Source organism: Haematobia irritans, chromosome 1 (genome assembly GCF_050003625.1).
Source record: "Haematobia irritans isolate KBUSLIRL chromosome 1, ASM5000362v1, whole genome shotgun sequence".
Classification (NCBI taxonomy): domain Eukaryota; kingdom Metazoa; phylum Arthropoda; class Insecta; order Diptera; family Muscidae; genus Haematobia; species Haematobia irritans.
The window spans coordinates 42,499,509-42,621,404 of record NC_134397.1 but is presented as its reverse complement, the minus strand read 5'-3'; the positions used below and the strand labels follow the sequence as shown (position 1 = coordinate 42,621,404).

The following is a 121,896-nucleotide window of genomic DNA, read 5'->3' as shown; positions in this document are numbered from 1 at the left end:
TTAAAATATTATTTATTCATTTCATTTATATTAAATTTGCATTTTGCATACATATTACAATTATATAGATATATTTAAGAATATTGTAGATTTTTGTGTTTTGTATACAATAAAGTTGAGCGTATAATTGCATTAAGTAGGTTTGTTTCATTTAAAAATAGTTCTAGATTAAAAAAAATATACATATATATTTTTGTGAAAAATATTAAATAAAATTATTGCTTATGCGTTTCATGATGCAGATATTTTTTATTGCTTAAGTTTTATATTTTCAATAGTACATTGCTTTACTAGACTAAACTTAATACATACATAATTTTACTTTTAAGTTTTATTTAAAGCATTAGTCGAATGGCATATTGAAAAAAAATATGTGCTTTTCAATTATGTTATATTGAGAATTATGTTTTATTGTTGCAATTCGTCCAAGGCCCACAAATATAGCTTTGTGATATACATTATTATTATTGTTTTTAATAAAATACATATAATAATATTTTATAGTTGTTGTACACTGGAAGTTTAATAATGTGTTTTGTTGTTTCTTGACTTGTGTTTTGCATTTAAGTAAGTCTTAAGTATGAGTAATAAAAAACATAACATATTTTAAAATTCCATAAACTAAGGAGATAAATTATTCAGCATGTTCTTTAAATTTATATTGTATTTTTTTTTAATATCTTCTAAAAATGAGTTTACTTCTTTTTTAATTATTATTTTTTTTTTAATTAAACAAAAAGTCTTGTAAATAAAAATTGATACATATATACACTCAAAGCAGTAATATAGCCACTGAGCAGTAATTTCTCTGCTTTAATTATCAACAATAGTTTTCCTAATAAACAGTCTGCTTTTACTTTTTCAAAAACCAAAAAAAAAAAATACAACCGATGCTATCGAGGCAGATATTTTTACTATTATATAGATAATCAATTTTTTCGAGTGTATGTTATGTGTAAGTTTATATCATGTAGGAGAATTAAGGGAGTTTTTTTCTTACATTTTCCCTAAGATTTTTTTAAGCCTAAGTTTTAAGTCTAAGTTTTAATTAACTCATTTTTATTTACTTTTAATTGCACACCCACACATTTTAAATGTCTTCTGTTTGTTTTTTTGTTTTCATTCTTAATAATTAAATACACTGTGAGTATTTGTGTTTTTGTCAATAGTAATATTTACATAATAATAAGGATTTTTTTGTAATAAAAAAAATTAAAAATAATACATTTTTTAAAAAAATAAAATCACAAATAAAAATGCTTTAAACAAATGTTAATTGCTCATAATTGTTATGTTTGATATCATAACAAAACGTTATGATTTTTATACAATAGTTTAAAACCGAACAACGATTTACAAAATAAAGGAATCGAAATAAATCTTCAAAATATCAACATTTTATGTATTTTTTTTTTTAATTAAAACATTAATATAGGAAAGAAAAAATAGAAAATATATGTTTAAAAAACATATATTAGAAAAAGTAAAAAAGGACGGACATTTCCAACAAAATAGAAAATGAAATTAAAAAAATATATATAACAAAAATCCTACATTGTCAACCCTATTACACCCATTGCCTGCTACAAAATGTGTTTGTTTCATGTAACCTATCCTTGAGTAGGTTAGATATAGGGCCAGCCCATTATTTTAGGCTCTCTTAGGCTATTCAGTCGTGCTACCCGATTCTACACACAAAAACAAATTGTGATTCAATCACGAAATTAATTGATCCAATTTTTTAATTGAAATACTATAGTATCAATTAAAAAATTAATTAATTTTTGTTTCAATTAAAAAATTGCTGAATCAATTAAATTTTTAATTGAATATTTTTTACAACTCAATTAAGACTTTAATTGAAAAAAATTTGGTGAATTTTTTTTCTGTGTATGTTTAGCTCAATGCCAAGAGACATCTTATTAGAGCAGAGTTCAAATGCTATTAGCACTTATAAAAGTTTTGAAACACTTAAAATTCTCCTCAGCATAGGGAGAGCATATGGCTAAGAAACCACCTGCAAAAATGCAATTGCCTTGTTGGCGAACCTTGCAACAAAAACATGAATAAAATATTTTTTAAGTTCTTCGGTTTAGCAATTACCATCCAATCATGGGATCAAAAATTTTCTAAAGTATTATTAGAAGAAGAATGTTTAAATATTTGCAAACTTTCGTTTTGTATAGAATAATAAAAGCATAAATTGGAAGCCCTATTCTGAAAATCTAGTGGGTATATAGTACTGGCTGATAAGCTGACAGGATGTAGACAAACGCTTGATAATTATTTGAACTAAACTTGATTTTAAATACGATTTCTTGCAAATGAGTTAATTTGCAAGATATCGTATTTTAAGAAAACACATTTTGATAGAAATGTCTCCAAAAAATACTGTATTGGCTGTTTTTATAGTTGAAAAAAAAAAAAAATTATAATAATAATAAAGCATAAATTAAAAAAATACTAACTACTCACTTAGTCCAAAGGGTGTGATGGTTTTCACAAATTAAAGGCCATTATAATATTTTCTATATTAAGGAAAATTAATTGAATTAAAATTATAAATTTTAATTTGTATCAACAATCTCAAATATCACTTAAGTTTATGGACATAGCTTTTATTGCCCAAATCAGCCAGTATCACACTCGAAATAATTCGGACGAATAAAGTTTGAAAAAAATATTTTAAAAATATGTTATTACACACATCTTCTTTTTGACGCTTTTGTTAGTTTTTTTAATCCATTGAAAGTTAGTAAAATAAAATATATTTTTTTATTTGCTGTTTAGCAATTTCAAATAGGAAAAATTATTCACAATAAGCTATCGCTATCGTGATTTACGAAAATAACAATTTGATGAAATGCAACTTCATGATACTGGCGAAAATTTTACAAGTAGTTTCCACTGGATGGAACATACACAGATAATCCCAATTAATTAGTCCAATTGATTTTTAAATGAAATTTCTTCAATCACAGTAATGACAGTATCCGTCGCCAATGTCAATTAAACCGGCGGTATATCCTCCAGTTAATTATTAATCGAAGGATAAGAAACATTTTTCAAGAGAATATTTTTTAAAATTCAATTAAAAATGTAATTGGAAAAATATTGGTGACAATTTTTCTGTGTATAAAAGGGTCGATATGCTTTTAAAAAATATCGCACTAATAAAACAGCTGACCCTTACAAAAATTTTACTAATCGGTGGTATATAACTGGCGTGTGAGTAAGCTAATCGGAAGTTGAGGAAACTGTCATATATATCTAAATTATAAGGAGCTTATATTGAATTTTTATTTTAGGACTTTTGTCTACTTTGAAAAAACAATGTGGTTATTGCTGGCTTATCTACTTGACCTATGATAATATACTATATTTTTTAATATCTGGAACTCTAAAATATTTCCCATATAGATTGAGAATACTAAATTAAGATTGCCAGAATCGAATTCGTTAGTCTTCATAGCTAAACAGGCCATAAGATTGGCTTGTTTTATGACAACCCTCGGATCGTGTGCATATATTTTTCATAAAATACAAAAAAAAATAATAATAATAAACGTAATAATTTTAAATGCTAAATATTTTTTACATAATTCAATTGATTTTAAGAAAATTGGACGGATTCGATATATCATATATAAACTTAATTACAAGATACTTATATTCTATATATAGACCTAAAATTCTATATTAAAAAATACAATTATTATTATTCTAAATTATTGTGCAAACAATATGCGTATGGTGGTGAGTAAGTATTTGTAAGTATTTGTAAGTATTTCACAAAAAAATATCCTTTTGTGAAATTTAAAGTCTTTTCATTTGTAGTTAACGGTATCCCAATAAACACAAACATCCCAGATTGTATTTGAATTGAACTGAAAAACAATTCTTTGAAAGACATTTGAATTCATACATTTTCTATAAATGTTAGTATTTATTGTGATTGATTTACTTTTCAGTTACCTGTTTAGTTTTGTGCAAAAAGAACAACAAAACCTAAATAATGGCCATTTATTTTACCTCTTCCAGTCTTTGTGCATTTAATTGAGCTGCGCTAGTGGTTGTTACAACCGCTGACGTTGTTGTATTTTGAGCTACGGACTTTAATAGAGACAATGAAGTTTCTGCCAAGGAAACTGAAGTGCCCGAGGGCAATTGATGCGATAAAGCATTCGATACTTTTATCAGTGGTTGTGTTGGAGTAGCAGGAGAAGGATGAGGAGGAGGCGAGGGTGAAGGTGAGATTACAATTTCATTCTTAATTTCTATATCAGAGGGAAATTTCATCTGTTGCTGTTGTTGTTGATCGTTTCGATCCCGGAACATTTGATTCTCTTTAGAACATTCGCCATGCGAAAGATTTAGACCTTCCTCGTTAACATTGTCACCATTATTATTAATCATAATACTCAGAGCAGGATTTGAAGATTGCAATTGACCTAATAATGGCTGTGATGTATTGCCCGTATTGCCACCACTGGCACTACTGGTGTTGTGGGGAAATGAGGCTTGTATTTCTCCTGCTGCAGCAGCACTAATCAAATAATTTAAAGGATTAAAATTTTGTATCTCCTTGGCCACAAATGATTCATGGGTCATTTTCATGTGATTCTTCATTTTATCGGGTCTAGAGAATTCTTTACCACACAAAGGACAAGGAAATACTTTACGATGTTTACCCTCATGGTAAAGGAAGGCATGACGCTGGAAGCTGTATTTATTCTTGAAAGTCTTTTGCATATTCTCCTTGGCACATTCAGTACACTGATAAACCCCCTCCGTTACGGAGGCATAACGGAAAAGATCCAATCCTCGAACAGACATTTCCGTTAATTGTTCAGCCTGATCATCTATGGATGATTGCGCTTTACGTCGAACACGACGTCGTTGTATGGGTTTACCATTGTTGTTCTTACTGCGTGGGGTATTACTACTACTATTATGGCCGCCTCCAAGATTCGAAGAGGAAACACTATTGTTAGTGGAATTATCGAGATTTTCATTATCTCCCTGGGGTCCACCAGTCTCATTGCCTGTACTATAGTCTAGGCCAGCATTTTCATCGGCTAATGTCAACATTTCCGGATCAGATTTATCACTTTGATCCATAAGTAAATCGATATTATTGTCATCTTCTGCGAGTAGTAAAGCATTTTGATGCTGTTGGAAGAAGTCACCCGTTGGTTTCATTATCGGATTGGCTGCCATATGCAAAAGGAATTGATGATGTAAATTATTGGCCGATGGTGGTTGTATGCTATTTTGGGCTGCCTGACGTTCAGCCGCTGTGGCCAGTGATTGCAAAGCCGAACAAGCTTCCTGGGTATCCATAGGCGTAGATGAAACTACCATATTCGGTGGGGCTATTTGTGGCGTTAAGGTTGTAGTATTTGTGGTGCTTGTTGATGTTGTTATACTATTAGCATTGACCAAGGTAACATCGATGAGATCTTTGAGACCAGCACGTAATTGTTGTTTTAACAAAGAATTGGGATTAGAAACTATCGGTGTGTGTTGATGGGGAGTTTGTGATTGATGTTGTTGCTGCTGCTGCTGCAGATGTGATGATTGCATATTCTGTGTTGAGTCTTTTTGTGATGTAGACGACGACGACGTTTGTCCTCCACCTAATTGAGAGCCCTGTGGCATTGTGGTGCTTTGCAAATTTGTATTTTTATATTTCAAACCCAATACAGTGGGCAAATGAACATTTAAATTATCATTGAATTCTATGGATTGGATTGGCTTGCTGTTAGCCTGTTGTGTATGAGATGTAGGAGCTATCTCTGATGCCGTTGAATGTTGTGACACTAAGGAAATCATTGCTGTGTTATTGGTCGATGCATTCGTTGTGATTGTGCAACTACTGCCTGTAACTGAGTTACTGCCAAAAAGTCTTTGTGATAATTCGGGACTGCTGGTGACCAGATGTACTGTAAAGTAAATAAAACAATGATATCATAAAATTAGTCACTGTGTTGTGATGGTCAAAAAAATCTGAAAATTCCATTACGATAAAATGAGTTCTGAAAATACAACGCAAAACAAAGTCAGCTGTTGGTAGAATTCTACCAAAAATGGTAGATTGCTAGAATTGTATATGTATTGATAGATTTTGCAAAATATTCCTCTCCAACGAAGAGGTACTTCACAATTTTTCTATAGAAATAACATTTTTGACAAAATTTTCTATAGAAATAAAATTTTTGACAAAATTTTTCTAAAGAAATAACATTTTTGACAAAATTTTCTATAGAAATAAAATTTTTGACAAAATTTTTCTATAGAAATAAAATTTTGACAAAATTTTCTATAGAAATAAAATTTTGACAAACATTTTTATAGAAATAAAATTTTGATAAAATTTTCTATAGAAATAAAATTTTGACAAAATTTTCTATAGAAATAAAATTTTGACAAAATTTTCTATAGAAATAAAATTTTGACAAAATTTTCTATAGAAATAAAATTTTGACAAATTTTTCTTTAGAAAAAAAATTTTGACAAAATTTACTATAGAAATAAAATTTTAACAAAATTTTTTATAGAAATAAAGTTTTCGAAAAAAATTTCTATAGAAATAAAACTTTCGAAAAAAATTCTATAGAAATAACATTTTGACAAAATTTTTTATAGAAATAAAATTTTAACAAATTTTCATGGATATAAAATGTTAACAAAATTTTCTATTGAAATAAAATTTTGACAAAATTTTTTTATAGAAATAAAGTTTTCGACAAAATTTTCTATAGAAATAAAACTTTCGAAAAAAATTCTATAGAAATAACGTTTGGACAAAATTTTTTATAGAAATAAAATTTTAACAAAATTTACATTATATAAAATGTTAACACAACTTTCTATAGAAATAAAAATTTGACAAAATTTTTTATAGAAATAAAATTTTGGCAAAATTTTCTATAGAAATAAAATATTGACAAAATTTTCTATAGAAATAAAATGTTGACAAAATTTTCTATAGACATAAAATTTGGACAAAATTTTCTATAGAAATAAAATTTTGACAAATTTTTCTTTAGAAATAAAATTTCGACAAAATTTTCTATAGAAATAAAATTTTGATAAAATTTTTTTTTTATAGAAATAAACTTTTCAACAAAATTTTCTATAGAAATAAAACTTTCGAAAAAATTTCTATAGAAATAAAATTATGACAAAATTTTCTATAGAAATAAAGTTTTGACAAAATATTCTGTAGAAATAAAATTTTCGAAAAAAAAATTTCTATAGAAATAAAATTTTGACAAAATTTTCTGTAAAAATAAAATTTTGACAAAATTTTATATAGCAATGAAATTTTGGCAACATTTTCTATAGAAATAAAATTTTGACAAAATGTACTATAGAAATAAAACTTTCGAAAAAAATTTCTACAGAAATAAAATTTTAACAAAATTTTCATGGATATAAAAAGTTAACAAAAGTGTCTACAGAATTAAATTTTTACAAAATTTTCTATAGAAATAAAATTTTGACAAAATTTTCTATAGAAATGAAATTTTGGCTAAATTTTCTATAGAAATAAAATGTTAACAAAATTTTCTATAGAAATAAAATTTTGACAAAATTTTCTATATAAAATTTTGACAAAATTAATATAGAAATAAAATTTTGACAAAATTTACTATAGAAATAAAATTTTGACAAAATTTACTATAGAAATAAAATTTTCGACAAAATTTTCTATAGAAATAAAACTTTCGAAAAAAATTTCTATAGAAATAAAACTTTCGAAAAAAAATTCTATAGAAATACAATTTTTACAAAATTTTTTACAGAAATAAAATTTAAACAAAATTGTTATGGATATAAAAAGTTAACAAAATTTTCTATAGAATTAAATTTTTAAAAAATTTTCTATAGAAATAAAATTTTGACAAAATTTTCTACAGAAATGAAATTTTGGCAACATTTTCTATAGAAATAAAATTTTAACAAAATTTTCTATAGAAATAAAACTTTCGAAAAAAATTCTATAGAAATAAAATTTTGACACAATTTTTTACAGAAATAAAATTTAAACAAAATTGTTATGGATATAAAAAGTTAACAAAATTTTCTATAGAATTAAATTTTTACAAAATTTTCTATAGAAATAAAATTTTGACAAAATTTTCTATAGAAATGAAATTTTGGCAAAATTTTCTATAGAAATAAAACTTTCGAAAAAATTTCTATAGAAATAAAATTTTGACAAAATTTTTTTACAGAAATAAAATTTTAACAAAATTTTCATGGATATAAAATGTTAACAAAATTTTCTATAGAAATAAAATTTTCTATACAAATAAAATTTTGACGAAATTTACTACAGAAATAAAGTTTTGACAAAATTTTCTATAGAAATTAAATTTGGCAACATTTTCTATAGAAATAAAATTTAGAAAAAATTTTCTATAGAAATAGAACTTTCGGAAAAAATTCTATAGAAATAAAATTATACAATAGAAAATAATTATTCAAGCTTGAGATCGCTTTTGTTTGTATGTATTGGTTTCTTTATTCTTCAATATTTCGCAATTACATTGAATTGCTTCATCAGGAGTAGATCTACAATAAAAATGATTTGTATACAAAAAAAAAAAACGATCTCAAGCTTGAATAATTATTTTCTATTGAATAAAAGAAAGATCGGTTAAAATCAAATTTCTGAAATAAAATTATAACAAAATTTTCTACAGAAATAGAATTTTCGACAAAGTTTTCTATAGATATACAATTTTCGACAAAGTTTTCTATAGAAATAAAATTTTCGACAAAATTTTCGATAGAAATAAAATTTTGACAAAATTTACTATAGAAATAAAATTTGACAAAATTATCTATAGAAATAAAGTTTTGATAAAATTTTCTATAGAAATAATTTTTTGGCAAAATTTTCTATAGAAATAAAATTTTGAAAAATAAGATTTTCTGTTTGGTTGTTTTTGTTAAAAAATTCTTAAAATTTTGGTAGACTGGCTTGATTGGCAACCGTGTTTCTGAAACATTTTCGACACGGGGAGGGACGGAATAGCAAACTATATCAGCCGAAATATTTAACTATTTTCGGCTATTACAATTTTATCAAAATTTGGAAGTAAACCCATTTATTATATGATACTAACTTTTCTGCACTCTTGGAAAAAATCCTGCTAAATACAACAATCAGTGTTTGCTATTATATTGTTACACTTTGTGGTTTAGCAACCAAAACAAATTTAAATTTGTATATTCTAAAATGTTAACGAAAGTATTTTTAAGAACCAAATCTATTTTTTGTGTATTCCTGCTAGGTCAAGACATATTTTTATTATATAGTATTTATTTAGTTACGATAGCCACTGAAGTTTTAAACTTATTTGTTTGTTTCAACCAAACTAAAATATGTTTTATTTTAGTTGAGATTAAAAAGTACTAAACAATGTTTGTTATTTTAGCAAACAATTGCTGCCTTTTATTTTTCAGCAGGATTTTTGCTGTTTTAGCTTTTCTGTTGTGTCTACTTACAAAATTCATTTGGTATAAGTCCATTGCCGTATCTAGACATTTTTAATCAAGGGGGCTATGGCAGTAACAATATATAATGGAAAATCATATATAGGTTTTCACATTCTAGGGGGGGGTTAATTTTTTTCTGGAGGGGGCTAAGCCCTCCCCCCTGAGGCCTTACTACGCTTATGTATAAGTCAGAAATTGATTTTCAATAATGGCAAATATCAAAATTTTAATAGTTCAAAAAATCTATTTTTTCTAAATTTAGAAAAAGTCGAACTATTGAAAAAAATCGAAATATCGATTTTTTGATTCTCATTAAGCTTTTCTCTATATTTTCGGTAGATTTTTCACTGTTACAGCACAACTTTTTTTGCTCTTGCCAATAAATTTCTATGAGGTCAATTATTTCAAAAAATATTAGAAATTTCCTATACCTTTTTTTGTATTTTTAAATTTATGATTATTATCATGACCTGTATATATATACTCATAGAAAATCTATTGCGATTACTCTATTTTTCAGCAGACAAAAAACTGCTATTTTAGCAGTGTTTTTGCTTTGCTAAAACAGCATACAATAGGATATTTTGCAACAGCATACATACATACTGAAATGTCAGTATTTTGGTGAATTTTTTTTTGCTAATTTTTTTATCCGAATAAAATTATAAATTCATTTCGGTCTGATAAGAGAGTTAATGATATTATTTCCTATTTCATACTTTATTCTCCTATGAACGTTAGCCTGTAAAATTGCAATTGAAAATTAAAACAAATTGGTTTGTTTTTTGTGTGTGTTGATTGTTTAATTTTTGTTGATTTCTCTTTTTAATAATAATTAATTGATTTATTTAAATTATATATTATATATAATAATCTTTTGTTGTTTTTAATGCTGTACATAAAAATTAATTTAAAAAAAAAATTATACAAATAATAAAAAAATAATAATTAATTAACATTACTATAATGATAAAACATTAACCATATTGCTGGGGGTTATTTTTTCCATTGTGTTATTGTGGTTGGTTGATTGTTGTTCTTGTAATTCCTTTTTGTAATGCTTACTTAATTTTCTTTCTTTCGCATTCATTATTTTTATTTTCTTTTAATAATTAATTATGGGGTAATTTAAAAAAGTTCTTTGGCGATTTTATTAAGCCTCCGATTTATATATTTTCTTTTACAAAAAAATTATATAAATATATAAAAAACAAAATGTTTATATATTACAAGAGAAAACAAATGTAACATTTATGTCTAGACAAAAGAAAGAAAGAACAGAGTTTGGTGGTAGATTCATGACTTGGGAATTGGATGGGAGTTGGTTGTAAGGAGGAAGCAGCACATGCTTTCCAAGACAACATACTTAAAACGAGTGTTTTGCTTTTTATATTTTTTTTGTGGTTGTTGAAAGTTTTAATAAAAAATAACCAGCAATTCAATTAATTTACAAAAAAATAATAAGTTTTTTGTATGATATTTTTCTTTAGTTATTAAAGTTAAAGAGAATTAGCTTCATTTGAAGGCAACAAGGTAGATATTTTCAATATGCGATTTTAACTAAGCGATTTTGTTTTTGTGGTTTTTGTTATCGAGTTTTTTTTTTGTTTTATGTATGTATATAAAAAATGTAAGTTTAACTTAATTTACCATAGATTGTGGAAAAAAATTTAACTAATTTTCTTTGATTTTGATACGTTTGTTTTGTTTTTTGCTTTATATAAAGTATGTACTAGTTTTTTTTAACGCAGTTTTAGGTGAGTTTTCCATTTAAAAAAAAATCACTTCTTTTTCAATAGGAGAATAGTGAATAGTGTTAAGGCACACTGTGGTGAATATTGAATTTTTTCTCTCTTTTTTTCTATTCTAAGGCCCCAGTGTGAGGGATGTTTTTTTTTGTTTATAGTAGTTGATAAGTGGAAATCAAAATAAATGTTATGAAAACTATTTTATATATAAATTATAAATATGTATTATTTAAAAAGAAGGTGCTTACTAAAAATTAAATTATTAACTAAATGTCTAAAACAAAAGAATAAATTGCACACAAACTTATAAAGGGAAAGTAGCGTAACAGGTTGAACCCTAAATCATCATTAGGCAAGGCAAGATAAGCTAACATCTCCCAAATGAAAGCCTTTTAAACTGCATTGCATAGGAGAGGTTTTAGGATTCACCCCAAAACGAAATATAATAATTTTTCATTAATAAATGAAACCAAAAAGAAAAAAACAGAAGGCGAGCTTTTGAAAGCTCGAGAAAGACATACAATTTTTGAAAATTGAAAAAAAAAACAGAAATGAAAAACAAATGTTTCTAAATAATAAAAAAAGAGTTCAAAGAGTTTCTTGGCATACAAAAGAAAAACTCTAAAAACACCATAACAGTTCTTTTCTTTTTTTTTTTTGTTTTGGAAAATAATAACAGAAATTCTGACTTTAAATTAAAATAAAAAATAACAAAATTAAAAAAAAAATGAATTTTTCCCAGAAAAATTACTTGTTTTTTTTTTTAAGTTTCTTTTACAAAGAAAACTTTTTACCGGGGGTTGTGAAACGAAGTGTTTTGAGGATTTTACGATATTTCCTTATTGGGTTTTTTTAGAAACTGTTATTATAAAAAAGCTAATGTTAGGCAATATAATTTTAATTATATTTAATGGAAAATGAGAATTATATACTCATAATATATAAATAATAAAAAATTACATTAACATGAGAAACAATATGCGAAACTTTTTAACTGTTTTTCTTTCTCTAAAGATTTTGGAATATTTTGGAAGCCTTTTTCTGGTTTATTATCAGTTTTCCATGAAAAAAATATATATTTTTGTTTTTAGCTACAAATATGGTCGTAGCCCCAAAAACAATATAACAGTAAAATTATTCTTTTTCTCTCTTTTTTTGTAAAAAAAATTCTCTTTAGTTTAGTTGTTAAAGTATTTGTCTAATTTTTCTTAAAAAGAATTGTGGGGGGGAGGGGGTTTACTATTTTCATAAAAAGCCAAAACCTTTGCTTAATAATTTACACTTAGACCATGACCTAAAAAAATGGACCATCGCCATTCGCCCTTCACTGCGCCACCGCCGCCGTTGCTGTTGTGGTGGGTGTTGTTAACGATCCAGCAGGCGGTGAACTCACAGAAGAAGATGACGCCGATGATGAACCCCCTGCCGGTGTTGAAGTATTTAATGTTAGGCCAGTCAAACCACTGCCCGATTGATTTGATGTTTGCGCATTTAGATCGGGTGGTGTGGGTGTCGAAGATGCACTAACATTTTGTGAACCCGACGCTGACATCTGACCGGGTAGCTGTATAGCATTACCGGCAGCGGCTGCCGCCAAAGCCGATGAGGGATTCTCTATCTTATGTATAATTTTAACGTGGGCGGTCATATTGTCTTTTCGCGTAAACTCTTTGAAACAGAAGGGACAGGGATAAACTTTTACATTGCGCTTGTGGGAGGTTACATAGTGACGGCAGAAATTACTGATATGTGTGTAGACACGAGAGCAGACTTTGCAACGGTACGTGTGTTCACCCTCTTTGGTACAGTAGTCACGCACCGAACCTTCACCTTCACCCTCAATAATCGAATTACATGATGTATTCAATTTGGTTTTTGGCGGTGGTGAGTTGACATTTAAGCTACCGGTACTGACACTTAAAGATTTCATTTTTGCAGCCTGATTAGTGTTTAAAAAATTGCCAGCCATCATTTCCATGTAATCTGCATTTGCAAAAGGCTGAAAATAAAGAAAATATATGTTAAATTGTATTCGTAGTTAAAAAAAAAAAACACAAAGTATGTGAAGAAATTCTAATGCAGAGCTAAGGAACTTAGTTCGTTTTTCACAGTGAAAATCCATACAGATTATACCAATTTTTTTTTATTAAAATAAAATATTTTTTATGCATTATTATTTTGAGATATTCCTTTGTTATTCACTAGAAAAACGAATTTAGTATATAGCTTAAGAGAAAATATGATATGTTTCGTTGGGAATTATTACAAAATAATGTTTTCTTTAATGAATGAATAAAAATCCAACCTTTACAACTGTTATAAGCTTATATGTTAATAAAATATCAACATTTTGAGGTTAAATTTTAAAAGTGATCATAATTTATGAATATTTAAGAGAATTTAACCATTTACAGAAATTCACCTTGGTGTGGTGAGTTTTTAAGAAATTCACCACACCCTCAAAACGACTTCAAAAGCCATATTTTCGATTAGAAAATCAAAAATCCCATAAAAATATAAATTTTTGTAACTAATTCTTTAAAAAAAAAACACATATCATATGAACTCTCGCAAATGAACTTCACATATATGGATTTATCACCAGCTTACCTTTACATCCACACCATTCGTCTTCAATTTTACACGCTTATTAATCTTTGGCTTAATAGACTTCACTATGGGTGCCAATTTTGGTATGCTGACCATTGAATTCAACATATTAGGCATTACTCCCGCAACACCTGACATTTGCATGCCACCAGCTGCAGCGGCGGCAACTTCGGCCAATTGTTGGTGATGTTTTTGTTGAGCAGCTAATAGAAATGCTTGTTGGCGGGCTTGCTGTGACATATTTGATAAATTATCTTGCGATGGTGAATCTGTGGCATTCGGATCGAATTTGAATTCCACAGGTTCATCATATTCATCCAACATTAATTGTGGTTCCATATAGGATGTATCCATTGGTTCATCATTATCACTGTCATTACCATCTAAAAATAAAAAAATTCAATATCGAAAAAATGAAAAGAAAACTCGTCATAAATTAAAAATATATATAATTATGTGTGGTGAAAATGTACAATGCGTTTAAAAAAACAATCACAAAATTAGACGAAAAAGAGAAAGTCATTTATTCTTGTTGCATGTGTGTTATGTTTTTTTTTTCATTCATGAATCTTACAAAAAAAGGAGAACATAAAACCAGCATCAAATTTGGATCGGAAAAGCTATAGGGATTTCAAGCCATTTATTTTACATGTGTATATATATGTTTATATACGGTGATTTTCTGTATATAGTAAATACATCTTAATAACTAAAATGGTGTTTATTTTTTTTTTTTGTGAAAAAATTTTGTTTTTTCTTTAGAGTTAGTTTTTTTTTATTAGCTAAATTTTGGTTTAAAGATTTTCGAAAATGGTATTTGAGTATTAAATAAACGTTTTAACGACTTTCACACGTCGGCCATAAATCCCTAAAAGCTCATACCGATTGTTATTATTTCTTGCATTAAGATTTATTATTATTATTTTTTTTTTTTTTTAATTTTACATATTATGTTTACTGTAATATCGTTTTTTTTTTGGAAATCTTTCAATTTTTCGTTAATCTTTGGTTCAATTTCTTAAACGGCATCATACGTTTCGAGAAATGCATTTAGAACTCACCTGCCGACGTTAAACGTATGTTCTACCGAAATTCGAAAATCACTAAACACTTTGCCACTTATTTTTTTCCAATTCTTTCACTACATTGATTAACAATAACTCAAGAAATATATTCATCCATCGCTCGCTGCGATTTGGTATGATTTTTTGTGCCTTATAGAAAAAATCCCTTTTAGCTTTTCCGATACAGATTTCATCTGTTATTTTCAAACTTCTTCTTCGTCTATACTATGAAAACGCGTAACATATTTTCTAATTATTTTCATGATGGAACATTTCAATAAGAAATGCTTTTATATGTTTTGATTATGAAATATAAGAGAATTATATACAAAGTTGTTGTTTTTTTTTTCTTGTTTCTATGTGAAAATGCAGGTGATTATCTATGTTTGTTTTTTTTTTACAAATTTTTTTGATTGACGAATGGAATGAGAGTTTGTTTTGTAAATTTATGTTGGTGATTAGCAAAATATTTCGTTCCATTAAAGAGTGACATAAGAAATCTGGACTTACCGGAAGTGCTGTTGTCATCGTTTTGTTGATTTCGATCTTGATTTTGTGATTTTTTGGTGGGTGAGTGTGAGTCGCGACTTTCCTATGGAGAATTTTAAGAAAACAGGGATTAATATAAATATAAAATACGAATTTAGTGAAGTATTTTATAAAAGAATTTAGCAAGACCTAATGTATCAAATCCCTGCACACACAAAAAAAATTTTCTGATTCAATCACGAAATTAATTGATCCAATTAATTTTTAATTGAAATGTCTTCAATCACAGAAATGATAGTATCAATTAAAAAATTAATTGAAGCTCAATTAAAAAGTTAATTGATCCAATTAAAAGATTAATTGATACTATTATTTTTGTGATTGATTTTTGTTTCAATTAAAAAATTTGTTGAATCAATTAAATTTTTAATTGAATATTTTTTAAAACTCAATTAAAATTTTAATTGGAAAAATGTTCGTGAAATTTTTTTGTGTGTGCATTAAATGTGATATTTTTCTATATTCACCACGGTGTGGTGAGTTTGAAAATATATTCACCACACCCTAATTTTGATTGGATTTCAAATGTGATATATTTCTGAATACATTTAGAGCAAAGAGGGATTTTTTTTGATTATATATCATTACAAATATAAAAGTTTGTGTAAAATCTCATTTTTTTTAATTAAACAATTGACTTGAGCTTGAAATGTGATCGGGATATCGTTTCCTTAATTCTATTATATCGTTTAAGTATATAAATTGTAATTTTATACTTACATTCATATCATCATTATTGCCTGAATCCCTTTGATTATCATCTGAGCCATCTTCATTGCCGGAATATGAATCATTGCACATTTTACCATCACCCATTTCACCATCATATTCATCATAGTCACCATCATCACTACCAGATAGCTTACGTGGCCTGCCACGTTTACGCTTTGGCATTGATGCTAAGGCCAATGTAAGCAAAGAATCTTGTCCAGGCTTCTGTTGGCCGCTGGATGGAATTTGGGGTTCATTATTATTATTGACATTGTCACGTTTACGTTTGGGCATTGAAGCCAATGCCAGTGTGAGTAACGATTCTTGTTGGGATTTTTGTTGTCCGGCAATTTGAGAGGCATTGCTATTATTGCTATTACCAACACCCGCTGATGCTTGATGTACTTTATGACGTTGTTGTTGTTGTTGCTGCTGTTGTTGTACCACATATGGTTGGATACGCTGCAGCTGTGGTGGTTGAGGTGTAGGCTCATTATTTGCAGGTTTGTCATCATTTACTTCAGTGAGACCTTTAATACGTAGACTTTCAGCTACTCTTAGGAAGGCGGTTAGACGTTCTTGATCCACAGAAACTTCACCACGATACATAAAATCCAATAAGGATTTCATGTCGGCGTAGGGAACATCTTTTAAAATTACTATGGGATGTTTTTCAGGATGATTAATAAATAAAGCATTGAAATAGGGACTGCAGGCTGAGAGAACCATCTGCAAAAAAAGACGACAAATTAAACAATCGCTAACATTCGTAATTAAAAAAAAAAACATTTCGACTTACTTTGTGTGCTTTGAGATATTGACCGTCCACGGCCAAAGTGACATCCGTGAAGGTTTCTGCATGTAAAAGCTGATCAAAGACTGATAGCAAATTACTTTGGTGGTTATTCCATCGTAAACAAAATCTCTGCGAAGCCATCTTCATTTGGAAGCCGTTGTGTTGTTTTTAATAGTATCAGGAGAGAATTCAAATTCAATTTAAGACTCAGAGTAAAAGGATATTTTCAAATCCTTTTTATGTGTTATTGTCTTTTGTAGGTGAGGAAAATAGGTATTGATTTTTTGTAAAAATAATTCAGCTGTTGTCTTGGAAATTTTGTGCCGGCACTGCACAGCCTTTAAAACATATTTCTGATTAAATCCTGCAATAAAAACAAAAAAGGAAATATGAAATCAGTAAAACTAAAAAAACACTGTAAAATTGTCAAAAATATTTAAATTGTATTGTTTTTGTTATTTTTGTGGAATTTATGTTAGCCATTCCATATTGGATTGACTATAGGAAAAATTCCTTCCTTGATGCGTAGCTAAATTTAGCCTGTTGCTTAATAGAAATGTTTTTTTTTTATTGGTAGCCTCTTGTAGTAGTATGTATAGCCTCGTCATTTTCATACACCTTTCCTCTGGCACGGATAAAAATAAAACGAAATGAAAGAAAAAAAATCTCAAAAAGCAACAGCAACAAAATAAGGCGAAATTTCTTCATCCACTTTACTTTCACGGATACACTTTTCTCTTTTTCAAAGAAACATTTTCCTCGGATAAACAAAATTAAAATTTCGAATTTCTTTATATTGGCGTATAAGCAAAGCAGAAAACGAGAAATGTTTCTGTTTCTGTTACCCCAACTACTAAAAATAGACAAAGGATCTTTTTGGTGTGTCGTTGTGGTGGTAGCTGACATAGCCACCCTCTCTTCCAATTGTTGCGCGTTGTCGCAGGCCCCCAAACATATTACCCCAAATAAGAGAAACAACAAAACTTTGCAGTAGTGACTGTTGTGGAGGCTGGCCGTTTGGCTATAGCCTGTGCTAATGGCAAATGAATGAATGAAAGCAGAAACAACATAAAACCGTACATTGTCCCCCTTCACAACACCCCACCCTGACCTATAGCGGACGAAACGATCGCTCGATCCCTCTCTCACATTCAGCATTTCGGAGGAGCTGTAGACTCTGGTGTAAAATATATAAAGAAAGAAAATTAAATTGCCAGGCATAGAAAGAAATAGCATAGCAGTCGTAAAAAAAAGGAGAATCAAAAAGCAACCACAGAATTATAGGAATAAAAAACAACCAACCAACCAACCACATCATATATGAACTCATTGGGTTGACACCAGAAGGAAGTGGTGGTATATTATAAAATTAGCATTGAGATTGTGGGCTAGCCGATGTGAACGAGGGGGTTAGTAAGAAAAACCACAGGATAATAACACTATGACATTTAAGTGTGCAGAGTAACAGAAAAGAAAAATCTGTGCAAAATATAAAAAATAGACCAATTGTCTGGAAAGATGGACGTGAGGGGAGGGACTAGTAACAAAATTCTGGTGAATAATAAAATGACGAATAATTTCATAGAATTTAGAGCCATTCCATAGAGAGAGTATATTCGAGGAATTAGCAACCTTAGAATATACACGGACGAAAAAGACTGTTTTTCATATGTTTGGGTATAAAAATTATATGTTTGGAACTCAAATTTTTTAACACAATATTTTTAAGTGCATATGTTAATATGTTAGAACGCTTAATACGCTTAGATGCAAACATATATTAATTTAGAAATAGCCTATAAACATATATGCGTTTAGAAAGAGAGACCTAGAGAGTAAGCTGCAAGTAAAATAATGGAAGTAACCAATGTGTGTCTTAAAAATATATCCACACAAAGAAAATTTCATTAAAATTTTTTACTACCAGTGTATGCCCTAAGGTGAGAGAAGTTCACCAATGTGGTATCACAATGGACTGAATAGTCTAAGTGAGCCTGATACATCGGGCTGCCACCTAACCTAACCTAACCTAACCATACCCTAAGGTGAAACATAATATGTTTGAACTATACAAACAATATTTTGTTTGGACCAATCCTGAAAATATATATGCTTGAAACAAAATGTGTTTGTGGTATATGTTACAGAAGCGATTTTTTTGAGGGTGTAGCTGATGGCAATTTTAAATAGGCTCCATTGTGGTGTTTGAAATTAAAATTTTCTTATATTAAGGTTATTATATTTTTTGATATTCCCTGTACTACATTGCCTAGGGCATGGTGAATTTGAGACCTATTTATTGAGTATTCTCATGTTCATAAAACGTTATATTAGGCAAATTTGCTAATTTATTTCCCACACCGTAGTGAGCATGTTTTTAACAAACCAAATAATGTGTGGTGAGTTTCTAATATATTCCCTAATCCATGGTAAATTTTTAAAAATTTATTTTGAAACGAATTTACCAGTTTGAAACCAATACAACATGGTTAGTACGAAAAATATGTAGGTTTTTACAAGAACTCAAAAATGTCATATATTTTCTTGCTATTAAAAATTACTTATTTATTATTCATACCATAGGTGCATTTTGAAAAATTGTATTGAATTATATTATTGTATAAAATAATAAAAAAAAAACTAATAAAAATGGAAATGAAAATATGAGTATTTCGGAGAAATAAAGCCTTAATAATGCGAAAAAATAAATATTGCTTATATTTTATGAATTGTTAAAGAAAAACAAGTCTTCTCTCACATTAAACAGGGTGTGGTGAATATATAAAGAAATTCACCACACCTAAATTTTTAATGCCCTTGAAATACTTCATGTTTAAACATCAATTGGTAAAAGTAAAATCGAAAAATAAATACAATATTTGCCAGAAAGGCAAAAAATTCAACATTAGAAAAACGCAAAAATGAGCAATAGTTAATTATGATTCCACAAAAGAATATAGAAATTTGAATAACTATGAAATGGAATCAACAATAATTATTTGCTTCAAATATTCTGTAACTCATTAAATATGAATAAAATTTATTTCTGTTTTTCCTTCAAATAGAAAAGAAGTTATTTTTTATATACTCATCGAACTTACACCAAAGTCCAGACTGTATAATGACAATGTAATGTAACAACTTTCAAAACAAAGTAACAAAAATGAGCTCATTATAAAATTCCTTTAGAAAGAAAAAAAAACAAAACATATGTATGTATATATGTATGGGTATATAAAATCAATGTAGCCAACAAGTGTTTTCATTTGTTATTGTTGCTGCCGCCACCCATTAAATTCATGATTCTCATAGTCCATAATAAAAGCCAAGTAACCGGTTTTCCTTTATCCGAATATAAGTTATTCATAAGGGTTACAACAGGAAATTGTAAGAAACCAAATAGAGTGAGAGAGCGAGAGAGAGAGAGAGAGAGAGCAGAATTCATAGATTTTATTTATTGCTATTTTAAATGGGTGAAAATAAAATAGCAACAACAACAACGACAGACGGACTAAAACCTCAAAACAAAATTAATTTCAAAACGGAAATAGATAAAAACAACTGGATAATGATCAAATACATTAAAAATTCAAACAACAATTGAGGAAAAACAAATTACGATGGTAATGATGATGATGATCGTATCATCATTATCATCATCACTATCCTCGTTGGGGAGAATATTTGAACGGATGGAGGAAAACAAAACAACAACAACAACAAGCAAACTTACAACACACCCATCCTAAAAAAAAGAAAATCATTTTAAACCGATCACGTCACAGATGACTGCAGCCGCAATAGACATGCACACACAAACACATACGCATTTACAACAACATTAACTTACTGTTAGATACCTATACAAACAACTACAACAACTATACAATTAAATGGCTACATTGCCAGATACAATCTTAAGCGATTATACATATATGTATGTGCATATAACGATATCCTCGCTATGAAAACGAATAATAATAGACACACAAGAGACGTATTTATAACGCATGGCCAAAGCGTGACTTACACAAAATGAACACGTATTTTCACCCCATAGAGAAGGGGGAATTTTTCAATGGATGTAAAGACCCTATGTAAACATGAGTAATCAAATGAAAATGGGGAGTAAAACAATGTGACCTAAACACACACACACACAGGTACACTGTCAACTGCACATCGAACAAAAGTCAAGCTTAGAGTTTAGAAAATCAACAGGGCTATAAAATGAATAGAAAGAAGTACAGCCAAAAAGTTAAATAACATTAGAGAGAAGGATAAATGAGAGACAGATAATGGCTACAACAAAAATAACAATGGAATGTAACAACAATCCATAGAGACCAGCAACTGCATTATACATTAAGGAGAATTTTATATGGATACACAAATGTGATGCCTGAAGAGGGGGTGTGGGGGTTTGTCTCTATGAATATTACGAAACTCAATAAGGCATAACGTTGTTGTTTTCAATGTATGAGAATAACCATGCATGCCGCCCGTATAGAAAAACACAAAAACGTTGAGCAAAAATTACAAGAGAAATAAACAATCAACAATTACCATTGTAATATAGTATGTAGTTTGTTTTGGAGGCTAAATTGATTTGCTCAATTTTTCTCTCATCAGAGAGAATGGGAGAGAGAGAGAGAGTTGAAAACAATTGTCATTGGCTTAATAGAATCAACAAGTAAAAGAAATTCCTTCAAAATACACAAACAAAATAGATAGAAAGACGAAACAAAAAGACAAATAAAGCCATAAATGTTTTCATTGTATAGTTCTTTTAGAAATTTAAAGAGATTTTTCTCTTAAAATTGCCATCAAAGAGTATACAAAATAAAAAAAAAAAAACGAAACTCTCGAGAAAACTTAAGGGAATTGGTTACTTGATATTTCTCTTAAAATTCCACAAGACAATCAATGTAATATTCTTACGGAAATAATAACTGAGGATAAGTAAAAAATAACTTGCAATTGGAGATTAAGGTGAAACAATTAGGAATACATTATATAAATTAAAGTATTCGAGTTTTCAAAAACAATGACAATTTTGAGAAAATATATTATTGTTACTTGGTAGGCGTTTTGGAATATTTTTTAATAAATATTTCAAAACATAATATTTTATTAGTTTTGTGGAGAAATTTAGAGATCTTCTAAAACATGAAAATGTATATTTAAATTAGATGTTTTGCCCTTTTCGAAATAAAAGAGCAAGCCTATTTCATCTCAGATTCAAAAGAAACTATATTTACAATGTGTAAAATGTGCTAATTGTACTTCAGACTTCAAATTGGCTAGGAAACATAAATGTGTCTTCGCAAAGATTTCGGATCAAATTTCTTCGGAATGCTCCATCGAAATGGTGATCTTGTTGCTGATCATTTCTTTTTTTTTTTTCAAAACTATACTCACGAAATTTAAGTTTATGTACGATATTTATTACAAAATGCCAATTAAAAAGTTCCTCTTTCCAATATTAATCACTTAAGTTTTTGTTATATATTTTTAGTAATAAATGGGGATAATTGTATATTTTGTTGTACTACTTTATCGTTTAGCTTTGGCTGTGTTTTTTTTTTTTCATTTGTATTCACAGGTATATTTTTAATTAACTTTTTAATTGTATCCATTTGTCTTTAAACATTTTTAATATTAAACCTCACTAGAAAAATATTTTTTTAAATTATTTTCTTGTAAGTTTTTTATTGAATGTGTCTCAATCTTTTTTTTAATAATTTTTGGTGCATTTTTGTGTCTTATATTTTGGTGTAATGTTTTTAATATTATTTGAACGATTTCAGAAAATTCACTAGACAATATTAAACAGCACTTTAACATTTGTATATTTATTTTGAATTTATATTATTAATAATCTTCCGAAAAAGTCAAAGAATTTCCCAAGAGTAGTAATATTCGTTTACAATTTTATAAATATCAGATTTGTTTGCCTTCTAACAGATAAAGCTAAATTGAGAAAAATATTAGAGACCATAATATAAAGTAATTTAGAGAAGAAAAATTATTAAAAATTATGATTTAAATTTCTTGCATATTATTGAAAACTTTGGTAGTTTCACTTAAATATTTTCAATTGAAATACAGTATGTCAAAAAAGTCTTTTGACATTGCCAAATATTTCAAATTCCAGAAATAATTGAAGTAAAAATCGAGTTGTTAATTCGTTTTGAGAAAAATAAAATATGTATACTTTGCAAAATACATAATAAACTATTTTTTAAAATTAAATTATATTTAATTTTGGAACAAAACATAAGTTTTATCCTATTGTCAAAACACTTTCTGTATACAGTTTCGAGCTCAGAAAAAGAGAACGGTGTAATGTCTCAAGCTTCTCAAGGAAAATTAAGTATTTTCCAAAATTCTCCATGGTGTGGTGAATATTTTTCAAAATTCACCACACTTGGATTTTAAGAGATTCTAATATATCTATTTCATAGAAATATATTAAAAATATTTAGAATAAAGAAAAACAAATATTTATAGAAAATTATACCAATACCATTAATATGATACGATATTATTCATAGAAGCTACATTTTGTGGCAAATATATTCAAATTTTTGAAAGAATTTATTGAAAAAAATTATTTGAAGTTATCTAATGGGATTTAATTCAATATCGAATATTTTATTTTTCGAAAACACTATCACTTTGAAAAGTACTTATGTTGCATAAATGAGAAAAGTCTCTAATTTAATTCTTTATACTATAACATTATAAATCAGTTTGATATATATAACTGATACATATTTAAAAATATTCCTACTTCAAACAGAATTGTTGCTTTGCAAAAATCTTATTTCAATGTTTTTTTTTTTTTTACAACTACAGTTTAGTCTCTAAAAAGTGCACTTCCACCTTTGCCCATATTTTGTCCGCTTTTAAGAGGGATTACTGTGTAGACGTATTCCATTTTTTACGGTTTAATGTTATTATTTTTCACTGGTTTTGTTTTTAAACATTGTGACCATCATATTCACATTTTTTTAAACTTCTTACAATTTTAATTTGTTTTTGGCATTGTAATATTTTAACACATTTTCAGTCATATTTTATTTTTCAGCAACACATATATCAGTCACATTTTTTTTTTTAAGTTTAATTTTCTTTTAGAAAAAAATTTTTATCATTTATTGGAATAATGCAATTTTTAATTTTTTAGTAACACAGTTTATTTTTTCGATTTTGTTTTAGTGTGTGCATTAATTAACTGTTTCTGTTATATTTTATTAAATTTTTTTTCTACATCTTGTTTTATCACCATTAAATAGTTTGTTTAAAATAAAATTATATATTACTATTTATTATATTAGTACAACGTTGTACGGCACATTTTTTTTAAACAATGAGAAATCTCGTTTTGTTTTTTCTCAAGTACATATGATATCTCTCTTTATTCTGCATATAGATTTTCTTACTTTTTTTCTCAATTTCTTTTTTATTTGCTGTTTGTTTGTTGTTTTTTTTTTTCTATTTAAAATATATATTGTTGTCAGTTAATAGAATAGAAAATTCTTTTTTAAAGTGGACACCATACGACACGAAGGCGACGGAGGTCCACACACGATTCAATGACAGCAACACGATGGACACGTCCTTACAGTCACGAGTAACAACAGCGAATGTACGTAATGCGTAAAGAAAAAATTATTTTAAACTCAATGTGAGTTAGTAGTGGTGAGGTGATGGTGGTTGAGTAGAATAATGAAGTCCTGAGGAATCTACATTAGCAGAATAATAACGTCAGCGTCGTCGCTAGGCAACCCAAAGCAGCGGCAGCGACAGCGACGTTATTGCTAAACCACACACACCAACTGAATCAAGCTCACTCTCTCCCTATTGCTCTCTCATTTTAACTTGTTGACATTCTCTGTGCCATACACCCCAAATAAAAGAGAGCTGGAGAATTTTCGTTAATGAAGAAAAAAAAAAATACACAACCCACTGCCAACAAACCTCCCTACACAATAACCTTTAATACGGTTTTCAATATTGTTTTTGTTTTTTCTTTTGTATTTCTTCTTTCGTATGAGAGTGAGATAAAGTTAGTTAGAGAATAAGAGAAGGGTATTTTAATTCATGAGTTTTGGTGTTTTAGCTTTGTAAATATGTATCAATGGAGATTTGTTGCTTTTCTGGAGGCTTTTAGATCACTTTAATGACGTTGCTTAGTTTTTCTAGTAAGGCTCATTCACAGGCCTTTGTATTGTTGTTTTTCATTTATAAAAGAAAAAAATCAATTCGTTTTCTTTTAATTTCGTACAAATGTAGTATTTCACCAAAATGCCAAACAAAATTCTTGTAAACACTTTAAATTTTAAAATTGCATTCTTTGAACAATACACCTGTAATTTTCCATATATATTTTTCTTACTTTTTATATAAAATTTTTCTCGTTATTTAGAAAAACATTGTCGTTATATATATTTTGTTTTCCAAATTTTTTTTATAACATTTGTCACTTTGTGTTTTTTCTAAATATTTTCTTATGCGTATATTTTTTCCTTGGTCTTCTATTTTATTTTTTTTTAATATTCGTGCGGTATTGCCGTTTTTTATTTGCCTTCGAGTTTTTAATTCTGACGAACTCTCCTTTACGACACCACTACCATGACTGACAGTCCTCTTTGCTCCTCATGATCGCGTAGACCAAAATAAAATCATCGTGTGCAGTAGTGGTACTTCGTTTCGTCGGTTGCTTAGCCATCGGCAATCGACAACGAGCTGTTGTGTATTTTCATCCCAATGCTTTTTCGTATACGACCAACCAACGAAAGCAGCAGAAGCCCCATCAACCTAAGCACCACCAAACGTCGATTGTTGCTCCGTGTTCATGGTGTTGTTGTTGTTCGTTACAGCCCCGCCATCCTCAGCTAACATTCCAAGAGCAAAAAGTAAATCCTCTTAAATGCAACAACAAAGCATACACAAGGCAAACACACGCACACACACTAGTACGAATACACAATCGTCAAACCGAAACCTTTAATAAATCAACCACCATAAATTGCCTGAAAAAGTTCAACCGTCATCGTCATCATCATCAAAAAGTCAGTCAGTCACCACCGAACGAACCACACCACCACTTGATGAATATTCCAATTTCACATAATTTGATTTCCATACAAATGTCATTGTAGTTGTATTGGTTGGTAGTAGATTTGTTTTCTACTTCTGCTGATGGTTTTTTTGTATATCATGTGGTCTCCTTTTCCTTTTAAGTAAAAAAAGCACACACTCTTACATATACATGCAAGCGTATCCATCCAACAAAAATATTAAGTGGATTCGTAGCTATTCGTATTCTGTAGATTGAGAGTGAGACTACAAGGAGAATAAAAACAATTGAGCTCTATTTCCTAGTCAACCCCCAAAGAGCGATCCATTCTCGTAGTCTCTGAAAATTAACTAGTAAGAGAGTACTTCTCTTTCTCTAAATTACTCTCCAATTGGGATACTATTTTCAGAAACAGGGTGCTTAAGAAGTCTTTGCTTGGTATTTACGAAATAGGTGCATATGGAGTAGCCCAAATGAAATGTAATGATAAGGACATTAACGTTCAAAACGATATTTTATTGTTCGAAATGATAGTAACTTCATAATAGTTTAATAAAATTAATTAATTTCCAAAAAAATGCTTTGCTCCCGAATGAGGCTTTCTGTAAATTACGTACTTTTTTTGTGTAGTGGTATAGTGTATGTATATACATTTACGAGCATACGTATATATCATATGCAAAAGTCTCATATTTTCGGATCCAAAATTAAAATAATGGTTATATAACCCTTTGATTTCGAACAAAAGACACTACACCTTAAGCCGAGAAAATCTTTCGAGTAAAAAGCGTCTAATTTTGAATTATTTTCAGCCAATGTAAAAAAAAATCCAATTTAAGCGCGCCATTCATAATGTTAAATGATTGTTTCAGATTTATTAATGGCAAGAAACACTTAATGCTTATGAAAATATGTACTTTTCTCAGTGTATCTAGTTTTTTAATCACTTTCCAGAATAGAATTTGAAAATGAAAAACCTTATTTAAGAGTTCCTAATATTGTCACACCCTGTATTGAAGAACTTTCATATTATTACACATACTCTGGTTGGTAAGTGATCAATGCATACTCTCCACCTTATGTTTATTTTCTCTCTCATCTTATGCTATTTTAAGTTCGTGAAAAGTTAAAACGCCGTTATGCACTAGCTCTTTTTAAAATGGGCTCTCTGTATCTCTCTCTCTCGCAATGTGGCTATTTAACATTATTGACCTGTTTTTGTTTCCTATTTCCTTTACATCAAATTTTTAGAAAGCGCTAAGTGTAGAAATCTGCCTTAAAGTTCCATGAAATTTAGAGAAGGGGTGACAGAGGAGAAAAGGATGGAACCAATAAAAACGAATGAGCAAAGCTTTGTTTATTTGGGGGGAGACTGGTCAAAGTGAATTCTCAAATGTGTGTATGCGTTTGTTTTCGAAAAAATTGTGATAACGTAGTTGGATGGTTAATTCTACAAGGGAAATCAGGAGATATGTATACATAAGGATAAGAAGGGCGTTTCCTTATATGATGGCTGAGTGAACAAGGGCTTACGATTACGTATGAAAATGGTGGTGATTTTTTTTTGTTAATGCAAAAAGGAGGAGTTTTGTGGTTGTACAAAGTTTTCTTACTGGTGGCGTATACCCACCCGGCTATCCACTACCACCACTCCTTTATGTTTGATTTAATGGTAGCCATGCCAACCAAGCATAACAACCTAAATATTTTCAAACAGAACCACATAAACCCACCTTAAATTTAAATCTAACAATTTTCCATAACACCATCCATCCACATCCACTCGGCTGCCTTTCCCGTGTGCTTTTTTATTCGTTAATGTAGTTTCGCTTTCCGTTCTGTTTGTTTCATATTCTATCGTGTTTTTTTTTCCTACACATATTGCCTTGTTTGTCTATTATTATCCATTATATCCCCACCTTAGAATATTTGTAAAAAAAAACAAACTGAAACAACTACAACAATAACTGTTGTTCATTCACCATGCTATGCTCCCTTATGACTGTGATCGGTGTAGAGTTGCCATAAGATTGTGATTTCAAGGAACTTTCATAAACAAAAGAATGTCGACTTAAATTGAAATTTACTTTTCAAAAGTAATTGCCTCAGTTTCTGGGGTTTCCCAGGTTTAGATCTACAGTGCTATGGGCTAATTCATCGTTGGATTGGTTAGTTACCTATTGATATTGCTAAAAATTCGTTCATTATTAACCCACTTTGACATAAAGTTTAGATGGCAACCCTAAATGGCAACGAAAACGTTTCTAATGCTTTCTTGCTCTCCGCGCCTTGTAGAGTCATAATAAACAGCGTCTATCATAGAGCTTAAAACGATCCTCTGCGCTCTCCCATAAAGTGGAATAGAGCTTTTGTCATTGAAATATGTAACGTTGGTTGTTCCCCTCGTCTTTTGGCCTTTCCTTTGCACGAGCAAAGATCACAAGCACACACATGCGGGGCAGTCAGTCCCATTATCGTTTCTAATATCCCACACACAATTCATTTGTGGTTGTAAGTCCACATAGAGACTGGAAATGTGGTGTACCTTTCAGCTTTGTTGGTGAACTTTTTAAGGCGTAGATACTAACATGGATAGGAATGGTCACAGGGCCTAAGGCTAGAAGTGGGGAGAAGGATTGGGGGATCATCCACATTGTTGTTTCGTCGTCGGCACTACGAATGGATAGATGAAACGCACACATCCCCACGCATGCAAGCCCATGTCCGTTCACCACCAAACATCCATCCACCATGTAATCACAGTCATTGAATCGTATCGTAAGCAATGCCAAGAAATAAGCTTTGTACATTTACAGAAGGCTGACTGCAGCTGAGCAGCATACATATCGTGGTTACTGCGAAGGCGTTCACACACCGATAGGTGGTTGTGTGAGTATTTCAAGCGATTTCAAAGCATATTTCTATTCAAAATGGATGCGAGAGAGTCCGTCTATGATCGCATAATTGTGGATGGATGAAAATATCGTTCGTGTGGGGAACTAGCGTGTATGCGACGACGACGGCGACGACCGAAAAAACAATCACACAATGAAGACAAAAAATTCCGTTTGTGCCTTGTTTGCCTTGCCCTATTGCGTGATGCTTGTTCATTTTCAGTATACAAATACACACCTGCACATATGGCAACATTCGATCGTTGAGGGAGATTGAGTACAATAGAGAGTGAGAGAATGGTAGATTGCGAAAGACATTCTCTCATAATAGATAGCTTTTTTTTTTGAACGTCCAGAGATGGGAACATAAATAATTATTTAGCTGATGTCATTGTAGGGATTTTCCATAGAGATCCGGGATGAATGAATCATCCTTTTAATTTATAATACTAACTTCACATGGTTACTAGATAATATAAAACAAAAAACAAAAGTAGGATTTGAAATAGTGTCGCCACAACATTATGTCCGATATCTCTTCAAAGTAGATTTCGACTAAAATCTTGATTGATTGTGGTAGAAAAATATAATTTGTCTCGTATTGGATTTGAATAAAATCTCATATAAAATCCACTGCACTCAGAGTGCAACTGTGATTTTAGTCGTAAAACCTCATTTTTTGCCATCCTGTGGCTATTTTAATTGTAGAAGTGTGTGTATACACAGATAAATAAGTAAACTGTTTTATATCAAAACTGGACTACATAGTGCGAAAATTGAACTAAATTATATCCCACATTTGAGATTTCCACAAAGCGTTGTTAAAAACAGGGTAATTTAATGCCCTGGTGCACTTTTTAACTACAAATGACGAAATTACACCCTCTCATAGAAGAAAAATTAACTAAAAATTATGGAGAAATCATTGTCGCCATATCATGACAATTCTAACCACACTGTAATTCATTCTTACTACTTTTGGGAATCGTACGAACATTTGTTTTTGCTTTAGTTCATATTGATCTTATGTGTACGGCCATTGAACTTTGTATCCACTTTTAGTTCATAAAATGTTTGAGACATACTTAACAAACAGAATTTTCATTAGGCTGTGGAAAATTCCGAAAAAATAACAAAATTTAACTACAAACAAATAATTTTTTGCAATAAAAATAAGTTAAATTTAGCGTTAGTTTATTTTCGGTGTATGCATGTTAACAAACGGCTTTGTTTGTGTTTTCACAAAATGGAGAAATCTTAAGATTTTAACCTTCTCTTAAAGATTTTGGTATTTAATCCAAGAATTCAATACCCCAGTTAATTGAACGTTTATTTCTTTATATTAAAAATTGTTTCTTTACATTAAGGAAAATTTGCCATACTTCAAAGACATACGTCTGTAACGGAATTACGCAAATTTCAAAGATTCCTGTGCTAATATTAAAGAAAATAATTCACACAACAACTATTATAATCTTATAATTAAATTTTCTTTATTATAACGAAATTTGTCCTTTATATTGGGTAAATTGGATATCCTAAAATTAAGGTTGCTTAATCTTTAAATATTTTTTTTAGTGTACACGAATTCAAGCAAGAATTATGGTATCTGTGGCTTAAGCCTGGTAAAAAGAATTTACCATCCGAAAATACTTTGATAATTTGATAAAAATGTAATTGTCGTCATATTAGTGTTGTCCCAGGATTTTCGGGAAGGGATTAATACCGATTTCCGGGATTTTTTTATTTTGAATTAAATTTGTGGCTTTTTTTTAGGATTGTTTATCAATAAATTGGAGTCCCCATTGAGTTAATAAACATTTACACCATGAGAAAAAATGTATTATACACTGAAAAAAATATTTACGTAATATTAAAGATTACGAAACCTAAATTTGAGGATGCGCAATTTACAAATTACTAAAAACAAATTTCTTTAAAATAATGAAATTTTAATTAAGATAAATTTTATAATCTTTGCTTCAATTTTTTTTTTATTAAATTTAGGACACACATTTTGGAAATTTGCGTCCCTCGGTTAAAGTCGTATATATCTGAACTAAGCCCAATTTTCCTTAAAGTAAAGAACACACATTTTTTATTTAAAGAAATCGTTCTTAAAGTAACTGAAATATTGAATCTTTAAATTTAAAATAAAAGCACTCCAAATATATGCTAAGACTTATTTTGAGGATTTAGCATCTTTGGTTTAAAGTATTTTTGGAATTAAGAAAACATTTTGTACGTTGATGTATCCGTTATAATTTGGATTTCATTTTTGTCATTTGTTTGTACGTGAATAGCTTTATGAATATACCGCAAAAAAGTGAATGAAAATTCGATAAATGGAATATCTATCTTAATTTTAATTTTATTGATCCTAGATTTAAAGCAACATATGTCGCTAAAAAATGTCTTTATATTTAAGAAGCCGCATCTTTGGCTCGGAATCAATACCAAAATCCTTAAGGGAAGGTCAAAATCTTTGGATCCAAGTAAACTTTTTTGTTGAGTGTACATGAGGTATACTATAAACAGCACAATTTCATCAAAAATCAAAGTAAACGATCAGGTCCTCCTTTGGACAATAAGTTTATGTGAAATGGTATTCGCGCCACATAAAATGAAAACCAATTATAAAAGGTCCGTCGCCAATATGATAAGATCGCATTTATCCTATATTTTGAAATCCCGGGATTTATAAAATCGATCCCGAATGACAGCCCCCAATAATCAGAGAACATCGGTGAGTTTTTATAAAATACATTCCTATAAGAAAAAAATTCCTTATATTCATATGTTATGTATGCATAAAAGAAACTTTGTTCTTATAAACAATAATTCCCTATAAGAAAAAAAAAACGCATATTAGAAAAAAGATGTGTTTTTTCTCGACTTTCTTATATCCGTTATCCCCTTTATATTGTTGTACTTTTAATTGAATTTTGATGAAAAACCGAACCTAGTACCCACTTTTAAATAGCACGATTTTCATATTCCTAAAAAATACCTGTTTTATGTCATTTTTAAAAGATAAATGCAAATACAAATTTATAACAAAACCTACAAGTTATACACAAAAAAATAATTTTTGGATCCAATCACGAAATTAATTGATCCAATTAATTTTTAATTGAAATGTCTTCAATCACAGAAATGATAGTATCAATCACCGAAGTCAATTAAAAAATTTAATTGATACTATTAATTTTTGATCCAATTAATTTTTAATTGAAATGTCTTCAATCACAGAAATGATAGTATCAATCGTCGAAGTCAATTAAAAAATTTAATTGATACTATTAATTTTTGTGATTAATATTTGTTTGAATTAAAAAAAAATTCTTGAATCAATAAAATTTTTGATTGAATGTTTTTTTAAAATTCAATTAAAATTTTTATTGCAAATATTTTGGTGAATTTTTTTTCTGTGTAACCTACACAGAAAATTTTATAGGTCGGCATCGACTTTATGCTTGCCTTCAAAATGTCTAAAACAAGGGCCATATCACACTGCCCATCTCTGATATTCAACAAGCCTATGTGAAAAGTTCTCATTCTCAAAGGAGAATAATATTGTTTGTTATTCAACCATAACGGTGAACGAGAGAAGGGGGTGAAATGAGAACAAGCGAGAGGCAATCATCTCCAATGACATTTTAACTTTTTTTCGTAAGATTTTAACTTTTTAGTCACCATAGATCGTTGTAGATGCCTTAGTTGCGGTTGTAAATACTGGCTTCGTTGGCATTGTCGTTAGAATCTTTTAGAAGTCCACCAACAGTAACAACAACAACAACAAGTTAGCCATGTGTTGTTCTACAACCAAGTGTAGGAGATTGTGTTGGGTAGGAGGTTGGGGGTTGGTAGATAGGCAGGCAGGAAAAAAGCTAAAGCTATTGGGTTGTTGTGTGTGTGTGCCTTTAAAGAAACCTACTTAAAAACAGCCTACGTGCCAAAAGGAGGAATATCATTATCATCACCAACAACAACATCATTATCATCACAGACAGTTGTATTAGTACCATTAAAGCTGTCATTAATGATCATCTTACATTACAACAGATCTTCTTTTTCTGATGTTGATTTGAGTTGGTGGTTTCTATGTCGTCGAAAAACAAAAAAACAACAACTGTGTGAGAATGTCGATGTTAATGGCTGGATTGCTCGTTTATTCATCGTTGGTTGCTGGTAGCTTTGTCTGTCCACCCTCCTGCCCGTTGCGATGGATATGGATGGTTGGGTTGGAAGAAATTACATCATTTTCATTTTTCATAAAAATGTATGTATGTATGTGTATGTAACCATCGGGATGTTCATACGGACAAACACAAACACATGAAAATGTGTAATTTTGTAACAAATAAACAAAAAATGAGCTATGATGACAGTGTTGTATTCGGCGTTCATCATCGTCATCACTATATGAGATTTTAGTATCTAATCTATGATAGAGGTACTTCTATAGAGCTACTTGGGCTTAAGGAGGTCGTCAGAATGAATGAATTTAAGATGAGAATTATTTGTATAATTCCCTTAATTCTATCATATAACAATGGGATGCAGGGATATTCCAAAGAAAATATTTCCAGAAAAATAAGGAAACTAAATTTTTAAATCATATCAGGAGGGAAACGGAATGGGGTTTTAGCCGGTATTGTTGATGGACGCATTCTTGGTTACATAAGTAAAATAAAATTAAAATTATTAAAATTTAATTAAGTTAAATTAAATCAATTTAAATTAAATTAATTTAATTTAATTTAATTAAATTAAATTACATTAAATTAAATTAAATTAAATTAAATTAAATTAAATTAAATTAAATTAAATTAAATTAAATTAAATTAAATTAAATTAAATTAAATTAAATTAAATTAAATTAAATTAAATTAAATTAAATTAAATTAAATTAAATTAAATTAAATTAAATTAAATTAAATTAAATTAAATTAAATTAAATTAAATTAAATTAAATTAAATTAAATTAAATTAAATTAAATTAAATTAAATTAAATTAAATTAAATTAAATTAAATTAAATTAAATTAAATTAAATTAAATTAAATTAAATTAAATTAAATTAAATTAAATTAAATTAAATTAAATTAAATTAAATTAAATTAAATTAAATTAAATTAAATTAAATTAAATTAAATTAAATTAAATTAAATTAAATTAAATTAAATTAAATTAAATTAAATTAAATTAAATTAAATTAAATTAAATTAAATTAAATTAAATTAAATTAAATTAAATTAAATTAAATTAAATTAAATTAAATTAAATTAAATTAAATTAAATTAAATTAAATTAAATTAAATTAAATTAAATTAAATTAAATTAAATTAAATTAAATTAAATTAAATTAAATTAAATTAAATTAAATTAAATTAAATTAAATTAAATTAAATTAAATTAAATTAAATTAAATTAAATTAAATTAAATTAAATTAAATTAAATTAAATTAAATTAAATTAAATTAAATTAAATTAAATTAAATTAAATTAAATTAAATTAAATTAAATTAAATTAAATTAAATTAAATTAAATTAAATTAAATTAAATTAAATTAAATTAAATTAAATTAAATTAAATTAAATTAAATTAAATTAAATTAAATTAAATTAAATTAAATTAAATTAAATTAAATTAAATTAAATTAAATTAAATTAAATTAAATTAAATTAAATTAAATTAAATTAAATTAAATTAAATTAAATTAAATTAAATTAAATTAAATTAAATTAAATTAAATTAAATTAAATTAAATTAAATTAAATTAAATTAAATTAAATTAAATTAAATTAAATTAAATTAAATTAAATTAAATTAAATTAAATTAAATTAAATTAAATTAAATTAAATTAAATTAAATTAAATTAAATTAAATTAAATTAAATTAAATTAAATTAAATTAAATTAAATTAAATTAAATTAAATTAAATTAAATTAAATTAAATTAAATTAAATTAAATTAAATTAAATTAAATTAAATTAAATTAAATTAAATTAAATTAAATTAAATTAAATTAAATTAAATTAAATTAAATTAAATTAAATTAAATTAAATTAAATTAAATTAAATTAAATTAAATTAAATTAAATTAAATTAAATTAAATTAAATTAAATTAAATTAAATTAAATTAAATTAAATTAAATTAAATTAAATTAAATTAAATTAAATTAAGTTAAGTTAAGTTAAGTTAAGTTAAGTTAAGTTAAGTTAAGTTAAGTTAAGTTAAGTTAAGTTAAGTTAAGTTAAGTTAAGTTAAGTTAAGTTAAGTTAAGTTAAGTTAAGTTAAGTTAAGTTAAGTTAAGTTAAGTTAAGTTAAGTTAAGTTAAGTTAAGTTAAGTTAAGTTAAGTTAAGTTAAGTTAAGTTAAGTTAAGTTAAGTTAAGTTAAGTTAAGTTAAGTTAAGTTAAGTTAAGTTAAATTAAATTAAATTACATTAAATTAAACTAAATTACTACTAACAATAACGATATCCCAACTATACAATACTACTTACAACCAGGCAGTCACACCAATGCAATATCACAAAACTTACATGGCAATTCTACAAATTATCAAATACCAGGTAACGAAGATGTCAAAAAATTTATGAGAAATGAAAAACTACTGGACGTACAGAGCATTTACACACTAACTCTCTGCACAGAATTCGGCGATAATCAACAATTTCTCCAACGCATCGATCACTCTCAGAACACAAGAAGAAGAAGAGAAGGACGCTATAAAGTTCCAAGACATAATACGAGATATGGAAGTAATTCACTGGCCGTACAACTACCCAACGCATTAAATTGTCTACCATTAGAAATATTTAATACTAAAGATCAATTTAAATTTAAAAAGAAATTGAAAGAATATCTATTAATCCACCAATGAAATATTTAAAAGAAATGTTAATTGAATTTAATCTATTTAATCGATTATAAACCAAAAATCTGAATTATTAAATTGAAATTCGAATTGCTATTAATTATTTGCATTAAAAATTTTGTATTACTATAAGTTCGTACTACCAAAATGTAATAATTTATTTCCTGCAGATAAAACGTATGGTTTCGCGGGGCTATATTATTATTGTAAACCCAAATGAAATATTCAATAAAAAAAAAAAATAAATTAAATTAAATTAAATTAAATTAAATTAAATTAAATTAAATTAATTTAATTTAATTTAATTTAATTTAATTTAATTTAATTTAATTTAATTTAATTTAATTTAATTTAATTTAATTTAATTTAATTTAATTTAATTTAATTTAATTTAATTTAATTTAATTTAATTTAATTTAATTTAATTTAATTTAATTTAATTTAATTTAATTTAATTTAATTTAATTTAAATTAAACTAAGTTAAATTAAATTCAAATTTTATATTTGCTTTGTATGTACGTCATTCTTCTTAATTCTTTTACTAAACGAAATTTTAATTATATTAAATTTTTTTCTAATTTTCTTTTTTCTTGTAATTTTAGGTAAATGTACAATTGTCTAGAAAAATTATGAGAAAATTTTCCCAAAACTAAGTAAACAGAGTAAGTCTCATAAATATTCCATTTTAAGTTAATTATAGGTAAAATATCAGTGTTTTCAAAAATTAAACGTTTCTCGTGCTTTTTGTGAGGGCCAATTACTGCAGGGGCAGAAACGAATAGAGGAAAAACGAAAACCTTGCGTGTCATCTTCAAATACAAAACGCATTTTCAAAATTGAGGCCAACGATTGATTAGTTGCTGTAGATTAACAAACGAGGAAATTGATCTCGCCCCCATCAATATTATTGTTATTTTGCAATTGTGACGACTGCAGGCTGGTTTGCCAGCCAATGAATGTAAAGTACAATGGAGATGACCAATATATATGGTGACAACTCTTCTTTGACTTTGATGTTGAGAATTTTGCTCATCTGGGCCGTAGTTGTAGAAGGAAAGAAGAAAAATATCGCTGGAAATCACTTTTAGAATTAAATTTTACAAAATATTAAAATAAAAAAAATTATTGGTTAAATTGGCTTAGGGGAGGTTATTGGAGGTGGCGGTTTCTTCCATTCTGGTTGTGGGCATATAACATTTTTAAAATTTGTCTACAACCTACAGAGTGCCTCTCAAGAAAAATCCGGAAGACATTCCTGATTATTGTAATAAGGATATTTTAATATTCCCGATCGCCTTTGGTCATTGAGAGTCATTGGGAAAAGCTTGGAGCTGACTATGCCATTTTCCCCAATTGGAATAGGAGGTATGGTATAAACGTCCCTGGTTTATTATTTGGTCACTTAGTTCTGTTTTACGATCTTACTATGAACGCATAAAATTCCAAAAACAGTCTGTTGCAATGCGTCTCATTTTATGGATATGATGTTCAAAGATTGGTATTGGAAAATTGATATTCGTTGCTGGCGATACGCCATTTGGTTTTGTTCTATGGACATTGATACTATCTTAACGTGGCCATAAAAACAGAATCTGTCTGAATTCCGAGCTAACAACCAAGCAAACAGGCAATCTGTTATGAATGCACGCCCCTCAGCTCCCATACGCTACTTCATTCTACTACTTCACCGCTTCACCAATAATTCTATAGCGGACTAAGCAGTCCAATGTCCAATACAATAGTAGTTATTAGACATCACTAAGGAATGAAGGTAACTGTGTTAAATAGAAACATACCCCACCAACCCATTAGTAAATCATAGCAAAAGGCCAATTCATTTCGATACCCTTCCCCTTCGTAATCACCTGCTTGATAGTCTCTAACTTTCTAATGCCTTGAGATAGGAATCTTCGTCTAAAGATATTTTTTGCCAAGAATAGAATCGAAAAGAAGATGAAATGAAACCTGAATCCAATATCGTATTTTTTGCCTAAGCACACTGAATTCAGTTAGGAAAGAATGCCAAATTAATTCTAAGCTTTCTCTGAGTTAAACAAAAGTTACGAATCAATATGAATCGGGTGCCAAATGACTCTCCTCCTGGTTTGGAGTAGGTGAAAAGAAAGCAAGCATAGTAATAAGAAGCTTTCGCATTCTTTCGACATTAATCAATTTTTGGGCGACAGTAACAAGTTTTGTTTTTCTGCAATGACAATGGTTATGGATCTCATCTTTATATCGAATAAGAAATAGAGAGCGAATTCTGTTTATAATGACATTTATTTTATTTCAATTGAAAATAATTTAATTTGGTTTAATTATTTTTTTTTCGGGCGATAATTGGAAAATTTAGTTCTTTTTTAATTTTAGTTTTATATTAATTTTAATGGTTGTTTCAATTTAAATTTAATGTTTCCAAATTTATTTTTTTTAAATGACTTCTAATTTAATACAATTTAATTAAATGCTTGACGATAATATTGAAAAATTATCTCAAGGACAGAGTTTTGAAATACGACACTAAACAGGACCCAAAAAGAATGGAGGTAACCTCAGGTGCCGCACAAGGCTCAATCCTTGTACCAGATCTCTGGAACGCAACATACGACGAGATACTGAATATACCCAGATGTCAGATGATACATTCCTTGTTGGCTACGCTGATGAAATGGCCGCTGTGATAAAAGCGGGGAATACTGAAGAGGCTCAACGAAAACTTCACCAAACTATGTTATGATACGCGCGAAAGACTGACACGCATGGCTTGCAATTAGCCATGAAAAACCGACCAAACTGCTACTACTAGGTTAGGTTAGGTTATGTGGCAGCCCGATGTATTAGGCTCACTTAGACTATTCAGTCCATTGTGATACCACTGTGGTGAACTTCTCTCTTATCACTGAGTGCTGCCCGATTCCATGTTAAGCTCAATGACAAGGGACCTCCTTTTTATAGCCGAGTCCGAACGGCGTTCCACATTCCAGTGAAACCACTTAGAGAAGCTTTGAAACCCTCAGAAATGTCACCAGCATTACTGCGGTAAGATAATCCACCGCTGAAAAACTTTTTGGTGTTCGGTCGTAGCAGGAATCGAACCCACGACCTTGTGTATGCAAGGCGGGCATGCTAACCATTGCACCACGGTGGCTCCCAAACTGCTACCACTAACGAGACGGCAACTGCCTCCAGAAATAGAGATGCGCACATAGACGACCTGGCAATCCCAACAAAGCAGTCAATCAAGTACTTGGGACTAAGGTTGTGCTCAAAACTAACGTACTCCAGTCAGATAGAGTACGCAACGGAGAAAGCTGCTACGATAACGTCGCGACTGAGCAAACATAGGAAGCCCCCTTCCAAGCAAAGAAGGATACTCATGGAAATGACTAACAGTCTACTCCTCTATGGATGTGAGATCTGTGCGTCAACCCTACAACTACGGACTAGAGCGAAAAAGCTGCTTTCAGTGCAGAGAACGGAAGCTCTGAGAGTTGATTCAGCATACCGCACGGTATCGGGGGGAAGCCGCATTAGTGATAGCAGGAACGATCCGAATAGATCTCCAGACGATTGAGCGGCAAAAGGTTTTCGAGGCTAAACAACAAAGCGCGACGGACTTGATGGCAAACATAGGAAGCCCCCTTCCAAGCAAAGAAGGATACTCATGGAGATGACTAACAGTATACTCCTCTATGTATGTGAGATCTGGGTGTCGATCCTACAACGACGGACTAGAGCGAAAAAGCTGCTTTCAGTGCAGAGAACGGAAGCTCTGAGAATCACTTCAGCATACCGCACGGTATCGGGGGGAAGTTGCATTAGTGATAGCAGGAACGATGCCAATAGACCTACAGCCGATTGAGCGGCAAAAGGTTTTCGAGGCTAAACAACAAGGCACGACGGACTTGATACCGAACATTCAACAAGAGACCAGAGATAGATGGCATGACCGAGGGAAGAACGAGACAAAGGACAGATGGACACACCGCCTTATAAGTCACATAGAGTTATTATGGCGAGAGAGAACCTATGGGAAAGTAACGTATTACATAACTCTGCTCTCTCGTCATGAATACTTTCGAAATTATCTTCGAAGAAAAGGTCGCGGATATATTCTTTACATGTAGCCGGTGAACAGAGCGACGAACAACGCTGGAGGATGGAATTGGACATATCTCTCCGAGAAATATAATTCAGAAGATGGTCTAGAGTGAGAAGAACTAGGAGGCCATAGGGCGTTTTGTAGAACACGTTCTCCACAGGAAAAAGATTTACATGGATACTACGACATCTGAATCTGGATGAGGACTAGAAGGAGATGTTCACGGGTCCACCTCGAAGTAACGCGAAGGCGGTTCCGAGGTGGTAATCATACCACGAGGGAAGATGGATGGATTTTTAGCAGGTAGCCATTTGGACCGAAACACTGTCAGTTGCATAAAGCATTTTCCTACCTTCACCCGCAAAAAAACTTAATGTAATTTAATTTGGAAATACTTAATGTAAAGTACTAAACACTGAGTGAGTATACAGACTACTGGGAAACTTACATCCACCAGTTTTTAGGCAAGGATAAAGCTCTAGCTCATTGTTGCTTCCCAATTTCATTGACCTAAAGCTTCTACATAATGCAAATTCTGTCCGTCCTTCATTTTCGAGGAAAGGAAAGCCTGTGAATGTTGTAGGCCTTTTACAAAGGCGTCAAGCCATAATAAAATCCCCATAAGAAGAATTATTATTGAAGAACATACATGCACATGCAAGGCATTCAAACACCCTTGCCACTAACAGGATTTAAAATGAGAACAAGCTCACTTACGTCTCTTGCGGGTCCACCCCCTCGCCAGCGTCAAAATAAAGGCACATCGACCGGAAAAGGTTGTTAAATGCTCGAGGCATCACGGGGACATGACCACATTCCGTATTCTGTTCTGCTCTGTTGTTGTCGTTTTTTGCCCACTTAAGCCTTTTTTGTCCAAGCCAACATACATCCGTTAATTGAATTAGCGAGTAAACTGAGTGACCAGTACACTGGACACAAAACCAACAGCTATTCTTCATACATATACGAGACACCTCTATATCTCTCTGTAGGGGCATCAGGCAACAGGGAAACCTATGCGAGGCTCATTGTATGGACTGGACAAATCGAGCAAAAGTCAAAGCTCAATGTCCCCTATGAAAAGACTAAAAAGAAACAAACAGGCACCAGCCAGGCACATCACAAACTCTCACACGCACACACACACAAGTATACACCTTCAAATGAGGAACCATCCATAATGGATGGGTGGATGATACATTTCCTATTTAAAATGGAATCAGGGTAAAGCACTTCAACCAGCACAGAAATGCATATTTATATGTGCTTGGTGAAGTGTGGAACTGTGGAAATGCAACAGCAGCAGCACCACCACCAGCACCCAACAGTGTGCCAGAGAAAAGCCAGAAAAGGCTTTAGCACCACAACGGCAATAACAATGCAAGGCAACGAGTTAGGGATTCCATGTTTCCAAAGTACAACTATAGGCACCCTTACAAATCTCTGTGGCCATGAATGGAACGAACGATACGAACAGAGCATAAATATGACACAGAAGTGAAATATCATCGTCATCATCACCATTGTGAAACATATCCATGTAGCTACGTGGTAATCACTGAACCATAAATGGGTAGAGCATACACTGATAGAAAAAGTATTTGAACCTTTGTCTTCTTATCCTTAAAATTTGTACAAATGTCGTTTAACTCTGGTTGACCGGATATGACTCCAACAGCCCTTCTAATTTTCTTCTGCTCTCTTTTAGAATTTTCCGGTATTTTTTTTATTTGGATCAGCTCATAATATTTTTATTACTCTTCCAACCATTGCACTGCTCCACATCGCCTTATGTGCCTGCAGTGTCCTCCAGCCTGTATTGCCTCTCTATGGGGTTTCCATTCTCTAAGTTCACTTCATCCTAGTACCACTTTATTTGCTTTCACAGTTCCTCTTATTCCGTTAAGTCCCCGGGTGCTAACATGGTGGGGATTCAGCGCTATTCCAAGTAACCGTTTATTATCCTTCAATATACCCATAGAAAAAAATCATAAACGGCCTGCGCATTTCAATACGGTGTCAAAAGGAGAACAGGCAGTGTCAATCTGACAACGATAAAATGATATCGCCCGTTATCAAAACAACAACCAGCGTTTTTGATCTGAAAGGGTAATGGTTACGAATTTATAAAAAATCCGCTACCATGATTCGAACCTGTATTGTCTGCTCCATACGCTTTAACTGGCGTCACATTGCACCACCGATGGTATTGCCATAAGAACGACTAATGAATATTTGAAGACTTTTCATGGCTAAAGAAAAACGAAAGCTGTTAGTGAAATCGTGAACACCCGTGGGCGAAACCTTGAACATTCCGTTTTGATTTTTCGTGAACGTTTCCGTTGTATTTTGTTACCGTCCATTCACAATTTTGGAACGTATTTTTTTCTATTAGCATACGGCTCTTGATCGTCTGCTATTGTCGGTGTTTGGGTCCATTTCGTACTCCCCCGTTCCATCGGTGTATTAATTATTTTCCTCTGGTTTCTGTTCTGGGATCCCAAAAACCCAGGACCGTCCTTCTAGCAACAGAACCTCTGAGTCTGCGATTATACTCATCTCTAATATACGATCATTGGTTGGTACTATACCATTCACTACTCCCATCAAGTCGTGAAATCGTGGACACCCGTGGGCGAAACCTTGAACATTCCGTTTTATTTTGTTACCGTCCGTTCACAATTTTCGAACGTAATTTTTTCTATTAGTATACGGCTCTTGATCGTCTGCTATTGTCGGTGTTTGGGTTCATATCGTACTCCCCCGTTCCATCGGAGTATTATTTATTTTCCTCTGGTTTCTGTTCTGGATCCCAAAAACCGAGGACCGTCCTTCTAGCAACAGAACTTCTGTCTTCTGATTATACTCATCTCTAATATACGATCATAGGTTGATATTATACCCACTACTATTAGTATACGGCTCTTGATCGTCTGCTATTGTCGGTGTTCGGGTTCATATCGTACTCCCCCGTTCCATCGGAGTATTATTTATTTTCCTCCGGTTTCTGTTCTGGATCCCAAAAACCGAGGACCATCCTTCTAGCAACAGAACTTCTGACTTCTGATTATACTCATCTCTAATATACGATCATAGGTTGATATTATACCCACTACTATTAGTATACGGCTCTTGATCGTCTGCTATTGTCGGTGTTTGGGTTCATATCGTACTCCCCCGTTCCATCGGAGTATTATTTATTTTCCTCTGGTTTCTGTTCTGGGATCCCAAAAACCGAGGACCGTCCTTCTAGCAACGGAACTTCTGACTTCTGATTATACTCATCTCTAATATACGATCATAGGTTGATATTATACCCACTACTATTAGTATACGGCTCTTGATCGTCTGCTATTGTCGGTGTTTGAGTTCATATCGTACTCCCCCGTTCCATCGGAGTATTATTTATTTTCCTCTGGTTTCTGTTCTGGGATCCCAAAAACCGAGGACCGTCCTTCTAGCAACAGAACTTCTGACTTCTGATTATACTCATCTCTAATATACGATCATAGGTTGATATTATACCCACTACTACTCCCATCAATTCGTGCTTCCGTCCAACATCTTCACACTTTGTGAATGTCATAAAATGCAGGCATTAACTTTCCAGGCGATGGGCCGTCATCTTTTTCTTGGAAGTCTGTTCGCCGGTTGTTCTACAATGGTTCTTGGTCGCCGGATTGTAACGGCACAGAAACGTCCTCAAACACTGCTCTCCAATGGTTTGACTGCCCAGTACCCATTGCGTTGACATTCCTTGCTATATTCGCAGCAAGGATATGGGTACCATGGCCCTGACACCTTTCTCATGCCCAAAACATTGACACACACAATCGATCTCTGAAATGTCGGGCTACTTCTTTCGGTGGCCTGGCAATGTGATGCTGGTGTCATCATTCCGGGTGGTAGGATAGTTTTCATTTTCTCCTAAGCTGAGTCGACGGTTTTACTACAATATTTTTTGGATGTAAACAACATTGCTCAAAAATAGTTTCACAGTTACGGTTCTTGTTCGCGGCAAGGAAATGGGTTCCCGTTGCGCTCTATTCGCGTGAAGGAATCGGGTACCCCGCGCTATTATCTTTCTCATGCTCAAAACATTGAGCCACACGATCGATCTCTGCAATGTCGGGCTACTTCATTCGGTGGCCAATGTGATGGTACCGTCACCTTTCCGGGTGGTGGGACAGTCTTCGCTCTGAAATGGTTTCGCAGTTACGCTTGTTCATCACAGCAAGGAAATGGGCACACATCGCGCGGCAAGGAAACGGGTACCCATCGCACTGATATCTTTCTGATGCCCAAAACATTGACCCACACGATCGATCTCTGCAACGTCGGGCTACTTTATTTGGTGACCAGCCAATATGATGTTGGCGTAACTTTTTCACGTCTTCGCTTCCTAAGCAGGTACGACGGTTTGACTCCTATGTTTCTTGGATTTAAGCTGCCCTGCTCTGAAATGGCTTCGCAGTTACGCTTGTTGTTCGCGGCAAGGAAATGGGCACCCACCTGACAATTCGGACTGATAGTTTCGTCATGCCCAAAAGTTCACATGGTGATACCACATAGATAAGTTTTGAAACCCGTAGAATGTCGCCAGTATTACTGAGAGGTAATCAACGGGTAAAAAAAGTTTTGGCCTTTGGTCCAATGGCGAGCTAACCATTTAATCGTGGTGGCTACCATCGTTAAACCAATTTTTGGCAGTAGCCATCGAAGGAGAAGAGTTACCATACACAACATCCTTGCGCTGTTTTTCCATTTCCCTAACAACTATACCGACAAATATGGGGAGGTTTGTATATTCCAATACCAAAGCTGGGTAGTTTAAAAAGAAAAGAAGACAGAAAATTCATATTCCCTCTAATTTTCCTCCAATCATTGTGTTGTCTCATATTTTAAGGGTGCCATGAAGGAACCATTGCAATATGGCTTGCCATAATATAAATGGAAGCTTTTTCATAAGTTAGGCTATGCGCATGATTTCCGATTTTGGTATATCCCAAACTTATCATCCCCATTTCCATTTGTAAATGATAAACAAGGACAAATAATTCCATATGGTTGAATATAGTCCCATGCCAAGCATGCAATGATTTTGATATATAGCAAATATATCTGTATTTGAAGAATTTACTAAATGTATTTGGGACACGGTTGCCACAGTTGGTAAATTCTACCAAAAAGGTAGATTTTTCACTGTGTAGTTGATTGATAGAATTCTTGGTGTTTTGGTAGATTTTGCGAAACATTCCTCTCCAGCTAAGAGGTACTTTAATTCTCTATAGGAATAAAATTTTAGATAAATTTTCTATAAAAATAAAATTTTGGAAAAAAATCTATAAAAATAAAATTTTTACAAAATTTTCTATAGAAATAAAATTTGGACAAAATTGTCTATAGAAATACAATTTTGATAAATGTTTTTATAGAAATAAAATTTCGACAAAATTTTCTATAGAAATAAAATGTTGACAAATTTTTCTGTAGAAAAAAAATTGACAAAATTTTTTCTATGGAAATAAAATTTTGACAAAATTTTCTGTTGAAATAAAACTTTGACAAAATTTTCTATAGAAATACAATTTTGACAAAGTTTTCTATAGAAATAAAATTTTGACCAAATTTTCCAGAGAAATAAAATGTAGACAAAATTTTTCTGTAGAAAAAAAAAATTGACAAAATAAAATTTTGACAAAATTTTCTAAAGAAATTAATTTTTAACAAAATTTTCTAAAGAAATAAAATTTTGAAATAAAATTTTGACAAAATTTTCTATAGAAATACAATTTTGACAAAATTTTCTATAGAAATAAAATTTTGACAAAGTAGAAATAGAAATAAAATTTTGACAAAATTTTCTATAGAAATAAAATTTTGACCAAATTTTCCAGAGAAATAAAATGTAGACAAAATTTTTCTGTAGAAAAAAAAAATTGACAAAATTTTCGATAGAAAACAATATTTTTACAAAATTTTCTATAGAAATAAAATTTTGACAAAATTTTCTAAAGAAATTAATTTTTAACAAAATTTTCTAAAGAAATAAAATTTTGACAAAGTTTTCTATAGAAATAAAATTTTGACCAAATTTTCTATAGAAATAAAATTTTGACCAAATTTTCTAGAGAAATAAAATGTAGACAAAATTTTCCATAGAAATAAAATTTTGTCAAAGTTTCTTTTGAAATAAAATTTTCGCAAAATTTTCTATTGAAATAAAATTTTCGCAAGATTTTCTATTGAAATAACATTTTGACAACATTTTCCATAGAAATAAAACGTTGAAAATATTTTCTATAGAAAAAAAATATTGACAAAATGTTCTATAGAAAGAAAGTTTTGGATTTTTTTATTAATTTATTATTATTTATTTATTCATTATTATTTATTTTGACAAAAGTTTCTATAGGAATATTTATTTGAGATTTGTTTTAATTTGGTAGATTTGTAGTAAAATTGTCTTTACATTTTGAAAGATTATTTTTGGCACGAGTGGTAAGCGTGATTTGGGAGCCTTTGCAGATTCACCCCAATATTTGGTTGATTTTGTTTTCACTTTTGCATATTGATGACATTTAATTCAAGGATTGTGAGTGAAACATGCCGCGCCATGACAGGAAATTGTTTATATTTTTTTAAATTGCTTCTTCTTCCCCTTCGTGTAGCAATGACCAAATACTGTCCCACTCACTGATAACACTTCTCACATATCCGTTCAGCCATTATAACGAGGAATACAAAGCGACAAAATGATAACAAAGGAAAAATACCCGATTCTGGGTAGCATTCGTAATGTGACTCTTGAAGTTAAAATCACCCAAAGAATATCAACAATAATCGTACAATACGAATGTACAATAGGCAGGAAGATGGGAGTTATTTTACAGGTAGTCCTCGATTTACGCGATCAAATGGAATTGTAAGTATTTTTTAATTTTAAAATGTTTTTTATTTTTTTGTGAGGCCAGGAAATAAATCGCGAATTTTCCAAAATATACGCCCTTATTGGAGGCTATGTAGTTTCTGGAGCACCCTCGTATTTTGCTGCAACTATAACGTAACTTTACTATTGGTAAACTCTCCTGTAATGCATTTCAGTTTACAAGTGCTACCTAAAAGTGATGCCAAATTTTCTATAAGTGGTGGCTAAATTTGCTTGCACAGCACATTTGTCATAGATTTAATTATACTCCTTGGTGAGAGCAACACTAAGTCTGCCAACCAGTGTTGCCAATTTGGTGCTTTTAGCACCAAATTTAGTGCTTTTTGATTTCTAAAAAGCACCAAATTGCCTTTTTGGTGCATTTTCAAAAAAAGCACCAACTTGGTGCTTTCTGGCATTTTCATTTAGTGCTTTTGGTGCTTTTTTTATTTTGAACAGTATTAAGTTTAATTGATACAAAAATGTTGATTAGATTTTCAAGAGCCGAAGAAACTCAAATTTATTGCCAAATATAGAATTTGATTGTTATGAAGATGGTATTGATTATTTTTTAATTAATATTGTTATTTAGGGTATTCTGTAGGAAAGTCGAGCGGTGAGTGTCGAATTTTTTAAAACACGTTCGTATTAAATTCACAAAAGCACGTACAACTAAAATAAGAAATAGACTCCTTCCATATATTAATATTTTGAAAGTTCAAAAACATCAATGATCAAAATGAATTGGACGAAAGCATTAAAACTGATCAAAGTGTATACTTGAATAGCGGTTCTTAATGGTGAGTACTAAATTCGAGTTTTGCAGCTAAGGTGAAAACTATATCAGTAAAAAAGGCATAAAATTATGCATATTTGCTGCAAATTTTATTATAACTTGCTGCAAATTTTATTATAACCAAAAGCAAATTTTCACAAAGTTTGTATTCCTTAAAATGAATTGTTAAAGAAAAGTAATTGTGAAAAAATGACTATTTTAGCAGCTAAACTCGATCTTAATACCCACCTTAACTTTTTAAAAGTCAATTCACAAAAGTTCTATAATACATCTTCGGAAGGTTTTTTTTTTTTTTTAGTAGAGCATTTAATTTTCGATTTTGTGGTGGAAGGTGGTATGTTAGAATTTATAATATATTTTTGGTGCTTTTTGGTCTTGGGGAGTTGGCAACACTGCTGCCAACTTGACTAATGTTTACTTCTCTATATATACATTTCGATTTACATATATTTTCGAATCATTGTGAACTGTGAGTTCTTATCAGGACGACGAACTTCTCGAAAAAATTATAAACACCACACATTTCGGGATACATATCATCGTATTCATGCTCTTTAAGGAAATCAGAAACTGTTGCGAGAAGTACAAGTATCACAAAAAGGAATGTAAAGTTTACTGTTCCCATTCGTATACTTTTGTGTTTGTGGTGTTTGTGTAAGATACCCTGCAGTAAGTCTGTGTGAGTGTGTGTGCTTTCGGAGGAACATGAAGAGTGCTGTTTATCAGCGGCAATAGTAAACCAATACAAAAACATCCAACAACAATAAAGCAACAACAAGGAGTCAAGTACACACTGGACTTTCTTCATTTGAACGAGGGCAGTGCTGACGGCGACGACACGAGCGTGCGATTGTATGCTGTTGTTATTGTTGTCGTTGAGGGCTTTTGAAATGGAATTTCAACACAGTTCTACAATTGTTGATTGCCTGTCTGACAAACGGCCTGTTTGCCTTGCTTGTTGCTATCAGCCTGCCTGCCTGTTGTTGTTCTTCCCCTACGATGATGACGACCAAAATTCTGCTGTGTAAAGGAATTGGAAAAAAACAAACATAAACTCAACAGTACTAAACTCATTTATACAAGTACACACACACAAGCAAATGACTCTCTTATTAAGAATAGGGGCAGAGAAGGTACTGAGAATCCCAGCTAATATAGGCCCTTGTTAGTAAAAGTTTGCTTCTTTTGTTTTGTTCGTTGGGAGGATTGGGGTGCACAAGAATGGGTGGTGTTATTAAATTTAGTCCGAGAGAGAGAGGGAGCGCACGATTGTATTAACCGCAGTAAATAACGAAAAGCTCTTCTTCCTTCGTTAGCTATATATTTCGTATAAACAACCGAACTAACGGAAAATAACAGTTGTACCACCCCATTGTGTATAAACGATCCTCGCAAACAATGGATGGGGGGATCGTTGTTCGACTTATATGTGTACTTAAACTGCGAAGCAGCAGGTACATATTGTTTGTCACACAGTGGTCACATATATTAATTATGTAGTAAAATGATTTGGAGTAGGATCTTGTGGTACACTCAAAAAACAAAAATTGATTGGACACAATTATTTTAAGAATTTTATATAATGGTAAAGAAATGTTCGTATTTTAAGAAAAAAAAAAATTATGGAGTTAAGTTAGGTAACAAATATGGTCGATTTTTTACTGTTTGGTAGATTAGTATTCTTGATGTTTTGGTAGATTTTGCAAAAAATTCCTCCCCAAGTAAGAGATACTTCAATTTAAATACAATTTTGATAAGATTTTCCATAGAAATAAAATTTTGACAAAATTTTCTATAGGAATACATTTTTTCACCAAAATTTCTATAGAAATAAATTTTGACAAAACTTTCTATAGAAATAACATTTTGACAATATTTTGTATAGAAATAAAATTTTGACACCATTTTTTATTTAAAGAAGAATTTGGACAAAACTTTCTATAGAAATAAAATTTTAACAAAAATTTTCTATAGAAATAAAGTGTTGACAAAATTTTCTATAGAAATAAAATTTTGAAAAAGTTTCTATAGAAATAAAATTTTGAAAAAATTTTCTATGGAAATAAAATTTTGATTCAATTTTCTATAGATAAAATAATTTATTTTGACAAAATTTTCTATTGAAATAAAATTTTGACAAAACTTTAATAAAATTTTCATAAAATTTTCTATAGAAATAAAATTTTCATAAAATTTTCTATAGAAATAAAATTTTGTCAAAATTATTATAGAAATGAAATTTTTACAAAATTTTCTATAGAAATAAAATTTTGACGAAATTTAGTATAGGAACAAAATTTTGACAAAATTTTCTATACGAAAAAAATTTTCCAAAGAAATAAAATTTTGAAAAATTTTCGATGGAAAAATATTTGGACAAAATTTTCTTAAGAAATAATATTTTGACAAAATTTTCTACAGAAATAAAATTTTGACAAAATTTTCTGTTGAAATAATATTTTGATCAAATTTTCTATAGAAATACATTTTTTCAACGCTTAGTATGAGATATCTACTATATCTTAATATATATTTAACATTTAGTATTTTTACTATTTATAAATATTTTTTTTATTATTATTTCTATTTACTACACCATTGTCTTAAAGATTTTATCTAGTTTCTTGTTATATATACCATTGTTGAAGTTTATATTTTATTTCAATTTTGTGTGATGCAGGATTTTAGGTCTATTTATTGACTTTTGTATCACTTTGTACGATAATAAATGAAATGAAATGAAAAAATACAATTTTGACCAAATTTTCTATAGAAATAAAATTTTGACAAAATTTTTAGAGAAATAAAATTTTGACAAAACTTTCTATAGAAATAAAATTTTAACAAAAATATTCTATAGAAATAAAATGTTGACAAAATTTTCTATAGAAATAAAATTTTAAAAAATGTTTCTATAGAAATAAAATTTTTACAAAATTTTCTATGGAAATAAAATTTTGATAAAATGTTCTATAGAAAAAATATTTTATTTTGACAAAATTTTCTATAGAAATAAAATGTTGACAATATTTTCTATAGAAATACATTTTTGTCAAAATTATTATAGAAATAAAATTTTTACAAAATTTTCTATAGAAATAAAATTTTGACAAAATTTTCTATAGAAATAAAATTTTGACTAAATTTTCTACAGAATAAAATTTTGACAAAATTTTCTACAGAAATAAAATTTTAACAAAAATTTTCTATAGAAATAAAATGTTGACAAAATTTTCTATAGAAATAACATTTTCATAAAATTTTCTATAGAAATAAAATGTTGTCAAAATTGTTATAGAAATAAAATTTTTCTAAATTTTCTATACGAAAAAAATTTTCTATAGAAATAAAATTTTGAGAAAATTATCGATGGAAAAATATTTGGACAAAATTTTCTTAAGAAATAATATATTGTCAAAATTTTCTATAGAAATAAAATTTTGACCAAATTTTCTGTAGAAATAACATTTTGATAAAATTTTCTATAGAAATGAAATTTTGTCAAAATTTTCTATAGAAATAAAATTTTGACCAAATTTTCTATAGAAATAAAATTTTTACAAAATTTTCTATAGGAATAAATTTTTGACCAAATTTTCTATAGAAATAAAAATTTGACCAAATTTTCTATAGGAAAAAAATTTACAAAATTTTCAATAGGACTAAAATTGACAAAAATTTTCTATAGAAAACAAATTTTACAATATTTTCTATAGGAATAACATTTTGACAAAATTTTCCATAAAAATAACATTTTTACAAAATTTTTTATAGAAATAAAATTTTGTCAAAATTTTCTATAGGAATAAAATTTTGACAAAATTTTCCATGGAAGTAACATTTTGACAAAATTTTCTTTAGAAATAAAAATTTCAAAAATTTCTACAGAAATAATTGCAATATTTTCTGCATTTGCTTTGAACCACTGTCAGCCTTTTCACAGTACTATAGGAGAGTCGCTGCTACTGATAAAACTCACAAAAATTGCCCCATCAATATGACATGAACATGTTGTTGTATTCGTCGTTCATAGATTATACGGTAATTGTTTCATATTATTAGGGGCGAGATAGAGAATAAGATCTTACTCTCTCAAAATTACTCTAGCTCTCTCTCTTTCTCTTGGATCTCATTTACCACTGAAGTAATTATAGTAGGGTGTTTTTGGGGGGATATGGGGGTTCTCCTTATAAGAAAACGTCGTGCAAATTGTTTTATTCTAAGGAATCGTATATATGTTTAAGAGTGCTAGTGACAATCGTGTATGACTATCTTTATTAGGAATGGCAATGTGGTGGGGTGATGGAAGGGGATCATTTAAACTGCTACGACAACAAAAAACAATGAGGATCGATTTTCCGTGGACAATGTTTTTAGGATAGGGGCGGGGGTTAGTGGGGTTATACAAGGGAATATTGCCTTGCTGGCTGTTTATATGACTATATGCGTATGTATGTGTGTTGGGGGTGGGGGTTCGGGTGAGGGGTTGTTGCTATCATACGAATGTTTCACTGTTGTTGTTCTTCGATTGTGTTTTTTTATTTTTATCATTCCACATTCAAGGAGGAGGATGTTGGTATAGAGAAAAATCGCACGATGATTATTTCTTTCCTACGAAAAAAGATTTATTTTTAATTTTATTTTCGCCAAGAGGATGATGGCATAGGTGATGGTGTTGGCTATATTGTCTATATGAGGAGGATGAGAATGCGAAGGTGGTAGAGGAAAATCAGGAGTATGTGGGTGTTTTTTTTTTAATTTCTTGTGGGTATATAAAAATAGATTTTTCGTTTTTTTAGAAAATACCAGCACCATTAGGCAACGAAGGAGATTGTAATGCATGCAATAAAGAAAGAAAAAAAAACAACATCACGAAATGTAGGTCACTTTGTGTGTGTGCTATGATGTGTTTTGTTTTCAAAGGATTGACAGCTGTTGGCATGATCCACACGGGGTGTGATGTAAATAAATGAGCTCCTTCTACCTTGGGCATATTCTGCATTAAGCAATTGTTAATTGTTGTCTGACTACAGGAATAGTTTATATAAAAGGGAGGATTACACCAGTTTCCCAATCCGGAAGAATGGAATTATATAAATGAGAACACATGTGACTTCTGTTTTTGGTCATGCCTAAATTTCTATATCCTCTACTGTGGATCCTATCATGCAATATGGATTTCTCTTGGGCCGAAGAGGGCCTTATCACAATGGACTGAAAAGTCTAGGTGAGCCTGACAATAAATCGGGCTGGCACTTTAACCTAAGAGGTTCTTGAGTAGAGTTAACATAACAACCTTTTGCAGAAACACAACCATAGCGACTATCGGCAAGCGAATACTTGTTTATTTTTGACAAAATTTTCCATGGAAATACCATTTTGACAAAATTTTCTAAAGAAATAACATTTTGACGAAATTTTCTATAGAAATAAAATTTTGACAAAATTTTGTATAGAAATAAAATATTCGCAAAATCTTCTATAGAAATGAAATATTCGCAAAATTGTCTATAGAAATAAACTTTTTCAAAATAGGATATTTTGTTTGGTAGTTTTATTTTTTTTTTCTCGAGTGTAAACCGTCCTACCGGTTCTACCAGTCCAACGAAAATGGGATTTTCACAAAAACCGACAATCGATGTAAGAAGATAAACCGATACACCGGTGTGGATCAGTACATTCTTAAGGTAATCGATGTAGATCGCACGTTTTTTGGTGAATCCCAGAAAACAGTGACATTTACTTATGGAAGTGGTACTAGTTCGACCAACTAGAAGTGCCCATATGTAATAGGTACTTTTAGTTAATGTGGTATCACAATGGACTGAATAGTCTAAGTGAGCCTGAATCTTAATCGGGCTGCCACTTTAACCTAACCTAACCTAGTTCGACCAATTTGTCAGAAGCGTGCATTATCATGTTGAAATATCAACTTTTGCTTGCCTGAGTAGACCGTTGTCGATGTGTATAACAGCTTGAGAAATTGAGCTAAGTTCACCATGGACTGAATTGTCTAAGTAAGCCTGAAAGAATGGGTAGCTATTACACCTAACCTAACGTAGACTTAAAAGTAAGTCTGGAAACATTTCTGACTATTTCGGCTTTGCAACATTTCTCTAAACTAATAGAAAAAAAAATTACATACCAAAATCGTGAACGGACGGTAACAAAATGAAATGGAAACGTTCACGAAAAATCAAAAGTGAATGTTCACAGTTTCGTCCACGGGCGTTCACGATTTCATGAACGGTTTTCGTTGCCATGAAAAGTCTTAAGATATTCGGAAACATATCTGACTATTTCGGCTTTGCAACATTTCTCTAAACTAATAGAAAAAATTACATTCCCAAATCGTGAACCGACGGTAACAAAATGAAACGGAAACGTTCACGAAAAATCAAAAGTGAATGTTCACAGTTTCGTCCACGGGCGTTCACGATTTCATGAACGGTTTTCGTTGCCATGAAAAGTCTTGAGATATCGATTTGAAATGAGCACGCCGTTCATGATTTGCATCAATATGACGGAAGTGCATAGCCTTTAGATTCACTCTCCTCTAAATCCATGAGGAGTAAGAAGATGCGCATATATCTTCCTTAGTTTTGAAATCTGAAACGTGTTTCTATATTACTAACTCGCCACTTCATATATTGGTGCTAGTCCAAGAGTTTTATAGATCTCTAAAGACGCCTTAGTCTTTCAGATCTCCAGCGGATTTCGGCAACAAATTGATCCTAAAAAATCATAGGATTCGTTTTCTGGGAATTTGAAGCGGAATAGGGGTACCGAAACTTCGAATAGTTCGAGACGACTTCCTGTAGTTTCTTTGTGGGCTAAAATACATCCTTCTATTTAAATATATTTTATGATCTTTGAATTTTTTCTTCATTCATTAAATTTCTCAGCCAAAAAATAACCCTTATCAGCATTTTATTTAGCCTTCAAATCCTTAGAATTGAACACATGCCCCAAAGAAAACGAATATCCCTCTTCATCGGCAATTATCTGTGACACGTGGAGATTATTAAGCCGGCCGCAGAATGCGGAATTAAATAACAGACGAGGCTGTACAATTTCATCATTTCTTAACAGAGAAAATACAAAACAAAAAAAAACGAAAAACCTCCTTCAACGATAGCAACCACAACGATGATATCGAAGAAAGTTAACTTTTTCTTCTAGACTCGCAGATAGGTAGGAGGTTAGTTAGTACGGGGGAGGTATGACGGTGTTTGCCTGTCGACAAACAATACCAGCCAATGAAAACAAAACCCAATACCGGGCCACAGAAAATGCAGTCATCAAGTACAAAAACAACCGTTTCTGGTTATTCGAATGCAAAGAAAAGAAACAAATGAGTAAACGAACCTAAATGAAATGGTAAATAAGTATCTCGACCCAAGGAAAAAAATTAAGGCACATAAATGAAAAGGCAAACAGTCAGTCAGCCACTCAGATGGATACCTGTATCATATATAGACCTGCGAACTACTGGAATGAGGGAAGAAATGTATCCATACAATTGGGGAGTGGATATATTAGGGTGGTTCCTATATTGTCATTGAGCTAAGCTAAGGAATTCGGCCGCTATGTGGTAATGCAAATTTATTCAATTGCAAAGCTATATCTAAATCGGATCCATTGCGAAGAAAGACTATTGAAAATTATGTCCATCGGAATAGAGATATATGGCAATTCCAACAAGGCAGTCAATCAAATACTTGGGACTAAGGTTGGACTTCAAATTAAGGTACTCCAAGCAGATAGAGTACGCAACGGAAAAATCTGCGATGCTAACGACACGACTGCGGAGGCTAATGTCAAACATAAGAGATCTTCTTCCAAGCAGAAGATAGAAACTCATGGAAATGAGTAAGAGCCTACTCCTCTATGGATGTGAGATTCAGGCGTTGACCCTACAGAGGCGAAATAGACCGAAAAATTTGCTTTCAGTACAGAGAACGGCAGCCGTGAGAGTCACTTCAGCATATCGCACAGTGTCAGGGGAAGATGCATTAGTAATAGCAGGAAAGATCCTCCAGAAAAACGGATTTCGAGGCAAATCAGCATGGTAAACTGGATACCGAACACCCAACAAACTTTATACCGAACTTCAAACTAGGTTAGGTTGGGTTAGGTTATGTTAGGTTAGGTGGCAGCCCGATGTATCAGGCTCACTTAGACTATCTCTAAGAGAAGATTTGGAACCCTCAGAAATGTCACCAGCATTACTGAGGTGGGATAATCCACCACTGAAAAACTTTTTGGTGTTCGGTCGAAGCAGGAATCGAACCCACGACCTTGTGTATACAAGGCGGGCATGGTAACCATTGCACCACGGTGGCTCCCTAGGGACCAGGGATAAATGGCGGGAACGATGAAGGAACGAGACAATAGGCAGAAGGACACACCGACTTATAACCGACATAAAATTATGACGAGAGAGAAGATATGGTGAACTAATGTATTGCATGACTCAGATGCTCGCTGCTCGCTGTTCGCAAGCTAATTGCAAACATAGGAGACCTTTTTCCAAGCAGAAGATAAATACTCATGGAAATGAGTATCCCACATCTATGGATGTGGGATCTGGGCGTCGACTCTACAGAGGCGAAATAGACCGAAAAAGTTGCTTTCAGTATAGAGAACGGCAGCCGTGAGAGTCACTTCAGCATAACGCACAGTGTCAGGGACATTAGTAATAGCAGGAACGATCCTCCAGAAAAACGGATTTCGAGGCAAATTAACAAGACAAACTCTTTCAAACGGAAGAAGGATACTCATGGAGATGAGTATCAGTGTTGCCAATTTGGTGCTTTTAGCACCAAATTTAGTGCTTTTTGATTTCTAAAAAGCACCAAATTGCCTTTTTGGTGCCTTTTCAAAAAAAGCACCAACTTGGTGCTTTCTGGCATTTTCATTTAGTGCTTTTGGTGCTTTTTTATTTTGAACAGTATTAAGTAATTGATACAAAAATTTTGATTAGACTTTCAAGAGCTGAAGAAACTCAAATTTATTGCCAAATATAGAATTTGATTGTTATGAAGTTGGTATTGATTATTTTTTAATTAATATTGTTACTTAGGGTATTCTGTAGGAAAAGTCGCACAACTGAAATAAGCAATAGACTCCTTCCATATATTAATATTTTGAAAGTTGAAAAACATCACTGATCAAAATGAATTGGACAAAAGCATTAAAACTGATCAAGGTGTATACGTGAATAGCGGTTCATAATGGTGAGTACTAAGTTTGAGTTTTGCCGCTAGAGTGGAAACTATATCAGTAACAAAATGCATAAAATTATGCATATTTGCTGCAAATTTTATTATAACTTGATGGGGTATAGCCAAAAGCAAATTTCCACAAAGTTTGTATTCCTTAAAATGAAGTATTAAAGAAAAGTAATTGTGAAAAAATGACTATTTTAGCAGCTACACTCGATCTTAATACCCACCTTAACTTCATAAAATTCAATTCACAAAAGTTCTATACTACATCTTCGGAAGTTTTTTTTTTTTTTTTTTTTAGTAGAGCATTTAATTTTCGATTTAGTGGTGGAAAGTGGTATGTTAGAATTTATAATATATTTTTGGTGCTTTTTGGCCTTGGGGAGTTGGCAACACTGATGAGTATGATGTGAGATTTGGACGCCGACCCTACACAGACGAACTAGATACTCGTGGAAATAGGTAAGACCATACTCCTCTATGGATGTGAGATCTGGACGCCGACCCTACACACACCCAGAGAAGGAATATGATCACCTCAAACATGTTTAAAGAGCAAAATGTTATTTTTGGGTGGTGACCATGTAACATGGTTTTCGCAACCATGTTATTTTCTCGGAAATCATGTATATGATTTCGGCAAGCAGGTTATATTTGACGAGAAAATAACATTTTAGTGACAAACATGTTACATGGTCACCATACAAAAATAACATTTTGCTCTTGAAGCATGTTTGAGGTGATCATATTCCTTCTCTGCGTGCAGACGAACTAGAGCGAAAAGGCTACAGAGAACGGCAGCCCTCAGAATCACGTAAGCATACCGCTGAGTATTAGAGGAAGCTGAATTAGTTATAGCAGGACCAATACCAATAGACCTGCAGGCGATGGAAGGGGGAAGATTTTCGAGGCTAAACAGCAAGGCGCGACAAACTTGATACCGAACTTCCAACAAGGGACCAGGAAGAAGCGATGGAACTAACGAGACAAAGAGCAGATGGACACATCGACTTATAACCGCCATACAATTATGGCGAGAGAGAAGATATGTGAAAGTGACCTATTACATGGCTCAGATGCTCTCTGCCCACGGCTATTTTCGAAAGTATCTACAGCTACGTATGGGGAAATACAGCACAGGAAACTGCATTTATGAGGAAGAAGACGCCATGAATTGGCAGAAAGCAGAAGAGGTATACTCATGAAGATGAGGAAAAGCATACTCCTCTATGGATGTTAGATCTGGGCGTCGAAAAAGCTGCTTTTAGTACGGAGAACAACAGTCCTGAGAATCACTTCAGTACACCGCACAGTGTCAGAGGAAGCTGCATTAGTAACAGCAGGAACGATTCCAGTATATCTACAGGCAATTGGGCGGAAAAAGTTTTTCGAATCTAAACATCAAGGAGCGATAAACGTGATACCGAATATCCAACAAGAGACCACGGATAAATGGAAGTAGCGATGGAGGAACGATACAAAGAGCAGATGGACACACCGACTTATAACCGCCATACAATTATGGTGAGATGCTCAGTGGTCACGGCGACTTTCGAAAGTATCTGTACCGCATGGAAATATGTAGCTGAGGAACTGAATTTATGAGAAAGACGACGCCACGCCATGATGCTGAGCCTATATTCTTTAGATGTAGCCGGTGGACAGAACCACATTGAGTGCTTGAAGATGAAATTAGGCATATCTCTCCCGGAAATTGAGAGGAGTTCGGAGGATGTAAGGCGTTTTTTAGAACACCTTCTCCGCAAGAAAAAGGTTGACATGGACGCGACGACATGAGCTTTAGAATGGGCGCGGGCTAAAAGGAGACGGTCGCGGACCACGTGGGGTTCACCCCGAAGCAATGCGAAAGCGTTTCTGATGTAGTCACACCCCGGGGGAAGAGGAATGGGTTTTTAGCCGGCATGGTTGATTGTGATTGAATCCGGCATACGGGTGGACGCACTGTCAGATGCATAAAGCATTACCCTTACCCGAAAATAAATCCCATTTAGGACCTTTATTCTAATGCCTTAAAAAGTAATACTGAAATGATTAGAAGTCGAATTCGAGCAATGTAGAAGTTGAAGGTTTTTATTTTTTAAAAGTAATTGACAACTCTGCCTTGTACTGATGTGGGTATTTAAGTCTATTTTATAAAATATTTTTTGTTCAGAGCAATATTTCTACCCGCTTCCTTCCTTGAATATTCCCTTGTCATTCCTTGTTCTTATTTAGTAGAATTTTTTTTGTTTTTTTTTGTATTTTTTCTTATTATTTTAGCTTTTCCTCCAACAGATAAGAAACCTCTTCGTTCACAATCATTGTTATTTTTTTCCTGATAAGGAGAAGAAGGTGGAATGAATTCTGTCATTTGTCGTTTGTTTATCTTCATTACTTGAGGTTCCTGTGGCTGCGATAACGGCGGCTACATTTACGTTATGACTGCCTGGAGTCAAGTGTTTGTGAATCAAATTAGATATCGTAAAGTAAACTGATATCAGAAAAGCCAACTACTACAAAATAAAAATTATGGATGAGAGGAATCAGAACACCACCTTCCTGGAGGGAATAAAATCTTTCGATTTTTTTTTAATGTTCAAAATATTCCTCTGTTTTGATATTAAAACTACAAAATACAATGTAGCTTTGCGACTGTACTCGCCTAGTAGTAGAAGGAAGTCTCTTATCTTAAAAATAAAAATAGTAATAGATTGCAATCATTTATATGAGAGACTATCTTAAGGGTTATATGCCTATACAAACTTCTCTGGAGACTTTTAATTAAGAGCGAGCTGTATAATTTCCTATTTCTTGTTGGTTGATCTATGGATTTGTTCTCAGCTTCAATCAATGTTACGCCATTGGCTTTGATCATATCTGCCAATAGTTTCTCTCATTTAATTTGAATCTCCGTTCTATTGTATGCTTACTTCATTGTATCTGGATCTTCGTTTTTTTTTGCGGAGTTCAAAAAAGTCTGCATCTATTAAAAATAATTAGGTATTTTTGTTGTTGCTGTTGCAAAATTTTAATTGCAATTGACCTTCTCACAAATAAATATGATTAATAGTGAACTATAGTGAAATAATACAATTATGAACTTTGGTATGGAAAGCCACTTAATTCGAACAGTTATAAACAAAAGTTTCCATACAATCGAAAACTTTTTTTGTAGTGAAGAGAAGCGGAGATTTGGACGTCGATAGCAAGGAGATAGAAAGACAGACATTATTTAGAGATTTATTGTAGAGAGTAAAAATTTTCTATAGAAATAAAATTTTGACAAAATTTTTCTGTAGAAATAAAATTTTGTCAAAAAAATTCTATAGAAATAAAATTTTGACAAGAAAATTTTCTATAAAAATAAAATTGTGACAAAATTTTGTATAGAAATAAAATTGTGACAAAATTTTCTATAGAAGTAAAATTTTGACAAAATTTTCTATAGCAATACAATTTTGCCAAAAAAATTTCTATAGAAATAAAATTTTGCCAAAAAAGTTTCTATAGAAATACAATTTTGACAAAATATTTTCTATAGAAATACAATTTTGACAAAATTTTTCTGTAGAAATAAAATTTTGACAAAAAAAAATCTATAGAAATACAATTTTGACAAGAAAATTTTCTATAAAAATAAAATTGTGACAAAATTTTCTATAGAAATAAAGTTGTGACAAAATTTTCTATAAAAATAAAATTGTGACAAAATTTTCTATAAAAATAAAATTGTGACAAAATTTTCTATAGAAATAAAATTGTGACAAAATTTTCTATAAAAATAAAATTGTGACAAAATTTTCTATAGAAATAAAATTGTGACAAAATTTTCTATAGAAATAAAATTTTGACAAAATTTCATAGAGAAATAAAATTTTGTCAAAATTTTTTATAGAAATAAATTTTTGACAAAATTTTCTATAGAAGTAAAATTTTGACAAGAAAATATTCTATAAAATTAAAATTTTGACAAAATTTTCTATAGAAATAAAATTTTGACAAAATTTTCTATAAAAATAAAATTTTAACATTCTCTATAGAAATAAAATTTTGACAAAATTTTCTATAGAAATAAAATTTTGTCAAAATTTTCCATAGAAATAAGAACACCTCCGCAAGAAAAAGGTTGACATGGACGCGAAGACATGAGAAATGTATGGTTTCGAATGGGCGCGACTTACAAGGAGACGGTCGCGGACCACGTGTGGGTTCACGTCGAAGTAATGCGAAAGAGGTTCCGTGGCGGTAATGATACCCCGAGGGAGAGGGATAGGTTTTAGTCGGTATCATCGACTGTGATTACGTGCGGCGCACGGGAAAATATTAATATGATTAGAATTCGAGCAATGTGGGAGTTGAAGAGTTTTCATAAAAGTAACTAACAAAATTTTCTATAGAAATAAAATTTTGACAAAATTTCATATAGAAATAAAATTTTGATAAAATTTTCTATAGAATTAAAACTTTAACAAAATTCTCTATGGAAATAAAATTTTGACAAAATTTTGTATAGAAATAAAATTTTGTCAAAATTTTTCATAGAAATAAAATTTTGACCAAACTTTTCCATAGAAATAAAATTTTGACAAAATTTTCTATAGAAATAAAATTTTGACAAAATTTTCTATAGAAATGAAATTTTGTCAAAATTTTTTATAGAAATGAAATTTTGTCAAAATTTTTTATAGAAATAAAATTTTGACCAAACTTTTCTATAGAAATAAAATTTTGACAAAATTTTCTATAGAAATAAAATTTTGACAAAATTTCATATAGAAATACAACTTTGACAAGAAAATTTTCTATAAAAATAAAATTGTGACAACATTTTCTATAGAAATAAAATTTTGACAAAATTTCATATAGAAATAAAATTTTGTCAAAATTTTCCATAGAAATAAAATTTTGACTAAACTTTTCTATAGAAATAAAATTTTGACAAAATTTTGTCAATTTTATTTGGGCAAAGCCCTATAGACTGCAAGATGGTTGGATGGACGCACGTTTCGGAATTACAACATTCCTCATCAGCATCCTCTACTTGCAGCAAAACTATCAACCAATTGTAGTTTAGTCAATGCATGGTTTTCAGCTAAAATCAAAAAACAACAACAATGCTTAAAGAACAAAACCAACAATAACAAAAAAAAACGAATGAGAAATAAAATTTTGACAAAATTTTCTATAGAAATAAAATTTTGCTAAAAACGTTTCTATAGAAATAAAATTTTGCCAAAAAAAATTTTTTCTATAGAAATAAAACTTTGTCAAAATTTTACATAGAAATAAATTTTTTTCTAAACTTTTCTATAGAAATAAAATTTTGACAAAATTTCTATAGAAATAAAATTTTGACAAAATTTTTATATTTAAATTAAAAATTTGACAAAATTTTTCTGTAGAGATAAAATTTTGTCAAAATTTTTTACAGATATAAAATTTTGACAAAATTGTCCATAGAAATAAAATTTTGACAAGAAAATTTTTTATAAAAATAAAATTGTGACAAAATTTTCTATAGAAATAAAATTTTGACAACATTTTCTATAGAAATAAAATTTTGACAACATTTTTTATAGAAATAAAATTTTGACAAAACTTTTCTGTAGAAATAAAATTTTGTCAAAAAATTTCTATAGAAATAAAATTTTGTCAAAAAGTAAAAAAATTGTCCATAGAAATAAAATTTTGACAAGAAAATTTTCTATAAAAATAAAATTGTGACAAAATTTCTATAGAATTAAAATTCTGAGAAAATTTTTTATAAAAATAAAATTTTGTCAAAATTTTCTATAGAAATAAAAATTTGACAAAATTGTCTATAGAAATAAAAATTTGACAACATTTTCTATAGAAATAAAATTTTGACAAAATTTTTCTGTAGAAATAAAATTTTGTCAAAAAAATTCTATAGAAATAAAATTTTGTCAAAATTGTCCATAGAAATAAAATTTTGACAAAAAAATTTTCTATAAAAATAAAATTGTGACAAATTTTTCTATAGAAATAAAATTTTGATAAAATTTTCTATGGAAATAAAATTTTGAGAAAATTTTCTTTAAAAATAAAATTTTGACAAAATTGTCTATAGAAATAAAAATTTGACAACATTTTCTATAGAAATAAAATTGTGACAAAATTTTTCTGCAGAAATAAAATTTTGTCAAAAAGTTTCTATAGAAATAAAATTTTGACAAAATTGTCTATAGAAATAAAATTTTGACAAGAAAATTTTCTATAAAAATAAAATTGTGACAAAATTTTCTATAGAAATAAAATTTTTATAAAATTTTCTATAGAAATAAAATTTTAACAAAATTCTCTATAGAAATAAAATTTTGACCAAACTTTTCTATAGAAATAAAATTTTGACAAAATTTTCTATAGAAATAAAATTTTGACAAAATTTTCGATAGAAATAAAATTTTGACAAAATTTTTATATTTAAATTAAAAATTTGACAAAATTTTCTATAAAAATAAAAAATTCACTAGATATGTTTTCGTATAATTTCCTAAAATACCTTTGCTAAGAAATTTAGCAAAGTGCCAATTTCTATAGAAAATATTGTCTAAATTTTATTTTTATAGAAAATTTTGTCAATATAAAAATATAAAAAATTCAGGAGGTTCATGACTATGCTTTCTTTTTTCTAGGACAAGGGTTTACTAAAGTCATCACCATAAATACATAGTCATAAACAAATTTATTATCTGTAGTGTGTCCGATGTTGAATAGGAATATGGAAAAAACATACCAAAGTTGTATCAAACTAAATGTGGAACACACGAATGCAGACATCCATACAAATCATTGACTAATGTATGGATCCAATACGTCCCACTCTTTCGAAAACCCCTTGTGAAGCTATGACAAAAAAAAAAAAACGCCAAACACACCTCTCAAAAAAACGCAATAGCAACAAAAACTACGAAGCAAGCCACTGACAACGGAAAACACAACTCACACACCCTGAGCATTGTACGGACGAATAGTTTTTGTTGTCTTTTGGGGACACTATGGATTTTGTAAACCGAGAGAAAAAAAAAAACACACACACAGAAAATCGAATTGAATGGCGGCTGGACAAATGACATGGATGGGTTATTATATCGTCAATTGGACAAATGGACAACGGTCGATGGATCGATGTCGATACCGGGGACAGACACACGAAAACCCCATGGATTGGGTGGTATAGATGACAAACGAAGCAGTAGCAAGGCAGCTAGTAAAGGCAATGGGGTAATCAAGAATGAATGTGGGTAAAGAGCCAGCAAAAAAAAAAAAACAAAATATAAACTCACAAACAAAAAACAACGACAACAAAAACAAAACACAAACAAAACAGATCCACAACAAACAGATACACCAAAAAAGCCAACAACAAACGACCATAAATGAGCGTGGCAATAAAGGTCAGTGACCAAAAACATGCTATAGTGTGATCCGGTGGTGGTGTGTATGTTTTCCTTGCTTGCTATTGTTGAAATTGTTATTGTGCCACCATGAAATCATGGAGAAATGAAGCAACAACAAACGAAAATCACAGAAAACCAAAACGTGGTTAACATTTTACTTTCGCACTCATACACTTGTCACCCTCAAGTCCCTATACGCATACATACGCTACTACATTGAATGTACTTACGCACGTATTCAGTGCTCACGCTTAAAGCTCTCACTCTCACTGTCTCTCTTATATTTCCTATATAACTCTGGTTAATTGCCAGTGAAATTGGAAAGTGCATAGGACAGATAACAACAACAAAAAAAAAAAGAGCAGCTTACGAAATATATGTGTGACGAAGGCTTGTGGAACATTTAGCTCTTTCCAGAAATAGAGGCCAATAAGTCAAAGCAATAATAAAGCCAGCTACTGCAGGTTAAATGTGGTTGACACAGTTTTGGCTTGCCTGAAAATGTTCGATAACATGGAGTGATAAGTATGAGATCTTCTTCTGTTAATACGAGTAGGTATACTAGGGTACTTTTTCAATAAAAATTATTGCTAGAAATAAGGAATAACTCCTCACATTTGCACAATTTGCACAAAATAAATTAATTTTCATTAACTAAAATAATTTTATATCGCCCAATTTAATAAGTAATTTTCGTAGATTATTTTTTGAGGGAATTTTCCCGAAGGAACTACATTGACTCAGTTATTTTTGTTTCCCAGAAATTTGTGCTTATAGAAAGTCATAAAAGTATTCCATTCCAAACAGGTGCCAATTATGTTTTTCCTACCGCATATGGAAGCAGAAGGAAATGAGGATCCTAGCACAACGGACCTGCGATTTAATTCTTATTTCAGGAGGATCCTATCCTTCACGAAATTTTGGCCACGGGAATGCTATAGGCTTGATGGGTATCGCGTCTCTTCAGTTCTGGCAAACTAACGCAACGGCGAGACCACATCAGAGCTGTGTTTTGTTTCTGCGTCCTTTCGTAACATTGGACTGCACCCAACCAAAGTGTCCCCATAGGAAAACTGTAGGCTTGATCTGTGCCGCCACTCTTCAGTTCAGACAAAGTAACGCAATATTGAGACCACATAAGAAATGTTTGCATTTCTGCGTCCTTTCGTTATAGTGGTCTGCACTCAGCTGACGTGTTTCCAATAATGCGAAGACTCTCCCCACGATCGAAACGGAGATGGTCACCTTTTCCTGGGATTCACAAGGTGTAATCTGTATCGAGGGAGTCACCGTAGTACAATGGTTGGCATAGAAAGGATCAAGGGATCAATCTCAGTTTCGACCAAACATCAAAACGATTTTTGGTGGTAGATTATCCTCTCTCAGTAATACTGGTGACATTTCTGAGTGTTTCAAGAAAAATAATCTCCACCGGTTTCTGTCAGCCGCGATGTAGAGTAGTAGGCGAATATATTCTCCAATATCGTGTTAAATTGTTCGTCTGCAGGTTGCCTTTAACGAGGCGCTCCTCCATGAGCCTTACGGATTCCATTCGAGGGTCTTTACTTTTACTACACCGAATTATTGGGCTGATTCGACGCTGAATTGATGAAGACTGCCTAATTTAGCAAATAAATGATAATGCAACGGTTAACACTTGCTTCGGTCAAATGTTTGCCGACGGCAACAGGCATTATATTTTAATACGCGATAGCGGAATGGCGTACCAGTATCGGTTCATATTGTTTTGGCTCCTCTTTTAGGACTCTACTAGAGATTTGCCAGTTTAAAATTGTTCATCTGCAGGTTGTCTTTATCCAGACTCTCCCCTCTTGAACCTTAAGGATTCCCATAGGAGGCCAAGGCACATTTCATCATATGGCTTTTGAAGGGCGTTCTTTACTATACCGAATTACTTGGCTGATTCGACGCCATTCGAACCATAATAATGTGTGGGCTTACATCGCACTACGATCAAATTCGAACTGGGAGTTCCTGCATAGTTTCCTCAAAATCAACGAGAGATTGGTAGGTTAGGTAGTAGCGCGCTATTTTATGTTCCTTTAGACTAATCAGTCCATTGAGATACCACTAGTTCTTCAACTCATCCGTACGAAATGTCTGTGTTTGCAAAATAAATCTTACAGTGTGATCAAACGCTAACAATTATCCGCGACAAGTAATAAAATCGATAAATGTGTTATCAATAACATTAAAAAGCTGACTATCGTATGCATTTCTCACGAAATATTGGACACGTGCATTAGTATAAACGGCACCTTACTGAGAGGCGATAATCCATAGCTGAAAAACTTGTTGATGTTCTGTCGAATCTGGGATTGAGCCACGACTCTTTCTAGGAGAGAGATACCACTAGTTCTTAAGTTCTCTCTTATCAATGAGTGCTTCCCACTGAGTGCTGTTCATACTATCAACTCATCCGTACGAAATGTCTGTGTTTGCAAAAAAAATCTTACAGTGTGGTCAAACGCTAACAATTATCCGCGATAAGTAATAAAATCGATAAATGTTGTATCGATAACATTAAAAAGCTGACTATCGTCGGGCATATGTCACGAAATGTTGGACACGTACATTACTGTAAACGGCGCCTTACTGAGAGGCGATAATCCACAGCTGAAAAACTTGTTGATATTCTGTCGAAACTGGGATTGAGCCCACGACTCTTTCTAGAAGAGCATGCAATTGCACCACGGTAGCGCCCACCAAGCTACGATGAAATTGTACTTCGAACTGCTGCTCCATCCTCCCCATTCACCTGATATGGCTTGTTGAAACGATGGAATTGTGCTGCTGCACCATCCTCCGCATTCACGTGATTCGTCCTGTCGTGACACCTACGGGAGCCGAGGCAATGTATTTTTCTGTTGGACACGTACATTACTGTAAACGGCGCCTTACTGAGAGGCGATAATCCACAGCTGAAAAACTTGTTGATATTCTGTCGAAACTGGGATTGAGCCCACGACTCTTTCTAGAAGAGCATGCAATTGCACCACGGTAGCGCCCACCAAGCTATGATGAAATTGTACTTCGAACTGCTGCTCCATCCTCCCCATTCACCTGATATGGCTTGTTGAAACGATGGAATTGTGCTGCTGCACCATCCTCCGCATTCACGTGATTCGTCCTGTCGTGACACCTACGGGAGCCGAGGCAATGTATTTGGAGCAGTGCTAGACCAAGTGTACTAGGTTAAAAACCTATTTTGGTAAATAAATGCCCACTTCTCCAAAATTATTAAGCCAGTTCCGTACGTCGCAGCGAAGCCCTATTTTAGGTAATGCCCAAATTTCAAAATATGAGATAAATGTCTGTCGGTTAAAGCCTAGTACTAAGATCACGTTTTCGCACGAAAAACTGTTATACTCCATATAAAAAACGTTAGCGCGGAATAAATGCGAAATCCTTGTTTTGAGCATTTTCAAACTTATATTTATACAACCATGTGTTTTTCGCACGAAAATATAGGCTGGAATATTATTTCGCATAAATAAGTTATTTTCCCTGGGTTTGAGTCCCTATTTACGGAGATAGATGAAGATATTCGTTTTTCACAGAAACGAACTTAGTACTAAGCGTAAGGCGTAAAACTACTGCACTAATGGTAAAAGTATAAAATCATCCTCCGCTTTACAAATCGTTCTATTTTATTCACAATAATAACTAAAATTATTGTGAATGGGGTCAATTCGATAACCTAACGGGTCGTCTTTATAACAAACCCATTGACACTCATCTTGACACTATTCACAATAATTTCATGAATGCATTGAGGGACAAAAGTGAATGGCTGAGAGTAAAACAAAACAAATGAATGAAAAAAAAAATAAATTAACAAAATTATTATTAATGATTTGCATACAATTTTTTAGAGAGCGGATCTAACCATGTGTTTCATTGCCCGGCTTTTTTTCTCTTGCTAGATTCTCAACATATTTGTTGACATTTACAAATTTGTATAGCTTTTCTAGTTTCAGAATTAACTTGACGAGGTATGCGGGGGATATTTGTTTGGGTGGGGGTTCGAGTGTGAGAAAAGTAGTGACTTGGTGTCATTGTTGCTGTCATTATCGGTGGGTCGGTCTATCCACTGATCTAATGTTCCGTTTGCAAATAAATCTACTGCGTCACATTTTATTTGTTTATACATTACGTTTTTTTTCAGTGATTGTTCTTTGCTTGATTTTGCATTGTGATAAATAATGCAAAATGAATACGTCACATCGTGTTGTTGAGGGGGGTTATTCCCTCCTCCCACTATTCTCTTCTCAACAAACGGACTATTCACGAAACGAACTAGTCATTTGCTGAATCAGTCTGTGTGTTCGGTCGTTCGTTTACTGTTTTGAGGCGTCTGCCAAAACACATGTTTCACTCTTCTCTACTCTCGCCCATTCTCTTTTAGCCACCCAACAAACGTATCAGGGGGATACGTTGAGGAATGTTGAATACGGTGAGTTAATGAGTGATGGCAAAAACAATGCTTATGACTCTGTATCTCATATGACTATTTATTTTATGCATAACTGTTAATTGTTTACATATTTTCAAGATACTCTTCTCCCAGCTGTTAAGCAAGCACTGGGAGAAATTTCTCCTAAATCTATGTACAATACCGTTAAATTATGTTATCTTAACATTTCACTCTCGAAATTTTTTAGTGGAGATTTCTCAATTTTCGTGCTCTTAAATGTATGTTGTTACTCTCTATTATAAAACGTTTGTTAGATTTAGGTATTCCCTCCAAACTAAAGATTAAAAACAAAAATTCACATTTTTTCCATAGATTTTATTTGTCATTTCATTGTTATTGTTTATGTTTTAATATTTTTTTATTTTCGATTTGAAATTCATTGGCATCGTACAATCTCTTTTTCATAGATTTTGTTTTTATTTGAAATTCCAAATAGATGCTGTTTTTTATATGCCTTGTATGTGCAAGGGAAACGACAATAACAACATCAATATCAACAAATCACATAAATTGGGTTAAAATTTTCATAACATCATTATAAAATTTATATAGATGGATATTTGCATAATTTCAGTTAGAGTGGCAAACACATGTCTTCGATAACCTCAAATACAAAACACACACACAGACACACGCACACACTCTCACTTATTCACCCCCTGCATCATTTAGAAACAATTAATACTTTAACGATTTGTTTTTGATATGTTTAGCGGGGTGTTGTTATTATTGTATATTGCTACAGGTGTCTGTCTGGCAATAGTGTATGGTAGACATGATCATAGTTATGGAGATAAAACAGTGGATCAAAAAATAGATATAAAACAGAAAGTTAAAGTTTTCTTTAGGAAAATATATGAAAACTTTAATACAGCCTAGCTGAATCATGTTTTCTATAGGAAAACTTTTATTCAGCCTGCCTGAATCAAGTTTTCTGAAGGAAAACTTTAAATTAACCTGGCTGAATCAAGTTTTCTGATGGAAAACTTTAATTCAGCCTGGCTGAATAAAGTTTTCTGAGGGAAAACTTTATTTCAGCCTGGCTGAATCGAGTTTTTTTAGAGGAAGACTTTAATTCAGCCTGGCTGAATCAAGTTTTCTGGAGGATAACTTTAATTCAGTTTGGCTGAATCAAGTTTTCTATAGGAAAACATTAATTCAGCCTAGCTGAATAATGTTTACTATAGGAAAACTTTAATCCGGCCTAGCTGAATAATGTTTTCTAAAGGAAAACTTTAATTCAACCTGGCTGAATAATGTTTTCAACAGGAAAACTTTAATTCAGCCTAGCTGAATCATGTTTTCTATAGGAAAACTTTTATTCAGCCTGCCTGAATCAAGTTTTCTATAGGAAAACTTTAATTCAGCATGGTTGAATCAACTTTTCTAAAGTAAAACTTAATTCAGCCGGGCTAAATTAAAGGTTTCCTGTTGAAAACATTATTCAGCCAGGTTGAATTAAAGTTTTCCTTTAGAAAACATTATTCAGCTAGGCCGGATTAAAGTTTTCCTATAGTAAACATTATTCAGCTAGGCTAGGAAAACTTTAAATTAACCTGGCTGAATCAAATTTTCTGAGGGAAAACTTTATTTCAGCCTGGCTGAATCGAGTTTTTTTTAGACGAAGACTTTAATTCAGTTCGGCTGAATCAAGTTTTCTATAGGAAAACTTTAATCCGGCCTAGCTGAATAATGTTTTCTAAAGGAAAAATTTAATACAACCTGGCTGAATAATGTTTTCAATAGGAAACCTTTAATTTAGCCCGGCTGAATTAAGTTTTCCTTTAGAAAAGTTGATTCAACCATGCTGAATTAAAGTTTTCCTATAGAAAACTTGATTCAGCCAGGCTGAATTAAAGTTTTCGTATAGAAAACTTGATTCAGTCACGCTGAATTAAAGTTTTCGTATAGAAAACTCAATTCAACCGGCCTAAATTAAAAGCTGCAATAAGTTTTCTATACGAAGACTTTAATTCAGCCTGGCTGAATCTATACGTAAACTTTAATTCAGTCTGGGTGAATCAAGTTTTCTATAGGAAAACTTTAATTCAACCTGCTGAATCAAGTTTTCTATGATAAAATTTTAATTTAACCTGGTGAAATAATGTTTTCTAAAGAAAAATTTTAACTCAGCATGGCTGGACCAAGTTTTCTACAGGAAAACATTAATTCAACCTGGCTGAATAAGGTTTTCAATAGGGAATCTTTATGTCAGCCTGGCTACATAAGGTGTTCTATAGGAAACCTTCAATTCAGCCTGACTGAATCAAGTTTTCTGTGGGAAAGATTTTCTTAAAATTAATTAAGTTTTCTATAGTAAAACTTCAATTCATTCTTGCTGAATTAAACTTTTTTTATAGAAAAACATTAATTCATCCTAGCTGAATCAAGTATTCTACAGGAAAACTTTAATTCTGCCTGGGTGAATCAAGTTTTCTATACAAAACTTTAATTTATTAAACTTTAATATTTTTGTTTGTTTGTAAATGTCATTGCCTGTTTTAAAATTTGGATGTGGTTTAGATCATATTTGTAATACAGCCTCGTCCGAAAATATCCATCCACTACTATGCCAAAAATAGGGCAATATTATGAGTTTTTCTGTGCCATACTGATGTTTACCCAAGGGGATGCATGTCGGTATGGTTGCACAAATACATCAACGAAGCCCCATGTTTATTGGCAAGCATGAATGTTTCCTAGATGAATGGAAAAATAAAACTGAAACTAGGGAGCAGCTTAAATGAACTTTAACAAACGAATTATTAGATTTTTTCTATTTCAATATGTTTGCCATTGTCGATGTTCTTCTTTTCATTGGAAAAATAAGCATGTGTTTTTCCTTGCTAGCCGGTTGCTGGGAGGTCTCCTAGAAAATATTCCTATATACTGCTCAGAATTAGATATACAGAAGTACTATGCTATACATACGCGTATGGATGACTAGCTGGAAATCTTGGAAACTAAGTGAACGAACGGATATGCAATAGAATGGCATCTATCCAATGATACGATTGTTACGCTTCAATAATAACAAATATGGATATCAAATGTCTGCTCGTAGATTCGTCACATTTTTTCGATTGGATATTTGTATTTGGAACATTCGATTGTATATGAGATTGCGACACTTATACGTTTTGGAATTATGGGAAGTGAACATTTTACTACCATTGCTTCACTTCTACTAAGTTGAAGGCAAGTGATTTAGTCACCTAATGAAGATTTCCTAAAAAAATTATTATTCAGCCAGGCAGATTTAAAGTTTGTCTATAGAAACCATTATTCAGCCAGGCTGAATTGATTTCCTATAGAAACCATTATTCAGCTAGGCTGAATTTAGCAAGGCTTCAATTCAGCAAGGCTGAATTGAAGTTTTCCTATGCAAAATATTATTCAGCCAGGCAGAGTTGAAGTTGTCCTTTATAAAATATATATAATCAAGGCTAAATTTTAAGTTTTCCTTTAAAAGACTTGATTCAGCCTAGCTGAATTACTCGAAAACTCGATACAGCCAGGCTGAATTAAAGTTTTCCTATAGAAAACGTGATTCAGCTGGGTTGAGTTACAGTTTTCCTATAGAAAACTTTATTCAGCCAAGCTGAATTAAAGTTTTTCTATAGAAAACTTGATTCAGCCATGCTGAATTAAAGTTTTTCTATAGAAAATTTGATTCAGCTGGGTGAGTTAACGTTTTCCTATAGAAAACTTGATTCAGCTGGACTGACTTAACGTTTTCCTATAGAAAACTTGATTCAGCCATGCTGAATTAATGTTTTCCTATAGAAAACTTGATTCATTATTCAGCAAGGCTGAATTGAAGTTTTCCTATGCAAAATATTATTCAGCCAGGCAGAGTTGAAGTTGTCCTATATAAAATATATATAATCAAGGCTAATTTTAAGTTTTCCTTTAAAAGATTTGATTCAGCCAAGCTGAATTACTCGAAAACTCGATACAGCCAGGCTGAATTAAAGTTTTCCTATAGAAAACGTGATTCAGCTGGGTTGAGTTACAGTTGTCCTATAGAAAACTTTATTCAGCCAAGCTGAATTCAGCTGGGTTGAGTTAAAGTTTTTCTATAGAAAACTTGATTCAGCCATGCTGAATTAAGGTTTTTCTATAGAAAATTTGATTCAGCTGGACTGAGTTAACGCTTTTCTATAGAAAACTTGATTAAGCCATGCTGAATTAAAGTTTTTCTATAGAAAATTTGATTCAGCTGGGCTGAGATAACGTTTTCCTATAGAAAACTTGATTCAGCCAAGCTGAATTAAAGTTTTTCTATAGAAAACTTGATTCAGCCATGCTGAGTTAAAGTTTTCCTATAGAAAACTTGATTCAGCTGGGCTGAATTAATGTTTTCCTATAGAAAACTTGATTCAACGAGGCTGAATTAAAGTTTTTCTATAGAAAACTTGATAGGCTGAATTGAAGGTTTCGTATTGAGAACTTGATTCAGCCAAGCTGAATTAAAGTTTTCCTGTAGAAAACTTGATTCATCCAGGCTGAATTAAAGTTTTTCTATAGGAAACTTGATTCAGCTGGGCTGAATAAAAGTTTTCCTATAGAAAACATTATTCAGCCAGGTTGATTGAGGGTTTACTATAGAATATTCAGCCAGTCTGAATTAAAGCTTGCTATTTTATTAATTTAATTTTGCCTATTTTTTCCGTTTATAATTTGTTGGAACCACTGTTAATTTAATGGTAGGTGTCTCAACCTTAGTCAAAGCTGATTGTTTTTTTCTCATATGAGAGATCAAGCTGAAAACTATTTACAGCGTGTTCCACGCTAAAATGTCATGTATTTATATGAGCGGCAATGTTTGTCCCAAGAAAGCACTTGTTAGCTGTGTATATTAATACAGAATTTATTTTTTTAGGAATTTAAAAACCGATGACTAAACGTTTCCTGGTTTTAATAAGGTATGATTTCAACGAAACTTACCTCTATGTAGTTGCACTATATTAAATCATCAATGATACTAAATAGTGGTCTAACAGGCACTTAAAGCCGGCCTTCCCCTGGGCGAGATATGACTTGGTTGTAAGTCTAACCGGAGAAAGAGAGAGAGATAACTTTGTTTCAATTGATTTCAAGATCAGTTTTTAGTTAATTGGAAATTTTATTGGTCTCCTTTCCTTTAGAACTTTTGTTAATCACATAAAATATTTGTCTGTTTTTTAATTTAATATCACTTTTCACATCAATTTGTATTTCCTTTTTGATTTCACAATAATATTCTGTTCATGTTCCTTTCAGCCGCTCCAAACGAGGGGCTTATAATAACAAATCCATACTGAATCGAGCATAGGGATCTCACCACACAAAAACTGTAAAAAACATGCAATGACTGTTTTGCTTGATATCCCTGTTTGCACACGAAAGCGCTGCTAGGTTTCACTGCAGCAGCGCTATTGAAATTATTGCAATATACGGCAACATTTGCCATTGTCGTCATCAGCATGCTTACCCCCCATGCACACACACAGACCCATGCAGATGCATTTGGTTGAGTTAATATTGCCTACGTTGACGCGACCCCAAAAAGGTTGTTCATCAGCTGTGTTGATTTACGAATGTATGAGCAAAATAAACCGAAGCTCTTACGAAAGCTTCGTAGGAATTTATATGGGGAAAATATCAAATTGTATGTAAAGAAAAGACTCGTCGAAAAGAGAGCGAATCCATTTTTGAAGACAATTGTGTGAAAGGGTGTTACGAAAGAAAAGCCATTACAAAATGGAATAGAACCATTTACCAAAGAATAATATGTTTGCAAGCAAATTAAATTCAAACGTTATTTACAGGTTGAGGTTTCTTAGGGTGTTGAAGAAAGATAACTGGTTTACTTTTTTCGTTTGAAGTCCCTATCAGGGATTATAAATATTATAATTGACATTTGACTAGAGCAGCTTCATAAAGGTAATTTTCTAATCCAAAGGATAAATTATTGCTTTTGTAAAGCAAGTAAAGCTCATTTATGGTGACCATGTCCGTCTGAAATAAAATAACTTTTTTCAGTTTTTGAATATAGATGATCATATGTTCTATCCAGTTTTTCGCATTTTGTTACGTTTTTATTTACTTACAAGTCCCTATTAGGGATTATAAAAGGCAGAACTTAAATTATACTAGTATGAGGTACGAAAATGTACGTATCTAAGCCAAGGGGTACATTATCGTTTTTCTGCAATTAGTCCTCATTTTCGATCTAAGGCTTGGGAGCCACCGTGGTGCAATGGTTAGCATGCCCGCCTTGCATACACAAGGTCGTGGGTTCGATTCCTGCTACGACCGAACACCAAAAAGTTTTTCAGCGGTGGATTATCCCACCTCAGTAATGCTGGTGACATTTCTGAGGGTTTCGAAGCTTCTCTAAGTGGTTTCACTGGAATGTGGAACGCCGTTCGGACTCGGCTATAAAAAGAAGGTCCCTTGTCATTGAGCTTAAGTTCACCACTGTGGTATCACATTGGACTGAATAGTCTAAGTGAGCCTGATACATCGGGCTGCCACATAACCTAACCTTCGATCTAAGGCTTGCGGTTAGCATGACCGCCTGCAATAAAAAAATCCTTTACTGAAAAATCCCTTTTTCCAAGGACCAATGAATACAGATGATCATAGGTCGTATTCAGCCTTGATATTTTTCCCCTATCGGAGATTATACTAGATCACCACTGAAGTACTTTTCTAATTCAAAAGGGTACTTTTTCGCTTTTATTTAAGCAATCTTCATGTTTCACTCCAAGGCTTCTTCTGGTTAGCATGCCCGCCTGGAATAATTTTTTTCCAAGCACGACCTAAATCGTGGAATAGAGATGATTATGTATTCTATTCCAGCCTTTAAAATTTGTTTCAGCAATTTAAAAAATGATTATTTGCGTGCATAGAATAATATGTGTTAGATCAGAGACCACGATATTTCCGGTAAAAGCTTTCCGGGATGCCACATTAACCTAACCTAACCTATCACAATGGATTGAATAGTATAAGTGAGCCTGAAACTTAATCGGGCTGCCACTTTAACCTTAATTATCCAACCCCGCTATGGCCCCCACATGAAAGACCTAAATTCGTAACGAATCGCCTGTTAAATTGCTTCCATTTTCCCTTCTATCAGAAATCTTAGCTATGGCGGAGAATACGAAGGTTGGAAACAATAAATGAAAATTCAAAAGCTTTTTAAAGAAATTTTTTCTTTACCCTGGAAAGTCACCATTATTTTTTGTACATTAAAGGCATCCTTCATCATTTTGACTACGGGCTATATCAAGGCGCTTGAAATTGCATCATAAGCAAAAATGAGAACCAAAATTTAGTTAAACTTTTTATTAAGTTAATTTTTAATCAATATTAAATAAAAATTCATAAGATCTTTGAATTAGATTAACCCTTATCCTGTATTAGTGGATCAAAATTGCCCAAACCAATTTTATATGATTATATCTTTGAATTAGATTAACCCTTATCCTGTATTAGTGGGTCAAAATTGCCCAAACCAATTTTATATGATTATATTTTTTGTATGATCATTATTTCGACTTGAAACTTCTGAACTTTTATTTTTTTATAAGAATTTTATTCTAAAGAACTAGTTGAGTTTAAAGCTCCATATTCGGTATTAGTGGGTCAAAATTATAAATTTGACCCACTAATGCTGTAGTTTTTTTTTTTAAGTAGAGGATAAGGGTTAACTTAAATTTGTCATTTGCCAATCGACCAAAGTACAATTTGGATCAAAAATAAAATTAAGCGTCGTCATTTTGACAAAGGATAACTGCCTGAGGTTAAAATTATATAAATTGCGTGTCCTAAAATTTAGGTTTCATAGTCTTTCATATTAGGTAAATATTTTTTCTGTGTATACATATATCCAGCAATGAATGTTTCAACTCAGTGGATTTCATTAAATTTTATAAACCCGTTTTTTTTTGTATAAAGATATATTAAGCTAATTATGTTTATAATAAATTGCAATAAATTCCATTAAATTAAATAATTATTTATATAAAACTCTAGAATCGTAAATAAGTTGATATAGTAAAAACACTCCATACAATACCTTCGTTAATTTTCTTCGGTGCAGCCTTATATCCATTAATCTCACGAATTGAGCAGGTTTGAAATAAAGTGAAATAAGTCATGTGATAGTCCCTACAAGGGAAGAGAGGACTCATTTATGTACTCGTATATGTGTTGGCACTCTCGTTTATTTGGTGTTGTTGTTGTTATTCCTTTGCTTTCTTTACACAACACTGTTCTAAATACATTTCATTGGGATAAAACCATACAATACTTTACGAAAATATTATCAAGTTATATTGCACAAATATTCTTTTACACAATTAGGATTTTTATTTGTAAATACAATTTTTCTCTCTTTAGAGATAAGCAAAACTCATATATGTAGTTTTCATTTGTGAGCGTTTAAGGGTTATAGGATAGGATTGTGTTTTTGTTGCTTTTTTTGTAACGGAACGTCTTGAAGATTCTTGAAAATTTTGGGAATCGGATACCGAAACCGCACGTAACGATAAAACACTTTACACCACCACCGAACATGGGCTGGATGTGCTGCTTTCTGTCGCCGCAAATGCCGATGCACCAATGTTTAATGGATGAAAGAAATGAATGTCACATTAATGTACTGAAGTGATGGAATGAATTTGCAAAAAAGCAAACGGTAAACACACAACCCCAAAAACAAAAACAAACAATACGTAAACGAGAACGCTTCAAAAATTGGGACGCAAAACGGAAAGAACTTGACAAATCATTACTTGATGTCGGTCGGCCGACTGGTGTGCATGAAAATCTCCCCAAAACTTAAAATCTGCACATACTCAACCCCACTCACATATACTTGAGAATATTATCGCACCATAACAAACCCTAATAAAGAGGCTAAATAACGACAGGAGAGAAAAAGAAAGACAGAGAGTGCAATGTGTGTGTGTTTTAAGATTTCTCTAAGAAAACCCCTCAACATGAGAGCGCCAAGTAAACAAGACTAAAAACAAATGCTCTTTTCACCCAATGAGAAAACCCTTATCTTAAAATGGGGAAGAAGCAAATGTAAATGCAAAGAGTGGCTGAGAACCTATATATCGGGGTGCCCCATATATCAGTTACAGTGGTTTTTTCCTCTCTAAGGCTATCTCTCGTATAGTCAATGTGTGTGTTTTGAATTGCATATAGCCTTTCTTTAAGCTCTGAGTATGATTATTCCCCATAGTAGGGCCTCAAATGCATTTTTCTTCTTTACTCTCCCCCCTCTTCAAACCAAAAACCCCAAACAACTAACAAACACTTGGGGATTTTATTGACTATCGTTGTATTGTTGTTCTTTTGTGTTTTATGTGCGTTTATGTGACCATATTCCTCTCTAGGTCTCTGGTGGGGCCTTCGTTTTCATCGTAACCATAATTTTCTTTTTGTTGTTGTTAGTTTTTTAATTAAGTTTTTCAATTCAATTTTTTTTACGAAATATATTCTCTTATTGTTGTTGTTGTCGCTGCTCAATGCTTTATGCTGCCCTCAGCATTATTACGAAATATGACAACAATGCAATTTCATGTTGTTGTTCCGCCAGGCACTGTAGGTTTGGGGCGAACTATGATCGTTTGTTTGGGGTTTTCTCTGACACGCATACATTTTTGTATCTTTGCCAACGTGTGGTGGGTACGACGACAACCAATCCACACAGTGGGGAGAAAATTTATGTATGCGTTTCAAAAAAAGGGCGTGTATGTGGCAATCTGCTTTGAATAAAATACAGTGAAACCTACATTTTGTTAGAGAGGTTAACACCACTATTGAGAGGTGTCCGTTTTTCAGTGTGTTCAAGTTTGAGAACTGTTGTTACTTATTTATGGTATACGAGAACTGTTGTTACTTATTTATGGTGAAAAATTTTCTTGTAAAATTTGCCCATTCCTATTACCATCCATGTAATAAAATCTTTACTGACAACCCCTTTGTAATTTTTCACGATTATATTTCATCCCACTGTGCAAAGGGTTAATCGGTCGCATGGATTGTTTGCCTCATCATCTTTGGTTGGTTTATGAAGTTCTTTTCTTTCGTGTCTTTTGTTGTTTTTTTTTTGGTTTTTCTGGGTGTTTTAATTTTAAGTTGTCCTCGTTCTGTATTTGTTTTTGTGGTTGCTGCTTTCGTATAAGGTGGCTGCTTGGTTTTAAGTTGGCTAGTTGAGTTGAGTTGAATTGGTAAATATTCGCGGTACTGTCTTGGATCACCATTGTCTTGTCTTCATGCGATTGCCTTCTGTGATTTCATATTACAGAGTCAGCATAAATGTAACTACCTCCAGTGATACCTACTTACCTATGAAATACCAAGGTAGTTGGAGCTTCTTGCTTTCCCTACAATGCGCTTTTTTTTGTTTTTCATTCTTGCTGATCATTGGCAAAACACACAAAAAAGTAGATCATCTGGCATTGGTGATATTTTTTGAGTTTATTTCCTCAAGGATGATAATGAGTTCAGCTAGCTGCTGAGGTAGACAGATACAAAGTTTTTGTTGGAACTTTCTAGCAAGCGATATTCTTTCTGTTGAAGCAGCAGGGAAATGTCAATGGAATTTTATGTTCACATAAAAATGGGCAAATTAAATTTTTCGTTACAAAATAAATTGGCCCAATAAATTTTTCGTTAAGAAATTTACAAAAAATATTTCTACCCAAAATTTTTAAATATAAAAATTGTTTATAAAATTTTATAAAAAATCGTGAAATAGTGCAATTTGAAGTTAAATAATTTTACTTTTTATTTAGTTTAAGCTAATTTAATTTAAATTAAATGTTCGTTAAAAATTAGCAAAAAATATTTTTTCGAAAACTCTTAGATATTAAAAATTATAATTTTTTTTTATTAAAATTAAAAAAAAAAAAAATGTATTCCATTAATTCCTTTCATTTTCAAGTTCTTCTTTATTATTTTAGTTTTTAAATACAATTCATTTAATGAAAAAAATTGTATTAAAAAACGTTAAATAGTGCAATTTTGAATAAAAATAATTGATTTAATTTAACCTAAGTTACTTACTAATTAAATTTAATTTAATTTGCAATATACATTTTTCGAAAACTCTTAGATATTAAAATTTATAATTTTTTTATTAAAATTAAAAACAAAAATTGTATTCCATTAATTCATTTCATTTTCAAATTCGTCTTTATTAGTTTAGTTTTTAAATACAATTCATTTAATGAAAAAAATTGTATTAAAAATCGTAAAATAGTGAAATTTTGAATAAAAATAATTAATATAATTTAACCTAAGTTACTTACTAATTAAATTAAATTTAAATTGCAATATAAATTTTTCTCTAAAAATTTGCAAAAAAAAACAATTATTTTCAGAATCTTAAATAAATAAATAAGTAAAATAGTGCAACTTTAAATATAAAAATTTAATTTATTTTATTTTAATCTTATTAAATTTAGATTTCTTTATCGTTAAAAATTTGCAAAGAATTTTTTAACTTTTCGATATTAAATTTTGTCAATATTTGTAATAAAAAAATATAAAAACTTGTATTGGAAGTCCTAAAATAGTGCAATTTAAAAAACAAATTATATTAATTTAGTTAAACCTAATGTAATCTAAAATTAAATTAATGTAATTTAATATAAAATTAACAAAAATTTAATAAAATAAATGTGTTGGTAAAATATTTTTACAAAAATATATTTTTTTTTTTAATTTTGTATATTAATTTTTGTCAAATATTGTGTTACAATTTCTATTAAATATGTTAATTCAATTTGGTTTAATCTATTTTCATTTTAATTTGTATTAAAATAAACAAAAACTTGTATTGATTTTTTCAAAAATGTTTACGTACTACATTTTGTCAATATTCACAGAAAAAAATATCACCAAAATATTTCCAATTAAAAAGTTAATTGAAGTTGAAATTTTTTTCAATTAATAAATTAATTGATACAATTAACTTTTTAATCATGATAGAAACATTAAGTTAATTAAGTCAATGATTGAAATTTTTAAAATATTTAATTAAAAAATTAATTGATACAATTAACTTTTTAATCAAATTCGGAAGACTAATTCAGTTAAAAAAGTGCTGATTTTTTTTTACTTTTTTAATTAAAAATGTATTTCAAACAATCATTTGTTAATCCAAATAAAAACTCTAAGCCAATCTAATTAAGTAATTAAAAATAGTTACCTTTTTAAAAATAGTTACCTTAATAAATTAATTGCGTTTTGCAATCAACATCAATTAAATTTTTAATTGAATCAATTAAAAAATTAATTGAATTTTGCTGAAAAGATCAATTAATTTTTTAATCAAGAATTTTTTCTATGCCTAATTAAAACTGTGATTGATACTATCATTTTCGTGATTGAAGACATTTCAATTAAAAAATTAATGGGATCAATTAATTTGGTGATTGAATCAGAGAAAAAATTTTTTGTGTGTTTATTATCTTAAAAATTTTTAAAAAATATTTTTAAAAAGTTTTAAAGAAATGTATAGATATTAAATTTTGTCAATATTTAATATCTCAAAAATTTGTAAAAAATAGTTTTACGCTAAAAATTTGCAAAAAAAAAAACAATTATTTTCATAATCTTAAATAAATAAGTAAAATAGTGCAACTTTAAATATAAAAATTTAATTTATTTTATTTTCATCTTATTAAATTTAGATTACTTTATCGTTAAAAATTTGCAAACATTTTTTTTTAACTTTTCGATATTAAATTTTGTCAATATTTGTAATAAAAAAATATAAAAACTTGTATTGAAAGTCCTAAAATAGTGCAATTTAAAAACAAGTTATATTAATTTAGTTAAACCTAATGAAATCTAAAATTACATTAATGTAATTTAATATAAAATTAAAAAAATTAATAAAATAAATATGTTGCTAAAATATTTTTACAAAAATATTTGTTTTTAATTGTTTATATTAAATTTTGTCAAATATTGTGTTACAATTTCTATTAAATATGTTAATTCAATTTGGTTTAATCTATGTTCATTTTTATTTGTATTAAAATAAATAAAAATTTGTATTGTTTTTTTTTTTTTTTCAAAAATTGTATAGATATTAAATTTTGTGAATATTTAATATCTTCAAAATTTTTAAAAAATATTTTTAAAAATTTTTAAAGAAATGTATAGATATTAAATTTTGTCAATATTTAATATCTTAAAAATTTTTAAAAAATATTTTTAAAAATTTTTAACGAAATTTTTATTTTGCAAATTTTGTAACGTAAATTAAATTAATTTTTTTTTATTTAAAATTTCACTAGTTTACGATTTTTAATACACATTTATATTTTAACGAAATATTTATTTTTATATTTATAATACAAATAAAAAATTTAAATATATTGAACCAAATTGAATTAACATTTTTATAGCAAATTGTATTTGTATTAAAAAACCCAAATAAAAATGTATTAAATATCGTAAAATAGTCAATTTGAAATATAAAAAAAATTTAATTTAGTATAATTGAACTAGATTACATTGTTGTTAAAAATTTGCAAAAAAATTTTTTTTTTTTCAAAAATTTTTAGATATTAAATTTAAAAATAAGTGTACTAAAGTCATAATATATTGCAATTTTTAATAAAAAAAATATAATTTAATTAAATTTTTTTTTATTTTGGTAACAAATTAAATTTAAATAGCAAAATAAGTTTTTCGTTAAAAAAATTTTAAAAATATTATTTTCTAAAATTTTTAAGCTGAGTACTATGTTCAGTTTTCAAGCTGAAAACCAGCTTTTTTTTCACGGTTACTTTTCTTAATTAATTACTTTAGAAATATAAAATGATTATCAATCAATTTATTGGATTTTTCCCCTCCATTATTTGATAAGACTGGATAAAAATATAATAGTCTTCATAAATATTTTTGTACTTTTAATTTAGTGTTTTCGTTAAAAAAAAAAAAAACGAACATAGTACTCACCTTTAGACATTAAATTTTGTTAATATTTATATAAAAAAATTTTAAAAAAATGTATTGAATATCGTAAAAAATATTAATTTAATTTAGTTTAATCTATTTGAATTTGATTTAAATTACATTTATTTTTTAAGTTTGTTTATAATTCACTTAATTTAGTTTAATTTAACCTAACTTAATTAATCTTAAATTATTTTAAAAATTTTGGATTTTAAAATTTAGGTCACAAATTCATTGCTCTCAAAAACGTTTAAATACAAACGGAATGACAAAGTTAATATACCCCCATCCTATGGTGGAGGGTATAAAAATTTAATTTATTTTCAACTTATTAAATTTAGACTACTTTATCGTTAAAAATTTGCCAACAATTTTTTAACTTTTCGATATTAAATTTTTGTCAACTTTTGTAATAAAAAATATAAAAACTTGTATTGAAAGTCCTAAAATAGTGCAATTTAAAAAACAAATTATATTAATTTAGTTAACCCTAATGTAATCTAAAATTAAATTAATGTAGTTTAATATAAAATTAATAAAAATTTAATAAAATAAATATGTTGCTAAAATATTTTTACAAAAATATTTTTTTTTTTAATTTTTTATAATAAATTTTGTCAAATATTATGTTTAAAAAAACTTTAAATTTCTATTAAATATGTTAATTCAATTTGGTGTAATCTATTTTAATTTTTTATTTGTATTAAAATAAATAAAAATTTGTATTGTTTTTTTTTTCAAAAATTGTATAGATATTAAATTTTGTCAATATTTAATATCTTCAAAATTTTTTAAAAATATTTTTAAAATTTTTTAAAGAAATGTATAGATATTAAATTTTGTCAATATTTAATATCTTAAAAATTTTTAAAAAATATTTTTAAAAATTTTTAACGAAATTTTTATTTTGCAAATTTGTAACGGAATGGTTAAACTAAACTAAATTAAATTAATTATTTTATTTAAAATTTCACTTGTTTACACATTTTTATTTTAACGAAATATTTATTTTTATATTTTTAATACAAATAAAAAATTTAAATATATTGAACCAAATTGAATTAGCATTTTTATAGCAAAATGTATTTGTATTAAAAAACCCAAATAAAAACGTATTAATTAAATTTTAATTTAATTTAATTAAAATTCCTTTTTTTGGTAACAAATTAAATTTAAATAGCAAAATAAGTTTTTCGTTAAAAAAAAACTAAAAAAATATTATTTTTTAAAACTTTTAAGCTGAGTACTATATTCAGTTTTCAAGCTGAAAACCAGCTTTTTTCACGGTTACTTTTTTAATTAATTATTTTAGAAATATAAAACGATTATCAATCAATTTATTGGATCTTTCCCTCCATTATTTGATAAGTCTGAATAAAAATATAATAGTCTTCATAAATATATTTGTACTTTTAATTTAGTCTTTTCGTGAAAAAACTGAACATAGTACTCACCTTTAAGGTGAGTACTCTGTTCGGTTTTTCCACCAAAACACTAAATTAAAAGTACAAATATATTTGTGAAGACGATTATATTTTGATCAAGTCTTGCCAAATAATGGATTGAAAAAGTCCAAGGAATTGATTGCAAATAATTTTATATTTCTAAATTAATTAATTAAAAAAAGTAACCGTGAAAACAAGCTGGTTTTCAGCTTGAAAACTGAACATAGTACTCAGCTTTAGACATTAAATTTTGTTAATATTTATATTAAAAAAATAAAAAAAAACTTGTATTGAATATTTTAAAAAATATGAATTTATTTTAGTTTAATCTATTTGAATTTGATTTAAATTACATTTATTTTTTAAGTTTGTTTATAATTCAATTAATTTAGTTTTATTTAACCTAACTAAATTAATCTTAAATTATTTTAAAAATTTTGGATTTTGAAATTTAGGTCACAAAATCATTGCTCTCAAAAACTTTTAAATATTAATTTTTGTCAATACGGGTATTTTTATAGAAATATTGAAAAATTATTACATTAAATTATTATATTAAATATCTTAAAATTTGAAATATAAAAACGAAATTGAATTTATTTTAACCTAATTTAATTTAAATTACTCTTTTCATTACAAAATTTCCAAAACAAATATTTCGTTAACAGTGCGCAAAAAAATATTATTTTCAACAATTTTAGATATTGAGTCGTTTCAAAATGTAATCTTAAATTAATTAATCTTAATTTATTTTAAAAGTTACTTTTATAATTTTTTTTGTTTTTGATTTTTTTTGATTGACTTAATTCAGTTTAATTTAACGTTAAAGTTAAATAATCTTAATGTATTTTAACAATTTTTGTCTTATTTTTGTCAAATTTTATCTTAAAATAAGGTCACAAAGTCACTATTGCTAAGTCAATATTTTTTTTCGATGTAGTGTATTTAAAAAAGTGATATTATTCCACATTTTACTATGAGGCTTAATATTCTAAAATATTTCACCCTCATGAGAAATAGGGAAGGGGTATGTCTAGCACTTCTGTCAATCATTTATTTTACATCATGCGATGGGACCATTAACCATTAAATTAGAGCAACAATTATGGGGCGTTAACAGCAAAGGAGGTATTCATTGCTCCAGTCTCATATAGAACAATTACAGGATCATTAGAAATTATGAACATAAATAAAACACATAACAGAAAGGGGTTTCACATCTTGGCAGTAACATCATCACAACAACAACAAATTAACTAAAAAAATTAATTAATCAAAAATTTTCTCTATCTCATACAAAAAACCAAGCAAATTATAAAAAAAGATGTGAATATTGATTGCTATGAGTCATATACATTATGAATCTATGGGAAATTCCAAATCTATGATGGAAGAGCTTTCAAAAGACAGCTATGAATAAACTATCTCAGATAATGGGTATTGGGAGTAACGTTTTTGTAATTTATTTTTATTTTATTGTAATTTAGTTTATTGTAATTTAGTTTAGTTTACTTTAATTTAATTTTTATTTTAATTTAATTCAATTTAATTATTTAACACATTTGTTTTCTTTGAACCACTGTATCGCACTATTATCTTTTAGGACATCACAGACCTTTCGATTTGCCCATGCTGTATACATATAGTGGCTGGACAAACTCCTCATAAATATGATGAAAGGGTAAAGATCATTGGAATTTCATTAGATTTCATTTTATAGTACTGTGCTGTTGTCCGTCTGCCTATTCATTTAATGGCATTTTTATGAGGTGGTGTTTAGAGATAGAGAGAGAGAGAAAGAGAACAAACAAGACAACAAGTGTTTTTTATTCTCCCCACCCAACCACAAGAATTAAAACCATATGATCAGTGTTATGTATAGTAGTACTCACACATTAAACATGAGAGAGTAGTAGTTGGGGCACCTAACAATTGCTCTAAGTACATATACGAAAAACTCCCCTATCCTATGTTAGGATCGAAACAGTACTCACACGAGCATACTAACGTCGTACTATACACCTTGGTGTATTCACTCCTCGTTATAAATGGATGTCGTGTCTAATGATAATTTTATATTTGTAATATTTTCCACCTCTTCCTCCTCCTTGCGCCTTGTCCTCTTTTGTTTTTCGTTGTTAGCGATAACTTGCGGCTGTATTGCTCTCTTTGCCTTGCTTGCCATAAAGTCGCCCCTTTGGTTGAGTGATAGTGTCGGTAAAACGTAATTTAGAAGAAACGAACACAATTTTATGGGTTTTTCTTTTTTTTATGATCGTAGAAGAAAAAGGGTTTCTTCACGTGTGAAATTTTATGACACAGACGTAACGAACGAATAAAAGAAAGTCAGCAAGTTGATGTGAAATTCATAGCCAACGTGGTGGGTTAGTTGGGATCCATACAGGTTCTGATTCTTGAATTGCAATTGTGAGAATTTGAATTTTTTTTATGGAATTTGTATGGAGGTTCCTAGAAGCTCTTAATGTAATTAGATTTCTGAAAAATGTGAAAAGGAAAAATGATCCCGTAAGAGGAAGATATTGACGTAATGAATTAAAAAAAAACCATAGGGAAGTCGAATTATTGCGTCGTTCATAGATTTTTTCGAAAAGGCGCCCATTCTCCGAATTCTGAAATAGTCCCATGACTCTCGAAGAATCCCTTAGAATTAAGGGGGCGCATATTCCTAAACTTTTATCGGGTACCTTGGGAACATAACATAAGCGACATAAGACTGAAAGAATAGCTGGAAGTTCCACATCAAAGAGAGGACTGAGAATGCTTGGTTACAGATGCTGAGCACAATGATAATGGCGGAAGCGATGTGAGTAGCGGAGGATCCAGCTGCAACCCATTATCGTTGAGTGTGAATTATCGATTTACTGGGAGTTCAGGACCCTTGAACAGATACCAGAGGGATGTAATTGTTAAACCAATCGATAGATGTATGATGGGAGGACGGGACTGAGTGCATATTTGGTGGAACAAGATCAAGATTAGAATACTGTAGGAAGGTCAGCATCATATGACCGGAGTAGCAGTGAATGCAACTGCAATCTTTGATCGTACACACACGGAGACATTGACCGTTAAGTTGATATTTCTGATATCAGAAATCCTAGCGGAAATAATTGCTATGCTAATCCATCGATGATAGATGAGAGGCCTTTGGGCTTAGACATTGCGATCCCTCCTGTGATTGCCGAACCACAGCATAATCCCGCCAACAGAAGTGCGAGCGATAACGGAATGTGGTAAACAAGAGGTTGGTTGGAAAATGGAAAAACTTGAAGGCAAATGGACGTGCAGTACGAGGTGGAACTCAAAGGAAGGAGCCGCGTGGGCCAAATTAGATGATTGGACACTGTACATAAAAAAAATTTTTTAATTAATTGATCCAATTAACTTTTTAATTTAATTGATCCAATTAAAAAATTAATTGATACTATTAATTTGTGTGATTGATTTTTATTTCAACTAAAAAAATGAATATTTTTTAAAACTCAATTAAGATTTTAATTGGAAAAATTTTCGTGAATTTTTTTTTTTTCTGTGTAGACGTATAGACTGATGTGGAACAGTTTATCAATGAGAAGGACGACGAAAAAACGGTATGGTAGGTATATCCCATACTGGCCACCCACTTTACTCCGAACCACAGCACAATCCTGCAGGCAGAAATGCGAGAGATAGCGGAATATGACAAATGGCTTTCGTATGACAAGAGAGAAATTGGGAAAATTTACAGACAAATGGACGTGCTTAATGAATTAGATGATTGGACATTGCAGACGTATAAACCGATGTGGAAGAGTTTACAACGCAAAGGGCGTCAAAAATACTTTGAAAAGATCCAAAAAGGAAAAATTCAAGAATCTAAGGGGACATCTAGAGTTGATGGCAAGTCTTTGTCGAATAAGAGTGGAGGAAAATGACTTGTGCTAGGCATGTTTCAGGGATTTGGAGACCATTCAAAACCCGGTGCAGCTTGGAAAGAGGGACAGGAAACGAATTGGTGTCGAATAGGAGCAGAGGATGATGATGTATGTAGGGTCTATTTCAAGGATTTGAATGGTATGATGACCCTCTAATAATCGGAATTGGAGACCTTGGATCATTATATATATCCTATATCCCGATATAGTAGCAGGCCATTAAGAACGTGGTCCAGCTTGTAAACGAGGACTGGAAACAGATTGTGGAATAAGTCCAGGATTCGGAGTTCCTGCGTATTAGAGGCCACAAAATGCCGACTACTTACTTGTGTATATTTCAGCTAACATGACCCAGTATCCTATTTTCGCTTAACCTTGCATGATGATATCCGCAACAACCATATTTGAAATTCGTAATAGGTACCTATGATGACCATCAATTTATTGGAATTGGAGACCTTGGATCATTGCCACAAGATACAGCTTCTATAACAATGGGTAAAAAGTTATTAAAAACGTGGTCCAGCCTCGAAACGGGAACTGGAAAGAGATTGTGGAATACGCCCAGGTCCCTAAGTCATAGAAGTCACAAAAAGTCGTCTAGTAACTTGGGTATATTTTGGCTGACATGGCCCAGGGAAACCAGAATCATATTTTTACCTAAAATGTCTACGTTAAATTAGATTGAAATGAGGATCCTGCGTTTTTTTTGAGATATGGCCTCTTTAGAGGCGTCTACTTAGCTTAAGGGGCTAACTATCATGACAGTTGTGATTTCCGGTAACCTCAGTAAGAACCCGTTCACTAGAGTTGAAAGCCTAACATTCGGAATCCCATTTCGTTGAGCGATGGCGTCTTGCACGACCATACCCAACATTCGTAATTGGTACCTATGATGATTCTGCAATCATTGGAATTGGAGACTATTAAGCAATACGTCCAGGATTCGGACATCCTACATTTTATAGGTCACAACAAACCTCCATATTTGGCTGTATTTCACCCGTCATGGGCTATGGAAACCAGAATCCTCTTTTCAGCGAAAGAGTTTTAAGTAAGTGAGGTTGAAAAGGGTTCCTTGTTGCATAGAGATATTGCCATATAAAAGGCTTTCGTAGGTGGGGTCATGTTTTGTAATCTCAGTAAGAACCCGCCGACTAGGGTCGAAAGCATAGCAAATGGTATTGTTTTTTTTTGGATAAGGGCAACGCAACAAATTCGTAATGGGTACATACCCGTAATAGTTGCTTACCCTTCAATTATTGGAATTGGAGACCTTTGAGCATTACCTTTATCACGAGATACAGATCCTCTCACAGGGGGTAAGAAGCCATTAAGAAAGTGGTCCAGCTTGTAAACGAGGACTGGAAACATATTGTGGAATAAGACTAGGATTCGGAGTTCCTGCCACAAAATGCTTACTTGGGTATATTTCAGTCAACATGGACCAGGTATTTGTCATTTTTGGTAACCTCAGTAAGATCGCGCCCAATACAATCGAAAACCTAGAAAATGGCATTGTATTTCTTTGCATGATGGCATCTTCAAAGACGTAATAGGTAGCTATGATGACTCACTGTAATTACTTTGAATGAATTCCTTGGAGCAATATGAAATCATTTTTGTTTACAATGTCCGTTAAATTTACAGTTTTATATAGGTTGATGAAGGAGAGTCCGTCTATCTAGGTTAACTTTTCTGGATTTAAGGGTTGGATTCTCATCTTCTAATTTGGAAAAACCAGCTTGGACACAGGGACTGGAAATGGATAGTGGGATATGTCCAGAATTTTGAGTTCCTGCGTATTAGAGGTCACACAAGCGGATCCGGATCCTATTTTCAAACTAACCAGTTTAAGTTAGGTTACGATCCTTGTCCTCAATCGATAAGGATCCCCTTTTGTCTGTTATATTAAAATTTAGATATCGGTGGAGAAAGAATATCAAGCTGTATGTTGACTCCTGGTGATCTAAGGGTTATCCTCCGAGGCCCTAAGTAAAATTTTTGTAACCGATCCGTTTCGAAACGATAGATACTAACAAGACATTAGGAAATCGGCGCTATATCTTTGTTACTGCCCGTTTTGTTAATTTCAGTCAAAATCCCTGCCACTTCTCTGGGAAAATGAGGACCCAGTGAGTGGTTCTCAACTAAAATATGAAATAAAAAAATTTCCTAATTTTTTGCAAAACTATCTTCCTAGATTCATTTCCTCATAGCTAACTACTCGTTTTTCTATCCTCCAAATAATAAAAAACAAAAACTGGTGGGCCTCGCAGTCCAATCTCTCCTCCCACTTACAATTAATACGCATCATTTAATTTTAACGACAACCATCTGTTGGCTGGGACGAGTAGTTTTTCCAAAGCATCTAAAACTTTATTTACTCGATCTATGCCGCTCTGGAGGCTTCCTCCTCCAGCAAAATGCCACCGTTGTGATCTAGTCAATGAATGAATGAATGAGTGAGTGAATCAATGACGACGAATTGCATGAATGAATGAATTCCGTAGAGGTTGATTTTATTTCAGTTTTTTGTTTTGTTTTTGCTTTTCATCAGATTCCACCACAACAAATTGGTAGATTGTTTACTTCTATGTTGGCTCAAAGTATTTGACAATGATGTTATTCGTTCGATCTTGTTGTTGTTTTTATTGGGTATCGTTGGCGGTATGAATTCGCTGCCAATGCTTGCCTTTTTTTCGTTGGTTAACTGACTGAATTGGATGGCTGACGGCAGTCTATTGAGCAACAAATTGCTGTTATTATTGTTGTTGCTATTGCATAGTGCGTGGGGTTTGCTGAAACCATAATCATTACACTAAGCTTCCAAATCGGGCGCTGGCAATGGATCCCTCAACTGTGTTTTGTATTGTGTTGGGGATTGCGTTGGCGCGTTTGTTTTCTAAGCGAATGTTTTTTTTTTTGTTTTTAGTACGATAGAATAATCTCGCTTATGTTCTGTATTAAATGTTTAATGGAAATTTAAATTCCTACTAGTCCTTATTCAAAACCCCATCAATCTGTTTTTTATCTCTATATCCCATTTCCTATACTAGTCTTTACGAGCTCACATTTAAAGAGTGGCGTCCAATTTAAGCCCCTATAGCAACATACACAAATAATATGTAAGCTATTATCAGATTCTTCCACGTCAAGAAGGCTTTCCAATGTCGTGGAAACTCTGCAACGTCGAGGAGACTGGGTTCCTAAATTAAGCCGAATGCGTACCCAGGTGTAGGTCAATCTAACCTAACCATCCCTAAGCTATTGCTATTATAGGAAATTCCACATATGTGGTGAACTTATCTCTTGTGAAGGAATATTGCCCGATTATATATTAAGTTCAATGAATTAGAGAAGATTTGGGACTCTCATTAATGTCGCCAACATTACTGCCAAAAGTAAACCTTACCTGAAAACCTTTTACACGATGGACTGCCTTGTCCTCTTCTTATAACTGTTTTATCTCTGTTCTATACTTATCCCACCTACCACTATCATTTACCAATCATATTCCATATTCAATCCCTGACCTATCCCATAACTAAAGGGTGATACGGTCAAAATTTGGTCAAGGGAAAACGCGTGTAAATCGGTGAAATCGTTTATTTAAAAAATCAAATTAAATTTCTTTTTCAAGTTCAATTAGTATAAAATTCAGGAAAAATATTCAGTTAGGCTTTCGCTTTTCCAAATCCGAATTTCCGGGCCTCACGCTTGACACCTGCCATCAGATTTTGTACAGCCACCTTGTCCACCTTCTTCGCCGCAGAAAGCCAGTTTGCCTTGAACTGCTGCTCGTCCTTAGCAGTTTTTTTGGTCTTCTTTAGGTTCCGCTTGACAATAGCCAAGTATTTCTCAATTGGGCGGAGCTCTGGCGTGTTGGGAGGGTTCTTGTCCTTGGGAACCACCTGCACGTTGTTGGCGGCGTACTACTCCATGGCCTTTTTACCGTAATGGCAAGATGCCAAATCCGGCCAAAACAGTACGGAACAACCGTGTTTCTTCAGGAAAGGCAGCAGACGTTTATTCAAACACTCTTTCACGTAAATTTCTTGGTTGACAGTCCCTGAAGCTATGAAAATGCTGCTTTTCAAGCCACAGGTACAGATGGCTTGCCAAACCAGATATTTCTTTGCGAACTTTGACAGTTTTATGTGCTTGAAAATATCTGCTACCTTTCCCCTTCCTTTTGCCGTATAAAACTCCTGTCCCGGAAGCTGCTTGTATTCGGCTTTGACGTAGGTTTCGTCGTCCATTAGCACGCAGTCAAACTTCGTCAGCATCGTCGTGTACAGCCTCCGGGATCGCGCTTTGGCCGTCGTATTTTGTTTATCATCGCGATTTGGAGTCACTACCTTCTTGTAAGTCGATAGTCCGGCTCGTTTTTTGGCTCGATGCACGGTTGTAGACGATACACCCAGCTTATTTGCGGCATCTCGGAGAGAGAGGTTAGGTTTCGCTTGAAACTACCGGCAACTCTCTTTGTCGTCTCAGCGGCTTCCGGTTTTCGACTTCCCCCTGATCCAGACTTCCTGGCTGTCGACAAACGTTCCCCAAACACTTTAATTACATTTGTAACGGTTGATTTGGCAACTTTTAGCGATTTTGCCAGCTTTGCGTGCGAGTAGATGGGATTTTCGCGATGCGCGAACAAAATTTTGATACGCTGCTCTTCTTGCTTGGACGGCATTTTGACAACTGAAGAGTGAATTCCAAAATCAAAATAGGAGCAACATTCTACACACACACACACTTTCAAAATGAGGGGTGTTCAGGTTTTTTAAATGCAAAATTGAAAGAAATACGTCAAGTTTATATTGACCAAATTTTGACCGTATCACCCTTTAGGCGGTGAACTTATCTCTTGTGAAGGAATATTGCCCGATTATATATTAAGGTCAATGATTGACGATTTCTATCAATTAGAGAAGATTTGGGACCCCCATTAATGTCGCCAGCATTACTGCCAAAAGTAAACCTTACCTGAAAACCTTTTACTCGGTGGACTGCCCTGTCCTCTTCTTAAATCTGTGTTATCTCTCTTCTATACTTATCCCACCTATCACTATCCTTTACCAATCATATCCCATATTCAATCCCTATCCTATCATATCCCATACCTACCCTAACTCTATCACATCCTTATGCCTATTCTATCCTATCCGTCGCCATATTCTACCCTATCCCTATACTATCGCGATCTTATAGAAATCCTATTCCTATGCTATAGCGTTCCAATCGCTGTCCTATTCGTATACTATTCCTATCTTATCCCATCCCTATCCTGCCCTATCATATCCATATCCTTCTCGTATCTATATCCTATCCTATATATCGCGATACTACCGCGATCTTATCTCCATCCTCCATAACATCCTATAGCGATATTATCCTATCTGTATACTATACCTCTCTTATCCCATCCTTCTCCTATTCCTATCCCATCTCTTACCCTCCTTGCATACACAAGGTCGTGGGTTAATTTCCTGCTTCGACCGAACACCAAAGAGTTGTTCCGCGGTGGATTATATCACCTCAGTAATACTGGTGACATTTCTAAGGGTTTCAAAGCTTCTCTAAGGGGTTTCACTGCAATGTGGAACCCCGTTCGGACTCGGCTATAAAAAGGAGGTCCCTTGTCATTGAGCTTAACATGGAATCGGGCACAACTCAGTGATAAGAGAGAAGTTCACCAATGTGGTATCACAATGGACTGAATAGTCTAAGTGAGCCTGATACATCGGGCTGCCACCTAACCTAACCTATCCCATCTCAATCCTCTTCTCCTTCTCCTATTCCTATCCTTCTCCTATTCCTATCCCAGCCTATCCCATATCTTCCAGCCTTATCCTATGTTCAACCCTCCCACTATTATATCTCTATGCAATCCCTTTCCTATCGGTATACCTTCCCCATCTTATCGCTATCCTATCCCTATTCTTTCGCTATACTGTAGCGATCATATCGCTAACCTATTCCATCCCTCCTCTATCCCTATTACTATCCTGTTCCAATCCTATCCTATCTCTATGCAATCCCTATCCTACCGGTATTCTATCCCTATCCTATCGTTATACTATCGCGATCTTATCGCTATCCTATCTCTATCCCATCGCGATCCTATCGTTATATTATAGCGATGTCATCGCTATCCTATCGTTATACTGTAGCGATGCCGTCGCTATCCTATCATTATACTATAGCGATGCCATCGCTGTCCTATACTATCCCTATCATATCCCTACCCTTATCCTTCTCCATCTTAGGGAGGAGAGGAATTTTGTGATTATCCGCAATAGGTATACGTGATTCTAGAACAAAATCCAACAGCTAGATGAGCCAGATGTTATGGACAACACTCTTGTATGAATGAGGGCTACCCGTATCTATCTTTAATTCAATAAGTAACGTCCCAATGAACACTCATTGTGGATCCGATTAGAGGATGTTGAAGCACTCACTGAACTCCACAGAATTGGAGTGGAGTGGAGTCGAGTTGTATGAATGAGTGTTACCCGAATTTATCTTTAATTCAGTAAGTAACGTACCAATGAACACTCTTAGTACATCTGATTAGAGGATGTTGAAGCACTCTCTTATCTCCACAGAATTGGAGTGGATATAAACCTTCGTTGGAAATCACCGTGTAGAAAACTTAACCCCTATTCCATGTGGTCCTGAACTTATGTGCTCAGAATGCTATGCCCTATAATTTATAAGGATTGCTCGACTAGACTACTATTTATATTCTTGCCTTAAATTATCTGTATCGTAGAATAAAAAAAGCTTCGCGATGCATATTCCTAGAATTGAGTCTCATCTTTCATCTTTAGCAAGAATCTCCAAATCCAATTTCGTATGTAACTAAAAATAGATTTTGACTAAATCCAATAGGCAATTGGCATCCCTAGATGTAGCCGCCATAGAGTCTTTATCAAAAGCTCTCCCAAATAGATTTCTAAGTTCCTTTTCGTTGTTGATGAAGATGATAATGATGATGATGATAAAGTTTGTGGTGGATGTTGGTGTTTAAGTTGATGCTCGTTTTATGGTTTAGTCACCTTAAAACCTGTTTCCCATCTCGACTTCAAAACACAGAGGCTGGCTGGCTGACTGGTGCAGACATGTGGATGCTCGGACGGACATGATATAAAATGCGTTGTTAGACAAAAGAAACCTAACGCAGTTGGAAGCAAACACTTTGATGGTTGATTGTTTCAAACGAGGAGTTAGAGGGTGAGAGGTGTTTTGATGGAGATGCAAGGTTCTCTACTCTACTGTCAATTCAACAAGGCCCGTTAAGAGAGACAGGGACTGTGCCTGACTTACTAAACAAAACAAAATAAAATGAAATGAAAAAAAACCAACCAAGAAACGTTAAATAACATTGTCATTAGAATCCCACACATTTTGAAATCACCTTCAAACCAACACCGGTGAGCAGCTACAGCAACAACAATAGCACCGTCAGCAGCAGCAGTTACTACATCGGCGACTAAATATTAAAATGATATTTTATGAATAGAGCTTTGCTACTTGAGAAATCCAAACCAAATGAAATGAGAAACTTGTCTCATTCATAAGAATGGAAAATCTTTAATAATTTCAACGTCATCAGGGACATTGGGCAACTTTGTAAACTATACAAAGTTTTCATTACACATTTGACAATATAAAATTTCTTAAGTTTGGAGAACAAATTAAACTGCGTAAATATGTAATGGAGAAGCTTTCATATTCCTAGATATAGTCTTGAGAATAGACAAATAAACTTGGCAGTTTTTACAATGTGTTGAAAGAAGTTAATATGAAATTAATCAATCATGCATAAAGAAATTGCCATTAGCCCAGAGTACAAATCAAGACAAACAATGGACATTGGAATATTTACAAAGTTGTTAATGCATTCCAATTAGTAAGGCGTTTAAAGTCTGAACCAAAATCACTTTTAGATATCGTAATCGGACGTTCATTCAGGTACAAAACAGATACATTTTTGTAATTGAAATTGATATAGAATGGTATGAAATTAGATTGGATTAGAAGCAGATCGGATTGGTCTTGGAATGGAGTGGAAGGGGTTGGGTTTCAGATAGGGTTGGGAATTAAAGATGATTGGATAGGATATGATAAAGATAGGATAGGGATAGTATAGGGATAGCATAGGGATAGGATATGTATTGGATAGGGATAGAAGAGGGATAGGATAGGATAGGAATAAGAATTGGATAGGATAGTGATAGGGATAGGATATGATAGGGATAGGATAGGATAGGGGTAGGAATAGGATAGGGATAGGATATGATAGAATAGGGATAGAATGGGGATATGATAGGGATAACATAGGTATAGGATAGGGATAGGATAGGGATAGAATAGGGATAGGGTAGGGATAGGGTAGGAATAGGATATGTTAGGGATAAGATAGGGATAGGATAGGGATAGGAAACGGATAAGATAGGGATATGATATGGATAGGAAAGGGATAGGATAGGGATAGAATAGGGATAAGATAGGGATAGGATGGGGATATTATACGGATAAGATAGGGATAGTATAGGGATAGGATAGGGATAGGATAGGGATATGATAGGGATAGGATAGGGATAGGATAGGGATAGGATAGGGATAGGATAGGGATAGGATAGGGATAGGATAGGGATAGGATAGGGATAGGATAGGGATAGGATAGGGATAGGATAGGGATAGGATAGGGATAGGATAGGGATAGGATAGGGATAGGATAGGGATAGAATAGGGATAGGAATGGGGATAGGATACGGAGAGGATAGAGATATAATAGGGATAGAAAAGGGATACGATAGGATAGGATAGGGATAGAATAGGGATAGGATAGGAATAGGATATGTTAGGGATAAGATAGGGATAGGATAGGGATAAGATAGGGATATGATAGGGATAGGAAAGGGATAGGATATGGATAATATAGGGGTAGAATAGGGATAGGATAGTGATAGGATACGGAGAGGATAGGGATAGAATAGGGATAGGATAGGATAGGGATAAGATAGGGATATGATAGGGATAGGAAAGCGATAGGATAGGGATAGAATAGGGATAGAATAGGGATAAGATAGGGATAGGATGGGGATATGATAGGGATAAGATAGGGATAGAATAGGGATAGGGATAGGATACGGAGAGGATAGGGATACAATAGGGATAGGATAGGGATAAGATAGGGATAGAATAGGGATAGGATATGTTAGGGATAAGATAGGGATAAGATAGGGATATGATAGGGATAGGATAGGGATAATATAGGGATAGGATAGTGATAGGATACGGAGAGGATAGGGATATAATAGGGATAGGAATAGGATAGGGATAGGATAGAGATAGGATGGGGATAAGATAGGGATAGAATAGGGATAGGATACGGAGAGGATAGGGATAGAATAGGGATAAGATAGGGATAGGATGGGGATATGATAGGGATAAGATAGGGATAGGATGGGGTTAAGATAGGGATAGGATAGGAACAGGGATAGGATAGGGATAGGATAGAGATAGGATGGGGATAAGATAGGGATAGAATAGGGATAGGATAGGAATATGATAGGGATAGGGATAGGATATGATGGGGATAGGATAGGGATAGAATAGGGATAAGATAGGGATAGGATGGGGATATGATAGGGATAAGATAGGGATAGGATAGGGATAGGATAGGGATAGGATAGGGATATGATGGGGATAAGATAGGGATAGGATACGGATAGGATACGGAGAGGATAGGGATATAATAGGGATAGGATAGGAATATGATAGGATAAGATAGGGATGGGGTTAGGAATATGATGGGGATAGAAAAGGGATAGGATAGGGATAGAATAGGGATAAGATATGGATAGGATGGGGATATGATAGTGATAAGATAGGTATAGCATAGGGATTAGGATAGGATAAGACAGGGATAGAATAGGGATATGATAGGGATAAGATAGGGATAGGATAGGCATAGAGTAGGGATATGATAGACATATGTTGGGAGCCACCGTGGTGCAATGGTTAGCATGCCCGCCTTGCATACGCAAGGTCGTGGGTTCGATTCCTGCTTCGACCGAACAGTTTTTCAGCGGTGGATTATCTCACCTCAGTAATGCTGGTGACATTTCTGAGGGTTTCAAAACTTCTCAAAGTGGTTTCACTGCAATGTGGAACGCCGTTCGGACTCGGCTATAAAAAGGAGGTCCCTTGTCATTGAGCTTAACATGGAATCGGGCAGCACTCAGTGATAAGAGAGAAGTTCACCAATGTGGTATCACAATGGACTGAATAGTCTAAGTGAGCCTGATACATCGGGCTACCACCTAACCTAACCTAACCTAGACATATGTTAGAGGTACAATAAGGGTAGGGAGTTTTTCAGATTTTCTTTAATTTTCTCAGTTATGTTGGCGACATTATCGTGTATGATGGGATTGGGGTGGAATTTGAATGGATTGTGATGGGATGGAATGGGATATGATAGGTATAGAATAGGCATAGGATAGGGAAAATAAGATTTTATTTTATAAGATGAGGAGAGAGGCGTACTGGCCTCTCAGCGTTGGTTTACTTTTCCCAGTAATATTGGCTACATTATCGTATAAAATGATATAGGATAGGGATACGATAGGATATGGGTAGGAAAAGGATAGAATTGGCATAGGTATATGTATAGGATGGACTTACGATAGGGATAGGATACGGTAACGATTGGTAAAGAATGGGATACGGTTACGAGGGATAGGATAGTGATGGAATAAGTATAGGAAGGGGGTAGGATATATAGGATACGGTTACGACAGGAATGGCCACAGATATTGATAAAAAGGGAGAGGACAAGGATACGATCGGGGTAGGTAGGGATAGAGTAGGATTACAATAGGGATAGATAGGTATAGGATGGGGATACTCTATGAGTACGATAGGAATGTGATAGTAATAGGATGTGGCTACGATAGGATAGGTATAGGGTACCATTGTCATTGGGGTTCTGATAGGTATAGGATATGGTTACAATAGCGAGGGGATAGGTTGTAATGGTTATGGTTGTTGCATTGCATACAAGGTCGTGAGTTCGATTCCTGTTTCGACCGAAACCAAAAAAAATTTTCAGCGGTGGATTATCCCACCTAGTACTGCTGGTGACATTTCTAAGGGTTTCAAAGCTTCTCTAAGTGGTTTCACTGCAATGTGGAACGACGTTCTGACTCGGCCATAAAAGGAGGTCTCTTGTCATTGAGCTCAACATGGAATCGGGCAGCACTCAGTAATAAGAGAGAAGTTCACCACTGTGGTATCACAATGGACTGAATAGTCTAAGGGAGCCTGATACATCTGCCACCTAACCTAACCTAATGGTTAGTATAGGCATAGGATAGAATAGATATATGACAGGGATAGAATAGGAATAGGAAAGGGAGAGGATAAGAATAGGGATAATAATAAGGATAGGGAAAATAAAGGCATTGGATAATGACAGTACAGTCGGTCTAGGATGAGTTTTCACAGTTGATGTGCTTTTCGCACCAATTTTGGAAACATTCCATGTAAGAATGGGAGCATAGGGGTAGGATTGGATAGCGATAGGATAGTAATACGGTAGGGATAGGATACGGATAGGATGTGGATAGAATAGGGATAGAAAAATAAAGACAAACTCAATCCAATCCTCTCCCACACATCTGCTACATTGGTGTGGGTAAGGATTGAATTTGGGATGGGGTCCCATTCGCATGGGATTGGAAATGAATGTGATTAAATTAAGGTTAACTGCCAGGGTGATACGGTCAAAATTTGGTCAATATAAACTTGACGTATTTCTTTCAATTTTGCATTTAAAAAAACTGAACACCCCTCATTTTGAAGGTGTGTGTGTGTGTAGAATGTTGCTCCTATTTTGATTTTGGAATTCACTCTTCAGTTGTCAAAATGCCGTCCAAGCAAGAAGAGCAGCGCATCAAAATTTTGCTCGCGCATCGCGAAAATCCGAGCTACTCGCACGCAAAGCTGGCAAAATCGCTAAAAGTTACCAAATCAACCGTTACAAATGTAATTAAAGTGTTTGGGGAACGTTTGTCGACAGCCAGGAAGTCTGGATCGGGGAAAAATCGAAAACCGGAAGCCGCTGAGACGACAAAGAGAGTTGCCGGTAGTTTCAAGCGAAACCCTAACCTCTCTCTTCGAGATGCCGCAAATAAGCTGGGTGTATCGTCTACAAGCGTGCATCGAGCCAAAAAAAGAGCCGGACTATCGACTTACAAGATGGTAGTGACTCCAAATCGCGATGATAAACAAAATACGACGGCCAAAGCGCGATCCCGGAGGCTGTACACGACGATGCTGACGAAGCTTGACTGCGTGGTAATGGACGACGAAACCTACGTCAAAGCCGACTACAAGCAGCTTCCGGGACAGGAGTTTTATACGGCAAAAGGAAGGAGAAAGGTAGCAGATATTTTCAAGCACATAAAACTGTCAAAGTTCGCAAAGAAATATCTGGTTTGGCAAGCCATCTGTACCTGTGGCTTGAAATGCAGCATTTTCATAGCTTCCGGGACTGTCAACCAAGAAATTTACGTGAAAGAGTGTTTGAATAAACGTCTGCTGCCTTTCCTGAAGAAACACGGTTGTTCCGTACTGTTTTGGCCGGATTTGGCATCTTGCCATTACGGTAAAAAGGCCATGGAGTGGTACGCCGCCAACAACGTGCAGGTGGTTCCCAAGGACAAGAACCCTCCCAACACTCCAGAGCTCCGCCCAATTGAGAAATACTGGGCTATTGTCAAGCGGAACCGAAAGAAGACCAAAAAAACTGCTAAGGACGAGCAGCAGTTCAAGGCAAACTGGCTTTCTGCGGCGAAGAAGGTGGACAAGGTGGCTGTACAAAATCTGATGGCAGGTGTCAAGCGTGAGGCCCGGCAATTCGGATTTGGAAAAGCGAAAGCCTAACTGAATATTTTCCCTGAATTTTATACTAATTGAACTTGAAAAAGAAATTTAATTTGATTTTTTAAATAAACGATTTCACCGATTTACACGCGTTTCCCTTGACCAACTTTTGACCGCATCACCCTTTACAGAAAGCATTCACTATATAACGATTTAGTCACCAATTTCCAACTTTTTTTTGGCAATTTGACCTCAATTCAATAGAATGCGAATCTCATACCTCCGAGGACAAAACTTTTTCAGTGAAAAGTTTTTCAACTTATGGCCAAAGCAAAAATCTTTGTGTGAGGGAGATCTTTGTGCTCATGCCAATATTTTTGTTTTCCTCGACATTGGAAGGTGACTTCCTCCCTTATAAACAGTAGCGCGTCCGACATAAGCTTCAACACGAAAAAAAATCCCCTGGACTTTGGCCAATCCCCAAAGGCACTCATTGTATAATGTTTGCCTGATACATAGTTTGTTAGATACACTAGTTTGGTTGGGCTTTGCAGGGACTAGCTATGTGGCTCCATTCATCTTCCAATTTGCCATCTGTGTTAGCGGATCATTTGGGGGGTCCTAATGATTTTTAAGTATTTGGACTGTTTAGTAGTCAACGATCGGATTTTGCCTCTTGGAGACCCTGCTGCAGATCCTTTACCAAATATTTAAACATAAAATCGGGCAACCAATCCTTGATAAGAGACTGTGTATTTGAAAGACGAGGTAAAATTTCCTTTTTTGTTAAAAAAGAGGTTGACCTAAGGTTACATTATTTTTTTGTCTCATAGTCCTTCCGGCCAATTGATATAGCCATTCTAAGGTTATTACTAATTCATAATATTGTGAAAGATCGTATATGCAAACGCTTAAAAAAGTCGTTTATATTTTATAAATGTTGCGTTTTTTTATCGAAATCGCAATTTTTCATTTTCATTTTTGATACCATGGACTTATGCTAGATATATTTTTTATTGTTTGGTTTCCTTAATAAGATTACAAAAATAGAATTTTTGTTTCGGCGAGGACCATATGGGTGATTACTCCATTACCATTTTAGATTCCTTTCCCCAAAATGGCATTATGTGGGAGATTTCCATTAACACTGCCCACATACCCTTCTTCCACCAGTCGATCAAAATGTTTTCAAAGAATGTTTTTTTGTTTGAAACAAAATATTCAAGATTTTACTATGCCTTTTTATGGGATCTTTGTCATTGTTGTGGTTGTTGTTGTTGTTGGTTTATTTCATCTATTTTTGGTACAAAGACAACAAATTAAGTTTGACCTCAATTTCTGTTGGTTGACTGGTAGTTGGCTTGATTGTTGGTTTCCCTCCAAAATGGAAGAGGAAAAAAAGAACAAAATAAAATAGCTTTGAGAAAAACAAATTCATAAGCCTCCCAAGGCTAGTAGAAGGGTAAAAAATCACAATCAAGAGGAATAGATTAGGGCCCTGAAAAAATAAATTCTCCTTTTTCTCTCCTTCCTAAAGAAAAAGATCTCTACAAAACCTAAGTTATATCAACTCAACCAAGAACTATGGACTATGTTATGAAAGAGATACCATAGCTGGCCTTTAGCATTGACTGGTATTAGATGAGAATGTTGGGATTTTTTTTTACAACAACATCCGGCTGGCTGAAGCTAAGATAGGCAGCAGCCATAAAAAAACAAGGCTAAAATATCAGGCTCTGTTGTATTCTTAATAACAAACGAACAAACGAATGAACAGATGGACGGACAAACGGACTCAAATACCATAGTGTTTTTATTTTGGTTACAGGCAAAAGTTATCTAACACCAACTCTAGTATGAGTGAGCGAGTGAATACTGGTCCAAAGGTTTCTTCTAGACTAGCCAAGATGAAAATAAAAACAACACTCTCAAGTTCCATAGCACACCATCAACAACACACCAATCTTATTAACGTGGCCTTAAAGTTTCACTTCGTTTCTGACAAAAATACCTTCAGTCAAATATCCACAATGAGCTCTACACGACACATAAACAAGTGGGGGTTTATTTGTAGCTATGAGGCTGTGTAAATCTCACTCGCTCTCTCTCATCTGACTCTCTTTCTATTTCTCTCTCGGTAAATCTAAAATGAGTGGTTGGCAATTGTTTCGTAAAAACAAATGGATGAATTGGGCTTTGTGGTTGTGTGTTGGATACCCTTTTTTAAGATCTTTGCTGTTGCGCCTGCTACTGCTGCTGCCGCTGCTTAGAGAAACAGCAAATATCTAAGCTATTGACTTCGCTCAGCTTATTATGAGTCCATTTACTATAGATGTGGATAATGGAGAATGGTTATGTTTGCGTGTGTGTGTGTGTGGTGGTTAGTATGCTGAAATGGGGTTTTCCTTGATTGAAATTAATTCCTAGACGGCAAAAGCAACAACAATGCTTAAACACACCATTGCCATATACGAGAAGAAACCCCTATTAAAGCGGAAAGTGGTAAACAGCAACAGGCAACAGATACAGTGGTTACAGATGGGATGATCTTGTTATTTGATAAAAAAAAAAACATATAGAATATTTTGGATACGAAAAACTTTAATTTAATGAAATATTCAGATATACACAGAAACAAAATTGTAGTGTCTTAAATCACAAAATTATTGATTCGTTGAATTTTGCGAATATTTTGCTCTTCCAAGAGGTTCCGAAGGTCAAATTTGGTTATCGTTTTATATGGAGTAGAGATGTGCACGTGACACGAAATTGTCGTGACTCACGAAAATTTTCGTGATTCGTGCGTGAGTCGTGAGTCACGCTCATGACAACAGCGTGAGTGTGCGTGAGCGTGATTAACAAACCAACATGTCGTGCGTGAGCGTGAGTCACGAAAATAATATCTTCGTGAGTGTGCGTGAGTAACGAATTACACTCACGAAAATATTTCTGCTCAACAACATAAAACGCTTAAGAGTTAAATTCAATAACAATTTTAGTGACACCTGGGATGTTAAGAGTTTAATAACACTCTCGATTTTAATAATGCTCATGTTTTCAGACACTTCGGTAAGGTAAATTAATCATAAAATTATTCGTGAGTCACGATATTTTTCGTGAGTCACGATATTTTTCGTGAGTCACGGTATTTTTCGACGTTTTCGTGCGTGAGTGTGCGTGAGTACAAATTTTCTTTTCGTGAGTGTGCGTGAGCGTGAGTCCTACCAAAAAAGTTCGTGCGTGAGTGTGCGTGAGTATGATTTTTCAGTCGTGAGTGTGCGTGAGCGTGAGTAAAATATTACTCACGTGCACACCTCTAATATGGAGGTTATATATAATTATGAACGGATATCGATCAATTTGTGATTGGATGTTCGAGGGCAAATATTAACATCACCAACCAAATTTCAACCGTATTGGATAAAATTTTCTCTTTTAGGGGGCTGCGGAAATCAAATCTGAGGATCGCTTTATATGGAAGCTATATAAAGGGTGATTTGTTAAGAGCTTGATAACTTTTTTTTTAAAAAAAACGCATAAAATTTGCAAAATCTCATCGGTTCTTTATTTGAAACGTTAGATTGGTCCATGACATTTACTTTTTGAAGATAATTTCATTTAAATGTTGTCCGCGGCTGCGTCTTAGGTGGTCCATTCGGAAAGTCCAATTTTGGGCAACTTTTTCGAGCATTTCGGCCGGAATAGCCCGAATTTCTTCGGAAATGTTGCCTTCCAAAGCTGGAATAGTTGCTGGCTTATTTCTGTAGACTTTAGACTTGACGTAGCCCCACAAAAAATAGTCTAAAGGCGTCAAATCGCATGATCTTGGTGGCCAACTTACCGGTCCATTTCTTGAGATGAATTGTTCTCCGAAGTTTTCCCTCAAAATGGCCATAGAATCGCGAGCTGTGTGGCATGTAGCGCCATCTTGTTGAAACCACATGTCAACCAAGTTCAGTTCTTCCATTTTTGGCAACAAAAAGTTTGTTAGCATCGAACGATAGCGATCGCCATTCACCGTAACGTTGCGTCCAACAGCATCTTTGAAAAAATACGGTCCAATGATTCCACCAGCGTACAAACCACACCAAACAGTGCATTTTTCGGGATGCATGGGCAGTTCTTGAACGGCTTCTGGTTGCTCTTCACTCCAAATGCGGCAATTTTGCTTATTTACGTAGCCATTCAACCAGAAATGAGCCTCATCGCTGAACAAAATTTGTCGATAAAAAAGCGGATTTTCTGCCAACTTTTCTAGGGCCCATTCACTGAAAATTCGACGTTGTGGCAGATCGTAAGTCTATTCATGATGAAATGTCAAAGCATACTGAGCATCTTTCTCTTTGACACCATGTCTGAAATCCCACGTGATCTGTCAAATACTAATGCATGAAAATCCTAACCTCAAAAGAATCACCCTTTATAATTATGAACCGATACACAATGGTTCAAATCGCTTTTTATACCCTGCGCCACACTGTGGAGCAGGGTATTATAAGTTAGTGCATATGTTTGCAACACCCAGAAGGAGACGAGATAGACACATGGTGTCTTTGGCAAAAATGCTCAGGGTGGACTCCTGAGTCGATATAGCCATGTCCGTCTGTCCGTGAACACATTTTTGTAATCAAAGTCTAGGTTGCAGTTTTAGTCCAATCGACTTCAAATTTGGCGCAAGTATGTGTTTTGGCTCAGAATAGATCCCTATTGATTTTGGAAGAAATCGGTTCAGATTTAGATATAGCTCCCATATATATATTTCGCCCGATATGGACAGAGTTTTACCCTAATTTACTTAAAATTTTGCACAAGAAGAACAATTAGTACTATAGTCAAGTGTGCCAAATTTTATTGAAATCGGTTCAGATTTAGATATAGCTCCCATATATATCATTCGCCCGATATGGACTAATACGGTCCCAGAAGCCAGAGTTTTACCCCAATTTGGTTGAAATTTTGCACAGGGAGTAGAATTAGCATTGTAGCTATGCGTGCCAAATTTTTTTGAAATCGGTTCAGATTTAAATATAGCACCCATATATAGCTTTCGCCCGATTTACACTCATATGACCACAGAGGCTAATTTTTTGCTCCGATTTAGTTGAAATTTTGCACAGGGAGTAGAATTAGCATTGTAGCTATGCGTGCAAAATTTGGTTGGAATCGGTTCAGATTTAGATATAGCTCCCATATATAGCTTTCGCCCGATTTACACTCATATGACCACAGAGGCAAATTTTTAACTCCTATTTAGTTGAAATTTTGCACAGGGAGTAGAATTAGCATTGTTGCTATGCGTGCTAAATTTGGTTGAACTCGGTTCAGATTTAGATATAACTCCCATATATATGTTTTTCTGATTTCGACAAAAATGGTCAAAATACCAACATTTTCCTTGTAAAATCGCCAGTCGAAAACTTGTAAAAATGACTCTAATTTTCTTAAACTTCTTATACATATATATCGAGCGATAAATCATAAATAAACTTTTTCGAAGTTTCCTTAAAATTGCTTCAGATTTAAACGTTTCCCATATTTTTTTACTAACATTGTGTTCCACCCTAGTGCATTAGCCGACTTAAATTTTGAGTCTATAGATTTTGTAGAAGTCTATCAAATTCTTCCAGATCGAGTGATATTTAAATGTATGTATTTGGGACAAACCTTTATATATAGCCCCCAACACATTTGACGGATGTGATATGGTATCGAAAATTTAGATCTACAAAGTGGTGCAGGGTATAATATAGTCGGCACCACCCGTCTTTAGACTTTCCTTACTTGTTTTTTTTTTTTAATAATTCTGTAACTTTGGAACTGATGAAGATATGAACATAATTTTTTCATTGTGAGAAAGCTGAGGTGTTTTCTCTAATCCTGCGGATAGGTTCAAAATACTGACCCCACTTTGTTCAAATTTTGCAAAAAAAAGAAAAATTGTGGGGTCCGTATCTCGCGAACTATAAACGATATTCGCACACGCACGCTAACTTTTTTGTAGGAGTTTAAAAGATCTATCCAAAAAATACATCGAAATTGGTCCATATTTGCGAATTTGAAAGCTAAAACAAAATTGCATACCCCCGAGAAGAACTTTTAACTCCTATAGGTCAGCCCGTGGACCCACAATCTTGCAAACTTAGAAGAAAACACCTCAGCTTTCTCAAATATGAAAAAATATGTTGATATCTTTATCCGTTCCAAAGTTACAGAATTATTTCCAAAACTTGAGATTTGGAACCACTGTGCGATATCGAACAATTTTTGCATGGGTCTATGACCCATGTTCCGAAATTCGGAATCGCAAATCGCAAAATTTTTGTTTGGATATAATTTCTTAACCCTGAAACTTAGAAACTTATTTCAGTTTCCGAAAGTCAAATCTGGGGGTCGGTCTACATGGTCTATATACACCAAAACATGGACCGATACTCACCATTTTCGGCACCCCTCTTTATGGTCCTAAAATACCCCTAGATTTCCAATTTCATGCAAATTGGATAAAAACTACGGATTTTAGAAGCCCAAGAAGTAAAATCGGGAGATCGGCCTATGTGGGGGCTATATCAAAACATGGACCGATATTCACCATTTTCGGCACACCTTTTTATGGTTCTAAAATTTCAATTCCAATTTCAGGAAAATTGTATAAAAACTATGGATTCTAGAAGCCCAAGAAATAATATCGGGAGGTCGTTGTATGTGGGCGCTACATCAAAACATCGACCGATACTCACTATTTTTGGCACACCTTTTTATGGTCTTAAAATACCTATAGAATTTCCAATTTAGGCAAATTGGATAAAAACTACGGTTTTTATCCAAATTTGATAAAAACTACGGTTTTAGTATAGGCCCAGGGATATGGGCCTATACTAAAACTTGGGCCGATACTCACCATTTTCGGCACACCTTATTATGACTTTAAAATACCTCTCGACTTCCAATTTCAGGCAAATTGGATAAAATCTACGGTTTCTAGAAGCTCAAGAAAGAAAAGCGGGAAATCGGTCTATATGGGGGCTATACCAAAGCATGGACCTATACTCGCCAGTTTCGGTCCTTTATGGTCCTTAAATACCCCTAGATTTCCAATTTCAGGCAAATTGAGTAAAAACTAGATGCTAAGACCCCAAATCGGAAGGTCGGTTTATATGGGGACTATATCAAAACCTGGACCGATATAGCCCATCTACGTGCCAAATTTCAGAACGATGGCGCCATTATTGAAGGCTGTAGCGTGATTACAGCAGACAGATAGACAGACGGACATGGTTATATGGTCTTGGAATTTCTCCCTCATCAAAAATATATATACTTTATATAGTCGGAAATCGATATTTCCATATGTTACAAAATGAAATTACAAACGTATTATACCCCCATCTCCATTCTATGGTGGTGGCTATAAAAACACTGTGCAATACTATCCATGTCAAATGCTTGCATACCTACAGAGGCAACAGGCAAACGGATAGAAAAGCATAAAAGGCAATACCACGAACAACAACAACCCATCCAGTGAATAACAACAGTTACAACATCGTTGTATTTATTGTTATGTGCCTGGCGTCTTCGTCTCTACTGATCTGCTCGCCCCGTTGACGATCGTTGTCTAGTAAGTTTGTATTGGCTCCCCACGTTTTTTTTTTCTAGCAACAACAACAATAGCAACAGCTAAACATTCATCCATCCATCCCCATCTCTATTATCCGTTTGTCTATGGTGTTGAGTTTTTTGTCCCAGGCTGTTATTCTTTTGTGTTTAATACAAAGCTCTGCTACGTTTTTCGTATGTTGTAAATATTAAATTTCTCGTAGAGTGGCAAACGGGGTTGTGAATTGAATGAATAGTGGCAGGCGAAAACCATTGCGGCTGAGACTCCATTTCAAAATATGGAGAGAGAAATGATACTAAAAAGCAAAAGCTAAAAACTTACAAAGAGATATTTTTCGAATATAATAAATGCGTTAGTATTTCTCTTTGATATTTGAGAGAAAGAGCAAGAGATTTAATAGAAAAAGTCTCATCTCTATAATAAAGCCCTGAGTAGGCTATGCATTATTGTATGGTGTTTGATTATATGGGAAAAGGGGCAACAAGTGTCACACCGTCACTTCTGCTGCTGCTGCTGCGATTATTATTTCGCTGTTAACGTCTCTGCTTGCAAATGGTGTTAATGAGTGTCCACATATATTCCGACGACGGCGACAACGTTGTGTAGCCTCTTCCTTATTCTTCTATTTCTCTATTGCTTCACTATGAGGCTTCGTCTTTCTCTAGCGATAAGCTTGAAATTTACCCCACAGGGTTTTTGAACTTTCAGATGTTTCGAAAGTCTTTGTCAAATTGTTTTCGTTTTATATGGATGAAATTTCGGTGTGTTTGTATGTGAGTGTGTGTGAATAAAATTTCCTAAATAAGGTCAGATAGATTCATTAGCATCTGATTTTATAGATGAAATTTTATGATTAGGACTATCGTTGTGGCTATTCCGTAATTAGGGATTCGAGAAGAGATTTGCCGTTGTTATACATAGGTCTTGCTGTGTCCATGATTTCTAGTCCCTGGTGAAACTGTACTTTCTGCAATAAAACAGAATTTCAGGGAACATATTCCTTATTTGAATATAAACACAACCATGACGAATGTCGGTAGGCGAACTTTTGTATATTTCCATAATGCGGGGAGGTTAGCGAAGTGATGTCATTCAAAAATTTTTCTTTAAAAGTAAATCGACTAATAAATAAGAGTTTTATGGCAAAATTTGGAAAAATCGGGCAGTACTTATATGGGAGCTATGTCTAAATCTTAATCGATTTCGATGAAATTATGGACACTCAAATTACTTTGTGCCAAATTTAACGACGACAAATTTAACGAACGATCGGTTAGAAAAGAATCTCAGTGTGGCCCCATTTGTTGAAATCGGGTGATACATATATATGGAAGCAATATCTAAATCTGAACCGATTTAGATGAATTTTTGCACACTTGAACAGTACTATCAAAATTTTACTTTGCAGTAAATCTGAAGAGGGTCGATTAGTAAAAACGCCTAAACTCTATTTGTTGAAATCGAGAGATACACATGTATATGATGGCTATATATGTAAAATTCAACCGATTTTCTATATACAAAATTACATAAAAGTCGGTTAATAATTGGGACAGGAATCCTGCGAACTAACAGTACATGGACATACGGACAGACACCAATGTTAAGATCGACTAAGATGGGTACAATGTTCGGTTTTAGCATTGAAAATCACTTTATTATCGCGATTAATTTTCTTCAAATAATAAAAATTATAAATGAAAGTCTTGTCGAAATCTTGAGGAAGAAGAAACTGCGCATCAATTGAACTGTTTTAATAAGTAACTACGAAAATTTTAACGTGAAAAGAGAGTCGTGAAAAGTGAGTCGATCGGTGTATATTTAATAGGGTCTGAAACAAGGTTTCTACCAAAATGGTAGATTTTTTACTGTTTGGTAGATTTGTAGAATTCTTGATTTTTTGGTAGATTTTGCAAAATATTCCTTCATAAATTCTCTAATGAAGTAAACTTTGGACAAAATTTTCTATAGAAATAAAATTTTGACAAAATTTTCTATAGAAATAAACTTTTAGCAAACTTTTCTATACAAATAAATTTTTGACAAAATTTTCTATAGAAATTAATTTTTGACAAAATTTTCTATAGAAATTAATTTTTGACAAAATTTTCTATAGAAATACAATTTTTACAAAATTTTCTATAGAAATAAACTTTTGGCAAAATTTTCTATAGAAATAAACTTTTGGCAAAATTTTCTATAGAAATAAATTTTTGACAAAATTTTCTATAGAAATAAATTTTTGACAAAATTTTCTACAGAAATAAATTTTTGACAAAATTTTCTATAGAAATAAACTTTTGGCAAAATTTTCTATAGAAATAAATTTTTGACAAAATTTTCTATAGAAATAAAAGTTTGACAAAATTTTCTATAGAACTAAACTTGTGACAAAATTTTCTATAGAAATAAAATTGTGACAAAATTTTCTATAGAAATAAAATTTTGACAAAATTTTCTATAGAAATAAAAGTTTGACAAAATTTTCTATAGAACTAAAATTGTGACAAAATTTTCTATAGAAATAAAATTTTGGCAAAATTTTCTATAGAAATAAAATTTTGACAAAATTTTCTATAGAAATAAAATTTTGACAAAATTTTCTATAGAAATAATATTTTGACAAAATTTTCTATAGAAATAAAATTTTGACAAAATTTTCTATAGAACTAAAATTGTGAAAAAAATTTTCTATAGAAATACAATTTTGGCAAAAACCACCAAACAAAAAAATAAAATTTTCTCCAAATTTTGGTAGATTATGTTTCGCTCGAGTGGCAACCGTGTTGTGAAATCAATATTTCTAGTGGGCACATTTTTTTGCAGATCAAAGTAATTAACCACAGACCACTATGTGGTGTAGGGTATAAAAATCTGTCAGTGGAAACCTCCTCCCCATATCCTTATTAATATTCAAACTAACTGTACTTTATAAACTTATTTTCATTTGGCAACTCTAGGAAATAACACAGGCTTTCCATACTCCCACCCACACACACACTCACACAAACCTACGCTACACTTGTTCAAATGTTTTGTAAAGTAATGAAGATGGGGGAGCAATTGTTTATCTACCAACAACTCTTACTCTCTCGCTCTCCCCATCTCCCTCCCTCTCTATTGCTCTCATACAAAAGCAAATCCCAACCAAGTTCTAATTCCAAATGCGATCTATTATTTATGTTTATAGTCATGGTACTCAAATGTCTGTGACGTGTAAATACCAAATGCTTTAGTATTTGTTTATAGAGATTATTGCCTTAGGGTAGCGGGAGGGTTAATCGGCCAAGGGGATGTGTTAATTTTTCTAAATCTATTATCTTAGGACTGCCAACAAAGTTTTAACATGCAAAGATGAATAACGATCTCGTGCCATATACAGTTTACTCTAAGTTCCTGTTTTGGCTGACTGAAGCATTGATGGATGCAGGCAAGGCATGTTTGCTTGGATGTTTCTATTGGGGATGATCTCATTTTTGTTAAGTGCTGGTAGTGTCGTATTTTTTGTGAAACTTTAACTTATTTACATTTCTTTGACATAGCTTCTTCCTTCCCCCACTCCCTGATTTCTAAAAGCATGGTATTTGAAAAGAAACAGAAAGATAGATGATAATGAAAAGCCTTTTTAAAAATTCCTCTTGCATGCAACAACAGTTAGACAGACCTATGATGAGATTCCCCCTTTCCACCTCCACCTCCTCCTCACCACACTCTCTTACTTTCACAATGTATTCTCTGTCCCTTTTACGGATCTGTATTAGTTGATTATAGCTGAAGAAGAAGAAGACCTTTGTATGGTTTCACTATGATCACTTTCAGCTTTCAGACAAGGCAACAACTATTAGGGCTGACAAAGGCAGCAAGCCAACATATTTCCTATTTTAAGCCTTCTTTTGTAAACTTCTTATGCTGCTATTGTATACCATTTTAGGCCATGGATAAAAATAACGTATAACGGTATTCCCTGACAAATGAATATGGACGACTAACAAAAACAAACGCGTCTAAAGTACGAAATGAGTGTACGCGTTACTGAGCAGAGCGATGTAAGTTTTCTATGGCTCTTCTATCAACTCTATTAACTATACATCCCCCAACCCATTCATCAATCTCCTCTATACCATTAGCCTCGATCTTTGAATAGTTGAGAGAATGAGTGAGAGGTATAAATATGGAGAATATTTGTACCTTTATTAGTGTTTTTTTCAAGGCAGGGTTACCATCATTACGTATTAGAAAAGTTTTGTAGAAACAGCCGTTTCACAAGCTTTACAGCCAAGATTATTCATAAAACGATCTACACTTAAAAAAATTACCACTAAAGTCAAATTAAAATAAATATACCCTCCACCATACGGTGGAATATAGAATACTATCGCCGCCGATGGTAAGTTGTGAGCCGCCGTAATGGCCGATGGTCGCTTCCCGCTCGTATTCATTGACTGTGAAATCAAAACAAATGACGAATACTATTAGGAAAATTTCCTACTGAAAGTTTTGAAGACCTGGACAGACAAACATTTCGGCCGCAGAACCTAGTCTTTACAATAGGTCATAACACCATCGCACTCAGCACACTTCGATCAAACAGCAGGCTCCTCGCTTCATTTCTATCACGCATTGGCACCAAAATCTCCAGAAATTACTCCTTTGGACTTTTGCGCCTAGGCTATTCTGTAGAGTAAGGTTAGCACTAAAAATACGAAATTGTCGATCATCTCAAGACGGCGCTTCGTCAGGAATGGGCCGAATCATGGGCCATCATTTTGTGAAATCTTATATAGAGGTAATAACGAGGTATTTCATTTGAGCAATATTCAAAATATATGGCAACTCAATAAGTACTAGTAGTGCCCTGTAAGCTTTTTGTCAAATAGATGAACAGGTACATTCATTAATACGAAGTTTGTTTAACGATTGTATCATTGGGTTGAGGCAGTGGGGAGAGAAAAGCAAAAGCCATCAGGCAAAGTGTTTTACGGATATACGCACACACACGCACTTGCTTGCTTTTATAGTGTTAACGGAGATTTCTCAACACTCTGTGTTGTAAAGGGTGATTCTTTTGAGGTTAGGATTTTCATGCATTAGTATTTGACAGATCACGTGGGATTTCAGACATGGTGTCAAAGAGAAAGATGCTCAGTATGCTTTGACATTTCATCATGAATAGACTTACTAACGAGCCACAACGTCGAATTTTCAGTGAATGGGCCCTAGAAAAGTTGGCAGAAAATCCGCTTTTTTATCGACAAATTTTGTTCAGCGATGAGGCTCATTTCTGGTTGAATGGCTACGTAAATAAGCAAAATTGCGGCATTTGGAGTGAAGAGCAACCAGAAGCCGTTCAAGAACTGCCCATGCATCCCGAAAAATGCACTGTTTGGTGTGGTTTGTACGCTGGTGGAATCATTGGACCGTATTTTTTCAAAGATGCTGTTGGACGCAACGTTACGGTGAATGGCGATCGCTATCGTTCGATGCTAACAAACTTTTTGTTGCCAAAAATGGAAGAACTGAACTTGGTTGACATGTGGTTTCAACAAGATGGCGCTACATGCCACACAGCTCGCGATTCTATGGCCATTTTGAGGGAAAACTTCGGAGAACAATTCATCTCAAGAAATGGACCGGTAAGTTGGCCACCAAGATCATGCGATTTGACGCCTTTAGACTATTTTTTGTGGGGCTACGTCAAGTCTAAAGTCTACAGAAATAAGCCAGCAACTATTCCAGCTTTGGAAGACAACATTTCCGAAGAAATTCGGGCTATTCCGGCCGAAATGCTCGAAAAAGTTGCCCAAAATTGGACTTTCCGAATGGACCACCTAAGACGCAGCCGCGGTCAACATTTAAATGAAATTATCTTCAAAAAGTAAATGTCATGGACCAATCTAACGTTTCAAATAAAGAACCGATGAGATTTTGCAAATTTTATGCGTTTTTTTTTTTTTTTTTAAGTTATCAAGCTCTTAACAAATCACCCTTTATTATAGTTATTTGTAGAGCTGTTGTTATTGTTGTTGTCATAGTTTCTAATGCTTCCGTTAAATGTGAGTCTGTCAGTCAGTCTTCCGTCACTTGTTGTTTTGTTTTGCTCTCACTTCTTGGTTGATAACTTATACTCTCTTCCCCTTTATAGATACATGTATGTATTTTTTTGTGTGTCCAGCTAGCCAGCCAACCAGCCATCCAGTTAACCATCCCATTCCAGCTATCCATTGAAAAGCAATCAGCCAGGCTGATTTGTATGGGCTTTTGTTGTTGCTGTTCTTTTCTTTTGACCAACTTAACAAATGTTTTTTGTTGTTGTTGTTTTTTTTTTGATATTTTTCTGTAGCGATTTTGTGAAGCACTTCGTAGTCAGCAAACACCAGCACCAGTACGATCAACGGCAGCAACAACAAATTGTTAGTCAGTTGACGTTTTTATGCTGATTATAGAGTAGTAGTATTAACTGTAATAGTTGTTGCTGTAGTTGCCTTGTTCCAAAGAAGACTTTCGAAATATCGCTACTTCTATTGACGCTGCAGGTTGCTACGAGAAGGCTTTCGTCAAGTACTGTGTACTAGAGCAGTGTACTAGAGCTTTTGTTTTGAAACCTTTTATTAGCCTGGAGTACAGTGACTCAAAGCGAAAAAAATGTCAAAATTTTCTTTCTATAGAAAATTTTGTCAAAATTTTATTTTCATTGAAAATTTTGTCAAAATTTTAATTTTCATTGGAAATTTTGTCAAAATTTTATTTTCATTGAAAATTTTGTTAAAATTTTATTTTCATTGAAAATTTTGTCAAAATTTTATTTCTGTAGAAAATTTTGTAAAAACTTGATTTCTATAGAAAAGTTTGTCAAAATTTCATTTAGAAAATTAGAAAATTTTCTCAAAATTTTATTTCTATAAAAAAATATTATAGAAAATTTTGTTGCTATAGAAAATTTTGTCAAAATTTTATTGCTATAGAAAATTTTGTCAAAATTTTATTTCTATAGAAAAGTTTGTCAAAATTTCATTTTTATAAGAAATTTTGTCAGAACTTAATTTTATAGAAATTTTTCTAAAAAATTATATTTCGATAGAAAGTTTTGTCAAAATTCTATTTCAATAAAGAATTTTGTCAAAAATTTAGGTCTATAGCAATATTTTCTGAAGATTTTATATCCATAGAAAATTTTGTCAAAATTTTATTTCTGTATAAAATTTTCTCAAAATTTTATTGCTATAGAACATTTTGTAAAAATTTTATTTCTATAGAAAATTTTGTCAAAATGTTTTTTTTCTACAGACAATTTTTGCAACATTTTATTTATATAAGAAATTTTGTCAAAATTGTATTTTTATAGAAAATTTTGTCAAAATTTTATTTCTATAGAAAATTTTGTCAAAATTTTATTTCTATAGAAAATTTTGTCAACACTTTTCTTTCTATAGAACAGTTTGTCAAAATTTTATTTCTATAGAAAATTTTGTAAAATTTTATTTCTATAGAAAATTTTTCCAAATTTTATTTCTATAAAAAATTTTGTAAAAATTTTATTTCTATAGAAAATTTTGTCAAAATGTTTCTTTTCTACAGAAAATATTTTCAACATTTTATTTATATAAGAAATTTTGTCAAAATTGTATTTTTATAGAAAATTTTGTCAAAATTTTATTTCTATAGAAAATTTTGTCAAAATTTTATTTCTATAGAAAATTTTGTCAAAATTTTATTTCTATAGAAAATTTTGTCAACACTTTTCTTTCTATAGAACAGTTTGTCAAAATTTTATTTCTATAGAAAATTTTGTAAAATTTTATTTCTATAGAAAATTTTTCCAAATTTTATTTCTATAAAAAATATTATAGAAAATTTTGTCAAAATTTTATTGCTATAGAAAATTTTATTTCTATAGAAAAGTTTGTCAAAATTTTATTTCTATAAGAAATTTTGTCAAAACTTTATTTTTAGTCAAAATTTTATTTCAATAAAGAATTTTTGTCAAAAATTTATGTCTATAGCAATATTTTGTGAAGATTTTATTTCCATAGAAAATTTTGTCAAAATTTTATTTCTATAGAAAATTATGTCAAAATTTTATTGCTATAGAAAATTTTTTCAAAATTTTATTGCTATGGAACATTTTGTAAAATTTTTTTTTTCTATAGAAAATTGTGTCAAAACTTTATTTCTATAGAAAAATTTTTCAACATTTTATTTATATAAGAAATTTTGTTCAAATTTTTTTTTAGTGAAAATTTTGTCAAAATTTTATTTCTATAGAGAATTTTTCCAAATTTTATTTCTATAGAAAATTTTCTCAAAATTTTATTTCGATAGAAAATTTTCTCAAAATTTTATTTCTATAAAAAATTTTGTTAAAACTTTATTTTTATAGAAAATTTTGAAGATTTTTATTTCTATAGAAAATTTTGTTTCTATAGAAAATTTTGTCAAAACTGTATTTCTACAGAAAATTTTCTCAAAATTTTATTTCTATAGAAAATTTTCTCAAAATTTATTTCTATAGAAAATTTTCTCAAAATTTTATTGCTATAAAAAATTTTCTCAAATTTCAGTTCAATAGAAAATTTTCTCAAAATTTCATTGCTATAGAAAATGTTGTAAAATTTTTTTTCTATAAAAATTTTTGTCAAAGTGTGTAGTTCTATAGAAGATTTTGTCAAAATTCTATTTCTATAGAAAAATTTGTCAAAATTTTAGTTTTAATGAAAATTTTGTCAAATTTTTTTTCTATAAAAAATTTTTGTTAAAATTTTATTTTTATAGAAAATTTTGTCAAAATTTTATGTCTATAGAAAATTTTGTCAAAATTTATTTCTATAGGAAATTTTGTAAAAATTTTATTTCTAATATATAAAAAAATTTTGTCAAAATTTTATTTCTATAGAAAAGGTTGTAAAAATTTTATTTCTATAAGAAATTTTGTCAAAACTTTATTTTTATACAATTTTTTCTAAAAAAATACATTTCTATAGAAAGTTTTGTCAAAATTTTATTTCAAAAAGAATTTTGTCAAAAATTTATGTCTGTAGCAATATTTTGTGAAGATTTTATTTCCATAGAAAATTTTGTCAAAATTTTATTTCTATAGAAAATTATGTCAAAATTTTATTGCTATACAAAATTTTCTCAAAATTGTATTGCTATAGAACATTTTGTAAAAATTTTATTTCTATAGAAAATTTTGTCAAAACTTTATTTCTATAGAAAATTTTTTCAACATTTTATTTATAAAAGAAATTTTGTCAATTTTTTTTTATAGAAAACTTTGTCAAAATTTTATTTCTATAGAAAATTTTGCCAAATATTATTTCTATTGGAAATTTTGTCAAAATTTTATTTCTAACATATAAAAAAATTTAGTCAAATTTTTTTGCTATAGACAATTTTGTCAAATTGTTTTTGCTATAGAAAATTTGTCAAAATTTTATTTCTATAAAAAAAAATTTGTAAAAATTTTAGTTCTATAACTTTGTCAAAACTTTATTTCTATAGAAAATTTTGTCAAAATTTTATTTCTATAGAAAGTTTTGTCAAAATTTTTTTTATATAGAAAATGTTGTCAAAATTTTATTTTTATAGAAATTTTTCTCAAAATTGTATTTCTATAGAAAATTTTCTCAAAATTTTATTTCTAAAGAAAATTTCAAAATTGTATTTCTATAGAAAATTTTCTTAAAATTTCAGTTCTATAGAAAATTTGCTCAAAATTTCAGTTATATAGAAAATTTTCTCAAAATTTCATTGCTATAGAAAATGTTGTCAAAATTTTATTTCTGTAGAAAATTTTGTCAAAACTTTATTTCTATAGAAAATTTTGTTAAAATTTTATTTCTATAGAAAGTTTTGTCAAAATTTTATTTATATAGAAAATTTTGTCAAAATTTTATTTCATTTGAAAGTTTTGTCAAAATTTTATTTATATAGAAAATTTTGTCAAAATTTTATTTCTATAGAAAATGTTCTTAAAATTTCAGTTCTATAGAAAATTTTCTCAAATTTTCAGTTCTATAGAAAATTTTCTCAAAATTTCATTGCTATGGAAAATGTTGTCAAAATTTTATTTCTATAAAAAATTTTGTCAAAGTGTGTATTTCTATAGAAGATTTTGTCAAAATTGTATTTCTATAGAAAAATGTGTCAACATATTAGTTTTAAAGAAAATGCTGTCAAATTTTTTTTAATAAAAAAATTTTGTCAAAATTTTGTTTCTATAGAAAATTTTGTCAACATTTTGTATCTATAGAAAATTTTGTCAAAGTTTTATTTCTATGGAAAATTTTATTTTTATAGAAAATTTTGTTAAAAGTTTTGTTGGAGAGGAATATTTTGCGAAATCTACCAAAACTATTCCGAATGATTCAAAAGCTAGGTAATTGGGTACCGAATGAGAATGAATGATTACAATTTTATCAAAAATTGTAGATTTATTACTGTTTGGTAGATTGGTAGAATTTTTAATGTTTTGATCCAACTAATTTCCAAAATTTCTTTAAAAAATAAATTTTTCCAAAAGAAATAAAGTTTTGAAAATAAAATTTTGACGAAATTTTCTATAGAAATAAAATTTTGACGAAATTTTCTATAGAAATAAAATTTTGACAAAATTTTCTATGGAAATAAAATTTTGACAAAATTTTCTGAGGAGGAGGGATGGAAATTTATCCTACTCCATAGTAGTTTTATCATGATCTAGTTTTAAAATTCATTGTGGACACGGATTCCTTCAACCCCACCCAGGAGCATAGGCGTTATGGTAATTGACTCTATGCCTACTTCATCTATTGACAAATCATGGTTTTGCTATAACATAAGACCATCAATATTTGCAGACCATCTTCTTTTTCATTGGAAACCAAAACTACGCATGCTTGCACCACTCATTTGTTGTGGACACCCATTCCCTATCTAGGAAATCATGACTACTGACTCGGGCCAGTGTTATAAGCCTATTTTCTTGTTATTGGTGTTGTTGTTGTAATCTATTAACTGTTTCTTATGTGGATACGCTTGGTGGCCAGTATGTAATTTAGTCTTTGGTTTTTGTCCATTTTCCCAGAAATAGAGGCACAGTAGGGAAGGTAGTGGTGGTGGTGGTGAGAGGTCTCTACGATGATGGTCCCCATGTTTGTCATTCCCTTCCTTTTGGGTAAATCGATACGATTTCCTTCATTTACTAGCATACATAGATGGCCCCAATACCGTTATTCCCTATGCCACTAACCGCCACGACAGTTACTCATTAGCCAGTTGGCGTTAATTTCGTAAGAAGATATGTAAATGGAATGGGATGATGATATGGGTCTGGAGTGGAGTGGAATGGGTATCTTAGGGTTGGCTTTGTGTGTTTTCGTTTCATTTTAGAAAGTCTCATCTAAGATTTGGAAACCGCCATTATATTCATGGTATTTGAGGGCTTTTATATGGTGTAACTGGATTTGTAGATTATGTTAAGATTTTCCTACGCAAGGTGACAACAGGTTTCTTGCCCATCGACTGACCATACATCCACTTAGATTCCATCAGGTGATTATTTCCAATATGCATTCGGTTTTGTTTGTAAGGTGCTCATCTTCTTTTTTAGTTGGGAAAATAATTTGGTTATATAAGCGGCCTAATGATTTTTAATCGATTTACAAAAGTTTTGGATATCTATGAAATTGTCATGTGGGGTCATTGGTATGCATTGCATGCTTATGCAAGGGAGTGGTCCTATGCATAACTCTTTCTCCTTTTCGATTTTAATTTATGTCCATAGCAATGCATTCGAATGTTATGAAATTTTATTTCAATGTCTAAAGTTACTATTTTGGGATAACCCTTATCGAAGGTACAGTATTCCTAGGAAGTATTAAAAGGTCCATAGGTTTTTTTCGAAATGAATCTCGCTGGCATTAGTTTCTCTAATAGGTGATAGACCATAATCAATTGTGAAATTATGCAAAAGATTGTTGAACGATTATAAGATTGGTTGAACAACAAATCCTCGTGTTGTGCCGGTTACCTCTGTATAATATGTGTCTATAATTCTTCATTAAATTTTTCGCCGGGTATAGTCCCCCTTTCGGCTTGTCTTGACCAGAGATGGTCTGTATCAAAGCTTTTTTAGGTTTGCGACTGTCGCAAAGTTGTAAACGTCGTAAACGCCACATACGCATCGTAAATGTAGAAAAAGTAACAAAAGTCGCAAACTCAAAATACTTTAGTCGCATCAGCTAGGCAGCGAATTCGATGATATTCAAGATGATGGTATGTGCGAAGAAGTTTCAATTCTTAGGAATGTTCACAATTTTCGGTTTTAGTCCCCACATTTTCCCTATTGCATTTTGCACGAGTACAGTCCTTTCTTAGCTTTAAGTTCAGTCTCGTGTCCAATATAACCCCAAAGTATTTTGACACCCACCAACGGGAACTTCGATACCACCTACGAAAATAGGCTTGACCGTGGGAAAACTTTCACAAATTTCTGCAGAAACTCACGGCGAATGCTGTCAAACTAAATTAAAAAATGTTCAGGATTTCTTCTATTCAAAATTAGGTTTTCTACAGTAGGTTTACGACTTTTGCGACATACGTATTATACCGTCGCAAATGTATGTCGCAAAAGTCACAGTTTGTGACAGGCCAACTCTGGTCTTGACAAAGAGTTAAGGTAATCTTCATTCCAAAAGCGGGCAGAATAGTGCATGGAACGGCTAAGGATTTCAGACCTATTAGCCGACTCTCTCTCGGAATCGGCTAAGTACATGGGAGTTGCCTTGGACCTCGGACTAAACTGGCTGGAAAATACGACACTCCGTCTAAAGAAGGCCTATGCGGCACTGTTCGAGTGCCAAAAGCTGTTCGTGGAACACTGGGGGATGAAGCCATCACACTTTCATTGGCTTTCTACAGCGGTTATAAGACCTAAATGGTGATACGGTCAAAATTTGGTCAAAGGAAAACGCGTGTAAATCGGTGAAATCGTTTATTTAAAAAATCAAATTAAATTTCTTTTCCAAGTTCAATTAGTATAAAATTCAGGAAAAATATTCAGTTAGGCTTTCGTTTTTCCAAATCCGAATTGCCGGGCCTTACGCTTGACACCTGCCATCAGATTTTGTACAGCCACCTTGTCCACCTGCCTTGAACTGCTGCTCGTCCTTAGCAGTTTTTTTGGTCTTCTTTAGGTTCC

General features: G+C 32.0%; 1 protein-coding gene and 1 long non-coding RNA gene across 6 annotated transcripts; one reads left to right on the top strand and one right to left on the bottom strand.

The window, feature by feature from the left end:
- Positions 1-3,265: 3,265 nt before the first annotated feature.
- On the bottom strand, positions 3,266-77,622 carry ttk (zinc finger and BTB domain-containing protein ttk). 5 transcript variants are annotated; one of them, XM_075290085.1, is made up of 6 exons: positions 76,907-77,622; positions 73,786-73,890; positions 16,995-17,355; positions 16,205-16,924; positions 15,446-15,527; positions 3,266-5,945 (listed from the first exon to the last, which is right to left on the bottom strand). In XM_075290085.1, the coding sequence occupies exons 3-6, from the start codon at positions 17,136-17,138 to the stop codon at positions 4,024-4,026; spliced, it is 2,868 nt and encodes a 955-aa protein (XP_075146200.1). In that variant the 5' UTR covers positions 17,139-17,355; positions 73,786-73,890; positions 76,907-77,622; the 3' UTR covers positions 3,266-4,023. The 5 variants fall into 5 exon arrangements, with proteins under 5 accessions (XP_075146200.1, XP_075146197.1, XP_075146198.1 ...); XM_075290082.1 differs by lacking the exons at positions 73,786-73,890; positions 76,907-77,622 and adding an exon at positions 25,396-25,938 and having other exon boundaries at positions 3,266-3,900; positions 3,976-5,945; XM_075290083.1 differs by lacking the exon at positions 73,786-73,890.
- Positions 52,244-53,223, top strand: LOC142238451 (uncharacterized). Its single transcript, XR_012722725.1, has 2 exons — positions 52,244-52,421; positions 52,486-53,223. It is a non-coding gene; the product is annotated as an uncharacterized LOC142238451 (long non-coding RNA).
- Positions 77,623-121,896: the final 44,274 nt, after the last annotated feature.

Coding starts and splice junctions, on each gene's coding strand:
- ttk (XM_075290085.1), bottom strand. CDS start 17,138: ATGAAGATGGCTTCGCAGAGATTTTGTTTACGATGGAATAACCACCAA. Junction 16,925..16,994: donor AATATCTCAAAGCACACAAA/GTAAGTCGAAAT, acceptor CTTTTTTTGCAG/ATGGTTCTCTCAGCCTGCAG. Junction 15,528..16,204: donor GCAATAATGATGATATGAAT/GTAAGTATAAAA, acceptor AATTCTCCATAG/GAAAGTCGCGACTCACACTC.